Here is a 144179-nt window from a genome sequence, read left to right as displayed (position 1 = left end):
GCCCCCGTCAAGACAAGGGAAATTGTAGTAGTTGCACGTGAGTACGCCTCAGTGCTGTCGCCCCTCCCAAGTGGGTGGGGTATGTCTGGTTAGGGATCTTGACACCGGTTACGACCTTGCCGTTGGCCCTTAAACGTTAGGATGTACAATTTCAATATTTCAAGTAAATGTTTTGTAGGATGTTAGATCGGCTAGGAGAACCTCTGTATTAGAGAATTTGTTAAGGTTAGCCAAACATCGCAGTGTGGTATGAAATTGTACATTAATGTTTAAATGTTCTAATTTTTTGTTTTTAATAAATACGGCCGGGAGGGTCACTCCCTCCCACTTCCAAAAAACTTCAAGAACCGTTTCCGGTTTCCCTCATTTGGGGATTGTGTTGAGAGGGGGTGGCAGGTATCTCAGCCATATACATCCCTCATGCCATGCTCTATGACATAATTGAAGAAATCCCTGATGACATCGCACATACAATCATTGGTGACATCAATGATGTTGTCTTAAACAAACTCATTAATGACATCACTGATGGTGTCATTCAAGTAATTAGTTATTCTTTTACGTATTGGTAGGCAAGTATCATTCTGCTACATGACCAAAATTTGATCATCCATTCTCCTGTTAATGTATGTAACTGTTAGCAACATGCTTGTGATTGAAAGCATGTTAGTTGCTTAAAGTTAGTGAGATCATCATGACTGTTTTTTGTGGACTAATACTGTACATATGTGACAGTTATTAACTAGTGTTCTCTCTTAATATCGAAGTTGTTTTTGTTTTTCTATTCTTTTAAAATTATGCCAAACACTGTTGGCACTAGACACTCATTTTTGTAAGTAGTCTTGAGTATTCACAGGGAATTGACTATACATGGCAGATTCTAGATAGTACATAAGACTGTTTGCCCCCCCTATGTATCCATGGCATTAAGCTGATTTGCCCACAAAAAGTGACTTATTGGTAAAGGTTATTAGCATACATTTACTTTTTCTGGCCATGGGTATTTTGAATGACTACTCTTTCTTTGTCAAGTTTTTTGCTAGACTGAACAATGTTCTTAGTAACTACGTTGGAAACAAGGTGTGTATCATTTCTCATGTGAATTGACTAGTCAGCAAAAAAGTTCTACTACATTACATTTTTTCCATAGCAATATGTCGAATTACAGTAGTAAATGCTGTAGTCACGAGCACAGAATTTATTTATTTTGAGAGTCTGAGTAACTATCATATGTTGCATACACACTAAAGCATGTTCTTAGGAGATTGCGTATGTTATAGGGATTCAGCGTCTGGTGTAAGTAGTTGTTCTAACAACTTTTTCATATTGATTGAAAAACATGTGCAGGGGTTAACTATCTATGTGCATTTGATTTTCAACATGAATGTTGTTTTCATAAAGTGTTTGGTATAGGATATATATTGTGCTGCTTGAGAATTTACATTATGTACCTGGGTTGCATTTGAGAATCATACAGCATTCTGCACATTATGTTGTGCTGCCTGGTAATTAGTGTTGTACCTATAAAGTTGAAATTCCTTACATTGCAAAGAGTGAAGACGCTTACTAAGCTTAAGTTTGACACAAGTGGTTTGTTTTTCAATAAGTAAATGAGTGGATTCTCATTCCGAATACAAGAACTAAAATGTGCACAATGCTCACAACATGTTATCCTTGAACAAAGGGGGAAAAATCAAATTGATTTTGAAAAAAAAACATTGAGTCTATGCACGGCACACTATAATTTATAAAGAGGAGCACTACCAGCTGCACATCATTCTCACACTATTTTCCTAAACAGTTTATTTTACTAAAAATAAGACCACAATAGAGTCAAAACTCTGTTGAAGAATGCAAGGAATAAAGTGGTTGCCACCCTTAGTAGGCCACATGGTGACATATAACCAGAAGATACACTATATAATGTGAAAAGCATATCTCTGATATAGTCATTACTTCTTCTAGAACTTGAGCTGAAGGAAAAACAGGAGATGAGTTTGCCACGTTACAAGGTAGTCTTCCTTTTAATGTAAGACAAGTGTCTTATACTCTCTGTCCATCCAGATTCAGATTTTAATGACACTATGCGGTGACCTGACCTAATTTTCTCTCCCTGATGAAAAGTAAATTATTACAATTGATATAATTATCAATTAATCAATTAATAAAAATTAATTACCAATTATATTTTAATTAATTACCAATTAAATATTAATTAACAATTAATTCAAGATAAATACCAATAAATTAAAACATTTAATAAATTAGAATTAAATTACTTTCGACCCTATTCCCCTATAAACCCACAACCCGCTACAGAAAATATAATTTATAAAACTAACATAATTATCAAATATTCAATTAATAAAAATTAATTATCAATTATATTTTAAATAATTACCAATCAAAAATTAATTAACAATAAATTCAAAATAAATACCAATAAATAAACTAAAATATTTAATTAATTATATTAATTAAATTACTTCCCACCCTATTCCCCTATAAACCTACAACCCGCTACAGAATTATATTTCGCAAACATTAAATACCATAAAATTAATTAAAATAAATTATTAAATAAATATACACTTTTCACACATATACTAACATAAAAAACACTTTAAAAAATTCGATATTATTAAAAAATCGATATAACCTCAAATTAGATTTTTTTGTTGTCTATATTCTGTCCATTCGATATTTTGTCCATTCTATATTTTGAATTCGATATTACTGATATTCTATTCGATATTTTTGTTGTCTATATTCTGTCCATTCGATATTGTGTCCATTCTATATTTTTAATTCGATATTACTGCAGTTCTATATTTTTAACTCGATATTTTGACTGTATACCCAAGAGATGTTGGTACCTGGTCCGGTCATGTCAGTGCAAACTTTTGTGTCACTTTTCCCATGTTAAAAGTGATGCAAACGTGGTGCAAGGGGCTTGTAAATCTGCTCCTTAGTACTGTTTAAACGTGAGATCATGTGTAAGGGGTACATGAACGAGATAGATCATGCTTCATCTATCTATATGGCTGAGATACCCGCCACCCCCTCTCGACGCAATCCCCAAGGATGGGAAAACGGAAACGGTTCTGAACTTTTGGAAGGCGGGAGGGAGTGACCCTCCCGGCCGTATTTATTAAAATATGAAACGAAATCAAAACATTAAAATAACAGTTTCATATTATGTACAATTTCATTTCCACATTACGATGTTTGGCTAACCTTAACATATTTCTAATACAAAGGTTCTCCTAGCCAAACTAAACATCCTACAAAACATTTACCTTGAAATTGTACATCCTAACGTTAAGGGCCAACGGCAAGGTCGTAACCGGTGTCAGATCCCTAAACCAGAATTACCCCCCCCACTTGGGAGGGGCGACCGCACAGAGGCTGTACCTCAAATGCATCTACCAATTTCCCTTGACTTGACGGGGGCCCCAATGAACTCGACGCCATTTAAAGGTCGTCCGAGGACTCGTGTGAGGTGTCTAGAAGGTAGCGTAAACCCCCTCCCCACCCCACACAACTTACCACATCTGCCGTCGCAGGTCTCCTGGCCCCGGGAAATTCCCCAGGAGGGGCCGTAGCCCCTCCTATCAAGGAAGGGGCCTTGACCGCCTTTCCTTTTCTTTCGGCGGCCCATCCTTAGAAGGGACCGCCTCCCCGTTGAGGGGCCAATGGCCACCTCCCCCAGGCGCTCCCATCCGTAATGGGTGACGCCCCCCCATAGGGATCTTCCAATTACTGCTCACCGATCATGACCTTACCGCCTGACCAAAATAAATACGACAATTAACTAAATTACTAACTAAAAAGACAACCATAACTACTTTGCGTAAGATTTACTGATCAACACTAGTGAAAAACTTTATTCGAAAACATACTCTAGATGATCATTCTCTTTATTACATACACAACTAATACGTTCATCATCACAACCTGTAAGAAAGAAAGTTACCACATCAAAACTTTATTCAAAAAACCACTTGCTGTCTTCAGGGGCTGGTGGGTGGGTCAAAATTGGCTCTTCGTTCCGTCTCGAGCTCACGTGCAGCGGGGAGGTGCAGCTTCAGAGCACAGGAACAAGAGGATGCTTTCTTGGCTTGTTGCTCCTTTTATCCGTCTTCGGGCGGGCGTAAACCCGCCTCCGCCTTGCCCCCCGGGGGCGTGGTCGGCGGCGTCATCGTCTAGGACAACCCACTCCAGGGCGGGAAAAGGCGCGCCCCGGCTACGCCGCTTCGGGCATACCAGCCGAGACTCGCCTCCCGCCCAAGATGGCCTCCCGGGGGGATCGGGGTACTCCACCATACGTTCGGGGGGACCGAATGGTCGCCCCTTTCCATACTTTTACTTTAAAAAAACAATTGTTGAGTTATTGTCTGGAAAACGTAAATATCTGTTTTTGCACTGTGGGTCACTAGTTTACTAGTTTATGGTCGTTTTTTGGTGTAGCACATTGGGTACGAGAATTTGAAGAGGCCTGTTTGTACTCCCCTCAGACAGGAAAATAGGTCTTCTCATTTCCTAATGGCACTTTTAGCTGTAGAAGTGTGTTGGATCTCAGGCTATGCCATGGCGATGGATCTGGATTTTTTTCTTTAGAATTTGAGCTTTTTCCATACAGTGATCTATGTGTTATGCAAAGTATTTGATTTGATTCAGTGAGATACCGGGAGCCAGTGCAAGGTTACAAGAGCTGGGGGATGTGAACCCACAGTTTCAGGGGTATTTGTAGCCAGGCCGTTGATTTTGTTTGTTTATGAGGCATTTCTGGGCTCCTACTTAAAGACCATTTGCTTAGTCCAATTAAAAGAGCACAGGTAAAATCTTTGGGGAAAGCCTTGATAGTGGAAAAACCAGCTCAAGAGTCTGAGCATGTTTGTTGAGGTTTTCACTACAGTGTTTATTTTCGGTTCCAGTATTAGTGCTGCATCTTGAATGAATACTAAGCTTTTGCTGTTTTTTTTGTGCATGCTTCTTCTATCATTGCAGGACAGACTTAGGTCTCTTGTGCCAGTGACCAGCTTCCACATCTTAAGATTTGGCTTGGGCTAATGTTGGTTATCAGTTGTTTTGAACTTGAGGGGAATCTGTGTGTTATCGGCATAGTTGTAGCAAGACAAAAGCAAGGATTGGGTCATGTCAGCAATGGGATGAGGAAGATGCTGAAAATGTAGGGAGATATGTTTGAACTTTGAAAGACATCTGTAGCCAAGTAGTTGAGATCAGTGGTAAAAAGTAGAGGTAAAAGTGGTAGTTAGATAATATGACTGGAGTATAGCTCTGAGGCACAGCATGAGAGTGGGAAAAAATGGAAAGAATCTGGAAGTGATTTTTTTAGTCAGCAGTGTTTCATTCAATGACTCATCCTCCAGTCATTCTGAGGAACATGGCAGTCGAAATGTCCCTTCGCAAGCACAATTGGTGCAGTGCAGAGACAGTATCAGAATAGCCAACCCAGAGAGTAGGCATTTGCGATGGCAAGCACAGAGTGCTCTCTAAGCAATCCTCCAATTAAGGGCAACCCCAGAATCCTCCTTTCACTGCAAATATTGGGTGTAAAGTTGATACAGTACAATTTTTACCGAATGAATACGTCCATCTCTTTTTGGATGAAATTGAACACCAAAACAAATGTCCATGCTGAACAGTTTCTGAGAGAGCATGGAGGTACTCATGGGTCTTATTCTAGGAAACAGAGGTGGACACCCATTTCACGAGTTAGAGAACTATCTGGGCCTTATGCTCAAAATAGAGATAGTGCAAAAACAAGGACTACAGGTCTACAAATCTACTCATGTGGTTTGGGTAACATCCAGCTTTGCACTGGTCATGAGTAAAGTACATTTATTGATATTGCAGCGTATGCTGTATTCAAACCATAATTTTACTGCATTGCTCAGGACCATCCAGACTATAACAGGCTGTTCAAAATTTGTGTACCAAGTTATAAGAGATTTATACTCCTGTAAAGTGTATAGCCATTTATGAGCCCTTGATCCTGCACAAAGGGTGGCTGCTGTTCAGGCAGTGCATCTCGAGAAATAGAGCTTATTATGGCATCAACATGCACATGGTGTTTGAGAGCTCTATGTATACAGCCTGAGAATGTTTACAGGGAAGTGCTCTGCTCTAAATTCTGTAGATTATTCTTCTATGCTTGGATTCACGGCAAAGATTGTAGGTGACCTTGTCCAATCACTCCTTCATGAAGATTATAACCTTTATGTACAACTTCTTTAAGGGTTGGCGCTGTTCAATGAGCTATACCGAGCTGGCACTAGGCCACGCAGTACAATTCGATGTCAGCGCAAATTATTCCAGCAGGATCTTGTTTGCAAGATCCTCTGGAATCTCAAGAGCCCTGTGTTGCTTTACAGCAAACTGCTCGTAGTCTATTTCCCTGATAGCTCGGATGTGTTTGTGCTCACTACAATCCATGAGGAGAGCATTTTCTTGTTCACACTTTGTGGTCAATTGACCAAAGTTTACAAGCCCGCCTGCATACTTGATTACAAGTACATGTGTGGAGTGGATAGGAATAAGCAGGCCCTCTGGTCATACAACGCACACGGTAAAAGAAACTTTTTACACATCTAATCTAGTTGGCAAAAAACAGCACCAGGCCTGTTGTTAGACCTGACACCTTTGGTGTGGTATTCCTCTAGAGTTTTTGCCTTCACTACTCTAGTTTTGCTGAACCCAATTTTGCTAGCAATAGCACTTTAACCATCTGTGGAGTGCTTGTGCTCGCTCCCTTAAACATGGTAAATGTAGTATACACATAATTGGCCCATTTAATTTACTTATAGGTCCCTAGTACATGGTACTACATGTACCCAGGTCTGAAAATTAAATGCTACAAGTAGGGTGCAGCACGCATTGTGTCACCCAATAAAGTAGTACTGAAAAACATGTCTTAGGGTTGTCACAGCAGCCTGTAGTGTAGTTTTAAACTGCCTTTCAGAACACTCTTGGACCTCTGGAAGTATCAGAGTATGGTATGCCTTGCTGTCTGAAGGAGGAACACTGGACCTGCTTCCCTTGTAGCCCGGATCCTCAGAAATTACTCAAAAGTCAGATGGCTGAACTCCTGTTTGAACTATAGGGTCACAACTAGCTTCCAGATGCCTTCCCTGTAACAACACAGCTTACCAGCACCAACTGGAACTGCCTGTGACTTGTGGGTGGCCTCTGCTAGAGTGAGTCCTGAACTCATCTGGTCCTGTACCCTTGCCTGGCATCGGAGTGTACTCTTCCTGCTTCAAAACTTCAAAACCTGAACTGCAGGTGAAAATACAGAAGTTTTGGATTCTTCACGTGTCTCTTTGTTTCAACAGTGGCCGCACACATTGCCTGCTCTCTGAGCTGACAACATTCTCATAGCAGTTTCTGTGAATGAGAAGCTCAGGCTGAGGCTATCTCGTGGGCTTGGATTGTGTGAGAAGGTAAACACTTCCTGTATTCAACTCAATCTCCATTGTAGTCGGCCTTAACTTGTTACTTTTACCAGGTCCATCGTGGTTTATTTAGTCACTTTTGTGACTTACCCTGAAAGGATTGTGTTTACAATTTGATTGGGACTCTCAGCACTCTCAAATAATATCCCAAATTCATACATGTATGTCTTCTAACTTTCTTCACGCTGTACTATCCAAAAGGAAAGCATTGGAAAATTGACTGAGATAGAGCTGCCCTAGAATATACCATTCAATGGCTTGCATGGATACATCCATTTCTTGGGCCACTACTTCACTAGACAAGCAGTGTTTCAAATTGTTTCCTCTAGTTGAGAAAATCTTTGACTTTCCTATGGTCTACTTGACACCTTTATCTACCATCAGAGCTTGGTCGAAGTTTTGTTCGGCATATGAAAAGTGCATCACAGTTCCTGCACTACATATAGAGTAGAGGGAACATAGGTCATGTTGTCACAGAGTACCCTGTGTGGCAAACACTGAAGACTTTAGTAGCTTGTGAAGTGTATTTTAGATACCTAAGTCAGTCTTCCCTAGCATGTTTACTGCAGTTTCAATGGATAGGGTTTTCACATATAGTCAAGAAAGTAGAGATACACATGCTGTAATTCATCTCCACCAAAGGACTCAACCACATCAGTACCACACTCACCCTGATTCTCAATGGCTCCCTTACTTAACTCACTAGGTGACTCTTTGCACAGGCATCACCCCACACCTCAAAGATCCTCACTGGCTCCCGATCTACAAGCAAGCTCTCTTTGAACAACTCCTCATGCACAAATTCAAAGCCTTGCATAACACTGGCTTAACATGGCTCAACAACCTGCTAAGGTTTCAGTAACCTCCCACACTCATACTCAGCTCATGCATATGCAGCAACAGAACGGGTTGTGATGCCTTCTCCTACTTTGTTTCAAAAGCCTGGAACAAACCAACACTAAGGATATGCATCTTGAATTCCTCAAAATCTGAAGATGTGGCTCTTCAACTAGGTGACAGCATACCCTCCTGAGTGATAGTGTACTTTACAAACATATGACATTACACTGAACTTTGTATCCAAAACTACACAAATGGATCATATTTTGGTCTGCTTGATATATTCACCCTCCATCAAAATGTGAAAGATGTTCTGTTCATCGTATGCCAAGTGCAGTAAAGTGACAGCAATGTACATAACGGTTGATTGGATTTACATCACATGGTCTCAGAGTAACCTGTGCAGGAAAAACTAAAATCGTTGGTAGTTTAGGAGGTGTTCTTTAGGGAACTTAAAACGATCTTCCTCAGTATGTCTCCCTTAGCTTCAAAGGTAGATATGCTGACCTAGTTTGAGGAATCTAGGCCTCAAGGCATCCCCAGCATCCCCCAGCTCACCTGTACAAACCGGGAGGAGTGGATGTAACACAATCAGTGCGCTAAAGGCACATGAAATACGTGTTATCTGAACCTCATGTGGCTCACATTTGAGTTCTTAGTATGAGGGATGCTGGTACTTGACAGGTAGTAAAAAAGAAGCAATTTGTTGTTTTCTTGTTTAGGCACCAACCGACAACATGTCCGGCCATATATATGTAAAGAGGTTTGCTTGTGGTGTGTTTGTATGCAAGTTAGATGATGATTGGGTGAGATGTGGTTTGAATGGTAATTTCATCCTGTGGTGTAGGAATGTGATGGGACCTTAAATGGCGACTGTATGTTGTTGTGAGTGTACTGCTGTGTTGGATTGGGCCTGTGGCTGACGGTATGAAAGTCTTTATGTGTGGTGCATGAACGGCATTTGAATGGACTGTAAATCGGTTGATGCCGTGATGTGACTTTACGTCTCACTTCCATTTGCCATAGGTTCAATATTCTTATACTGTTACTGCTATGTGCTCTTTGAAGCTAGCACTTCCTAAGATACTAAAATCAATCTGTGTAAGTGTTGGTTTCACTTTGAATGAACAATAACAGCTCCTCACATTTCTAAGAACTGAAAACGTAGAGGTGTCCAAGGTGTAACTTGCATTGATCTCCTTACTTTACCACAATGCCTTCAAAATTCAAACTTTGCTTAAATGGCAAAGATCACACTTTTATTTGCATTTCATGATTGGTATTTCTGGAATACGTGGTGATCTATTAATTGCCAACCACGTATTGTTCCCACATAATCATTTAACCAATGGTTTGTTGGTGGGCCTAGTGACCCCAATTAGAAGGGGATAAAAATGCAAGATGGGCAATCCTTTTTCCCCAATCAAAAAACAATGTTTTTTTTGTAGTGTGGCTACCACTGGATTTTGAGCACCTAATCGGCTGCCACCCAGGGACAGCAGACAAGTATGAGAAATAGACACCCTGGGACTGAGTACCCATGTCCTGTAATGTAATTTGTTGTGGATAGCCCATGGGACCTACACTGGTCACTTGGTGTAAATTTGTTCCGTAGTTTTTGAGATACTCACATTCAAAAAAAGGTTCCCTGGTAGAATTTAAAGGATTACCATTTTTGTTAATCTTGTCATTCAAAAAATTGTTTGTTAATTTGCTTATACCTCTGGCACCATTTGACTAATATGCCTGAAAATGGGCATATTCAGATTATTGTTAGTTCTTTCAAATTTGTGCATAGTCATAAGGGGGGGTACCAATTAAAAAGGTATAGAGCAAAAAAGTGTTCATTAGCTATTGGGTTTGCCACTGCATGATAAATCTTCCTCCTTTCCCCTCTGATTTCAGGGCCATTTGTCTTGAGTTGCCTCAGGGCTCATCACTGAGCCCACGCTATTTGATATCTAGATGAAATCATTGGCTTAGTTAATCCGTAACCACAGGATATCATTCATGAATTATGAAGATGACACACAACTCATTATCGCTTTGGATAACCTGATTATCAATGCATTTGAGACGTTTCATACTGAGACATGGGTAACATCACCAAATGATGACTTAATTGTCTAAAATTCTATGCAGACAAAACTGAAGTAATGTGTTGCTCCACACATATCCGGGTCATTTCAAGGAACTTTTTGACCTTGGTCTGAGGAAGCTTCCTCTTAAATGGCAGTGAAGTATTTGGGTTTTCAATTTCTTTCTGAGTTACTCCTGTCGTCTAAAGTGAAAAAACGTCTTCATGTTTCATCTTGCTCAAGACGTTAGTCAAGACTCGACGATTATTACCCTAGCATTTATGCTCTGTAGTGGTTCAGGCAACTGTACTCAGCTGGCTCGATCATTGCAGCTCTCTGCAGCAAAGTTACAAGGGCATTGCGCCTCAGGAACATCAATTTTGGTGACGTTCCTGTAGCAAAATGCCTTGCTCCATTTTTACATATTGGCGCTAAGCGACTTTTTTTGTCTTAGCGCTGCTTTGTAAATATGGTACTCTTTCATGCAGTATCTCTGTGAAAAGTGCGTGCAATAGGTGTTGCTCTAGGCGTTCCACCAAAACAAAACAAGATGTGTTAGGTTATACAATGGTCCCTATCCGGTTGGCGTAACTGTCAGGTTGGAAAAATCCAATCTTAGCAATCAGGAGGTCGCAACCCAGAAAAATAGTGTAACTACACATGACTGGAACAGGAAAAGTAAACCTCTTTGTTAAAAGGACCCTCACTCACCACTAGTTGGTGACATGCTTCATCATAGGGTCCCCGCTGGGGTGGCCGAATGCCCCCCCAGCGTGCTACAACGCCTGATTTACAGCGGAGCGGGTTGATGTTGAGTGTGACAGTGGTTTAACTCAAAAGAAAATGTGTTGCAAAATTAGTGAGTGTAGAATTTAAAAATTACTAGGTTAAAACCCGAACAAAATCTTCAATGTGGGTCAACCTGTATCCAGATTAAAAAGACGGACAAAAAAGGTTCTGAATTTAGAAACCTGTGTCCTTGAGTGAGATATAAGGTCAACATGTTTCTGCTGTAAAAATGCAGGATCGCACAGCATTCGTCAGGACCATAGACCACTAGCACTCCGGTGGTATGTACACACTAAGGTACACCCTCCCGTGAGGCACTTGATGTGAAAAATTGAAAGAGTATGATGGAATTACTCACAGATATTGCCCGTGTCGGCACACTGTGATTCACAGCAGCCCAAGTTACCTGTAGAGGAAGGAAAGGGACACACTAACACATAGACACACAAATCAACATGTTATCCATTTTTACAACATGTAGCAAGGTAACGTGAAAATTATCACATCACCTCTGTTTCCTTAACACCCTATTAGAGTGGTAGGATCAAGTACCCTCATGATCATGAATTCGATATAGAGGGATGTCTAGTTACAAACTTCTAAACAAAATTATTCATATTGGAATAATGAAACCTAAAACGCAGTGGATTTATTTAAATCAGCGTTTTGGCTAAAGTTTTAGAAAGGCTAAGGATTTCTTATCCCTCCATAATTTATACTTAAGCCAGGTATATAATTAAAGCAAACAAAAATATTTTGGAGACTCATAAAACGGCAAAGGGGGCCTCACAATGTGGAAACCAGAGCGGCAACATGCATTAATCTGCAAGGTTCAATAGCGTGTCAGCAAGGAGCTCAAAGCACTTACAGCTAGAAGAAGGGAAAATCACTTCATGGGTCAAGACAGCACGGGAATTGTTCACGCGGTGTAAAATCTAGCGTGTAAGGAGGAAAACAAAATGTTAACAAACCCTCCGTAGTTCGACGGTCCTTGAGGTAAAAAGCAGCTGCGCGGTAGACAAGCAGTTGAAAAACTTACTTTTCCACTCGCGACTCCCCGTCCAAAACCTATACTACAGGACTGCCGTCTGCCCGGAGATAGTAGAGAACCCATGTGAGCTCTTTTAAATAACATAGTTGTTCCGGCCACGTGACATAAAAAGGGCGTGACACGGGGCGTCATACAGGGCGAGGCGGAGAAGCCTTAAAGGGACGGAGCCCCTTTGATCACCCTACAGGTAATATGGTTCGAAACCCCGTTCCGCCTCATTGGTGAACCTATAAGTAGAGGGAAATAAGGTGTTAATTTTAAGGAACAGTAGTTCTCTCCAAAAAATGCGTTAATTTAAACGAGCCAGACAAAAATGGGAGGCTACGCCTTGATACTATATGGTAGGCAGCCAATTTGTCTGCGCCCATACCTTCCGAAATAATGCATTGTTATAGAATCTTCTCGGGGCATTGATACTGTATTATTATTAAGATATACTTAGATCGTGATGCCATAAAAAATGGCTCTAATATGGTTATATTCTTGGTTCACCTTAATCCTCCCAGTCACCTGTCTGGGGTATGTTATGCGCTAGAGAAGGGTCGAGAAATAAGGCATGTTGTCACCAAACAAAGCAACCACCTCTTCTTTTGAAAAGGAGGGGCCCTGTTCTACCATGGTGGATTAATGGTCTCGTTTAATAAGTCTCTGCTAATAATAAATCAGTAAGTCTCTCACAGCTGCACGCTGCTCTAAGAACCAACAAAATCAACAAGAGAGATAGGGCGCGAGTAAACACTCCTGTACCCCAATAATTATATTTTAAACAACGAAGGAGTGAATTAATGAAAACAAAATAAGACAAAACAAGATGTGTTAGGTTATACAATGGTCCCTATCCGGTTGGCGTAACTGTCAGGTTGGAAAAATCCAATCTTAGCAATCAGGAGGTCGCAACCCAGAAAAATAGTGTAACTACACATGACTGGAACAGGAAAAGTAAACCTCTTTGTTAAAAGGACCCTCACTCACCACTAGTTGGTGACATGCTTCATCATAGGGTCCCCGCTGGGGTGGCCGAATGCCCCCCCAGCGTGCTACAACGCCTGATTTACAGCGGAGCGGGTTGATGTTGAGTGTGACAGTGGTTTAACTCAAAAGAAAATGTGTTGCAAAATTAGTGAGTGTAGAATTTAAAAATTACTAGGTTAAAACCCGAACAAAATCTTCAATGTGGGTCAACCTGTATCCAGATTAAAAAGACGGACAAAAAAGGTTCTGAATTTAGAAACCTGTGTCCTTGAGTGAGATATAAGGTCAACATGTTTCTGCTGTAAAAATGCAGGATCGCACAGCATTCGTCAGGACCATAGACCACTAGCACTCCGGTGGTATGTACACACTAAGGTACACCCTCCCGTGAGGCACTTGATGTGAAAAATTGAAAGAGTATGATGGAATTACTCACAGATATTGCCCGTGTCGGCACACTGTGATTCACAGCAGCCCAAGTTACCTGTAGAGGAAGGAAAGGGACACACTAACACATAGACACACAAATCAACATGTTATCCATTTTTACAACATGTAGCAAGGTAACGTGAAAATTATCACATCACCTCTGTTTCCTTAACACCCTATTAGAGTGGTAGGATCAAGTACCCTCATGATCATGAATTCGATATAGAGGGATGTCTAGTTACAAACTTCTAAACAAAATTATTCATATTGGAATAATGAAACCTAAAACGCAGTGGATTTATTTAAATCAGCGTTTTGGCTAAAGTTTTAGAAAGGCTAAGGATTTCTTATCCCTCCATAATTTATACTTAAGCCAGGTATATAATTAAAGCAAACAAAAATATTTTGGAGACTCATAAAACGGCAAAGGGGGCCTCACAATGTGGAAACCAGAGCGGCAACATGCATTAATCTGCAAGGTTCAATAGCGTGTCAGCAAGGAGCTCAAAGCACTTACAGCTAGAAGAAGGGAAAATCACTTCATGGGTCAAGACAGCACGGGAATTGTTCACGCGGTGTAAAATCTAGCGTGTAAGGAGGAAAACAAAATGTTAACAAACCCTCCGTAGTTCGACGGTCCTTGAGGTAAAAAGCAGCTGCGCGGTAGACAAGCAGTTGAAAAACTTACTTTTCCACTCGCGACTCCCCGTCCAAAACCTATACTACAGGACTGCCGTCTGCCCGGAGATAGTAGAGAACCCATGTGAGCTCTTTTAAATAACATAGTTGTTCCGGCCACGTGACATAAAAAGGGCGTGACACGGGGCGTCATACAGGGCGAGGCGGAGAAGCCTTAAAGGGACGGAGCCCCTTTGATCACCCTACAGGTAATATGGTTCGAAACCCCGTTCCGCCTCATTGGTGAACCTATAAGTAGAGGGAAATAAGGTGTTAATTTTAAGGAACAGTAGTTCTCTCCAAAAAATGCGTTAATTTAAACGAGCCAGACAAAAATGGGAGGCTACGCCTTGATACTATATGGTAGGCAGCCAATTTGTCTGCGCCCATACCTTCCGAAATAATGCATTGTTATAGAATCTTCTCGGGGCATTGATACTGTATTATTATTAAGATATACTTAGATCGTGATGCCATAAAAAATGGCTCTAATATGGTTATATTCTTGGTTCACCTTAATCCTCCCAGTCACCTGTCTGGGGTATGTTATGCGCTAGAGAAGGGTCGAGAAATAAGGCATGTTGTCACCAAACAAAGCAACCACCTCTTCTTTTGAAAAGGAGGGGCCCTGTTCTACCATGGTGGATTAATGGTCTCGTTTAATAAGTCTCTGCTAATAATAAATCAGTAAGTCTCTCACAGCTGCACGCTGCTCTAAGAACCAACAAAATCAACAAGAGAGATAGGGCGCGAGTAAACACTCCTGTACCCCAATAATTATATTTTAAACAACGAAGGAGTGAATTAATGAAAACAAAATAAGACAAAACAAGATGTGTTAGGTTATACAATGGTCCCTATCCGGTTGGCGTAACTGTCAGGTTGGAAAAATCCAATCTTAGCAATCAGGAGGTCGCAACCCAGAAAAATAGTGTAACTACACATGACTGGAACAGGAAAAGTAAACCTCTTTGTTAAAAGGACCCTCACTCACCACTAGTTGGTGACATGCTTCATCATAGGGTCCCCGCTGGGGTGGCCGAATGCCCCCCCAGCGTGCTACAACGCCTGATTTACAGCGGAGCGGGTTGATGTTGAGTGTGACAGTGGTTTAACTCAAAAGAAAATGTGTTGCAAAATTAGTGAGTGTAGAATTTAAAAATTACTAGGTTAAAACCCGAACAAAATCTTCAATGTGGGTCAACCTGTATCCAGATTAAAAAGACGGACAAAAAAGGTTCTGAATTTAGAAACCTGTGTCCTTGAGTGAGATATAAGGTCAACATGTTTCTGCTGTAAAAATGCAGGATCGCACAGCATTCGTCAGGACCATAGACCACTAGCACTCCGGTGGTATGTACACACTAAGGTACACCCTCCCGTGAGGCACTTGATGTGAAAAATTGAAAGAGTATGATGGAATTACTCACAGATATTGCCCGTGTCGGCACACTGTGATTCACAGCAGCCCAAGTTACCTGTAGAGGAAGGAAAGGGACACACTAACACATAGACACACAAATCAACATGTTATCCATTTTTACAACATATAGCAAGGTAACGTGAAAATTATCACATCACCTCTGTTTCCTTAACACCCTATTAGAGTGGTAGGATCAAGTACCCTCATGATCATGAATTCGATATAGAGGGATGTCTAGTTACAAACTTCTAAACAAAATTATTCATATTGGAATAATGAAACCTAAAACGCAGTGGATTTATTTAAATCAGCGTTTTGGCTAAAGTTTTAGAAAGGCTAAGGATTTCTTATCCCTCCATAATTTATACTTAAGCCAGGTATATAATTAAAGCAAACAAAAATATTTTGGAGACTCATAAAACGGCAAAGGGGGCCTCACAATGTGGAAACCAGAGCGGCAACATGCATTAATCTGCAAGGTTCAATAGCGTGTCAGCAAGGAGCTCAAAGCACTTACAGCTAGAAGAAGGGAAAATCACTTCATGGGTCAAGACAGCACGGGAATTGTTCACGCGGTGTAAAATCTAGCGTGTAAGGAGGAAAACAAAATGTTAACAAACCCTCCGTAGTTCGACGGTCCTTGAGGTAAAAAGCAGCTGCGCGGTAGACAAGCAGTTGAAAAACTTACTTTTCCACTCGCGACTCCCCGTCCAAAACCTATACTACAGGACTGCCGTCTGCCCGGAGATAGTAGAGAACCCATGTGAGCTCTTTTAAATAACATAGTTGTTCCGGCCACGTGACATAAAAAGGGCGTGACACGGGGCGTCATACAGGGCGAGGCGGAGAAGCCTTAAAGGGACGGAGCCCCTTTGATCACCCTACAGGTAATATGGTTCGAAACCCCGTTCCGCCTCATTGGTGAACCTATAAGTAGAGGGAAATAAGGTGTTAATTTTAAGGAACAGTAGTTCTCTCCAAAAAATGCGTTAATTTAAACGAGCCAGACAAAAATGGGAGGCTACGCCTTGATACTATATGGTAGGCAGCCAATTTGTCTGCGCCCATACCTTCCGAAATAATGCATTGTTATAGAATCTTCTCGGGGCATTGATACTGTATTATTATTAAGATATACTTAGATCGTGATGCCATAAAAAATGGCTCTAATATGGTTATATTCTTGGTTCACCTTAATCCTCCCAGTCACCTGTCTGGGGTATGTTATGCGCTAGAGAAGGGTCGAGAAATAAGGCATGTTGTCACCAAACAAAGCAACCACCTCTTCTTTTGAAAAGGAGGGGCCCTGTTCTACCATGGTGGATTAATGGTCTCGTTTAATAAGTCTCTGCTAATAATAAATCAGTAAGTCTCTCACAGCTGCACGCTGCTCTAAGAACCAACAAAATCAACAAGAGAGATAGGGCGCGAGTAAACACTCCTGTACCCCAATAATTATATTTTAAACAACGAAGGAGTGAATTAATGAAAACAAAATAAGACAAAACAAGATGTGTTAGGTTATACAATGGTCCCTATCCGGTTGGCGTAACTGTCAGGTTGGAAAAATCCAATCTTAGCAATCAGGAGGTCGCAACCCAGAAAAATAGTGTAACTACACATGACTGGAACAGGAAAAGTAAACCTCTTTGTTAAAAGGACCCTCACTCACCACTAGTTGGTGACATGCTTCATCATAGGGTCCCCGCTGGGGTGGCCGAATGCCCCCCCAGCGTGCTACAACGCCTGATTTACAGCGGAGCGGGTTGATGTTGAGTGTGACAGTGGTTTAACTCAAAAGAAAATGTGTTGCAAAATTAGTGAGTGTAGAATTTAAAAATTACTAGGTTAAAACCCAACACATTTTCTTTTGAGTTAAACCACTGTCACACTCAACATCAACCCGCTCCGCTGTAAATCAGGCGTTGTAGCACGCTGGGGGGGCATTCGGCCACCCCAGCGGGGACCCTATGATGAAGCATGTCACCAACTAGTGGTGAGTGAGGGTCCTTTTAACAAAGAGGTTTACTTTTCCTGTTCCAGTCATGTGTAGTTACACTATTTTTCTGGGTTGCGACCTCCTGATTGCTAAGATTGGATTTTTCCAACCTGACAGTTACGCCAACCGGATAGGGACCATTGTATAACCTAACACATCTTGTTTTGTCTTATTTTGTTTTCATTAATTCACTCCTTCGTTGTTTAAAATATAATTATTGGGGTACAGGAGTGTTTACTCGCGCCCTATCTCTCTTGTTGATTTTGTTGGTTCTTAGAGCAGCGTGCAGCTGTGAGAGACTTACTGATTTATTATTAGCAGAGACTTATTAAACGAGACCATTAATCCACCATGGTAGAACAGGGCCCCTCCTTTTCAAAAGAAGAGGTGGTTGCTTTGTTTGGTGACAACATGCCTTATTTCTCGACCCTTCTCTAGCGCATAACATACCCCAGACAGGTGACTGGGAGGATTAAGGTGAACCAAGAATATAACCATATTAGAGCCATTTTTTATGGCATCACGATCTAAGTATATCTTAATAATAATACAGTATCAATGCCCCGAGAAGATTCTATAACAATGCATTATTTCGGAAGGTATGGGCGCAGACAAATTGGCTGCCTACCATATAGTATCAAGGCGTAGCCTCCCATTTTTGTCTGGCTCGTTTAAATTAACGCATTTTTTGGAGAGAACTACTGTTCCTTAAAATTAACACCTTATTTCCCTCTACTTATAGGTTCACCAATGAGGCGGAACGGGGTTTCGAACCATATTACCTGTAGGGTGATCAAAGGGGCTCCGTCCCTTTAAGGCTTCTCCGCCTCGCCCTGTATGACGCCCCGTGTCACGCCCTTTTTATGTCACGTGGCCGGAACAACTATGTTATTTAAAAGAGCTCACATGGGTTCTCTACTATCTCCGGGCAGACGGCAGTCCTGTAGTATAGGTTTTGGACGGGGAGTCGCAAGTGGAAAAGTAAGTTTTTCAACTGCTTGTCTACCGCGCAGCTGCTTTTTACCTCAAGGACCGTCGAACTACGGAGGGTTTGTTAACATTTTGTTTTCCTCCTTACACGCTAGATTTTACACCGCGTGAACAATTCCCGTGCTGTCTTGACCCATGAAGTGATTTTCCCTTCTTCTAGCTGTAAGTGCTTTGAGCTCCTTGCTGACACGCTATTGAACCTTGCAGATTAATGCATGTTGCCGCTCTGGTTTCCACATTGTGAGGCCCCCTTTGCCGTTTTATGAGTCTCCAAAATATTTTTGTTTGCTTTAATTATATACCTGGCTTAAGTATAAATTATGGAGGGATAAGAAATCCTTAGCCTTTCTAAAACTTTAGCCAAAACGCTGATTTAAATAAATCCACTGCGTTTTAGGTTTCATTATTCCAATATGAATAATTTTGTTTAGAAGTTTGTAACTAGACATCCCTCTATATCGAATTCATGATCATGAGGGTACTTGATCCTACCACTCTAATAGGGTGTTAAGGAAACAGAGGTGATGTGATAATTTTCACGTTACCTTGCTACATGTTGTAAAAATGGATAACATGTTGATTTGTGTGTCTATGTGTTAGTGTGTCCCTTTCCTTCCTCTACAGGTAACTTGGGCTGCTGTGAATCACAGTGTGCCGACACGGGCAATATCTGTGAGTAATTCCATCATACTCTTTCAATTTTTCACATCAAGTGCCTCACGGGAGGGTGTACCTTAGTGTGTACATACCACCGGAGTGCTAGTGGTCTATGGTCCTGACGAATGCTGTGCGATCCTGCATTTTTACAGCAGAAACATGTTGACCTTATATCTCACTCAAGGACACAGGTTTCTAAATTCAGAACCTTTTTTGTCCGTCTTTTTAATCTGGATACAGGTTGACCCACATTGAAGATTTTGTTCGGGTTTTAACCTAGTAATTTTTAAATTCTACACTCACTAATTTTGCAACACATTTTCTTTTGAGTTAAACCACTGTCACACTCAACATCAACCCGCTCCGCTGTAAATCAGGCGTTGTAGCACGCTGGGGGGGCATTCGGCCACCCCAGCGGGGACCCTATGATGAAGCATGTCACCAACTAGTGGTGAGTGAGGGTCCTTTTAACAAAGAGGTTTACTTTTCCTGTTCCAGTCATGTGTAGTTACACTATTTTTCTGGGTTGCGACCTCCTGATTGCTAAGATTGGATTTTTCCAACCTGACAGTTACGCCAACCGGATAGGGACCATTGTATAACCTAACACATCTTGTTTTGTCTTATTTTGTTTTCATTAATTCACTCCTTCGTTGTTTAAAATATAATTATTGGGGTACAGGAGTGTTTACTCGCGCCCTATCTCTCTTGTTGATTTTGTTGGTTCTTAGAGCAGCGTGCAGCTGTGAGAGACTTACTGATTTATTATTAGCAGAGACTTATTAAACGAGACCATTAATCCACCATGGTAGAACAGGGCCCCTCCTTTTCAAAAGAAGAGGTGGTTGCTTTGTTTGGTGACAACATGCCTTATTTCTCGACCCTTCTCTAGCGCATAACATACCCCAGACAGGTGACTGGGAGGATTAAGGTGAACCAAGAATATAACCATATTAGAGCCATTTTTTATGGCATCACGATCTAAGTATATCTTAATAATAATACAGTATCAATGCCCCGAGAAGATTCTATAACAATGCATTATTTCGGAAGGTATGGGCGCAGACAAATTGGCTGCCTACCATATAGTATCAAGGCGTAGCCTCCCATTTTTGTCTGGCTCGTTTAAATTAACGCATTTTTTGGAGAGAACTACTGTTCCTTAAAATTAACACCTTATTTCCCTCTACTTATAGGTTCACCAATGAGGCGGAACGGGGTTTCGAACCATATTACCTGTAGGGTGATCAAAGGGGCTCCGTCCCTTTAAGGCTTCTCCGCCTCGCCCTGTATGACGCCCCGTGTCACGCCCTTTTTATGTCACGTGGCCGGAACAACTATGTTATTTAAAAGAGCTCACATGGGTTCTCTACTATCTCCGGGCAGACGGCAGTCCTGTAGTATAGGTTTTGGACGGGGAGTCGCGAGTGGAAAAGTAAGTTTTTCAACTGCTTGTCTACCGCGCAGCTGCTTTTTACCTCAAGGACCGTCGAACTACGGAGGGTTTGTTAACATTTTGTTTTCCTCCTTACACGCTAGATTTTACACCGCGTGAACAATTCCCGTGCTGTCTTGACCCATGAAGTGATTTTCCCTTCTTCTAGCTGTAAGTGCTTTGAGCTCCTTGCTGACACGCTATTGAACCTTGCAGATTAATGCATGTTGCCGCTCTGGTTTCCACATTGTGAGGCCCCCTTTGCCGTTTTATGAGTCTCCAAAATATTTTTGTTTGCTTTAATTATATACCTGGCTTAAGTATAAATTATGGAGGGATAAGAAATCCTTAGCCTTTCTAAAACTTTAGCCAAAACGCTGATTTAAATAAATCCACTGCGTTTTAGGTTTCATTATTCCAATATGAATAATTTTGTTTAGAAGTTTGTAACTAGACATCCCTCTATATCGAATTCATGATCATGAGGGTACTTGATCCTACCACTCTAATAGGGTGTTAAGGAAACAGAGGTGATGTGATAATTTTCACGTTACCTTGCTACATGTTGTAAAAATGGATAACATGTTGATTTGTGTGTCTATGTGTTAGTGTGTCCCTTTCCTTCCTCTACAGGTAACTTGGGCTGCTGTGAATCACAGTGTGCCGACACGGGCAATATCTGTGAGTAATTCCATCATACTCTTTCAATTTTTCACATCAAGTGCCTCACGGGAGGGTGTACCTTAGTGTGTACATACCACCGGAGTGCTAGTGGTCTATGGTCCTGACGAATGCTGTGCGATCCTGCATTTTTACAGCAGAAACATGTTGACCTCATATCTCACTCAAGGACACAGGTTTCTAAATTCAGAACCTTTTTTGTCCGTCTTTTTAATCTGGATACAGGTTGACCCACATTGAAGATTTTGTTCGGGTTTTAACCTAGTAATTTTTAAATTCTACACTCACTAATTTTGCAACACATTTTCTTTTGAGTTAAACCACTGTCACACTCAACATCAACCCGCTCCGCTGTAAATCAGGCGTTGTAGCACGCTGGGGGGGCATTCGGCCACCCCAGCGGGGACCCTATGATGAAGCATGTCACCAACTAGTGGTGAGTGAGGGTCCTTTTAACAAAGAGGTTTACTTTTCCTGTTCCAGTCATGTGTAGTTACACTATTTTTCTGGGTTGCGACCTCCTGATTGCTAAGATTGGATTTTTCCAACCTGACAGTTACGCCAACCGGATAGGGACCATTGTATAACCTAACACATCTTGTTTTGTCTTATTTTGTTTTCATTAATTCACTCCTTCGTTGTTTAAAATATAATTATTGGGGTACAGGAGTGTTTACTCGCGCCATATCTCTCTTGTTGATTTTGTTGGTTCTTAGAGCAGCGTGCAGCTGTGAGAGACTTACTGATTTATTATTAGCAGAGACTTATTAAACGAGACCATTAATCCACCATGGTAGAACAGGGCCCCTCCTTTTCAAAAGAAGAGGTGGTTGCTTTGTTTGGTGACAACATGCCTTATTTCTCGACCCTTCTCTAGCGCATAACATACCCCAGACAGGTGACTGGGAGGATTAAGGTGAACCAAGAATATAACCATATTAGAGCCATTTTTTATGGCATCACGATCTAAGTATATCTTAATAATAATATAGTATCAATGCCCCGAGAAGATTCTATAACAATGCATTATTTCGGAAGGTATGGGCGCAGACAAATTGGCTGCCTACCATATAGTATCAAGGCGTAGCCTCCCATTTTTGTCTGGCTCGTTTAAATTAACGCATTTTTTGGAGAGAACTACTGTTCCTTAAAATTAACACCTTATTTCCCTCTACTTATAGGTTCACCAATGAGGCGGAACGGGGTTTCGAACCATATTACCTGTAGGGTGATCAAAGGGGCTCCGTCCCTTTAAGGCTTCTCCGCCTCGCCCTGTATGACGCCCCGTGTCACGCCCTTTTTATGTCACGTGGCCGGAACAACTATGTTATTTAAAAGAGCTCACATGGGTTCTCTACTATCTCCGGGCAGACGGCAGTCCTGTAGTATAGGTTTTGGACGGGGAGTCGCGAGTGGAAAAGTAAGTTTTTCAACTGCTTGTCTACCGCGCAGCTGCTTTTTACCTCAAGGACCGTCGAACTACGGAGGGTTTGTTAACATTTTGTTTTCCTCCTTACACGCTAGATTTTACACCGCGTGAACAATTCCCGTGCTGTCTTGACCCATGAAGTGATTTTCCCTTCTTCTAGCTGTAAGTGCTTTGAGCTCCTTGCTGACACGCTATTGAACCTTGCAGATTAATGCATGTTGCCGCTCTGGTTTCCACATTGTGAGGCCCCCTTTGCCGTTTTATGAGTCTCCAAAATATTTTTGTTTGCTTTAATTATATACCTGGCTTAAGTATAAATTATGGAGGGATAAGAAATCCTTAGCCTTTCTAAAACTTTAGCCAAAACGCTGATTTAAATAAATCCACTGCGTTTTAGGTTTCATTATTCCAATATGAATAATTTTGTTTAGAAGTTTGTAACTAGACATCCCTCTATATCGAATTCATGATCATGAGGGTACTTGATCCTACCACTCTAATAGGGTGTTAAGGAAACAGAGGTGATGTGATAATTTTCACGTTACCTTGCTACATGTTGTAAAAATGGATAACATGTTGATTTGTGTGTCTATGTGTTAGTGTGTCCCTTTCCTTCCTCTACAGGTAACTTGGGCTGCTGTGAATCACAGTGTGCCGACACGGGCAATATCTGTGAGTAATTCCATCATACTCTTTCAATTTTTCACATCAAGTGCCTCACGGGAGGGTGTACCTTAGTGTGTACATACCACCGGAGTGCTAGTGGTCTATGGTCCTGACGAATGCTGTGCGATCCTGCATTTTTACAGCAGAAACATGTTGACCTTATATCTCACTCAAGGACACAGGTTTCTAAATTCAGAACCTTTTTTGTCCGTCTTTTTAATCTGGATACAGGTTGACCCACATTGAAGATTTTGTTCGGGTTTTAACCTAGTAATTTTTAAATTCTACACTCACTAATTTTGCAACACATTTTCTTTTGAGTTAAACCACTGTCACACTCAACATCAACCCGCTCCGCTGTAAATCAGGCGTTGTAGCACGCTGGGGGGGCATTCGGCCACCCCAGCGGGGACCCTATGATGAAGCATGTCACCAACTAGTGGTGAGTGAGGGTCCTTTTAACAAAGAGGTTTACTTTTCCTGTTCCAGTCATGTGTAGTTACACTATTTTTCTGGGTTGCGACCTCCTGATTGCTAAGATTGGATTTTTCCAACCTGACAGTTACGCCAACCGGATAGGGACCATTGTATAACCTAACACATCTTGTTTTGTCTTATTTTGTTTTCATTAATTCACTCCTTCGTTGTTTAAAATATAATTATTGGGGTACAGGAGTGTTTACTCGCGCCCTATCTCTCTTGTTGATTTTGTTGGTTCCACCAAAACACCCATTACTTTTTGATCCTGCCCCAGATTTAGAACAAATGCAAAAACAACAGTTGATGAACAGAATGCAGAATAATGTCATACATTCACCCCAGTACAGAGATCTGGGCCTAAATCCATCGTTTTTTGCTCTCCATGCCATTCCAGTTTGAACCCACCTGTATGCAAATCCGTCTTGACCCTGTGCCCCATGGGAACAGTCCAGCCTGAACTGCCAAGCCAGGTCCTTCCTGGGCTGGACACAGGCATCCTAGGACCGGGTTCGGGCTTTCAGCCCTCATCAGCCAGGATAGCTTGATTCTAGTGGCATGGAGAGCATGGGACTCACATCTAAGCATACCCGTCCCACTCAGGGTGACAAATGCAAAAACAACAGTTGATGGACAGAATGCAGAACAATGTCATACATTCACCCCAGTACAGAGAACTGGGCCTAAATCCATTGTTTTTTTGCTCTCCATGCCATTCAAGTTTAAACGCAGCCATATGCAAATCAGTCTTGACCCTGTGCCCCATGGGAACAGTTCACCTCAAACTGCCAAGCCAGGTCCTCCATGGACTGGAAACAAGCATCCTAGGACCGGGTTCGTGCTTTCAGCCCTCATCAGCCATACAGCTTGATTCCAGTGGCATGGAGAGCACATGACTTACGTCTGAGCATACCCGTCCCACTCGGGGTGACAAATGCAAAAACAACAGTTGATGGACAGAATGCAGAACAATGTCCTACATTCACCCCAGTACATAGATCTGGGCCTAAATCCATCATTGTTTGCTCCCCATGCCATTCCAGTTTGAACCCAGCCATATTTAAATCAGTCTTGACCCAGTGCCCCATGGGAACAGTCCAGCCTGAACTGCCCAGCCAGGTTCTCCCTGGACCTGAAACAAGCATCCTAGAACCGGTTTCGGTCTTTCAGCCCTAATTAGCAAGGATAGCTTGAATCTAGTGGCATGGAGAGCACTGGACTCACGTCTTAGTATACCCGTCACACTCGGGGTGACAAATGCAAAAACAACAGTTGATTGACAGAATGCAGAACAATGTCATACATTCACCCTAGTACAGAGATCTGGGCCTAAATCCATCGTTTTATGCTCTCCATGCCATTCCAGTTTGAACTCAGCCATATGCAAATCAGTATTGACCCTGTGCCCTCATCAGCCAGGATAGCTTGATTCCGTCCATCATCCCCTTTGGTATCGCTTTGTTCGCCCTAAGTTGGCAGGGTATGCCCAGACGTGGTTCCCTTGCTCACTCTACCACTGGATTCAAGATAGCCTGGCTGATGAGGATTATAAATCTGAAACCAGTCCCAGGATGCTTGTTTCCAGCCCAGGGAAGACATGGCTTGGCAGTTCGGGCTGGACTGTTCCCATGAGGCACAGGGTCAGACTGATTTGCATATGGCCATGTCTGAACTGGGGTGGTGGAGTGAGCTAAAGAATGGTGATGGATTAAACCCAGATCAATTGACTGTGGGTGAGTGTTTGATTTGCTCAAGCTCTCCGTCCATCATCCCCTTTGGTATTGCTTTGTTTGCCCTAAGTTGGCATGGTATGCCCAGACGTGGGTCCCTTGCTCACTCTAGCACAGGATTCAAGATAGCCTGGCTGGCTGATGAGGATTATGAATCCGAAACCAGTCCCAGGATGCTTGTTTCCATCCCAGGGAAGACATGGCTTAGCAGTTCGGGCTGGATTGTTCCCATGAGGCACAGGGTCAGACTGATTTGCATATGGCCATGTCTGAACTGTGGTGGTGGAGTGAGCTAAAGAATGGTGATGGATTAAACCCAGATCAGTTGACTTGGGGTGAGTGTTTGATTTGCTCAATCGCTCCGTCCATCATCCCCTTCCGCATCGATTTGTTCGCCCTAAGTTGGCAGGGTGTGCCCAGACGTGGGTCCCTTGCTCACTCTACCACTGGATTCAAGATAGCCTGGCTGATGAGGATTATGAATCCGAAACCGGCCCCAGGATGCTTCTTTCCGGTCCAGGGAAGACATGGCTTGGCAGTTCGGGCTGGACTGTTCCCATGAGGCACAGGGTCAAACTGATTTGCATATGGCCATGTCTGAAGTGGGGTGGTGGAGTGAGCTAAAGAATGGAGATGCAGTAAAGCCAGATTAGTTGACTGGGGGTGAGTGTTTGATTTGCTCAAGCGCTCCATCCATCATCCCCTTTGGTATCACCCAGATTTAGAACAGGCGTTAAATGGTGAAACAAAGAGAAATACACATCATTCTCCTTGTTTTTGCTTTTCTATGTGTGCTGGAGCACACATAGAAAGAGCAATGTGCCATTCTTTATTGTTTATGTACAGAAAGGGATATCTTAATGTACATAAACAATCATTCCATGCATCGCAGGCACCCTTTCACTATGGTGCAAGAGTGCCTGTGTTTGCGCTAGGCAGCTAATGTTATTACCCACACTAGGGAAAATGCAGGGGTGTGCCGCATTATTGTGAATAGTGTGCATGACTGCAGTCAAACTGTAAATATGACGCAACATTTGGTGTCGCAAGGAGGGCAATGTAAAGTGACGCATTGCTGTTTTCACGGAGCGATGTGTCACTTTTCATAAATGAGGCCCTTGGTGTTATACTCTTTAATATTCCCTGAGAGAACCCACCACCTCACCTGTTTTCGTTTTAGAACCAAGAAGACCTTTACGCAACAGTTCGTGCACTAAAAATTTATAAACACATTTTTGCACAAGTTACGAACAATTTGTTTTCTATTGACATGCCAACTTTGTACCGATCCATACAAATTGGCAAAGGTAGAGAAACAACCAAAGAGCAATCAAGATAAATACATGGTGGCAGGGCATCCTGTGTGTGCATAGCTAACCATATTTTCCGTGATTTGATGTGATCGAGCCAGAACTACAACCCACTTCATAGCTGTGTTTTTTCAGCGAACAAACCATTTCATATGAATGTTCATGAATTAATATGAAAATACATTTGGATCAAAATCTCATAATTATTAGCTTATTCATTATCTTCATTGGAATAATTGACACAAATAAGATGCTATGAAAATTAATTACATGGATTATCTATTGAAGAGAAACTCATTTTTACAAAGGAAACATTTCGTTCTTGTCAAACTTGGGACATCCACAATATTTGTTTCCATACATATATCTATAGCTATGTGTGTGTGTGTGTGTGTGTGTATGTGGTGTGTGTGTATATGTGGGGTGTGGTGTGTGTGTGGTTTGTGGGTGTATGTGGTGTGTGTGCGTGTGTGTGGTGTATGTGTGTATGTGATGTGTGTGTGCATGTGTGTGTGTGGTGTGCGTGTGTGTAGTTAACAATAGTATTTATACTTACCTTCCCCGTATTCTAATTTCTAATATAATATACATCATAGTCTGGTACACCGTAATTCAGATGAGTAATGGGGTCCAGACGTGGATTATATACTGCTTCCTAATCTTGGCCACTCAAATGAATAAATACTTCATCATACGTATGCTCTGCCCCACTGACCTGGTCTTTAAAAAGAGGAATCACTTGCAGTAAGAAAGGTCGATTCCTATGTGTATGCCACTGGTGCGTCCATTCCTTCTTCCACAAAACTGTAAACGAGCCTGACCTCTCACCTTGACAGACCCATGTTTAGGAAACTTTTTCTCCCAGGACAACATTCTCGGAAGGTCTCATGACTGTACAATGTTTTGCTTTTGTTTAAGGTTTCTCCATCTTTTTCAGTGCGTATTCCCCATGCGCAAAATATTTCCTTGAGCTCAGAAACTTGGATGCATTGCATGTTTCTGTCTGGCTGGCAAACATCCTAGCAATAAAACTCTCGCAATAAAATAAAGAGAATATAAAACCTTAAACTGCAAATTTGCAAAAATAAATGAGCCACATATGTGAAAACACTCTTTACAGTGACATTAATGCAGACTTTTGTGCAACTACTTAATAATAGTTCCCTTCTTGGTCATAGAATTGTTCACTAAAGAAAGCATTGTCAAATGTCTTGTGTTTCAAAATCATAACTTGTGTTTATTGCTAAAGTTCAGCTGTTTCATTGCACTCTAAATATCAAAATTCACCAAAAGGCAGTTTGAGATACTCCATTTTTCGTGGACCTGTATAAGTACAAGTATAGAAGGCTGCGTGGGCCACAGTGAGATGTTACAACGAGACCTCAGACAATCACAGCAGTTATCGGTTACCCTTCTGAGCTATCGTTCTAGCAAAGTGTGTTCTTAGTTTTAAAATAATTTTCAGTTTTTTTCACTTGGCTGACCATAGTTGAATAAGACCTATGATCTGACAGACAATATCAAGCCAGCACTCACGTGTAACTGTTAAGAAGAGACCATACAACTCATAGGAAAGAATCATAGCATGTAACATCTCAGCAACTAAGCACAGTCAAGCGTACAAATGATAGTCAACAGTATGACTACTGTCACTGTCAATACAAAGTTTATTGTGTACATTACTTAAAACCAAGAGATATAAAACATTTAAAAGGCATATTAGGCTGAGAAAAAGGAGAAAGATGGGTCCATGTAGTAGCTGGCTCTTGCTGCCCAAACATAACATTTAAGGTATACAGACGGTTTTAATTAAATTTAGGGTATTTGACTATTTAAAATCTGTTATGAGAAGGCCGGTTTACATTTTTTATACTGGAAGTTAAAATTGTTTTAAAATCAACTGCAAAATAGAGTGAGTGCATAACAGATATTAAAACTAAAGTGCAAGGAGGTCAAACATTACTATGCCTAATGTCAGAGGTGCATAAACTAAGAAGTGTCAATCCGCAAACATCTCTTTGCTTGGTTGTGTGTTTTTAAGAAGGTCCTGCACGGCTTTGAAAAATATCCCTATTCTTGCCAATTCAAGGGGAACCATGGTAATAAAAATCCAGTTCATTGCATGTTCTTATGCCATGGGTTACAAAAAGTGGCTTTAATAGTGTTCGCCGTAGCTTGAGCAACATCGGACAACTGCAAAGTAGAGGTAAAAAGGTTTCAGATTTGTAGCTACAAAGTCTTCACTTTACTATCTTGGAAAGCATTGGCCAGTTGGGGTTGAAGTCTTTAATGTGTAAAGCCAACATCCTCACTGCCAGAATTTGGGTCAGGCAAGCTTTTTCCGATTGTGCAATTGAGATAAGATTGAGCCTGGAGGCCGACTTGACTGTCTTTATTATATGATAGTAATGTAATGTAATGTAATTGGCATTTGTATAGCGCGGGTTACACTCCAGGGAGCATCTTAGCGCTTCAGAGTGTAAGAGAACATGGTGGCTTATTGTTCTTGTGGTGGGAACACTTGGTTAGAATGCTAGATCATATTTTAGCATTTTGTATCGGGCAAGGTGTAAATCCAGGTCTTAAGGGTTTTTCTAAAAGTTGTTTCTGTAGAGATTTGTCGGAAAGGTGATGGTAATGAGTTCCATGCTCTGGACCCCAAGACAGCTAGGGCTTTACCTCCTCTGGTTTTAAGTCTAAACTTGGGAATAGTCAGAAGATTGTCACCTTGGGACCTCAGACACCTGGAGGGAGCGTAGCGTTGGAACATGCTTTCGATGCATTTGGGTCCTGTTTTATTCATTGCCCTGAAAGTGATTAGCAAGATTTTAAAGATTTTATAGTGCCAGGGCCATTGATGGCGGGTGGACTTAATAATTTCCAAGTCTCCAGACTTCAAGAGTAATTTGATCTGTTTTTTCAATATGCTTTTTACTGCAGTATGAGTAAGTTATTGGGGTGTTCAAGACGTTCACGTCAATGTGAAGGGTGACTGCCGCCGTTGTTAGATTGGTAGACCACAGGTTATTGTTGTATTTGAACAAATTTTGCAGGATACATTTCAGGGTGCCTGGCAAAGCAGTGGTACATCTGTAGAAGTACTTTAGAAAAGACCCAATACTGGACCATGCAATGCCCCCCAGGCCAAAGTCAAGTCCCACCAAAGATCCCCTAATTTAATATGGCAATATGAACACTCTTTTGTAGACTTTTAGGTATAATTTTCCGATGGTTTTAATTTTCTTGTAAGGCCTCACTGCCATTAAAGGTGGATGTATGTTGTTACAACGCATACTTTTACAACGCATACCTTTACAACACATTTTTTACACCGCAACATCCATTACAACACATTCCATTACAACGCATGCCATTACAACGAATTGTTTGAAACTACCTTTACAATGCATTCCACTACAACGCATACTACATTTACAATGCTTACCATTACAACACATACCATTACATTGCATGTATGGTAAGTATTGGATAGTGTAGGGGTAAAAATTACTATTCTAACTCCAGGGGGTGCAGCAGTAGGGTAAGTGTTGGATAGTGTAGGGGTAAAAATTACTATTCTAACTCCAGGGGGGGCTATAGTAGGGTAAGTATTGGATATTGTAGGGGTAAAAATTACTATTCTAACTCCTCGGGGTGCAACAGTAGGGTAAGTGTTGGATAGTGTAGGTTTGCGTTGTAATGGTATGTGTTGTAATGACTGTGTTGTAATGACATGCGCTGTAGTGGTATGCGTTGTAGTGACATGCGTTGTAATGGTTGCGTTGTATTGATATGCGTTGTAATGGATGTTGCGTTGTAAAAGTTTTGTTGTAAAGGTAGTGCATTGTAAAAGTTGCGTTGTAAGTGTTGTTTCCCATAAAAGGTGCCCTGTGTATTCTACAGAAAAAAGGGTAAAACTAAAAAGGCCTGTACTAAAGCATATTCCGACCTAAAATCTGCCCTACACAAGGCAGAAAGGGATAAACCAAAAATCGCCCTCCTCAGAAAGGTGTATAATCAGGCCATAAAAACAAAAAAAGCTGAATTAAAAAATGAATTATGGGAAGAACTACATAAGAGTTGTACGGTGAAGGATAGAGTGGCCTTTTGGAAAACCATCAAATCCCTATTTCTCTCAGAAGCCAAGGATAACTCAAAAATAGAAATAGCCATAGATGAAGCGCTATGGGTAGAACACTTCTCGCACATATTTGGACTTACTACCAAGGAAGATAGTCTGTCAAAAGAACGAGAGAGGCTAAGTTCCCATTTTAGTCCTACAATTTTCCCCATAGCCCTTGACATTACTTTGCTGGAAGTTGAGCACGCCTTAATGGCTAGTAAAGGGGGAAAGGCGCCTGGTCCCGATGGGGTCCCTGTAGACCTGTTTAAATTTAATATGGACCTATGGACTCCATTTCTGACTAGGGTCCTGGAGGCCTCTTGTGCAGTGGGGCTTATTGATTCGTGGTCAGACTCAATCCTGGTCCTGATATTTAGGAAAGGAGATCGTCAGAGCCCATCTTGCTACCGTCCCATATCTTTACTAGACTCTATGGGCAAAGTAGTGGGACGTATTATTCTTGATCGTTTACAGCAATGGGCAGATGACAATAATAAGCTGTCTGACCTCCAATTTGGGTTCAGGGAGGGCCGGGGTACCATGGAGCAAGCCCTTAATCTGACTCTCTTAATAGGCAAATATATGAATGCGTAAGGGGGGAACTTGTATATGGCTTACATAGACTTAACAGCAGCCTTTGACTGCGTAAACCATGCTAAACTATGGATTATTCTAACAGAGATGGGAATAGAGCCCCCCTTGGTAAATTTTATGCGAGAGCTGTACTCAAATGCCACAGCAAGGGTTAGGTTTGGACCAGGAGGGGAACTCACGGCATCCCTTAGAGTGGAGAGATGGGTAAAGCAGGGTTGTGTCCTGGCACCCTTCCTTTTTACTCTCTACACAAACGGCCTTGAACAGGCCATGTTGGAAGGGTATAAACAACACAAGGCCTCACCTAAAATACACTTAATTCTAACATAAATGACAAACCCAGGGTTTTCAATTATCTTCTCAGTGCCCTCGAGTGTGATCCATTTGACTACTCTGATTTGTCACAGTGTCTCACTAAAAAAAGCAAACCCCCCACCTTCCACCAATGGAAAAATGTGAGTGAAGAGAGAGAGAGTGTACCTCACGGTAGAACTGCCAATGGGGTTGCTGACTAACATTCACCAGTTTATCCACTTCTCATCATCGGTATCTCTCTCTCTCTGCATGTGAAAGAAAAAAGGAGAAAAGAAAGAAAGAAAACAGTGTTTGTTCTCCTTTTCGAGAATCACAAAAAAACATCGTGACACAAGTGATAGTAAAGCAAAATAATCGTGATTACTATTGTGTATATGTGCCCAGTGAACCCCTGTGAGAAATAATGAGCGTAATTCTCACCATTAAAAACTGGTAAGGCTTTCTGGCCAACCAACTTTTATTCCAAGCTGCAAGCCCTCCAAATTGAAAAATGGTTCCCATCAAACCATGTTTAATTCCATACTGCCAACATGTTTCATTGCTGTACTCTCTAGCAACTTCATCGGGGCTAATGGGGTTTCACCTTCTCAATCTTTTACTTCATCTATGATTAAAACCGGTGATGGTAGACAACAACACACAACATAGAGCCAATTGTTAAAAATCCACATGCCTTCTGCAAGGACATAGTGAATATCAAAATTGTAGCGGCACACAGTTCCTTTGGAACATTGTCATTCTCATTTCCTGCGGGTAGCAAAATTACAGCATACCTACAACCCTCCTCACTGGGGCCAATGTGTCGATTGATTACGTGTCCCCCGGTAGACCCTCCACAGTCTGGCCCTCTGTAATAGTATACACACAGTTTACACGGGAGGACATCAATAATCCATCATTTATATATCTTTATTTCAAACCACTCACTCTCGTTATGTACTCATAACCCAGTCCTCTTGTGCGCCATTACTTATATTGTTCTCAAGCCAATGCCCATAGTCTCTGGTTCCCATGCAACTCGTTGACTTTAGCAATAGAGCAGCACTGCCTGCACACTGCTTTCGCCAGTAATGTACATGCCCATCTGGTAGCGCAATCTCCTAGCGCTCTCAACATGCCCGCCTCCACTTTGTTCAAAGGCTCACTCACAAGGCCACCTTATAGCCCGGCTCGGTCCATCTTACCCGTGCCACGTCACACCGGTGTGTTAGGAGCTCCAATTACGAGCTCACACTGCAGTTTGTTTTTACAATTGCGTGGCCCCGCCCTGATGTTACGTATTCTTTCCAGTGTAGTGCGAGCTTGTTACAATCATGGTGGCCATCTTGTAGGGAGAATTGTACTGAATAAAGTCTATTGCGTTCCACATGGCCCATATTCCATGCTGTGAGTATGGTATACGTATAGTGAACCTCTTTCCTCATAAACTCAACTTCATTCTCGAAACATTTTAAAATGCACAATATACCGGATTCTCTCTCTCGTGTCCATACATTGAATCCTATTTTGTTCAACCATAGAATCAAATACTACAATTCAAACCACGTGATACGGCGCTACAATCTCTTCTTTTTACTTGTATAAATCAATTATCTGCAGGAGTTCTCGTGAGTGCCTTGGCCCCACTCTGCAAAAGCCACCATGGCGGCCATCTTTGAGCTGGATAAGCCCTTCATAAAGTTTGAATGTTCGAAAACAATACCCCATGCGTGCCGTGCTACCCATCCCCGAGTACAACGATGACACTAGGTTGAGCAGTATGTCACAATATTGTACTGCTACATTTCGAGACGATGTTCCATCGATCCCAGTAAAAAGCAGCCAGACCCCTGGTGTGCCTGCATGTAAACGGGTCCTGCACTAGAACTGATAAATCATGGCCATTCCAGTCACGTTAACATCCGTTATTAGACCACTCGTATATGCGGCCATAATTCTGTCATTTCTCCATCAGATGTTATGCTACCAACATGTTACCCGCATAACAGATGCCTATATCCATTGCATCAGGGGGAATAGTATAAACCAGCCAGAATGAATCACAACCTAGTGGTATTCGTATAAACTGAGCCTCCTCTCTAGTGATATCTAAATTAAATGTTCTGTCATGACTCCCTTCCCACATATGAACAGTACTTATCTATCTAACATGGTCAGTGTTTGCTGATCTTATTCCATTCAATGGAATCGTTTAAACCCTCCCGGTCCGCTCGTTCAGAAAAATCCATCTGGCCTCTTTCCCTGCCAATATGTTCTCAATATTGTGTGTTTCTCCCAACACCCTCTCTAAGACCGTCCAACTTAGATCCTTAGGCTCATGTCCTTTCTCGATAAAGTGTTGCACTAAGCGTGTAGACAGTTTTTTGGCTCTAATTGTACTGAGATGTTCCTGCATTTGCACCTTCACCATACTTGATGTCAGACCAATATAGTGTAACCCACAGCCACATGTCAGTCTATAAATCACGTTGGATGTTTTGCAATTGCTAAATTAGGTAAGGAACCATGTCCTGCCATCATGTAAAGTTAACTCCTTGGACATTTGAGTAAGGTTACAAACATAACATTCCCACACGGATAATGTCCGGCTGGGAGTGAGACACCTTGCAGTGCTGTAGGGATGCGTGTGTGGACCAACTTGTATTTCAGATTGGGGGCTCTTTTGAACGCAAAACAGGGAGGTGGCATCTTGTTCATGGCAGTGTCAAGAATGGACCAGTGTTTCCTCACAATCTGTCTCATCTTGGTAGAGAGGGGGTCAAAAGTCGTGACTACTGGTATACACTCTTGTCTCTCCTTAGTGTTCCTTTCCAATAGAGCTTCCTGTGGTGTATTCAAGGCTCGTTTCCGAGCTTGCTTGATTATTTTGATGGGATATTCCCTCATCTGGAGTTTCTTCACCAACTCCTCTGACTGTTCCACAAATGTCCCAGTCGTGGAGCACTTGCGTCGATAGCGCAAAAACTGACCCAGAGGGAGATTATCCCTAAGAGCTTGTGGGGTGAAATGACCGATAATGAAGCAAGGAGTTCATGTCCATTATCTTTTGGTGGACATTAGCGCCCAGCCTCTGTTCCACCGCCGTGATGTCCACATCTAGGTATACGGCAGATGCAGTCCTAATAGACCACGTGAATCGGAGGCAGTCATCAGCCTGATTCAACCACGTCAAGAAACTCTGGAGGTGCTCCTCTATACCTGTCCAGATACAGAGGACATCCGTACATCACTGATTTAGTGAAACTACAACCAATCCTTTTGTGGCATCGTATTTGGTCATCTACCAAATAAGTTTTTAACCAGGGGCTCTTGAATGACTGTCTTTCCCTTGAAAATTCACATAGATAGGTTAGCTCTCATATGTTAAAAACTTTCTGTATGATTTGGGTTTGGCAAGATATTATCATAACCCCTCGCGGATGTCAGAGATTTCCGGGAAAAAGCTAAAAAAAGCTAGGCTTGTCACATTTGGAAGAACTAGGACTGACCATCGAGGCAAACACAAGTTCAGTTCAACACATCCTTTCAGTCCAAACCACCTTGGCCATACAGCCTTACCTAACTTTTAATTTAAGTGGTTCTGACAGGTTTGTTTTGACACGATTTAGGATGAACATGTTTCATCGTTTGATAACTTTTCCCAAAACTAACGACTGGTCAAAAATTCTTTCAATTTGCCCCTGTGATGAAGTATCCATATCGTCCTCGATGCATGTGGTCTTGTTTTGCAAATTCTAGAAAGAACCAAGGAAGTATTGGGTAACACTGATATTAAAAATCCTGGATTTGCGACAATGTCGCCCCGCTTTCCTTGTGATGCAATTTTTGAGAGTAGAGTGTTTCGCAAAAAATATAGCCCGATTCCTGAATTTCAATATTAGACACAGGTCAAACTTAGAATAGGACTGATGTTGTATGTACTGTGTAAGAACTCATTTGTTTCCCATCTTTCGGTACTCCAATGATACCCTTTCCATTGTTGGTATGCATTGTCATCGATAAAAATGTATAATGTTTTAAATTACTTATCATAATTAGAAGATGACATTTTTGCAATGGTTTTATTGTATTTTTAATAATGAACATTTTTCATGGTTTTTGTATCTTCAAAAACTGAATAAAGGAATTTTTAATTTGAGTGCAGATGGTAATACAGCCCTGAACTCTTTTCTGATTGGGGCTGAGGTGGGGCTTTCAAGGGCTGTGTGTAATTGGCAGATTCTAGTTGTTATCAATGCCTCCTTATCCTTTAGATGGTGCATGTGTGCTGTGGATGCACCGTTTGCAGAGAACCATGTGCCCAAGTAGTTATAGGATTTGGCTCCTGAGATTTTTAAGGAACCGAGGGGTATATTACCAACAAGTAGCGATATTTATCGCTAAATAGGCTTAGCGACGATTTTTTTTTATGCTGCCTATCGCTGGATATGTTAGCGGAGAAAACATACTATTAGCAACGTTTTTCTCCATTGTGCTAAAATATCCAGCGATAGCGGCTAAATGCGTGAATACCGCTGAGAATACAGCGATATTCACGCATTAGCGATGAAATGCTCTTAGCCATGTTATCCACCTCCTATCGGATAGCATGGCTATGAACTGGTCTGGGCAGGTGTTAGTGTTTGGAGATATTTGCGCTTAGCGCGAATATTTCCAATGCTACGCCTGCCTTGCTAATAGGCAATAGCGACGTTAGCGACTGCTTTCAGTCGCTAACTGGTTGGGTACGCCCACTTTGCATGTCATTAGCGATAAACATCGCTGACATGCAAAGCGGGCCCCAAACTGCTCGCTATCGCCTAAAAGCTGTCGCTAACATCAGTTAGCGATAGCATGCTAATAGGGCGATAGAATTATCACCACTTAGCGGCCGATAATTGCCCTTGGTAATATGCCCTCCCAGAGACCAGTTGCTACTTAAGCATTTTTGCTTCCTTCCAAATGTAACACCTTTGTTTTAGAGGCGTTTACTATCATTTTGTTTGCTATATTGTATTGGCGCAGAGAGTTTAATGCTCTCTGTAGTCCTATTTTGATCTTAGTTTTGCCAATTTTTGGAGGGATTAGGTTAGCGTTGTTGAGAGCCCAGGACATATCGGCTGTGTGTAGATTAAACAACCTTGCTTTAGCTTTTGGTTGGTGGGGATCTTTCTGGTCAACACAGTGTCTGACAGCTTGACCCTCACCCAAGTTGATGAATATAGTGAAATAATGGCGTTAAGCTGACCGCTTAGAATTCCCCACACCTGGAGTTTTCTTCATTGAATACCTCTGTCCACCATGTTGAATGCTGACGAATAATCCACAAAGCATGCATAAAGAATTGAGGATTTCCATCTGATTGCCTGGTGGGCAAGATAAGATAGGGTAATTATGTTGTCCAGTGTGGAGGAGTTAGGTCAAAAGCCTGTTTGGCAGAAAGGAGTTATTTCATTTGTTGTTACCCAAGTCTCCAACTCATCATTTAAAAGTTTTGCTGCATAGATCTTGGCCTCGATATCCAATAGGGCTATCAGACGGTAGTTAGTAGGGTTGTGTCTGTCCCCCTTTTTAAATATTGGGTGCAATATTGAACGTTTCCAACTGTTGGGCACTTGATGGAGCTTGGCGCAGGTGTTAAACAATGGGGAAGGGATTGCAGGCCATAGAGCTAAATCTTCTATGAATAGTTGGTCCGGGAAATCATTTGGGCCAGGTGCACCTGAGGCTCTTATTTTACGTAGTGCTTTTTGAATGCTGTTGTTTGTATATATGGAGACACAGTGTTTTGTTTCATCAGCAGAGGATGGATGTTCAAAGGGGAAGATTATAGGATGATCGACTACATATTGCTTTTTTACGTGTGAGGACCACAGGCTTCATTGATGGCTGTACTCCTTGTAACTTCCTGGCGTGTTTTGTTTTTGATGTGTCTCCATAAATCGGTCTGATTATGCTTGCTCATTATCGAATAGACATATATTTTATTATTATATTTTATTCTCTGAATTAGATATACTGATTCATCGTTACAGGCAGTACCCAGAACCTTGTGGCCTTTACATTCAGGTAGGTGGAGATTAAAGGTTGTACAAAGAGGGAGGTGGTCACTGCCATTTGTGGGGTGTACTTTGAAACTCACAAGATCGTTCGTGAGTTTTTCAAAGTCAAAAACGTAGTCAATAGTGCTTATCCCCCTGAAGGTTTTTATAGTCTGAGTTGTTGGTACAAGGTTGGTTAACTGTGGACTGTGCAGATTGTAATCCATGTTTACTTAAGGTTTTGTTTATTTTAGTACTTAGGGGATTTGAGGATAGACTGACGTTGTGAAATGATCCTAGGTGTCTCAGATTAAAGTTTCCCCAGATTATTATTTCATGATTAACATGATCGCTGAGGATTGGATCCAGATTATTGCTCAGCTGGCTCAGTCTTGTTGCTTGTGATGGTCCAAAGCAATTGAAATAGACGTTGGTCAGAAGGATCTTAATTTGTAGCATGGATATCTTGGGGCTCTCCAGTATGAGCGCTTGAAGCATCTTGTCTTGAGTTGGAATTGGATGTGTTGTTATTTTCATGTTAAGGTTGAGGTATATTGACAATCCTCCAGAGGGCCTCCCAAAGATGTTTTTTTTGCTGCTTGGTGGACCCCTTGGAAGCTGACGATTGTTAGGGGATTTAGAGACCTTGTTTCTTGGAAGCAGAGAATGTCTGATGCAATTCGCAGTGATTTTGCTGTGTTTGAGCTTAAAAGTCTTGATAGCCCAGCAGCGTTTCATGACAGAAGAGTTATGTGTTGATGTAGCTCTTCTGTGCATGTCTCACTGCTAGTAATTAGCAAGAAAACGGGTGCCCGATTCCAGTCAGGTTGTTGATTTCCCCTATGACTATTGAGGATGTTTCTGAGAAGTTTCAGATAGGCATTGATGAGTACAGGTGCAAAAGCACAACATGATTTTACATGTTAGGTATGATTTAAGATGAAAATATGACCAGAGAAGCAAAGGCCTCTAGATTCTGTACACAATCTCAGAATAATTGATAGAACCATGGTCCACCATGTCAATGGCTACAGATAAGTCGAAAATGCTAAAACACGTATCATCTGGCAATCAATTATCTCTTGATGTTCATTGTGGGGGTTGGGGGGTTGTTCAACGTTGTGGACTAAAGCCCACCCAAAAATTATGTAGTGCTGAATACCTTGAGGCTTATTTACAAGCCACTTGCGCCGCTGGTGCATTACTTCTAATATAGGAAAAAGTGACACGCATTTCTGCTCAATGGGCTTGCATATAGGTCGTCTTGTTTTGACAATGTTTGGGTTAGGTGATAGGCCAGTGATGAGCCCATAATGCCATGACATGTTCAAGTGTGTTTGATGCTGTTTACGGGGGTGCTTTTATTGAAATATGAAATAGAGTATTTCAGTTTATTGTTGATCTTTGCGATGCTGGTCGCAAGCAGGTGACAATGCAGGTATGCACCATTAATTGCACTCAACCACTCTGCTACAAACCACTACATTTCACAAATCTCTTCTACATTTCACACTAGAGAAAAAGTGAATGAGACTAATCAAGATCCCTAGTTATACAGCTCTTGTCCTGGCAGGACACACCAATGGCATCAATCATATCCAGTATGAAGGAAATAGCCATGCCTAATCAGGGCCGTTTCTATGTGTTTTGCCACTCTAGGCAAGAACTGAAAAATGCCACCCCCTCCCTTTTACTACCATGGCCTCTCCATGATACCAGGCTTGCATGCCTCAATCTCAGATCAAAATGGAACGCAAAACCCAAAGAACACGTCCCCAGTGTATAGCTGGCAATACTCCACATTATTTCAACTTTGTGTCCCATTACTATTAAGCAGTTTTTTGTAACACGTATGAGGGTCAGAACGCTTTACATATGTCAACAAGATGTGACAAAAATAAAAGCAACAGCATATAACAAACATTATGGATAAAAAGGAAGAGGTAAACAAGTCGTCCAATCGGGTACAATAAGAAAATAAGTAATATAGAAGTGCTTAAGTAAGACTTTATTCGCAGAATCTCTTAATTGTATTTCTAAACATATCCCTCACTTAATAGCATAAGATAGCCCTGATGGACCGAATTTTTTTCTGAGCCAGAAACCACTCTTTAATAGTGATATGGAATTAGGAAACCGAAAAATCTTTCCCAGTTTGGTTCGAAATTGACCTCCAGTTTTAGACAGAGTAAAATCCACAGTGGGTACTTCAAAAGAAGATATTCATGGACAGAAGTATCAAACTTCATACTGTTATGGATGTCTGACATATTTTCTTTGCTCCATTTATAACACTGTATGCACGTTTCAGATGTTTGCTTTGCTCCGTTTATATCATTAATTTTACCAAAAGAATTTGAAATGAAAACTAAGGCTCCACACATTTCGATAAAATAAAAAACGAACGGTGCTTGCCGCTGCTTAAAGTGCCGTGTATACACTCTCTACAGTAAAAATAATGAGATTCTCAAATGCCTTGCAAAGGCATTCAAAGCACCACACCCACTCACACGATTAGTTGTTAATATGAAAATAATTGGATTTTTTTTCTAGACACCTGCTGCACATCATTCAGAGACGAACAGGCGACAAATTAAACCCTCAACTCTACACTGGGATTTCTCACTTTACTCTCCACGTTACTAATACCGGTCACTGATGTCAAAATAATTCCAAGTTTCGCACATAACAACCCTGCTGCAACAGGTGCGGTTTGATGTCCCCAAAAGTGTTCTTACCTTTCGTCATCCGATAAAGAGCATCTTAAAAATCCGACAACAGGTACGCTTTGCTTACGACTATGACCCACTTCAATATACGAAGAACTTGAACCGACTTGAAATAAGTGAAGAGACAGGTAGAGGAAATCGGAAATCTGGTTTATTCTGATTGACATGGGCGGGCCGGTACTGGGAGGGAATTTGGGTTTGGTTGCACTGCCCCATACAATTGTGTGATTGGTTAGCAATAAACGGCACGCTCCGGAAAAGACACAGACCAACGAAGAATTCACCCTCTGCTGCCCCGGAAGAGATTACTCTGTAGAGCCTGGGCCGTCAGTGCTTGCTTGTGTTTTAATTTATTATATTGCAATATTTATGTTGGCTTTCAACTGCCAGGAGGGCACGGAAAGTCACGCTTACGTGAACTGTAGGCTACGGCATGTAGGCTGTGTGGTTGGAAGTGTGTGGCTTTTATTCTGTACAGTGACAGTGACATGTGTAATGATTGAAAGTATGGGCCCTGGGCCCTCATGTTAGGCGCAGCAAGGATGACACGGACACCAGGAATGAGTGGTATGAAGGGTCACGAGCACGTGCGCTCAGCCTCTTTTATTGGCAGCGTCATGTGACACCATGACGTCTGTGGTGGGTGGGTGTAGAGTGTGTTCATTACATAGAAACACTAGAACGTGTCCACGCTTAGACACCACATCACTCCCCTTTTTAATCAATAAAAACTCAACTTGATAATTCACATTTGGGGAATTAACTTATCTCAGGATGCAGTGAAGTGTTCAGTTCCACCAAGCTTTTCTATCCATCGCAGCTTGGGAATGGGCAGATGGAGTTCCGTCTGTTTCGGGTAACTTTTGTCCGTTGTAGCACATGTTGGTGGAGCTGGATGGAAACAGTCTGTAAACGACTGGGTAGTCCCTTTTTCCTGACAGTCCTTGTGTTGTTGACTTCCGTTGTGACGGGTGCGGTTGGTGTTCTTACAGCTCGCCGTGAATTTGATGGTTCCGTACCAGTTCGGCCTCGGACTCACAGTGGGGACCTATTTTGCACTGACATCTTCTTCACTCCTGACTGTGGCAACGGCCACGTGGATTTATCTCCTTCCATTGGTGACTGTGGCAACGGCCACGGGGATGTACTTCTTTCTGCTCTTCGACTGTGGCAACGGCCACGTGGATACACTTCCTTCCATGCTTAACTGTGGCAACGGCCACGTGGATATACTTCCTTCCATTCTTGACTGTGGCAACGGCCACGTGGATATACTTCCTTCCATGCTTAACTGTGGCAACGGCCACGTGGATATACTTCCTTGCGCTCTAGCAGTGGCAGGGGTGCCACATGTCTCTCCTTTTCTTCCTTTCTTTTCACAGTGGCAACGTGCCACGCAGATCTCTCCTTTTCTTCCTTTCTGTTCACAGTGGCAGACGTGCCACACAGCTCTCTCCTCTTCTTCCTTTCTTTTCGCAGTGGCAGACGTGCCACGCAGCTCTCTCCTCTTCTTCCTTTCTTTTCACAGTGGCAGACGTGCCACACGGATCTCTCCTCTTCTTCCTTTCTTTTCACCGTGGCAGACGTGCCACACGGATCTCTCCTCTTCTTCCTTTCTTTTCACCGTGGCAGACGTGCCACACGGATCTCTCCTCTTCTTCCTTTCTTTTCACAGTGGCAGGCGTGCCACACGGATCTCTCCTCTTCTCCCTTCCTGTTTCGCAACATCACTCGGTCCGATCTTGCATCTTCTCTCCTGACCTGGGTCCTCCATGCAGGGCGCGCCCGCTGCATGTGTGGTCCTGGTGTGTCCCCGCACGGAACACTTCCTCCTTCTTCCTCAGCTTCCTGATTTGGTGTCGCGAACCTTCTACTCTAGATTCCTGTTGGTGACGTTCGTGAGATGGTGTTCAGGGACCTTGACTAGGTCGAACGTCCGGGACCATGTGGCGGTCCGCTCCTGCTGATGTTTAGGCAGGTTTCTTCGGTCGTCCTGTCGGACTTTCTGGTGTAGTTTTGGGAACCCGTCGCGGGTCATACTTGGTACGCGATCTTTCTGTGGATCGGCTTCTGGGGGGTGCCACGCTTAGTGGTCTTCTTCGGTAACTGTTCTGCACTGTGGCGTTACCTGTGCCCTTCTTCCATCTCGTGGGGGCGGGGTGCCACGCTTAGTGGTCTTCTTCGGTAACTGTTCTGCACTGTGGCGTTACCTGTGCCCTTCTTCCATCTCGTGGGGGCAGTGCCTTGCCACGTGGCGCGTTGTCTGCGCCCGTACTTTTCAAGGCTTCTCGGACACTTGTTGGTGTCGTCGGTACCTGCAGCTTTGGCTGGCGTCTTTTCTTGCTGCTTTGGCTGACGTGCAGTACTTTGCTGCTTTGGACCGTCGGGTACTTGCTGCTTTGGCTGGCATCAGAAGTTTGCTGCTTCGGACCGTTGGCGGGAGTAGTTGATGCTGCGGTGATCTCCTGTGGCCACTAGGAGTCACTGCTCGCTCCGTCTTCTGATCTCGGCAGTCTTATTCCCTGATCGTTCCTCCAGTGCTTGGCAGTCGTTTTCTCCAGACGTTTTGTCCTCGCTTGGATGCTTGGTGAGGTGTTGATGTTACGTGAGGCATTCGTGCCTCTTCCCACGTCGCTTCAGAAGTGGCAGCCGCCGACTCCTTGCTGGTGCGTGTGGGTGTCTTCTCTTCCTTGTCTTCTGCGCGGAGCGCGCTTTCCGGATTGCGGCGTTGAGATGCTTTCCCTTGGGGCGCTACTCCGTTTATTGCCTCTAGATGGTGGTAACTTCTTTTGCGTTGAACAATGCTTGTTTCCGTGCTGGTGGATGCTAGTGCACTATTGCTTTTGGCCACTGGGTGGCAGTGTTATTGGATCTGTTAGCAGCCTGTCTTGTCTTCCCGGGTGTGCACTCTACTGCTTCAGTGCACAGGAGGTTGGAGCTGCTGCTGATAATGGGTGCGTAGATTTCCTCTGCTTTAGGTGTACCCAGACATGTACTGAAGTTCAATGTATTGAAGTCAGGAAGTCATTGCCGAAGCACAGTTTATTTCCCTTTTGTATGGTGCAGGCTTTGATGCTGGGGCAAATTTGGCAGACTTTTATAGGTGCACCGGTGGTTCCTCTTGTTTAAGTGTCCCGGTGGGGCTTGTGTAAAGTTTTGGCGGTGTGGACCGTTTTTTTTCCAGCCTCTGCCCCTCACGGAGCTCACCAGTGGGGGGCTCTTACAATGACGGCGGTGCTGGCCTCGTGCAGACGCTGCTACTCCCCTGCTCCCGTGCCTCAGCTCCTCACGCGGAGCACACGAGGAGGGGGCGCCTTCTGATCTAGCGGTGCGGCCGCCTGCAGACGCTTGATTCTCCCTCGCTCTCTCCCCTCCGTCCGCAGCCGCCTCGGCAGTGCTCACGCGGGCGGGGGAGAGGTTGCTTCACTCCGGCTGGGGAGCACGTCGCTCCGGTCACTCCTCCCTGGCGGGGGACGCTAGAGGCAGGCCGCGGTTGGGCTCCGCCGGCTCTGCCTTCTGACTGTACCGTTCCGCTGGCCCCACTTTCGCCGGTCTCCCGCCGCAGCAGCTTCTCTTTGCTCACGCTGCGTGGCGGAGACCTGCCATGCTTGTTGCAGGCCGCGGGTGGGCTCCGCTGGCTCTGCAGTGTCCTCACACGCTGGGGTGTCGCAGGCAGGCCGCGGGTGGGCTCCGCTGGTGCTGCTGAGACTTCCTTTTGCTGGGGCGCTCGCCGCAGCAGCTTCTCTTTGCTCACGCTGCGCGGCGGAGACCTGCCCTGCTTGTTGCAGGCCGCGGGTGGGCTCCGCTGGCTCTGCAGTGTCCTCACACGCTGGGGTGTCGCCGGCAGGCCGCGGGTGGGCTCCGCTGGTGCTGCTGAGACTTCCTTTTGCTGGGGCGCTACCGGCGGGCCACGGGTGGGCTCCGCTGGCCCGGATCACACTGCGAGGGGGGTCGGGAGGCGGTTAGCTACTCCGCTCCCTCCCCCTCGTTGATTCAGTTAGTTGCGGGTCCGGCCGCACTCACACACGACGTCTTCAGTCTCTGTGCCCCGCCGCTTCTGAGCACACACGCGGCGGGGGCAGGGGGCGACTCGGGCAGGCCGCGGGTAGGCTCCGCTGGTCCTGCTTATACTTGGGCACAGTTTATTAAAGTCATTACGCCCCTGGGGCTCACCTTCGGCCGGCGGGCCAGATGCTTTGTCGCGGTCGTGGCGGGTGGGCTCCGCCCGGCCCGTGCACCTCTCCAGTAGGGGTATCAGCTTTGCGGCCGTCTCAGGTGGGCTCTGGGCGGTCCGCTCATTCCTCGTGGCTCATGTAGGTGGCGGCTGAGGCGGGTGGCTTCGGTCGGCTTGCTGTTCGCCTCTCGGTGGCTGCTGGGCTCCGACCTGCTCACCGGCTTCTCGGCTCGCTGCACCTTGCTGCGGGGGATGCCCCTTCCGGCGGGCAACTCTCTCCCCCTTTTCCTCAGTGTTTGGTAGTGGCACGCATGGGTTGTACTACCGACCTCGTCGCCATTGTAATGATTGAAAGTATGGGCCCTGGGCCCTCATGTTAGGCGCAGCAAGGATGACACGGACACCAGGAATGAGTGGTATGAAGGGTCACGAGCACGTGCGCTCAGCCTCTTTTATTGGCAGCGTCATGTGACACCATGACGTCTGTGGTGGGTGGGTGTAGAGTGTGTTCATTACATAGAAACACTAGAACGTGTCCACGCTTAGACACCACAACATGTTTTGTATTTGGGCGCTAAAGTCATCGTGAAGGCTGCATTTGTAAAAATGGTCTGAATTCTGTCCACCAGCTGAAAAGACCAGAGTGGCTTTTCCCACAGTGCGAGGCAGGTAATAGGGTCAGTAAAAAGCATGATATATCGCTCACAAAAGAGGGTGAAGGGAGGACCTGCTGCAGCATTTCTTGAGATGCATGTGAGCAGTGCCTTAAATGAAAAGTGCAGGTACTCATTAAAATGACTCATTCCGAATCCAAAGCTCACGTTTTCTGCCGCCCTCCTCCTTTTGCCACCCTAGGCGGCCGCCTAGTTTGACCTAATGGTAGAAACGGCCCTGTGCCTAATGCCACCTTTAAACACTACCATGGTGCATTTTTCAGGCAATATTTGCCACAGCGGCTGTAGCATCTTTGTGCACAACCCACTACCATATAAATTAAATAGAAATATTCCTTGACTGTGGTGTATGACTTACCACATGAGATCTTACCATGTTGGACTCTTCAGACAAATCTGCAACCGATTAAACCACTTTAGATCTTCGATCGTAAAAACTGGACTGACAGACATTGCAGTTCCCCTCTCTCCCTGGTATGATGGTGTGTCCTAGTGTGTTGCATCATGTCCCCACTATGAAGTTTCTATGTCTTTCTTCTGGGTGAACCCCACTCCTATTTGCAGTCTAGTACTTCCTATGGTGTACCGAAGAACCATGGACATTTCCATTTTATGATTTTCGGTCTGGTGGACAATGTAAACATATATCTTACTCATAAAGAGAGATTGATGTAACACTCAGACAAAGCAGCACAGAAACGTTCACTGAATTATGCCTTCACTAAGGTCTAATTCCTTTCATTTTGTAGATTGAGCTGTCTGGTTGCAAAACGCATGTTGTGTACCTACCAAGAACTTACAGGGGCATACAGTCAGCCCATTGTTTAGCATTGGTTAGCTTGTTGTCACTTTCATTTGTTTGCTTTTTTATGGCTACCCTTGTCCCAGCCTCACTATCTTTTGTTTCCACTCCCTGGATCATAGCCTCTTTACCTTCCTCTTGTCACTTTTGCTGAACAATTTTTTTTCTTTTTACTTAAGCACTCCATGAGAGTGCATGTGTTTTCCAGGTCTCCCTCTCGTGATGTTCTTCAACCACCAAATACCCACTCATACTCTATGTTGCTGCCTTTTCTCATGTTGCACGCTCTCTCATGTGTGTTTCTCTTCTGCACAAGCTCCCCACCTTCTGCATACGCCATGTTGCTTTCCCTATCCACTCCATTGCCCCCACAGTCGCCGTCTTTTTTTTATTTATTTTTTTATGGGGGGAGCATGAGAAAGCAAATTGCTGCTGACCGTTCCACCTTAAAAAACTGTATTGAGCAACTTGTTTTTTATTTTTTTTAAATTATTTATCTTCTCCCGCATCATTTACTAGGCAAGCAAACATAATGATGCATGCTCCTGAAAATAACGCAGCTGCGGTGGCCACATCATTGCACCCTTTTTTACTTTTGGCTATGCTGCTTAGCGTTTTGCCAATGCTTTACAGCATCACTAAAAGCCATTGGTAAAGCAGACTGGTCCCAAAGACAGACCCTCTGCTTTGCAAATGCTTGTTGTTTTCTTCCTTTTTCTTCTCCTTTCCATTTCCTTTAAACACATGGTACAGTTCAAGTATCATGACGGAAATCCTATACCATCATATTTCACTTTCAAAGCTCTACAGAGAAACTTAGCCTTGAAAGGAGGAGCTGACTTAATTCAGCAGAACAATTGAAATGGAAAAATTCCTAGGGCCCTGTTCCAGAAATGGAGCAAGGCCCACTATATTGTGTGCCCTTATGTAGACCACTGGTCCCAGAACCTGCCTTCAGTAAGCTGCTTACAGCAAGACCACGTAACATAGCAGTAGGTGTAGGGCTGCTGTCTTTCATTTACCGGTCCAGTATTTCTTTAGTAGTAAAACACTGATCTATGTTCAATGAGGTAATCTAATTTTATTTCAAATAAACTACAGCTACATGTTCACTGAAGTAACCTCTGTGATTTTACACTACAGCCATACATTGATTTACTAACACATAAAACTACACCATGTGGCGTGATTTTATGTGCAAGTAAATCTGCTGCCATGAAAAGGTAGTAGCCACTCAACTGCAAGTCAGAATGTTTTCTAACATAGATGAGGAAGGAAGCAGAACGGATAGGGAATGTGTCTTCTCTCTAGCTTTCTAGAGTACTAACCATAATTTCTGTGACAAAATGAATCCTCTAATTTTGTTAATTTCTAAAGGAAATTCCATTTGTTATAAACTCTTGATTCCAACAAAATGATGTTCAGGTGTGAAACACTTTTGCCATAAAAACAGAAGGGTAACACAAAAGCCGGTCATTAAAACACTGTAGTGAAGCTGGAGTAGAGCACCGGGGATATAACTGACAGACTGTTGCTGCTATCAGAAGTACATGTTTTACTCAGAATATCAGACTTTATTCTGACAATATTGGGTACAATATTGTGAACATGCAGAAAATGCTCATTCAAATTAAACCCCTCTAGAAGTCTGAATCTCAGGAGTCCGGCTCTGACTCTTTATTAAAGTAAAGGCCGGGGGACCGGTGCATACCAATTCAACAACCTCTGGGGCTGTATTCATTTTAAGGGGATGGGCTTTATAGCTCTCCTCCCGGAGCCTTTTACAGGTCACAGAGATCCAATCTTCTGGATCCGTATTAATTTTTAAGGGGAGAGGCGTGCACAGCTCCACTCCAGACCCTCAAGGTCCTTATTTCCTGAGTCCGTGTTCCTTTTTGAGGGGAAGGAGGGTGCCTGTGCTTCCTCCCTGAGCCTTCAAAAGGCCTCCTGGGGCCCCATACACTGGGGTCAAAGAACAGTTTCTGTGAATTCCACAGTGCCCATCCAGGACACCCACCGCAATTGATGAGCATGGGGCCACGGGGGGAGCCCCAGGGCCACCTTGGCCCCTCAGGCTCTCCTGCCTGCTCTGTTTGTAAATGCGGAGTGAGCTGGTTCTATCTGTTTCCTCCTACATTGCAGGTGCAGCTTTTGTACAAAAGCGTGGCCAGGAAGTTGAAGTTCACCCTACCTGAAATCTTGCAGGTGTCCCAGAGCTGAGGTCCCATGGACACTGATTCCCTCAGCCCCGGAGGATGGGGTACATGGGGCGATTGGATGACAAGGAAAGGGGCCCTCGTGCCCCTTCCCCAAAAATTGCACAGATTCCAGGGGAATGGGTCCCTAGAGACCACAGGAGGCTCAGGGTTGGGTGCCCTTTGGGGGTTTGGTGCCATGCCTAGTCGCTGGCTAGGCCCTGTCCCCGAACCTTCCCACTACTGTGCACATCTGACTATGCCATGTAACATTGTAAAGGGTCTTATGTTCGCCACCTGCGGGCACCCATGGGGCGGGGCACTGGGTCTGGCTCCAGGCCAGGCCCGCCGCTCAACCCCACACAACTCATGGCAATGCAATGAATTGAAAAAACATTTATAGTGCATGCATGTGCCCATCTGCATTTTGGCATTGGTAGAAACAGAGAGGGCATTAGGCTGCAGTAAACTAAAACCTGGTGAAGCATACTGGGATAACACAAGAACTAGGTATGTGAAAACAGCCATTTTTTGAGGGATTTCTGAAAAACAGGCAAGGTATTTGGGTTTTCAGGTGCAAATGTAGCCCATTCCAAAATTGTGTGGCAGAGAAGAAAAAGCTTCTTCCTCTCCAGGTTGCTTTTTTGTGCCACTATGTTAAATGAGTGGTAAACATAGTGTTCTTGTGGAAGCATACCGCTGGAACTCATGTTTTAGATATTTTGGGCCACATTCATGAAGGGTCTTGTGCGCAATACATAAGGTCTTAAAGATAATTCACTTTTTTACTGGTGTAGTTTGGGTTATGTGTGAGATATCAGTTGAAATGTGGGTATCGCTAAAAGAAGTTGTGCACCTGCATACTGAAGCACTTGTTGAGCTGTCTCTGTTGAATATTAACATACATACTGTAGTAATTTTTGGATAGGACTAGGGCTACAACCACTATTTTTTGGATGTCCAACAGAATACACAGATTATTTTTTAAAGTATTATCAAGGTATAGAAGCATGATGATGTGACATGATCGATCTGGTCTAAAAATGTCAGCTTGTCATCAACAATTACTTGAAGCTTTTTTACCTTTTTGGAGGGGGATGGCAGTGTTCCGGAGTTGCAAGGCCACCAAGTAAGGGACCAAAGTGATGTGTCATTTCCAAACAACAGCACCTCGGTTTTGCTTGAATTCAGTTTGAGTCAATTTTTGTTTTCATCTAACTTTCTGCTTCCAATAGAAAGTCATGAAATCTACTGGCCACTTCTCTGTGTGGTCCCTCAAAATAAATATCACAACCTGAGTGCCATCTGCATATGACACCAGGGGGAACCTAAAGGATCGGATTAATCTGGCTAGAGGTGTACTGCATATATTAAAAAGAAGAGGACTCAGTGAAGAACCGTGGGGAACACCACTTGCGAATAAAAAGGGTTTGGAGGAATAGACTCCTAGCGCAACTGACTATCTTCAAGGAAGGAACTGAAAAGAGTAAGGGCAGAGTCTTTGATCCCTAAACTCTCAAGGCATGATATCAACAGCGAGTGATTAACAGTGTTAAACGTGGCCAACACATCTAAAAAGATGATCGCTGCCAAGCCACAGTCGTCCATGATTGTTTCAACACCTTATGTGGCAACTAGCAAAGTGCTGTGATTAGATCAATATCCAAATTGGTCAGGGTCAAGAATGTTATTGCTGTCTAAAGAAATGGGAACATGTAGGGGCAGATTTACGACCCCCCTGCACCACCAGTTCGTCACATTTTGTGACGTCCTGGAGGGGGATTTCACTTCTCTATATTTACAAGGAGAGGAAAAGCCACCCTGCGTGACTTTTACTGTCCTTGTAAGTATGGCCCCTTCACATGCTGCTTTTTGCGTGCAAGGGGAGTTCCATGGTTGTTGCTGTTTCTAAACATAAAGAAACAATATTTTAAAAATATAAGAATAAATATATAAAACATATAAAAAGAACACATTACAAAATTGACTACATATAACAAAAAGGTACAAATAATATATAAAATAAATTAATAAATCCATTTATAAACAATATCTATTTAAAAGGAACAAATATTAAAATACAAACAAATTATTTAAAACATAAATGTATTCATTTTATTTCCTACTCTATAACACCACACAAATAAAAAAAGAATTCAAATTTGTATTTACATTGATTTACATATTTAACATAATTAATAATTATTTAAACATATTATTAATACAAAATAATAAACATTCATTGAGTACACATTATTTAACACTATAATATCCATAATGCACACCTAAAACTATTTACACAATTATCATAATTAATTACTACTGAATTAATTACAATTAATTATTAATTACTCAATTAAAAATAAATTACTTCCCACCCTTCACACCATTTTCACCAATAAACACTACAATACAAACCTTAAATTATTTACGCAATTACCATGATTAATTGCCAATTAATTTGTTAAAATTAATTAACACATAATTATTAAATAATTAGTAATACTTTCATTTACACATATGACACTATATCTCAATCAAACAAATATTAATAATTAAAAATGATTCAATAAAGTTAATATAATTACATTACTTCTCCGTCTATTCCCCTATAAACCCACAACCAGCTACAGAACTAAAAACACAAAGTTTAAATTAAAAAAAATAATAAGTACTAAAAATAATCAATACATTTTATATAATTAAATTACTTCCCACCCTATTCCCCTATAAACCCACAACCCACTAGAGAACTAAAAATGCAAAATTCAAATAAAAAAAATTAATAACTACTAAAATTGAAACACATATAATAAACATACAAACAATTCTTATACAAAAACATACATGACGCACATATTAAATATATACTAAAATACATAATAATAGAAAATCGCTGTTTTTAACAACTATATTTTTACAAACGATATTAAACACTTCGATATTTTTTTTATCAATATTACTTACCTAAAATTGATATGATTTTACCACGAGAATTTGTCTGTCTATTCCTGACCCACAATATTTGTGCATTTCGATATTTTTTACTCAATATTCTGTCTCTGCACCAATTATCGCCTGTTGACAACATTACTATCACTGCCAAGATTTACAGAAACCTCCACACCTGACATGGCTGGAGGGAATGATGGCACTGGAGTACATGAATAAAGATATACAGTTTGCTTTGCATGAAGATCCATTGATACACTTTAACGGCAAAATTAAGAAATAAGAATTATGCAGTCAAGCAAAACATTTACAGTTTTAACATGATGCAGTATATCATTACAATTTGTTTAGGTTCAACGAGAATTAATTAAATTCAACTAGTTATTTGTCAATGCTGTTGATAGGGGAACCAGCGCATTAACTCGAAATCTTGGGAGATCTACCATGCTGAAAATCATTAAGCATTTGCAACCATAGGAATATATGGTGCCACAAGATGTAGAACTGCTTGGCATGCTCTCATATTGAAAAAGTCTATGCCAAGCCTAGAGGTGCAGTTATAATGGGACATTAGACATTAGGAGGCATGTTTACGAGAAATGACTCATCACTAATCCAAGGCAACGATGCATCAAAAATATACGCCTCGGTATGACAGAATCTTATGCCATAAAAGTATTTTATTTATAATACTGCGCACCATGGCATGAGGTTCTAGTCTACGTAAAGATAAAAAACTGATGATTTGCTATGCTCCACATCGTGAGGAGTTCTGATGCTACTGCTGCAAAAGAGACATTTGGCTGATTAGCATTGCGTAATGAAACGCAAACTGTCTCAGCGTCACTTTTGAGTGCCTAAACCGGGGAAAATTGTTTGAAAATGGTCGCCTTTGGTTTTTTTTAAATGATAACACTTACCAGAAGCACACATGGAGGAAAAAGTAGAGAGTAGTGCCCAGTACAACAATCCCAGCAACCCCAGCACTAGCCAGGATTCCAGACTCCAAGGGTAAGAGGAAATGGAAGTTCTACTTCGGTAAGGAGGAGAATGACATCCTGATCTCTGAGATGATGGATCACTAATATTCGTTGTTCGTCACCTCAAAATTGCCATTAGGGAGGAAAAAGGCCATTTGGCAGTCCATAATGGAGGAGGTCAACTGCGTGGGAAAAGCAACGTGGACAGAGACTGAAAAAAGTGGTGGCGTGATTGCAAGCGCAAGACAAGGAAGAAACCGCCCAACAAACTCAAGGCAGTCATGTGGACCAAAGGAGGAGGCCCGGTGCCCAAGGAGGACCAGGATCCCTTGGAGAAGTGGTTGGCAGCTGTTATCCCATCTGAGTTGGTGGCAGGAGTCACAGGACACAACTGGGCAGGCTATGATGAACTAGAAGACCTTTAGGATAAGTCGCAACAAGGGGCAATGTGGACAACTAGGTTATGTTGGAAGGTGAATGCAGCTATGTCCAGTCCTGCCAAGTTACCCAGGTACATGCATGATGTGCTACTGTTTCTTCATTGATTTCTGGGACTAGTGGTTTTGTTTATTGCATTAAAAACAGGACTACAAATTCTAGCTGCACATCATGCGAGAACCTAGAAAACTTAGCAGCTATGTATGTCCCAGTGCTCCACAGCCCTGTCTGCAGGCCAATGGGTGTGCTGGCTCATCTATGGTTAAACATCAAATAACTGTAAATATCACTGACCAGTTACACATTGCACAGCTCAGTCCAGCTCTGTCACCTTTCTCCCTTCAATGTGTGAAGTGGAGCATCAGTCCACGTTCACCTTTCTCCGTATACTGGTACTTGCAGCGGAATGTCAGCATCAGTCAGCAGAACTACTGCTCCCAGAATACAAACCAATAAACATGGAATGGAACAACACATCATTCATACACACTTAAACCATGCACGATTTGACTGGGGCAATGCAGGCCACTTTGCACCATGAAGCTACTTCGTCTCACTTGGGCCCATGCACACTAATCTAGACTGTAAATCCATGGAATGTAATGGGCTTTTCTGAGGAGAAACAACTCACTTTAGAGGGGGGGCGTCAGGTGTGATCGCCAAGGGAAACACCTGAACATAAGGAAATGCCAAGAGCCACATCTATAAGAGCCTGCATAAAACTACATTGCACCCATCGGACCTAGCGTGCAGGGTGAGAGCACACAGGTGTCAGCTGCCATAGTAAGGACCACCTGAACTCCACTCATCTATTAAATCTGACTGTGTGTGGGGTGAATGCCAGAGATGCCCACCAGAGTGAAATGTGTGTACTAATTTGATGATGTGGAGGTCTGTTGGGCGCTTCCAGCACAGTGCTATGTAGGCGCTGTCTGTGCATGGAAAGCTTGCCACTGTCTGAATGGGGAGACTTTGCCTAGCAAGGAGGAGAGAACAGACATGCGTACTGGAAGGTACCCTCACCAATACATATGCCCTGCTGTGTCTGGCTGCCACACTTGTGTCACTGTTGGGTAGGGATGACAGAGAATAGCCCATGGGTGTATTACATTCTACATGTCATGTGGAGCTGGAGGTAAATGTAGCATGTGCCAGAAGGAAGTAGGATGCAACATTGTCTCACTGTGCCACACGTATAATTGGATGATGTCAAACAGGGATCTGTCAAGTGATAGGAAGAACTACTTAGCCATTACAAATGATGAAGTAACAGAAGGCCGGAGGCTGATGTGGAGGGGCCTAGTTGTGTGGGAAACATTGGTAGGTACATGTTGCCATTTCTGGCACTTCTACCATGCGGGGTTCTGCCTGAACCATAGCCCTCAATAACAGCCTGACATGTCAATCCATTGGATATGGTCATGCATATTCTAGGTGTTGTGGGCACCTGAAAGTCAATGTATGATCTGTCTAGCATCACTGTATGACAGTAACAGGTGTCCCAAAACCAAATCTTCGGTAGCCAGAAGAGGCATGTACATATGCAAATGTGTGGCTCTGAGTCAGATGATGTGAGACACACTGCAGATAACCTACTCTGATCATGATAACATGGGGGAAGGTCAGTGTAAGAAGTTGGCCTGGCATATGCTGGCCACTATTCTAGTGGGCACATTGCACCAGTCCAAATGACCCTTATTGATGGTAGGTTAAAGACAACCTTAATAGAAAGCTATTCTAATGGTAGCTGTGGAGAGCAGCCTTCAGGCTAAGTCTTGAAGGAATGTAAAGCAGCTTGTTTTACCAGTCTATAATCTCGTGAATGATCAACTGAAAGGAGAACCACACCAGGTGTATATATGAAATATATGTATTTATTCTAAACACATCCCTCTAGTCCCTTTATGAGGCTAGAGGAAAAAGTAGATTCAGTTAACTTAATAGCACACAGTAAATTAGCACAATATACGTTGAGCCCTAGGGGCATACCAAACCACCATATTAAGAAAGTGGTATAAGAACCACGACTGACATAGAGACAAGGCCTAGAGCCTGTAGAACAGCTGGGACCACCAGGAACCACCCAAGGTAGTGACATAAGGGATCCACGGGGGATGCGTGCAGCGTCTAAACACAGCTGCGAATCACCATTTACTTCTATGGGGAAAGTCGCGGTTGGAATTTTAAAGATAAAGGACATTTAGAAGAGGACTTGGAGCAAACCCGTTAAGAACTAGGAGGTTCTAGAGTCAACACCCATGGGGGCACCGGAGTACTCGAGTTACCTCACCCAGGAAATCTGGATGCATAGGTGTCTTTTGGTGTCAGGTTTCGTTGTCATTTTCAATGGCGATCTGCTGAAAAGTGCTGCTGGCGTCCAAATGGAAAGTGTCCGGTGTGATCTAAGCCTGGATCAAGGATGAGAAGAACCGGAATGCAGAGGGGACAGAGTCTGGGTTGCTTGCCAGGGACCAGGAAGACGATAGGCGGATGCCCACCTATGTTGAGTGCTTTTAGGTGAAGAAGGTGAAGCTTGATTCTTCAGCCACGAGGACCAGGAGGTGTCGATGATGACCAGGTTCGGGATTGGAGCTGTCCCACAAAGGATGTTGAATGCTGCATTGTCAGTTTCTAGATTGGACCCAACAAGACTTGGCAACAGCAACCCATGCAGAAATCAGAGATTGGCTTCAGTGCAGACCAGCAAGGTCTGAGGGACTCACCGCTTGGTGGGGAGTCAGGGCACATCTGTAGCAATCATGAAAACCCAAGGAAAAGTAGAGTTACCTTCGTTTGGACCCACCAGTTGATAGAGCAGGGACCGCAAAGGGGCCTTGAATGGAAAGGCAAGAAGCAGGCTCACAGAACACTTGTGGAGTGTAGGCCCACAATCTTCAGGGCAGACGGTGCTCAGGGCTTGGGCTACAAGTAACCCAAGGCACAACTTCGGGAAAGCTCAGGAAGTTTATGCACTCGCAAATGTGCACGGTGTCCAGAGGTTCCGGTTCCACATCACTCGTGAGAGCTGCAGGTCTCAGCTTTGCTGGGGACTTGTGTCGGCCTCTGAGAAGTCTGGAAATGCTCATCCTGTGTTGCGGATACTTCGGAGTCCGTCAGGTGCTTTGGATATGCAGACTGGCAAGATGCTTCGTTGGTGCCTGTTTGAGCAGGGGAGTCACTCCTTGACCCCAAGGGAGATTCTTCTGTCCTCTAGTCTTTAGTAGAGCGTCAAAGTTCCAGGATTCAGTATCAGAGTTTCGTCCAGGTGTAATCTAAAGTCCTGTTGCCAGGGGTCTCTTACTTATACTCAGGAAAGGGGATGGACATACTCTGGGGACCCACCTTTGGGAGGGTCTGGAAAGAGGGGTGGTTACACCAATTTCCTTTGTCCAGTTTCGCACCAGAGCAGGGGCTGGTAGCCCCTGCGACCTGTTTGAACTGGGCTATGCACAGGGACACCAAATGTGCCCTCCGTGCTGTCTGAAAAGCACTATTAGTGTGCCCCCACTGAAGAACCGGGTTTTTAGAACCCAGCAGCACCAGGGGCACGCCCAAAGTCTTCGGGTTCTCCTGTCTTGGCAAACAGAGACACAGAATACTTCTAGGTGGCGTCAGTAACCAAATGTATTAGCTGCACCTAGTAGCAGTAATCCCAGCAACACAACATGGTGTACAACTCAAGAAACTGCTCAATTTTGTAGAGCAAGACATCAGTATTTATACACAATAATCACATTACAAATGGACACCCACTGCAGCAAATTCTGACCAATAGAAACACATTTCTATACATTATCACATTCCAAAAAGGCTCACTTTACATTGTACCAACCCCACAAGTTAATTATTAGGATGTCCCAAATTGAATTTCCACAAGCCTGACAAACCCATAATTGAAAGCACAATGCATGTAACGAAGGAACATAAAAAGGAAACAATGATAGATAACGAGCAAGATAAGGCATGTGTAGAAAAGCTAAAAAGTTGACAATGTCCTCAACTTTGACTTGCAATCTCAGACAAGGATCAACTAAGGAAATTGGCCTCGCAAAGGGTCAGTTTCAGATAAAGAGGTCAGTTCCTTACAATGCACCTTAGAGTCAAGAAAAGGCTTAGTTAATAAGTGCATGAACAACGAAGCCCATGCAACTTCGTTCGTCTAGTTACCTCCATGGGCCTACGTGATGGCAACACCAAAATGGAGGCACGAACAAAATGGAACCCATATTCGAGACAAAGTCTCTGAATACGTAATGAGCTCGCTAGTTAACATGACAAATTCACTCCATATTAGCGGTACTTGCTAAATACGGTACAACATCACCAAAATCATGATGGAACCATAACATAACAGGACAAGGCAGATTTTACAGAACCTCAGACCCTCCTTTTGCCATTACGTAGGCAAGAACCTAAACTCAAGTCAATCTGAATCCAGGTCTATATCTATTCTCATCAGGTCATCAAGGTGTTGCTGTAACATCATCTTATTAGCCTTCACTTCTCTCAGGACGGGTCTTCTCACACAGATTGTAGCACAAAGACTACAAATGGCGGGACCACACTGGATGCATAGGCAACACGAGAAAAGGATAGCTAACGCCATACCAAGGAACATCAGAATCTTCCATCCCCATTCGGACAGCAATTCCCAAATCCATCCTGTCAACGACCAGTTACCTTTGTCTACATGTATAGATTCAGCAGACTAACGCAACTTCTGGATGGCTTGGTACACTGTCGGGGCATTATCTGGTATGAAAATGCAGCAACTAGATCCGATCAATTTGCATACCCCACCTCTATCTGCAAGTATAATATCTAGAACAAAGTGATTCTGTAATGTCATAAGGCGATCCGCTTGAAGCTCAGCTGTAATATTGCTTAGGGCACCAGCAGTCTCATTTATAGTGGCCTCAACCACTCTCGTAAGCTGACGAATATTCCTATTATTAGCCATAGGACCCCAAAAGGGCAGGAAACCCTTAAAGAAGTCTCCAGCTTCTTGTGCGACAGTATCTTTCGCATCGATAACACCTCTACCATATCTTGTCTTATGGTAATCGAAAACAGCAGTGTATGTAGGGGGAAACAGAAATGCCACATAACATGTGCCCGAAAAATCAGATGGCAACCATGTGTAGGCTCTGTTGTGACAAACAAAATACGTGCCTTTAGCTGGCACGAACGGTGGAGAATTCTGGGATGGATAAACGTATGTGTGAACACACACACTCTTACCAAGCTGAGCGCTCAGATTCTGACCATTACCTTGCAAACAAAGATGACCTCGGTGGGGTACAATCCACATAGGAGGAGACCTTCGCTGTCTTTCTTTCTCCGTCAAGCTAACACTATATGTCGTCTTATTTCAACCAACATATTCTCGTACCTCATCTTTAGGGATAGCGTTATACGCATCGATATCTCTAATCATATCAACTATTCCCCGTATCAAGGCATTATTACTCGCATTGTCTTTGACAGAACGTACAGAAGAGGCTTCATTTGCATAGGTAAACATTGATTGGAGTGCCCAAACTGACCCATTAGGCGAAAAAGGCAAAACCAAATATGGCATTCCCTTATCTGTAGTGTGTGGCATAAGACCACACACCCAACAATTTGTGGTATTTATGACTAGCTGATGCTGATGCAACATCTGTATAAACGAATTGTTCACAAATTCTGATCTTCGTGTCTGCTCATGTTCAGGTAACGTATGAAACTCATGTGGAGAAACAGTGGGAAAAGAAAGAGTAGGTTTGGAGGTAGATGTAAGCGGCAATTGTGTGATATAGAAAATCCAACCCACACAAGCTAACGTAATATTCACAAGCATAAGAAAACACATTATTAAAAAACATTTGCTACGAATCAATATACATATTCGGACTTTAGAATCCACTTTCCTAACACACTTATCAGAGTCAAGAAACTCCATCCTCTAACGTGCTGCTCACGGCTATTACCTTCTTCACTTAAGTGTGCGCCAAGATCGCACAAACGACCCTGAACCACAGACCTTGTGTCAATACATGGCTCACCCCTTAAGAACTTCCTACCGTGACCCTGCAGCTGAGTCCAGATGGTGACTCGAAAAAGGAAAAAGGAAAAAAGTCTCTTGATCTGACAAGGTGTAATTCACTATATAAAAAAAATCGGTTTTATTTGTCCATAGCAACAGGCTTTCTTGGCCTCAAATCGTAGCGTTCTTTATCAGGTACAGTTGGATCCTTAAATAAAAGTTCCGGATTGGGGGTGTCAATCTTTAGATGACGAGGCACATCAGCTTGCAGAACATCATCATCCTTGCGTTCTGACCGTGTCCATGTCAAATGAGCATCACTAAAAGGCACGAATGTGGGAACTCTCTCACAATCTGTATCAGCTATACCATCCTTCACCCACTGATCATACGGTAAAGGCAAAGGAACTTTTTTACAGTGGGTGGCATGCACCCAGTTCTTTTTACCGACTACTCTAACAGCGGTTCTAGTAACCAAAAGGACTATGTAAGGACCAGTCCATCTGGGTTCCAAATTCTTGGTACGCTGGAAGTTCTTGACCAGGATGTAGTGACCAGGTTGGATTGTATGTCCTGGATCTGTAGTAGCTGTTAGCAAACTGTCATAGACCTGTTGGTGGAGAACACATAATTTAGCAGTCAAGTCATGTAAGTAATCCACCAACATAGGGTACTCAATACTGCTGTATTCTTTAGGACGAGGCACACCCCAAACATTCGCTGGACGACCAAAAGCTACGAAGAAAACACTCATGCTGTTCCTGAGGTTCCGTCCTGAGGCAGCCTAGCATTCGACTTAAGGGTAACAACATACGGAAGAATCTGCAAAAGACCAACATCATTTAGACCTGTAGCCCAAAGTGTATCAGGAAGGAACGCAATTCCAGTGGCAGACAATCCTTAGACAAATACATTGGAGAAATCACTTTCTTACCGAGGGTAAGTTGTACTCCTGAAGGAGAACAATGCAATGTTGCATACAATCTTTTCAGCAAGTCCAAACCCAACAGATTCTCACCACAACCAGTCGTTAGAATAAGTGGAGCTTCCAATTCACAAGGACCAATGGAAAGGGACAAAGGACTAGAAACCGGGTTACGAACTGGGGCGCCTGAAAATCCTATGAAACATTGGTCAAGCCAGACAAAGGTGCGCCAGGAAGTTTAGAGTGCATAATAGAACTCTTCATCACACCAGTATCCAAAAGAAAAGGTTCTACCACACCTGATGTACTCACTTCAACATAAGGTCCACTCTGGTCTACTGGAACTGACACTACTCCCTCACTTTGTCCTTGGCTGTCCTAGTTATCATTATAACCAGAACTCTCACCTTTGACATAGTAATCCTCAACATAATACTGGGCAGACTGACCACTCGGAACATTCTGTCTGTCAAAATAATTCGCAGAATTCTGTAGGAAAGAGGAACGCTCATTTTGGGGAATCACACCACGTCCCCTAACCCTAGGTGTCTGCTGAAAACTACCACGACCTCTCTGACCAGATAGACCATTTGCACGTTGTAACAAGGCCGGGCAACTATTCTTATAATGACCTTCCTCTCTGCAATAAGCACACTGATTAGGGCCAGGAAAGAATCGCGGAGCATAGGGCTCAGGCTTCTGTAACAATCTCTGAAATTGTGGAGGTTGCTGAAACTGAGGCTGATTCTGACGAGGCGGATAAGCTTGCTGCAAAAGAACTTTCGTCTTTAATTCTTTAGTCTTCTTCTCTACTTTATCCTTCTCATCTTTATCCCTATTCTCGTATCTTCCCATTCCTGACGGAGAAAAGGAATGTCTGACATATTATCGAAAAACACTATATTGTACTACACTAATATCGGAACAAAAATATCGACTACACTATTTTCGACTTCCTATACTTAACTACATACATACAAAAATATCGCAAACTTAATATCGATATTCAAAAACACAGTTTTCATTTATATCGACTACTTTAATATCGGTATACATAAATATCGATCTCTTAAAAATACATACACATAAAATAAAATATCGACATCAATAATATCGTGGACAATAATATCGTACTTTATGATATATCGACGGTTTATATACATATATTTGCACTTTTTTTTCACATATTATTATTTTCTTTGCAATTAAATACACACTACTTATTTAAACATTTTTTATTTCTTATTAAAAATTCACTACTATTCTATATTATCTATTAGATAACCTACACATTGAAAATTATTCTCTGCAATTTTTAAAATTATCTAATTAATTTTGTTTTTCCTCCTTTTACTACATAATACTCACAACTGAAATTCAAAAATACTAACTAACCAATCAACACACAGCTTTTTTTCACCAACCAATAGCAAACTAAGTACTAATGACACTCCTCTATATAAACAATTAAACCCAAATCACAAACCACTTGCTAAACGTCACAGAAGGAGATACATCTCTGGATGAATTGCAGCACACCAACAAGAACATCAAGATTATCAACATATAATCAAATCTTTCAAGTAAGTTACTCAAATAAACACTAAGTAAATAACTGTAACTATATTACTTACCTGCTAAATACCCTGTGCTCCTTTTCTGTTACTACTACAGAACATGCTAATAAGAAATAACAGATTACTGATTTCTAAAAACACACAATTACTAGAAATTTTTATAATTATCTCTATATGACATTAATGTTGTAAGCTTTCTAAAAATAATTTTCGTATGTGTATATCCTAACTCTTTTATTTCTCTCCTAATGCTACAGATAATTCTACTACTTACTACAATACTACTAACGTATTTAAGAAATATACAAATATCAAAGTAAGTATCGTTTAACACTACATTAACCCCTTCCGTGCTGATGACAGAACGGTTCCGTCATCAGCATCGGCTGAGCTGTGCTGATGACGGAACCGTTCCGTCATGACTCCGCCCGCGCAAGGCGGAGTCAGCACAGGCGGAAAATACGCCCCGCACGGCAGGGGTTAACTGTGACAATCCCTACAATTCAGCACATGTTGTAATTATTTATACATACAAATGTTTTATAGATACTACCACTAGAGAAAATTCTACAAAGAAACAACTGTGAACAAGATCCTAAAACTAAAGATACTAATAACTAAGTAAGTAAATTGTAACTTTTAATCTACTTGTAAAATGTTCTAAACACAAACAAACAATTACATTTATAACACATATGTACTTTTTTCTCCAGGTTCTACTACTGAAAACTACACTACAAATGAACAGAGAACATTATTCCTATATAAATATTGCTAAGTAAGTATTTGTAAACAGAAATCAATGTGGTAAAAACCACAAACATTAGCACTTGTTCTAATTAGTTGCTATTATCAATTTTTTTTTACACAGCTAACACTACAGAAAAATATACTGAAAACATTCAAATCTCCTATTTCGGAATACCAAAAATAAAACTCACTAAGTAAGTATATTAAAGTACATAATTAACTGCTAAGTTGTTGAAAACGTACAAACATGGGGATTTTTCTAACACATATGTACCTATTTTTTTAAGATAATACTACAATATACTCTCCACATAAAAAAGATACAACTATACTGGAAAACCCTACCTAAAACAAAATAAGTAAGTATCTTGACAATGTAAAATAAAATCCTACACTTATTAGTATCCACTTTTGTAGTAGAAATTAGCAGTGACATTCTAAATATACACACAATTTTGTAATAATATTGTCATTTTATGATTTTCCTAACAGCTCAAACAACATCAGAAAACACTATCCACAACAAAAGAATAAAGCATATCAAAAGATTTCACTCATTTCTAAAACACGTAAGTATATACATTACTAATAATCACTTACTTAGAATTATAAACACATTTTCCTTGACATTAACTATTATATATATGTTTTCTAGATATACAAACAACAAAATGACAGAAGGAGCAGAATTTGTAACCAGCCAGAAAGTAAAGCTATTACTGTGCTACATGGGTTACACTTATACACAAGAAAAGCAATATGGCATGAAAGCTAAATGGAAATGTTGTAAATATTATTCTAACAAGTGTTATGGAAGGGCAACAACAAGAGAAGCTCCTGTACTGTATACTAGGGAACACAATCATCCACCAAATGTAACTGAAATTGAAGTTACAACAGCATTGGAAAATATAAAAGAGGCAAGCACAGGTTACCAAAAACAAACCATTGTCATATTAAAAAAAGCAATTCCTAAAATCCCTAAAACTGCCACAACACAAATGCCAAATATTCTTTCACTAAAAAGAACTATAGCACGAACTAAAAAAGCTACTACTACTACCACACCAGCTCCCAGAACATATCATGATATCAATTTAAATGCCAACCAAATTATAACTTTAAAACAAGCAACCATTTATAATTTACGACAATGAAAACAATGACAAAAGACTTATTATTTTTGGAACCAATATGAATCTAGTAAAACTTCAGCAAAGCCAATATTGGATGATGGATGGGACTTTTAACATCTGTCCCAAACCATTTTTCCAATTATACACTGTACATGGCCTCTACCAAAACTGCAACATACCACTACTATATGCACTACTACCAAACAAAAATAATTCCACATATATGGAATTATTAAATATAATTAAACAAAAAACAAATGATTATTCTCCAGAAAAAATAATTCTAGATTTTGAGCAAGCAATGCTTTCAAGCATCCTAAAAATCCACCTTCATACCTGCATTCAAGGCTGCTACTATCATTTAAACCAGTGTCTATGGAGACATCTACAAAAAACGACCTTAAGTGTAGAATATGCAACTAACTCATCTTTTGTATACCAAATTAAAAAACTCATAGCACTGGCTTATGTTCCAGAAACAGACGTAGCAGAACACTACAACATTCTTATAAACAGCCCCTTCTATAAACAAAATGAAGCTAAGTTAAGTCCATTTTTGGACTACTTTGAAGACACCTGGGTAGGCAGACTTCATAGATCTGGCCACAGAAGAAACCCAAAATTCCTAATACCCTGGTGGAACGTTTACAGAAGCACCTTAAATGGTGAATCTAAAACTAACAGCGCAGTAGAAGGTTGGCACAATGCCTTTATACAATCAACTGGCAGAACAAAACCAACTCTAGAACATTTTATTAAGTGCCTATTGAAAGAACAAAGCTACCAGGAATTCAGAATGGACCAATCCATAACTGAACTAGTCCCTAAAACATCAAAACAAAATAAGCAAATGCACAAATACCTAGAAGAGCAAGTGAAATTATACCCTAGTACAAAAGGCATTGAATACTTAAACATAATTGCCAAAACCCTACTCTGAATAAATGACAACACCAAAGCAATCCCTAAAACTATCACCTAAATATGCATAATAACATTTAAATCTTGATGTTTAAAATTATTTAATGTATGCAATATATATACTTAATAATCACATATATGCACACATTAAATAAAAGACAAGAACTATTAAACAATGCAATATTAATAATCACATTACCCACCCACAAAAGATCAAACATAAATGACTTACCAATCATGTTCAAAATCCAATAACGTCCTTCTCCACCAAAGTAATCCAGGTAGTGCAAATGTAACCCAAAATAAAATGCAAAAATACAACTGTACCAAAAAAAGCAAATCCATGGTGTGAAGAGCCATCGAACAACCATAAAAAACCCGAAAAATAGCCAAAAGTTATAAAAACGCTCCAGGAAAACCGAAAACTTAAAAGAAGTGTTTGCAAAGCAGTGGTGAATAAAACCAACAAACACTTCCTTTAAAAAAAAAAACTGAACTTCCGATATGGCGAATACCTATAACAAAAACATAGAAAACAGACATACCCACCCACATTACCCAACACATAAATAACTACTAACATTAGTACAAACATTATTTTCCTACTACATCAACTTAAAACATAGATATATTTATTCTGGAAACAATCCTATGACAAAGTAAAACTACGTGTATCTACCACACGGAAATTATCGTTTTAAAAATCTAAAACACTATTCACTCACATATAAGAACACTAAATAGCAGCAGACTACTCTCAAAAGTACATTAAAATACACATAAAACATATAAAATAAACCTTACCTGAAGCAACGTGAAGTCTCTCCCAACCGCGAGCTGCTCTTCATCCAAATGACCCAAAACGACCTAACCCGGTTACAAAATAAAGACCCCAAAAGTAATAAAATAGTCCAAAGTAAGAAATATAAGATAAATTCTTTCTTAAATTACCTGAATTCATGTAAAAACAGCTAATATTTTCTATAAAATGTTATTTTTGTGCTAGTATGAAATTATTTACAAATATGTATAAAAACTGTAAAAATAAATATTAAGAAAGAAATAATATTTATTACAACAATTTATAGAAATGTAAAAAAAAGTGACACAATGTTTAAATGTACTAATTATGTTAGCAAAAAATATCCCTTTTTCTGAGAAACTTAGATGTAAACAATTAATTGTAAAAAAATGAATAATAATATTAATATTATTATTTTTTTTTATTTTATTTACTATATAATATGTAATACTATAAAGAAATTATATCACATATGAAATATAACCATATTATATTTTCTTCTTCTGTTAATTTTATTGTAATTTTGTTTGCAAATAATTAGCACAAATATAAATGTTTCATAAATGTGAATACATTATTATTTAAATTGTTATCTCTGCTAAAGATACAAAACCTAATAAAACATTTTTTTCAAAGATGTTTAAAATGTTCTGTTTTGTTATTACTATAATCTCACAATAATATTATTGGCAAAATCCAATTAGGTACTGGATACTAATAACATGTAACTTACTATTCCCACTCCAATCTATATAAAATTAAAATAAGTGCTGGACACTAATTTTATAAAAATAATTATTCCAACTCCAGTCTACTTGATATAGAAATAGATAGTAAACACTTAAAAAATATTACTTACTATTCCTACTCCAGTCTACGTTAAATTGAAATAGTTGCTTGACACTAATTAAATAATAATTACTATTCAAACTCCTGTCTACATTAAATTGAAGTAGGTGCTGGACCCTAATTAAATAATAATTACTATTCCAACTCCAATCTACCTTAAATTGAACTAATTGCTGGACACTAATTAATTAATAATTACTATTCTCACTCCAATTTACATAAAATTGAAGTAGGTGCTAGACACTAATTAAATAATAATTACTATTCCAACTCCAGTCTACATTAAATTAAAGTAGGTGCTGGACACTAATTAAATAATAATTACTATTCCAACTCCAGTCTACATTAAATTGAAGTAGGTGCTGGACACTAATAAAATAATAATTACTATTCCTACTCCAGTCTACATTAAATTGAAGTAGGTGCTGGACACTAATTAAATAATAATTACTATTCCAACTCTAATCTACATTAAATTGAAGTAGGTGCTGGACACTAATTAAATAATAATTACTATTCCAACTCCAATCTACATTAAATTGAAGTAGGTGCTGGACACTAATTAATTAATAATTACTATTCCAACTCCAATTTACATAACATTGAAGTAGGTGCTGGACACTAATTAAATAATAATTACTATTCCAACTCCAATTTACATAAAATTGAAGTAGGTGCTGGACACTAATTAAATAATAATTACTATTCCTACTCCAGTCTACATTAAATTGAAGTAGGTGCTGGACACTAATTAAATAATAATTACTATTCCAACTCCAATCTACATTAAATTGAAGTAGGTGCTGGACACTAATTAAATAATAATTACTATTCCAACTCCAATCTACATTAAATTGAAGTAGGTGCTGGACACTAATTAATTAATAATTACTATTCCAACTCCAATTTACATAAAATTGAAATAGGTGCTGGACACTAATTAAATAATAATTACTATTCCAACTCCAGTCTACATTAAATTGAAGTAGGTGCTGGACACTAATTAAATAATAATTACTATTCCAACTCCAGTCTACATTAAATTGAATTAGGTGCTGGACACTAATTAAATAATAATTACTATTCCAACTCCAAGCTACCTTAAATTGAAGTAATTGCTGGACACTAATTAAATAATAATTACTATTCCAACTCCAGTCTACATTAAATTCAAGTAGGTGCTGGACACTAATTAAATAATAATTACTATTCAAACTCCAGTCTACATTAAATTAAAGTAGATGCTGGACACTAATTAAATAATATTTACTATTCCAACTCCAATTTACATAAAATTGAAGTAGGTGCTGGACACTAATTAAATAATTATTACTATTCCAACTCCAATTTACATAAAATAGAAGTAGGTGCTGGACACTAATTAAATAATAATTACTATTCCAACTCCAGTCTACATTAAATTGAAGTCGGTGCTGCACACTAATTAAATAATAATTACTATTCAAACTTATATTTTCTTCTTCTGTTAATTTTATTGTAATTTTGTTTGCAAATAATTAGCACAAATATAAATGTTTCATAAATGTGAATAAATTATGATTTAAATTGTTATCTCTGCTAAAGATACAAAACCTAATAAAAAATTTTTTTCAAAGATGTTTAAAATTTTCTGTTTTGTTATTACTATAATCTCACAATAATATTATTGTCAAAATCCAATTAGGTACTGGATACTAATAACATGTAACTTACTATTCACACTCCAATCTATATAAAATTAAAATAAGTGCTGGACACTAATTTTATAAAAATAATTATTCCAACTCCAGTCTACTTGATATAGAAATAGATAGTAAACACTTAAAAAATATTACTTACTATTCCTACTCCAGTTTACGTTAAATTGAAGTAGTTGCTTGACACTAATTAAATAATAATTACTATTCAAACTCCTGTCTACATTAAATTGAAGTAGGTGCTGGACCCTAATTAAATAATAATTACTATTCCAACTCCAATCTACCTTAAATTGAACTAATTGCCGGACACTAATTAATTAATAATTACTATTCTCACTCCAATTTACATAAAATTGAAGTAGGTGCTAGACACTAATTAAATAATAATTACTATTCCAACTCCAGTCTACATAAAATTGAAGTAGGTGCTGGACACTAATTAAATAATTATTACTATTCCAACTCCAATTTACATAAAATAGAAGTAGGTGCTGGACACTAATTAAATAATAATTACTATTCCAACTCCAGTCTACATTAAATTGAAGTCGGTGCTGCACACTAATTAAATAATAATTACTATTCAAACTCCAGTCTACATTAAATTGAAGTAGGTGCTGGACACTAATTAAATAATAATTACTATTCCAACTCCAGTCTACATTAAATTGAAGTAGGTGCTGGACACTAATTAAATAATAATTACTATTCCAACTCCAAGCTACCTTAAATTGAAGTAATTGCTGGACACTAATTAATTAATAATTACTATTCCCACTCCAATTTACATTAAATTGAAGTAGGTGCTGGACACTAATTAAATAATAATGACTATTCCAACTCCAATTTACATAAAATAGAAGTAGGTGCTGGACACTAATTAAATAATAATTACTATTCCAACTCCAGTCTACATTAAATTGAAGTAGGTGCTGGACACTAATAAAAAAATAATTACTATTCCTACTCCAGTCTACATTAAATTGAAGTAGGTGCTGGACACTAATTAAATAATAATTACTATTCCAACTCCAATGTACATTAAATTGAAGTAGGTGCTGGACACTAATTAAATAATAATTACTATTCCAACTCCAGTCTACATTAAATATAAATGTATTAATTTTATATTTTAATGACTAATAATTATTTAAAGATGATGTTAATAAACTAAAATATTTTTAATTTTTTTACTTACATTTAAAAAAAATCTACACCCTTATCCCCTATGAACCCAATAACCCACTCCTAATGATAGTTATGTAATATTATACTATATTATTAATAACAATTTCAAATAATAATAATTTTTAATAATTAATTTAATAAGATTAATTATTAATTTATAAACAAAATATAATAAATTATTTTTTATAAATAATTTATTTTATACATTTTTATTAAATATATTAAAACACACTCCCACCCTTATCCCCTATAAACCCAATTACCCACTCCTAATGATTGTTATATCATAATATTAAATAGTATTTTTTTTAAATATTAATTAATAATTATTTTTTATTAATCAATAAATATGAATATTTATAATTTTATTAAAAAATATTAAAAAGAAAAAATGTTTTTTTTTTTTAATATATTTTTATTACATATATTTTAAAACACTCCCCACCCTTATCCCCTATAAACCCAATAACCCGCTCCTAAAACTAGATATGTATTTTTAAATATTATTATATTAAAAAATATTATAAAAATATTTAATAATTTTTTTATTTTAATAATATTTTTATTACATATATTTTAAAACAGTCCCCACCCTTATCCCCAATAAACCCAATAACCCGCTCCTAAAACTAGATATGTATTTTTAATAATTATTTTATTAATTATATTTATTTTTATTTATTTTTTTTCCGTTTTTTTATATTACTTTTTATAAATATCATTACTTTTTTTACTACTTAATTTTTTATTCTTTTAATATAATACGATATTTTTTACTTTCGATATTTTGTCTCTAGATATTCTTGCTTTCGATATTTAATTATACTTACTGATTACGATATTTTTGTATTCAATATTTTTGTATTTCTATATTATCTACCTTCGATATTAAAACTTCGATATTATGTCTTGTCGATATTATTTTTTCGATATTATGTCTGATTACCGGAGAAAAGTACACATCATATCAAACACATACCTTTGCTTAGGTGGTTCCCACTGAAAGAAAACATCCATAATCGCTGGCAAATTATACCTCGGAGCATTTAAAATCCACCTACGAGCTAACAAATCAAACACTGTCCATTCCTCCGAACTAGGAAGCTGACTACGACTCTGCTTGCGTTCCGAAACAGGGGTCATATTCAGTGACCCAAACAATGGTGACAATAGACTAACAACAGTCTCGGTCATTCGTTTTCGAGCAGAAGGAGAAGAAGTAGACATAAGAACAGGAGAATAAGTATTCTGAGGCAAAGAAGGTGTAGGGACAAGAGGAGCAGGAGTCGAAGATACAGAAGTAGAAGGCAAAGGAGTTTGAGGCAAAGCTGGTAGCAAAGCTGGCGACCCTAGAATGGGTTGCGCAGGAGGAGGCAAAGCAATCTGTGGAGCACCGGGTGGATGAACAACAGCAGGAGGTTGAACAACAAAGGGTGGAACAACCAGGGGTAATGGAGGTGCAGTAGCACCCTGCACATAGGGGGGTGGCAATCTCAGTAAATGAGAGATCAAAGAATCTTTTTCAGGGTCTTCATTCACTTTTGGAAGGGAAAGCGGCAAGGCCGGATAACATTTATCGATAGCCATGCAACGCTGTCTATCTAGGACTTCACTCGCACGCTCTTCTCCATCTTCCTTAAACTGCCTAGCCGCTTGTAGCACTGACATATTCTTATCTTTCCTATCTCTCTTTGCTTGCTTAATTTCTCACAGTTTGGCTTCCTTACGCCAAAGGCGGAAAGAGTCAAACATTGCCGGCCGGGCTTTCTTCTTGAACAGCACAACTTCTAGGTTATCTAAAATATTTGATTCGAAACTACCATGTTGGGGCCATCGTAAGACACCATCTTTCCTAGTATAGCGGATCCCTACCTCATTATAGGTGATAGGACCCACTCCGTGTTTTGAATAGAGCTCATAAGTTGGAGTTCCAACCGGAGGTATCGGACACGAGTACTCCAATCGGGAATCCTTGTTGCAACCACAACTAAACCATTTCCTAATTTTGCTAAGACCAGGCATCTTATAGCTCACTAATCTAGCTTCAAACTTCAAGGGGTTATCAACTATCGATACTCTCGCAAATATACGAGCCCCTCAGCTTCGATTACTGCAGTAGCCGAATCAAACCAAACCAAGAATCAAACCAAGAACCAAACAAAAGAACCAAACAAAGAACCAAACAAAGTCGTGGGAGCGACCCACTGATACTTAACCAAAATATCTGTCACGCCACCAGAAGACCGTCTATCGTCTCACTCTACAAAGCATCTATCGAGGGTAGAAGACAGGGCGACAGTCAGGGCAGCAGTCCTTCGTAGCCATCGGAAAGCAGGAAGCCTTGCAGAAAATATCTTCCACGTCAACATGCAGGGGTCGATAAAGTGGCGGCCTTCCTCCAGAATTTCCTCACGTGGCTCCTCACGATCCTCGGGCTTGGACCGGTACCGCTGAAGTCGCCCCACTTGGGCGCCAACTGAAGAACCGGGTTTTTAGAACCCAGCGGCGCCAGGGACACGCCCAAAGTCTTCGGGTTCTCCTGTCTTGGCAAACAGAGACACAGAATACTTCTAGGTGGCGTCAGAGACCAAATTTATTAGCTGCAGCTAGTAGCAGTAATCCCAGCAACACAACACGGTGTACAACTAAAGAAACTGCTCAATTTTGTAGAGCAAGACATCAGTATTTATACACAATAATCACATTACAAATGGACACCCACTGCAGCAAATTCTGACCAATAGAAACACATTTCTATACATTATCACATTCCAAAAAGGCTCACTTTACATTGTACCAACCCCACAAGTTAATTATTAGGATGTCCCAAATTCAATTTCAATGTCAATTCGATGTCAAAAATCCAGTAAAAGAATTGGCTTGGTAGTTTGGTCTGCCCTGTTCCCATGATACACTGAGCCAGGGACAGACTAATTTGCATGTAGCCAGGTTCTGAGCTGGGATGGTGCAGTGAGCTTAAAAATGGTGATGGATCAAGCCCTGATCTGTTGACTGGGTACGAGTATTCTGCTTAATTCAGATGCTCTGTCCATCACCACCCCCCTTTTCTGAATCGTTTTGTCCACCACAAGCGTGGAAGGGTATGCTCAGATGTGAGTCCCTTGCTCACTGCACCATCAGGGTTCAAGCAAGCCGGGCCGAAGACTGCTGTAATGCCAGAAACCGGTCCCCTGAAGCTTGTTTCCTTTCCAGTAAAAGAATTGGCTTGGTAGTTTGGTCTGCCCTGTTCCCATGATGCACTGGGCCAGGGACAGACTAATTTGCATGTAGCCAGGTTCTGAGCTGGGATGGTGCAGTGAGCTAAAAAACGGTGATGGATCAAGCCCTGATCTGTTGACTGGGTACGAGTATTCTGCTTAATTCAGATGCTCTGTCCAATACCACCCCCCTTTTCTGAATCATTTTGTCCACCACAAGCGTGGAAGGGTATGCTCAGATGTGAGTCCCTTGCTCACTGCACCATCAGGATTCAAGCAAGCTGGGCCGAAGACGGCTGTAATGCCAGAAACCGGTCCCCGGAAGCTTGATTCCTTTCCAGTAAAAGAATTGGCTTGGTAGTTTGGTCTGCCCTGTTCCCATGATGCACTGGGCCAGGGACAGACTAATTTGCATGTAGCCAGGTTCTGAGCTGGGATGGCGCAGTGAGCTAAAAAACGGTGATGGATCAAGCCCTGATCTGTTGACTGGGTACGAGTATTCTGCTTAATTCAGATGCTCTGTCCATCACCACCCCCCTTTTCTGAATCGTTTTGTCCACCACAAGCGTGGAAGGGTATGCTCAGATGTGAGTCCCTTGCTCACTGCACCATCAGGATTCAAGCAAGCCGGGCCAAAGACGGCTGTAATGCCAGAAACCGGTCCCCGGAAGCTTGTTTCCTTTCCAGTAAAAGAATTGGCTTGGTAGTTTGGTCTGCCCTGTTCCTATGATGCACAGGGCCAGGGACAGACTAATTTGCATGTAGCCAGGTTCTGAGCTGGGATGGTGCAGTGAGCTAAAAAACAGTGATGGATCATGCCCTGATCTGTTGACTGGGTACGAGTATTCTGCTTAATTCAGATGCTCTGTCCATCACCACCCCCCTTTTCTGAATCGTTTTGTCCACCGCAAGCGTGGAAGGGTATGCTCAGATGTGAGTCCCTTGCTCACTGCACCATCAGGATTCAAGCAAGCCGGGCCGAAGATGGCTGTAATGCCAGAAACCGGTCCCCGGAAGCTTGTTTCCTTTCCAGTAAAAGAATTGGCTTGGTAGTTTGGTCTGCCCTGTTCCCATGATGCACTGGGCCAGGGACAGACTAATTTGCATGTAGCCAGGTTCTGAGCTGGGATGGTGCAGTGAGCTAAAAAATGGTTATGGATCAAGCCCTGATCTGTTGACTGGGTACGAGTATTCTGCTTAATTCAGATGCTCTGTCCATCACCACCCCCCTTTTCTGAATCGTTTTGTCCACCACAAGCGTGGAAGGGTATGCTCAGATGTGAGTCCCTTGCTCACTGCACCATCAGGATTCAAGCAAGCCGGGCCGAAGACAGCTGTAATGCCAGAAACCGGTCCCCGGAAGCTTGTTTCCTTTCCAGTAAAAGAATTGGCTTGGTAGTTTGGTCTGCCCTGTTCCCATGATGTACTGGGCCAGGGACAGACTAATTTGCATGTAGCCAGGTTCTGAGCTGGGATGGTGCAGTGAGCTAAAAAACAGTGATGGATCAAGCCCTGATCTCTTGACTGGGTACGAGTATTCTGCTTAATTCAGATGCTCTGTCCATCATCACCCCCCTTTTCTGAATCGTTTTGTCCACCACAAGCGTGGAAGGGTATGCTCAGATATGAGTCCCTTGCTCACTGCACCTTCAGGATTCAAGCAAGCCGGGCCGAAGACGGCTGTAATGCCAGAAACCGGTCCCCGGAAGCTTGTTTCCTTTCCAGTAAAAGAATTGGCTTGGTAGTTTGGTCTGCCCTGTTCCCATGATGCACTGGGCCAGGGACAGACTAATTTGCATGTAGCCAGGTTCTGAGCTGGGATGGTGCAGTGAGCTATAAAACGGTGATGGATCAAGCCCTGATCTGTTGACTGGGTATGAGTATTCTGCTTAATTCAGATGCTCTGTCCATCACCACCCCCCTTTTATGAATCGTTTTGTCCACCACAAGCGTGGAAGGGTATGCTCAGATGTGAGTCTCTTGCTCACTGCACCATCAGGATTCAAGCAAGCCGGGCCGAAGACGGCTGTAATGCCAGAAACTGGTCCCCGGAAGCTTGTTTACTTTTCAGTAAAAGAATTGGCTTGGTAGTTTGGTCCGCCCTGTTCCCATGATGCACTGGGCCCGGGACAGACTAATTTGCATGTTGCCAGGTTCTGACCTGGGATGGTGCAGTGAGCTAAAAAACGGTGATGGATCAAGCCCTGATCTGTTGACTGGGTACGAGTATTCTGCTTAATTCAGATGCTCTGTCCATCACCACCCCCCTTTTCTGAATCGTTTTGTCCACCACAAGCGTGGAAGGGTATGCTCAGATGTGAGTCCCTTGCTCACTGCACCATCAGGATTCAAGCAAGCCGGGCCGAAGACGGCTGTAATGCCAGAAACCGGTCCCCGGAAGCTTGTTTCCTTTCCAGTAAAAGAATTGGCTTGGTAGTTTGGTCTGGCCGGTTCCCATGATGCACTGGGCCAGGGACAGACTAATTTGCATGTAGGCAGGTTCAGAGCTGGGATGGTGCCGTGAGCTAAAAAACGGTGATGGATCAAGCCCTGATCTGTTGACTGGGTACGAGTATTCTGCTTAATTCAGATGTTCTGTCCATCACCACCCCCCTTTTCTGAATCGTTTTGTCCACCACAAGCGTGGAAGGGTATGCTCAGATGTGAGTCCCTTGCTCACTGCACCATCAGGATTCAAGCAAGCCGGGCCGAAGACGGCTGTAATGCCAGAAACCGGTCCCCGGAAGCTTGTTTCCTTTCCAGTAAAAGAATTGGCTTGGTAGTTTGGTCTGCCCTGTTCCCATGATGCACTGGGCCAGGGACAGACTAATTTGCATGTAGCCAGGTTCTGAGCTGGGATGGTGCAGTGAGCTAAAAAACGGTGATGGATCAAGCCCTGATCTGTTGACTGGGTATGAGTATTCTGCTTTATTCAGATGCTCTGTCATTCACCACCCTCTTTTTTTAATTGTTTTGTCCACCACAAGCGTGGAAGGGTATGCTCAGATGTGAGTCCCTTGCTCACTGCTCCATCAGGATTCAAGCAAGCCGGGCCGAAGATGGCTGTAATGCCAGAAACCAGTCCCGGGAAGCTTGTTTCCTTAACAGTAAAAGAATTGGCTTGGTAGTTTGGTCTGCCCTGTTCCCATGATGCACTGGGCCAGGGACAGACTAATTTGCATGTAGCCAGGTTCTGAGCTGGGATGGCGCAGTGAGCTAAAAAACGGTGATGGATCAAGCCCTGATCTGTTGACTGGGTACGAGTATTCTGCTTAATTCAGATGCTCTGTCCATCACCACCCCCCTTTTCTGAATCGTTTTGTCCACCACAAGCGTGGAAGGGTATGCTCAGATGTGAGTCCCTTGCTCACTGCACCATCAGGATTCAAGCAAGCCGGGCCAAAGACGGCTGTAATGCCAGAAACCGGTCCCCGGAAGCTTGTTTCCTTTCCAGTAAAAGAATTGGCTTGGTAGTTTGGTCTGCCCTGTTCCTATGATGCACAGGGCCAGGGACAGACTAATTTGCATGTAGCCAGGTTCTGAGCTGGGATGGTGCAGTGAGCTAAAAAACAGTGATGGATCATGCCCTGATCTGTTGACTGGGTACGAGTATTCTGCTTAATTCAGATGCTCTGTCCATCACCACCCCCCTTTTCTGAATCGTTTTGTCCACCGCAAGCGTGGAAGGGTATGCTCAGATGTGAGTCCCTTGCTCACTGCACCATCAGGATTCAAGCAAGCCGGGCCGAAGATGGCTGTAATGCCAGAAACCGGTCCCCGGAAGCTTGTTTCCTTTCCAGTAAAAGAATTGGCTTGGTAGTTTGGTCTGCCCTGTTCCCATGATGCACTGGGCCAGGGACAGACTAATTTGCATGTAGCCAGGTTCTGAGCTGGGATGGTGCAGTGAGCTAAAAAACGGTTATGGATCAAGCCCTGATCTGTTGACTGGGTACGAGTATTCTGCTTAATTCAGATGCTCTGTCCATCACCACCCCCCTTTTCTGAATCGTTTTGTCCACCACAAGCGTGGAAGGGTATGCTCAGATGTGAGTCCCTTGCTCACTGCACCATCAGGATTCAAGCAAGCCGGGCCGAAGACAGCTGTAATGCCAGAAACCGGTCCCCGGAAGCTTGTTTCCTTTCCAGTAAAAGAATTGGCTTGGTAGTTTGGTCTGCCCTGTTCCCATGATGTACTGGGCCAGGGACAGACTAATTTGCATGTAGCCAGGTTCTGAGCTGGGATGGTGCAGTGAGCTAAAAAACAGTGATGGATCAAGCCCTGATCTCTTGACTGGGTACGAGTATTCTGCTTAATTCAGATGCTCTGTCTATCACCATCCCCCTTTTCTGAATCGTTTTGTCCACCACAAGCGTGGAAGGGTATGCTCAGATATGAGTCCCTTGCTCACTGCACCATCAGGATTCAAGCAAGCCGGGCTGAAGACGGCTGTAATGCCAGAAACCGGTCCCCGGAAGCTTGTTTCCTTTCCAGTAAAAGAATTGGCTTGGTAGTTTGGTCTGCCCTGTTCCCATGATGCACTGGGCCAGGGACAGACTAATTTGCACGTAGCCAGGTTCTGAGCTGGGATGGTGCAGTGAGCTAAAAAATGGTGATGGATCAAGCCTTGATCTGTTGACTGGGTACGAGTATTCTGCTTAATTCAGATGCTCTGTCCATCATCACCCCCCTTTTCTGAATCGTTTTGTCCACCACAAGCGTGGAAGGGTATGCTCAGATGTGAGTCCCTTGCTCACTGCACCTTCAGGATTCAAGCAAGCCGGGCCGAAGACGGCTGTAATGCCAGAAACCGGTCCCCGGAAGCTTGTTTCCTTTCCAGTAAAAGAATTGGCTTGGTAGTTTGGTCTGCCCTGTTCCCATGATGCACTGGGCCAGGGACAGACTAATTTGCATGTAGCCAGGTTCTGAGCTGGGATGGTGCAGTGAGCTATAAAACGGTGATGGATCAAGCCCTGATCTGTTGACTGGGTATGAGTATTCTGCTTAATTCAGATGCTCTGTCCATCACCACCCCCCTTTTATGAATCGTTTTGTCCACCACAAGCGTGGAAGGGTATGCTCAGATGTGAGTCTCTTGCTCACTGCACCATCAGGATTCAAGCAAGCCGGGCCGAAGACGGCTGTAATGCCAGAAACTGGTTCCCGGAAGCTTGTTTACTTTTCAGTAAAAGAATTGGCTTGGTAGTTTGGTCCGCCCTGTTCCCATGATGCACTGGGCCCGGGACAGACTAATTTGCATGTTGCCAGGTTCTGACCTGGGATGGTGCAGTGAGCTAAAAAACGGTAATGGATCAAGCCCTGATCTGTTGACTGGGTACGAGTATTCTGCTTAATTCAGATGCTCTGTCTATCACCACCCCCCTTTTCTGAATCGTTTTGTCCACCACAAGCGTGGAAGGGTATGCTCAGATGTGAGTCCCTTGCTCACTGCACCATCAGGATTCAAGCAAGCCGGGCCGAAGACGGCTGTAATGCCAGAAACCGGTCCCCGGAAGCTTGTTTCCTTTCCAGTAAAAGAATTGGCTTGGTAGTTTGGTCTGGCCGGTTCCCATGATGCACTGGGCCAGGGACAGACTAATTTGCATGTAGGCAGGTTCAGAGCTGGGATGGTGCCGTGAGCTAAAAAACGGTGATGGATCAAGCCCTGATCTGTTGACTGGGTACGAGTATTCTGCTTAATTCAGATGTTCTGTCCATCACCACCCCCCTTTTCTGAATCGTTTTGTCCACCACAAGCGTGGAAGGGTATGCTCAGATGTGAGTCCCTTGCTCACTGCACCATCAGGATTCAAGCAAGCAGGGCCGAAGACGGCTGTAATGCCAGAAACCGGTCCCCGGAAGCTTGTTTCCTTTCCAGTAAAAGAATTGGCTTGGTAGTTTGGTCTGCCCTGTTCCCATGATGCACTGGGCCAGGGACAGACTAATTTGCATGTAGCCAGGTTCTGAGCTGGGATGGTGCAGTGAGCTAAAAAACGGTGATGGATCAAGCCCTGATCTGTTGACTGGGTATGAGTATTCTGCTTTATTCAGATGCTCTGTCATTCACCACCCCCTTTTTTTAATTGTTTTGTCCACCACAAGCGTGGAAGGGTATGCTCAGATGTGAGTCCCTTGCTCACTGCTCCATCAGGATTCAAGCAAGCCGGGCCGAAGACGGCTGTAATGCCAGAAACCGGTCCCCGGAAGCTTGTTTCCTTTCCAGTAAAAGAATTGGCTTGGTAGTTTGGTCTGCCCTGTTCCCATGATGCACTGGGCCAGGGACAGACTAATTTGCATGTAGCCAGGTTCTGAGCTGGGATGGTGCAGTGAGCTAAAAAACGGTGATGGATCAAGCCCTGATCTGTTGACTGGGTACGAGTATTCTGCTTAATTCAGATGCTCTGTCCATCACCACCCCCCTTTTCTGAATCGTTTTGTCCACCACAAGCGTGGAAGGGTATGCTCAGATGTGAGTCCCTTGCTCACTGCACCATCAGGATTCAAGCAAGCCGGGCCGAAGACGGCTGTAATGCCAGAAACCGGTCCCCGGAAGCTTGTTTCCTTTCCAGTAAAAGAATTGGCTTGGAAGTTTGGTCTGCCCTGTTCCCATGATGCACTGGGCCAGGGACAGACTAATTTGCATGTAGCCAGGTTCTTAGCTGGGATGGTGCAGTGAGCTAAAAAACGGTGATGGATCAAGCCCTGATCTGTTGACTGGGTACGAGTATTCCGCTTAATTCAGATGTTCAGTCCATCACCACCCCCCTTTTCTGAATCGTTTTGTCCACCACAGGCGTGGAAGAGTATGCTCAGATGTGAGTCCCTTGCTCACTGCACCATCAGGATTCAAGCATGCCGGGCCGAAGACGGCTGTAATGCCAGAAACCGGTCCCCGGAAGCTTGTTTCCTTTCCAGTAAAAGAATTGGCTTGGTAGTTTGGTCTGCCCTGTTCCCCTGATGCACTGGGCCAGGGACAGACTAATTTGCATGTAGCCAGGTCCTGAGCTGGGATGGTGCAGTGAGCTAAAAAACGGTGATGGATCAAGCCCTGATCGGTTGACTGGGTACGAGTATTCTGCTTAATTCAGATGCTCTGTCCATCACCGCCCCCTTTTCTGAATCATTATATGTTTATATGTAGCCATTCCAAAGTTAGCATTTACCGCAAGGTTATAATGCACTTAAGAGTATATGGTCTGGCTGCATCATAGAACAGCCTCAGAGAATAGGCTCTGAAAGCTGCAGAGGGGCCCAGCTCAAGCATGGGCACCCTCTGACACAAAACCAAGTACACTGCCTTCAGGATTGATAACCATTAAGTGTAATGGGGTAACCCTGTAACTTGGGGTCGGCAGAATTTGCGTAATTGCGTTACGCAAATCTCTGCAAAACGATAAAAAATCTCTGCGAACACGCAGAAATTCTGTGAATACGCAGAATTGCTTGTTCGCAATGCTTTTTTCCTGTTCGCGATCGCTGTTTGTGTGATCTGAAGGAAATATCTTGCGGACACGCATTTTGAGAACGCCTAGGCCTACCTGTAACCCTCAGAACCTGGGCGGGTAATTAAACAAAAAACAATGGTTCTGTTGGGAACAATAGTTTTTTGATTAATTAAGGATTGATAGGGCCTGCCCTGGGATTGACTGATAGGTTTATATGTATCAGTGATTGAAGGTAGATAGAGGTAACCTATAGCTTAGTAAGGGGTGCATGCACCACCTTACCCAGGCTGCAGTAGCAGACCTGTGGTACCATTTTGGAAGGCTTCCCAGGGGTGGCATAATACATGCTTCAGTCCCTGGTAGGCCTCTGAGGTACTTATGCCCTGAGTACCTGGTGTACCATATACTAGGGACTCACAAGGGTAACCCAGTAACCAATCTGGAGTGTACCTAATGTACATGCAATCAATTTAGAGAGGAAGCATCTAGGCTTGGGTTCTGGATAGCAGGGCCCCAGCCAGACTACAGTCGAAAAACAGTGAAACACCAGCAGAAAGTAAGGGTAACCATAGTAAGCAGATCCTACTCTCCTACAGTCATTGTTAGTACTCTACCTAGTGTTACTGAGCCCATCCGCCTTCAGAGTTAGCACACAGCCATTGTGAGAACAATGCAGAGATACTGCCATCTGAAAGGCAACTACAGTGCATCTTGCTCCTCATAACCACATGCAACAGATGTCCTACACATCACTGATGAACTGAAAGTGATTACCTTGAACACTTGGGCCCTCATTTACAATATTTTGTGGTAGGGCAATGCCACATGCTTTCCTGCTGCACTGCCCTATGGCAAAAGAAAAGGGCAGGAATGCACAGTGTCTTTTAGATATGGCACATTCCTGTCCTTTCACTCTGCGCTGGTGCACAAATGGCTTTCAAGTGCTAATGCAGGTACCCTTGCACCATGGTGCAAGGTAGTTTGTGTTGTAGGGCTGATTGTTTTTGTGCAGGAAGGAACATCTTCCTGCATTAAAACAATCAATAGAGGCAATTTCTTTGTTCTATGTGTGCTGCTGAATGCAGCACACATAGAAAGAGGAAAAACAAGGAGAACTGTTGTTATTGATTCTTGTTATGTCTCCCCTATGCCACCCCTGAGAGGCGCCTTCTTTACAACTTGTTGTAAATCTGGGACTGTGTCTAATGCCAGGGTGTAAGTAGGAACATCCACCACAACACCCATGGCACTCCTCCCCATTATAGTGTGAGGCACTGCAGGGACTTGCACAGTGTTGCCTCACTCCATAGCTACAAGGCCATGTAAAGCAGTGCAGGGTGGCTTTATGTGGCCTTGTAGCTATGGCTAAGCCCTCTGCTCCACCATGAAGTACCAAAATGAGACATGCAGGTGGTGCAAAGGGCTTGTAAATGAACACTTGGAATGTCAACCTTTATTACTCATGTGACCACCTAACGGAGATCACAATTAACATATCCTTGTTTCATTGCAGAGGAAGTACTCCTCCTGGCCAGCTGACTGTCCCAGATGACAGCTCTGATGTTGATGATGACCTTCCAACCCTAGACCAGGACACCCTCCAGAAAATCTTGGCCTCCATTAACACACCATCTCTGGGTGCAGGGAGGGTCAACAGCATTGTGGGTTCTCCAGATGAACTGCCTACCAAACAACATACACCACCTGCCAGCCCACCCAGAGCCCTGGACTCCGAGGACCAATACCTACTTTTCCAACGCACCTCTGAAGAAGTCCAGCGTGAGCTGGTAGATGAAGTGCGGGCAGGGATGCAGACTGTAGTGGTCACCATAGATGGAGTCCGTTGGTGCCTCAGTCCCAATAGGAACAACTCTGCGGCCATAAGAGGCACATACTCTCTGCTCTATGGTCTCCAACAGTCCCTAGCTGATATTGCTGGTGCCCTAAGGCAGAGGCATTAGCAAACGCCCTGCCAAAGCAGCACCAGCGCGGTTACCAACCGGCTGGGGGCAATCAGAAGCATCTTGGAGTCCATGGAGCAGAAGCGTGACTTCTACTTTACTACCAAGGCTGATTACTGCTGCTCCGTTGCTGCTGTGTTTCAAAACCAGCAGATCTTCCTTGCTGCTGTGCTGTCTTATGTATTGGTGTAGAGAAATTCTGCTACAGACACAGGATCCACATCTTCAGCCCCTGATATGTGTATTTCTTCATTCGCTCCGGCACCTTCAACACCCCCTCATAGGAAGCCCCCACACATCAGAGGAAGAAGATGTGGACTGCACCTCTTGTAAACACAAAAGTGCCCAGGAGCATCTCTCTGTTTCTCATTTGCCCTGTGCTTGTGAACATGCCAGTGTCATTTCAACTGTTGCTTTCCCACCTTTTGACCTCACCCATTTGTGGCCTGTTTATGTGGTCTGTGATCCCTAATGACAATGTGTTCCTCCTCCTCATTGAAGCACTCCTCTCCTCCATATGTCTCATGACTGAGTTGGACATGGTGGATTGAGTGAGGCAAAGACACCAAATAATCACCAAAGGAACATGTGTTGATTGGAGATACAAAGTCAGAGGGAAACATATTTGTGAACACTATGCGTTTGTTGACGAGCAAGCAGTTACTCAAGGTCACTAGCAGGTAGTGCAACAGGTATCATGCAATTAAGGTATATGGTTATTTAAGTCACAGCATGGGTGGCTGGAGTACCCTTGGATACTAGCCAGCAAGCAATACTGCTGTGAAAAGCCAATGATACAAGTGTAAGTGTGACAGGGGCTAGCATCAGTGCTGGAGCACGAATATCCAGGATCACGGACAATGCTTTAACAACACCAACCCTCCAGTGCATGTTGCATGGCTTAACATACACAAAGCTACAGTATGTTAAAACCTGTTTCTGACTGTGTATCCAATCACATCAAGATGGCCACGGAGAGTGCCAAACGTTGTTTGTAGATCCTTCATGCGATTTCATACCCAACCTGACAGGTACCTGTTCATAGCTTTTTCCCCTTGTCACACATGTTGACAAACACTACTAGCAAAGCCAACTGCATGTACCTACAAAACCTCTGTAGATATGATAACTCCTACACAGTAATTAAAGATGTAGACTTGTATGTAGCTAACAATGATATTTATTGTACCCATCAAACTTTACCTAACAAAAACTACCTAAACCAGACTAGCTAACTTATGTAACCTAACCTACACTACCTTATCCTAAAAATACATATTAAACTACCTTAACTTAACCTACCTTACCCTACACACATAGCGCAACATGATAAATATCAACATAAACCCCCCACCTCCCTTTGTTTGACTGTCTAGATTGCTTTCACAAACAACCAAACTGTCAGTCTAAACCAAATGTGGATTCCACACAGAATGTCAAAGCAAGAAAATGCCCACTTTCTACAAGTGTCAAACAAGGGGGTAAGCCGGAACCTGTTTTATTTTAGTTGGCGTCTCCTGATTAACGCTAGATCAACCAATTTATTTTCGTTTGAACTGGTACTTTATTTATACCTTTTCTTTAACTTTTTTTAAGAGGCCAGGTTCTGGCTGGGCCATATATATATGTCAAACGAGGGGGAAAGCCGGAACCTGTTTTATTTTAGTTGGTGTCTCCTGATTAACGCTAGATCAACCAATTTAGTTTCGTTTGATCTGGTACTTCATTTATGCCTTTTCTTTAACTCCCCTGCATAACAAACACTTTCTAAAAAGTGGCATTTTCAAACACGCAATTTAAAAACCAACTTCATTAAAAGATTTATTTTTAAATTGTGATTTTAGGGGCTCCAAACTCCATATCTCTTCCTAATTCACATTTACACTTGTAAGAGGTTACAAGGCAGCTCCAATGATAACCTGTGGGAAAAATAGTCCTTGCAATAGTGAAAAATGAAATTGGCAATATTTCACTATCAGATCATGTAAAACACACCAGTACATGTCATACCTTTCACATACACTGCACTCTGAGCATGGGGCTACCCTGAGCCTACCTTAGGGGTGTCTTACATGTAGAAAAAGGAGAGGCTCGGGCCTGGCTACTGGGTGCATTTGCCAGGTCAACATGGCAGTTCCAAACTGCACACACAGTCTCTGCAGTGGCGGGCCTGAGACTTGGTTGCAGGGTTACTCATGTGGGTGGCACAATCAGTGCTGCAGGTCCACTAGTACCATTTTAATTACGGGCCCTGGGCACACAGAGTGCACTTTAATAGGGACTTACCAGTAAATTAAATATGCCAATCATGGATAACCAATAAAAATCACAATTTACACAGGGAGCACTAGCACTTTAGCACTGATCAGCAGTGGTAAAAAGCTCAGAGTTCTAAAATCAGCAAAATAGAAATGCAGTACACAGTCAAAAACACGTCAGAAGTTAAAAAGACATGGGGAAAAACATGCTAATGGTGCCAGGTCTAACATATTCCAAGCCAGCCTTCAAGGCTTTTCAAGTCCTTGTAAATATGGCTAATATTCTTTCTGTCTTTACTGTGGTGTATCCCCCACCCCCCAGTATGGACTAGCCATACACATTTGACAGAGACCGCAATTTGAGTACATACTTTAGGTTTTTGAATCTTACATTCATTTGGAAGGTTTCCCATCCACAGCCATGGTCACCTGTGAATCCTCTACCACATATGGCTCCTCTGTCAGGCTATCTATCATGTTGTCCATCACAAATTGGCAATGTATTCACCTTGACATTAGTCAGAGATGACTGGAGATGCTGCACTGAACTGCCACATTCCTGACCTATTCTTCATATTGCATGTTTTATTTTGTTTTAGGGATGCACATTGACCACAGGATCGCACACAGCATCCTCAATCACACACACTCCTTGCACTACACAATTAGCATTTAGGATGACACTCACTAATAATGTTTGGATCCTTGAAGCTCTCCACCTCATCGACTGTGTGAGGTTTTGGTCATAACATGAAACATTGCACAGTGAATGTAGAACAAATACACTGTGGGGAAGAGAAACATGGTACATACGAATAACAATTGGCTATGTCACCCTTCAGGTTGTAATGAATCAAATAGCACAGTTGAAATGTCATAATGATACACATTGATATGACAGGCTGAAGTGTACATAAATATGATGAGCCAAAACATGCATCTAGTGGGCAGATTTCAAATCCATTTCTAATACCTCACTACTACAAGATTGTACAAGGGTAGACGATTTTCATGGAAAGGGGCGACCACTCGGTCCCCCCGAACGTATGGTTGAGTGCCCCGATCCTCCCGGGAAACCATTTTGGGCGGGATGCGTGGCTCGGCTGGTATGCCCGAAGTGGCGTAGCCGGGGCGCGCCCTTTCCCGCCCAGGAGGGGTTGTCCTAGACACCCGCACGGAAGACCACGCCCAGTAGGCGCACCAGAGGAGGGTCCCCGCCCTCCTGCAGATGAATAAAAGAGCGGGAATCCGAAGAAGCGTCCTCTTGTTCCTGTGCTCTGAAGGCTGCACTAACTCGTTGCTCGTGAGCCCTCGACGGAACAAGCGGCAATTTTTGAGAACTCGTAATCTTGTTGTTTCTCTTTCAGTTCCTTGGAGTACGGAAGATCCAGTCCTCGTTGATCGACCAGCGCAGAATACACAAAGCTATGGCCGGCAAGAAAGCAGGAAAGAGCTCCGAGTTGGAGAAGGTACTGCGCACCTTGTCGAATTGAATGGCGATTATGGACCGAAAAATCGGAAAAGTTGATTCGATCAGTCGAGGTTTGGCCGATGTTAAAAAACAGTTAGCGGCCCAGAACAGCTCAGGCCGTCCTAAGAAGGTAATAGGCCCGGCCTTGCCGGGAGTTGTCCCTGAGGGTAGGGGGAAGCATGTTAAAAGGAGGGCGGTTTCTGGGGAGGTTCCGGTTCCTGTGGTACCCCAAATCGCCCCCATCACACCGGCGGACAGCCCGGTACCAAACCCAGATATAGGTTTACCGATCCCGGTTGTAATTACGCCTGTTAACGATGAGGAGATGCCCCCCGATTTGGCCATCCAGTTAGCGGCAGTGTTGCCATGGCTCAAGAAGAAAGCGGGGGGGGGGGCAGTGGCCGCGGGGGACCCGGCCGAGGAGGCTAGACTAATAATCGAGCAGTTACGGCAGTCGAGAGAGGCCGCGACGGCAAATGTTCCTCTTGTTCCCCCACAGGTGGCGCCAGGAGGACCTGCGGTTAGCCGGGAAAAGGCGGCAGACACGACGGCCGAACCTGGTAAGCACACATTGCAGGGGAGGGTTCATTACCTTGAAGGCGCGAAAGGGTGGCACAGCACATCCCTGCGGCCACAGAAGAACTGATATGGGGGGAGAAATATGTGAATATGTTTTCATTGTTGACTGACCATCGCGAGATGGAATATGCAAAATCCCAGAAAGATTTATGGCACCCCAGTGTATGGCAGGCCAAGATGGCGGAATTTAGAGTCAATGAGACGGTAGCAAATTGGGTAAAGGCCTTTTCGATATTTACGGCAGTCATGGGGGAACGAAAGCCTGAAATCAAGACCGAGTTGACCTGTTATCAGAATAGAATTATGGATTTTTATACCATGTACGAGGGGGACGAGTGGAAAGGTTACGATATGAAATTCCGAAAAGCGAAAGAGGTTGATGCTACTTTGACCTGGGATTGCCTCGACTCGGTGTCATGGCACAAGCAGCTCTTGCCTGGGGCGGCAGGTACCTCCTCGCCGGGCGGGAGCGGGTCGGGATCAGCTCGCCAAAAGCCCGCGGTGCCCTTTCGAGCGGGCGCCGGTGGGGACTATCAGCCCAAGACCGGCGGGAATGGCGGCAAGCGGGGGGGTTTGTTGGGGCTTCAATAGAGGCAACAGTAGCAGGCCCCAGGGAACATGTAGGTTCAGGCATGCGTGTGCGGGCTGTGGGAACTCCTCACACCCAGAGAGTAGCTGTAGATCTAAAAACAGCGGAACGGGAGGAAAAGGGGGGTCTAAGCAAGACTGAGGTGATACTTTGTAACCGATTGCCCACACCTGTCGATATCATGGCTCTGACTCCTTGGTTGAACAAATACCCGGATCATGTATCCGCCGGGGTGTTGAGGAATGGATTCTTATATGGCTTCAACATCCCGGCGGGGAATTTTCGGGGGGACTCCTTTTGTAAAAATCAGTTATCTGTCCAGCACAACCCAAGCGTAGCTGCAAAGAAAATTTCCAAAGAAGTCAGCTTGGGGCGGGTGGCAGGGCCTTTTCATCGCCCGCCGGTGGCGGATTTCGTGTGTTCCCCGTTAGGGGTGGTCCCGAAGAAAGACCCTGGGGAGTTTAGACTCATTCACAACCTGTCTGCCCCAAGGGGTTCTTCGGTGAACGAAGCCATTGACCCAGATATTTGTTCGGTGCGATACGCATCGTTCGATGATGCTGTGGCCATGTTAAATCACCTGGGCCCCGGAGCGCTGATGGCGAAATCAGACATCGAATCGGCATTCCGGTTGCTCCCGGTACACCCGCAAGATCAGCGCTTGTTAGGTTTTGCATTTCAGGGGAGTTATTACATGGATAAATGCATGCCTATGGGTTGCTCCATTTCTTGTGCCTATTTTGAAATGTTCAGCTGTTTTTTAGAATGGGCATTTACCGAGGCCACAGGGCATAGGCATGTTTTGCACTATCTGGATGACTTCTTGTTTTTGGGAACAGCCGGCGATATGAAATGTGCGCAGGCGCTACGGGACTTCTGCATCCTCATGCGGGAGTTCGGAGTCCCACTGGCACCAGGTAAGACGGTCGGAGCATCTACTTCACTGGATTTTCTGGGAATTGAGCTCGATTCTGTGGAAGGATGTTTCCGTTTACCGATGGAAAAGGTGGCCAAGTTTAGGGCTTCCTTAACACAATGCCTGGGCAAGGAGAAAGTGACCCTGCACCAGTTACAGCAAACAGTGGGTCAGCTTAACTTTGCCTTGAGGGTGATACCAATGGCCCGCCCCTTCTCACGCTCTATTGCACAAGCTATGGTTGGTCTCAAGGAGGGACACCACCGTACAAGACTGTCGGCACAGGTTCGCCAGGATATGCGCATTTGGTTGGCATTTCTGGCGGACTTCAACGGTCGAGTTGTGTGGAACAAGCCCCCAGCTTCTTCGGATGAACTAGGTCTGTGGACTGACTCAGCTGGGAGCGTGGGATTTGGCGCCATTTTTGGTAACCGATGGTCGGCGCAAGTATGGCCGACGTGGTGGCACTCTAGCGGTCTGACAGGTAACATTGGGTTCTTGGAGCTATTCCCCATTTGGGTTGCTCTGATGGCATGGCCAGACGACTTCAGGGACCGCTCTGTGGTGTTTTGGTCTGATAATATGACTGTGGTTGAGTGCATTAACCTGCAGGCAGCCCGCTGCAAGTGGATCTTGAGATTATTGAAAGAAATCGTATTACGTTGCATGAGATTGAATGTACAGTACAGGGCAAAACATGTGCCAGGAGTACTGAATTATGCAGCTGATGCACTCTCTCGTTCACACATGCAGGCTTTCAGGGGCTATTTACCCACAGCGGACCTAGTGGCGGCACCGTTCCCCGAAGCACTATGGCTAATCGGTGCCCCGGATTACAAGACCTCGTGGCAGCCAGCTTAGCGCCCAGAACAAGGAAGGCATACGAAGGAGCGTTTCGTTCCTACTGCACATTTTTGGGTCCATCAGGGAAACAGAGCTGGGGTCAGGAGGACTCCTTCCTGGGGTTCCTGGTTGCGCTGCACAGAGGAGGCCGATCAGCGGCAACGGCCAATAGACATAGGGCGGCCATTTCGTTCATTGCACAGGTGCATGGCATAAGAGACCCGACGGATTCCTTTTTGGTTAGGAAGGCACTCCGCGGCTGGCAATGCCTCGAGGGTCGCAAGCATGATACGAGGCGCCCGCTTGGTTTAGACAGATTGTCTCTACTTTTAGCAAAGCTAGATGAGACGTGCTCCTCCCTTTACGAAGCAGTTCTGTTCCGGGCAGCTTTCGCATTGGCATTCCATGGGGCTATGAGGGTGAGCGAACTGGCCGCAAGGAACAAGAAGGATATAGAGGGAGGCCTGGGCAGTGATCACGTCCAGATAAGGGGTGATTCGAAGGTGATCTCGATAGCCAGGTCCAAGACTGACCAGGGAGCTATGGGTGATAGTGTTATCGTGCAGCGCGCACGAGGGTCCCCCACTTGTCCGATAAAATGCGTAGAGGAATACTTGGCATTGAGGATGGCTACATGGGGGGGAGCTTGCTGAGGCACAAGGATGGCACCCCACTGACGAGATTTCAGTTTCAGAGGGTGCTAGCACTGTCAATCGCTGCCGCGGGCATGGACCCGTGCGATTTTGGGACCCACTCATTTAGGATTGGGGCTGCTACTGAGGCTACAGCCCGGGGTCAGAGTGCGGAGGAAGTAAAGCAGCTGGGCCATTGGTCCTCGAACTGCTTTAAAAGGTATGTGCGATCTTTTGTTTGAATTACAGTTTCGCGAGCCTGTCACGCGGAGCGGAATGGGAAGTCGACCCAGCATCAGGAGACCAGCGGTCGAGGATCACCGACTGGAGAGAGAGTGGTATGGGTCATGGGCCACTCATATGTGAGGCGCGCCGGGGATGTATTCAAGGCAGGTGACGCGACTCACGCATCTGGGGAATACGGGTACAGAGTGACCTTCCATGGGAAGGGCGGGCTCTGTTTTGACCAGTTTCAGTCGTTTTTTGAGGGTCTTTTAGGGCGGCAAAGGTCACCGCCATCTGTAGTCATAGTACACTTGGGGGGCAATGATTTAGTGAAGCTGGGAAGACGAGTGTTATTAGAACACATCCATTCGGCAGTTAGCTGGTTGGCTAAGAAACTCCCGGGGTGCACGATTGCCTGGTCCCACATGATCCCCAGGAAGATTTGGCGGGGGGGCCTTTCAGTGTCAGCGTTGAACCACTCAGTGAAAAGGGTCAACAATAAAATTGGGAAATTGTTTCGCTCCGCGCAGTTGCATAGCATTCCTCACGGGTGTATTCGGGGTGATCACATGTATCTGAATGATGGGGTTCACCTGTCCAGGGAGGGGAATGATTTACTCATAGGAGACTTCATAGCATGGCTAAGGGGTTTGAGGAAGCATGACCTTTAGGAGGAGTGGGGGGGTCCGGATAGTCGGTCAACTATCCGGCCTGTGGCGGTAAGGTCATGATCGGTGAGCAGTAATTTCAAGGTCCCTTCCACGGGGAGGCGGCACCCACTAAGGATGGGTCGCCTAGGGGGAGACGGCCATAGGCCCCTCCCAGGGGGAGGCGGCTAGATGCCCCTCCTACGAATTTCCCGGGGGCCGGATATCCGCGACGGCGGATAGAGAGTGTGGGGATGGGGGGGAGTCCACGCTGTCCTTCCTACAGATACCTCACACGGGAACTCGGACGACCTTTAAGATGGCGTCGAGTGAAAAGGGGGCCCCCACAACAAGGGAAGTTACAGTTGGCAATGAGGGTGAAGTCCTCTGCGCATGCGCCACTCACACCGTGAGGGCGGGATTTTGGTAGTAGGGATCTGACACCGGTTAGACCTTGCCGTTGGCCCTTAATGCTAGGATGTACAATTTTAATTTAGAATGTATGCATTTTCAGGATGCTAGACTCGGCTAGGAAACCTTTGTATTAGAGATCTGTTAAGGTTAGCCAAAGAACATGTCTTCATCGAAATGTAATAAATGTAAAATTGTACATAATTCATGAAACTTTTATTTAATGTTTTAAATTTTGTTTCATATTTTAATAAATACGGCCGGGGGGGGGGGTAACTCCCCCCCGCCTTCCAAAAGTTCAAACCTGTATCTGTCTACTCCCATTGGGAATTGGTGTTGGGAGGGGGTGGCGGGCATCCCGGCCATATGGAAAGGGGCGACTACTCGGTCCCCCCGAACGTATGGTTGGGTGCCCCGATCCTCCCGGGAAACCATTTTGGGCAGGAGGCGTGGCTCGGCTGGTATGCCCGAAGAGGCGTAGCCGGGGCGCGCCCTTTCCCGCCCAGGAGGGGTTGTCCTAGACACCCGCACAGAAGACCACGCCCAGTAGGCGCACCGGAGGAGGGTCCCCGCCCTCCTGCAGATGAATAAAAGAGCGGGAATCCGAAGAAGCGTCCTCTTGTTCCTGTGCTCTGAAGGCTGCACCAACTCGTTGCTCGTGAGCCCTCGACGGAACAAGCGGCAATTTTTGACCCACCCACCAGCCCCTTATGGCAATGTTTGTTTGAATAAAGTTTGATTAGATAGAAATGTATAGGCCTTTTTTCCTTTGTAGAGAAAGTAAGGGAATGTTTCATATAATGATGTGGCTTCTGTTTTTAGGATAATGTTTCCCTGGTAGGAAAAATGAAGTTGATGACTCATCAAGGCTATGTCAGAATTTTTCTTCCCTTAGTAGGTAAAACAACTGTCGTATTTATTTTTTGGTCGGGCGGTAAGGATCGGTGAGCAGTAATTTCAAGGTCCCTAGAGGGGGCGCCACCCAGAATGGATGGGAGCGCCCGGGGGAGGCGGCCATTGGCCCCTTCCACGGGGAGGCGGCACCCACTAAGGATGGGTCGCCTAGGGGGAGACGGCCATAGGCCCCTCCCAGGGGGGAGGCAGCTAGATGCCCCTACTACGAATTTCCCGGGGGCCGGATATCCGCGACGGCGGATAGAGAGTGTGGGGATGGGGGGGAGTCCACGCTGTCCTTCCTACAGATACCTCACACGGGAACTCGGACGACCTTTAAGATGGCGTCGAGTGAAAAGGGGGCCCCCACGACAAGGGAAGTTACAGTTGGTAATGAGGGTGAAGTCCTCTGCGCATGCGCCACTCACACCGTGAGGGCGGGATTTTGGTAGTAGGAATCTGACACCGGTTAAGACCTTGCCGTTGGCCCTTAATGCTAGGATGTACAATTTTAATTTAGAATGTATGCATTTTCAGGATGCTAGACTCGGCTAGGAAACCTTTGTATTAGAGATCTATTAAGGTTAGCCAAAGAACATGTCTTCATCGAAATGTAATAAATGTAAAATTGTACATAATTCATGAAACTTTTATTTAATGTTTTAAATTTTGTTTCATATTTGAATAAATACGGCCGGGCGGTAACTCCCCCCCGCCTTCCAAAAGTTCAAACCTGTGTCTGTCTACTCCCATTGGGAATTGGTGTTGGGAGGGGGTGGCGGGCATCCCGGCCATATGGCTCTCTGTACCTAAATAATTCACATACCACATTCAGCAAGGTGTAGCAATACCCATACTGTCCTCATTTCTTTACATGTCCATCACTATGATATATATGTCAAGTCAAGTCAAGTCAAATATCTTTATTTGATTGTTTGCATTTAACAATCATAAAAGTACATTTCAAAACATATACATTTGACACAGTTAAAATTGTAATAAAAGACTTTACCAAAAAGGGAAGGACACAAGCGGAATATGTAGTCAAAAATATACGATTAGGTAAAATGATATAACTATCAGTAGCATAATTAATTAACCTTCCATACTTTTTCTAAACTTAAGTGCTAATTTTAAAAAGCTACATACAAACATTGTACAGTCACAGTTTAGCATTTGAAGGTAATAAAGTGCTGGTCTGATTTGTGCAAAATTCAGCTGTTTAAGAAGAGGTTTTAAAAACAATTTACAAGGTACTGTACAATAAGAGCAAATGAATAAAAAATTTGCCAGGTCTTGCGGAGACTTACTGTCGCAGCCACAAGCTGGCAGCACTTGACCTCTGTGGGCCCCACTTGGTACAGCTAGCAGTAGGTGAAACAAATCAAAACGAAACCTTGACAACAAGAAGCGTTCATAACCAGACATGGGCCAAGATAAATAGGGTTCCATTTGTAGACAGGTTTTTATCAAAACATGCTTCCTCACACTGTCTTTCTTAAGCTCTGTCTCCTCCCTAGCCAAGTACCTAGATGACATAAAGGTGTTCTTCACATAGGTTACATCTAGTTTAGTTATTGACTCCGGGGCTAGGAAGAGATCCAGCCGTCCCATTTCAAGAAGACATTTTCTAACATATTATATATCCAAGGGATCTTATACCACCCTTCCCACGATAGTGCTTCATGTAAGATGTTTTGGGTGAGGGGTATGTCTGCATTCAGCCAGCAATTTAGCCAGCACAGCAAGGGATTAGCAGCTATTCTGTCGCTTAAATAGGGCATACCTAATTCTTCATGAACGGAGAAATTAGCCGTTCCCCTTGGCACCCTTAGTACTTGTTTTAGAAAGTTATTTTCGATAACCTCAAGATCGCCTAGGGGAACAAAACCCCATATTTCACTCCCGTAACACGTAACGGCAGTGCTTTTAGCTTGGTATAGTTTCAACAGAGCAGCCACCGGGCTATTTCCCCTTTTTCTTGCGAAATCTATTATTGCTGCATTTGCCCGCACTACCTCACCCTTCTTCTTTCGTACCGCAGGTGCCCACGTTAGTTGGTGGTCAAAAAGAACACCAAGGTACGAAAAGGTCTTTGTTGGCGGTATTTTTTCACCATTTACTGAAAAGGAGTATAACTTTCTAGAGCCTAATCCTGTCTTCATAACAAATGATTTCGAGTTATTGATACTCAGGCCTCGGGAGTTCATAAATACAAAAAAGGAGTCTAACAAGGTTTGGAGGCCAATTGCGGTTCTAGAAATTAGGACGGCATCGTCCGCGTATAGCAGGACGGGCACGCCCTTCCTTCCTATATATGGGTAGTCTGTGCCTGTTTTTAAAAGATGCTCCTCTAATTCATTAATATAAAGATTAAAAAGAAACGGGGCTAAAATGCACCCCTGCCTAACCCCCCGATTTATCCTAATATCCCTAGTTACTTTCATGTCTTCAGTGTAGCGGACATTTGCTCTTGTATCCGAATGAAGGTCGGCCAGAAAATTGATCAGGTTTTGCTCGACCCCCATTTTTGACAGGACGTCCCAAAGCCTGCCTCTGTCAACACAATCAAAGGCGGACGATAAGTCCATAAAGGCCATGTGGACAGTACCTTTTCTGGCCATAGTATATTTCCCATTAATTAAATACAAATTCAGACACTGGGAGACCGTTGAGTGACCTGGTCTGAACCCGTATTGAGTTGGCGACATTACATTATTATCATTTGCCCATGCTACCAGCCTATTTAAAATTATACCCCCCACTACCTTAGCAACTGAGTTAATCAGGGAAATAGGCCTATAGCATACTGCACTGTTTCGGTCACCCTTCTTAAATACAGGTACTATGGTTGAAGACCCCCAAGACTTTGGGCACCCAGTTAATACTCCTGCATTAACTACTACAGTAAGGACCGGAGCCCATAGGTGGATGTTGGATTTAAATAGGTCAGGGGGAAGGCCATCAGGGCCAGGAGCCTTATTACAGGTTAAACCCCGAATCCCCTTCTCTACCTCCCCAACTGTAAAGCACAAAGAAACTTCCTCAGGAGTTTTAATGTCATATTCCACTTGTGGCTCATCACTTTTAAAAATTAAACTAAAATGGGAGACCCACTCTTCCTCGGGTATATTAGTGCCAAGCACTGAGTCACTAGGATCATCAAACAGTGGTTTGTTAATAATGTTCCAAAACTTTGAGCTGTTACCCAAGGTTGTAGGGTTGAGCAGAGACTCCCAGGTGCGGCTTTTACTTCTCTTTTCCGAGATGCCAGAGTTGCCTTATATTTAGCTCGCAAGGTGTGTGATATATATGTCACACAGGAGACATCCTTGTCCCTAAATTAAATGGAGATCATTACCTGTCAGTGCTGCATAGTACCAGACTTTGTCTATACATGTCCTGTGTATCCCCAAATATGATTTTTTGCAAATCAGCACCAAGATGTATGAGATATATTCAAATGTGTCTAATTCTACCTGTCAGATCTTTTCATAAAGTAACATGTGAGTGGGATCCCCTGTAACATACATTGGGCAGCGTGTACAAGTGTCATGCACAATTGGAGTATCATTTATAAGAACAGCTTGAGTGGCTCAGGCCACTAAGCCACTTCTATGATGCCAAGCAAAGCCACCCTGCGGGACTTGCCATGCATTCAGAGGTATGAAGACAGGCAAGCCAGTCCAAAGCACAGCGTAGCAATACTCTAAATCAAGGAGGTATTCCTTTGCAATTGCAATTGCTGTCCCAAACAAGTTAAATGTGCTGTGACACCTTCATAGACTTGCTAAACTATGTAAACCATCGAAGGCCTCATGACAGCATGCGTAGTTAGGGGTAGTATAACAAGGAGGCTCTTCGGCACACATCTATGTGTCACATATTAGTGTATGCATGCTGCATTCCTCAACACATAGAAAATGAAAAGATTCAACATTGAACGACCAACAGCTGAAATTTAACTTACAAAATATCTTAATTACACAAATTACATAAATAATTATCAATTAAATAATTAACATTGATTACAAACTATTAATTCATTCAAATGAACTACCTGCACTTTACCCCTACAAACCTCACAACTCGCACTTAAATTGCAACTTAAAAAAAAGTTATTCACACAATTCACATAATTATTAACTAAATATTTAATAATGATTAAAAATGATTAATGATTCAAATGTATTAACTTCGCACACTTTACTCCTAAAAACCCCACAACACGCCCCTAAATTGATTAAAATTAACTTCTAAACCTTTACCCTACAACCCTCACAATGTGCACATAAGTTGCAACTTAAGAAATGTTTTAATTACACAATTAACATAATTACATATCAATAAAATAATTTTTAATAATTACTTATAACAAATTACCTTCGAACATTTTGTCCCTGGAAACACCAAAACCTGCACCTTGAATACAATTGACAAAATACATTAATTGTACAATTTACATTATGAATTATCAATTAAATACGTAATCATAATTAACATTAATTATTAATTAATAATAATTAATTTGCTTCCCACTATGCACCTCTACATGCTTGCAGCACCTAACAACACTAAAAATTACAATTAACAATTAAATACAATTTAAAAACAACAACGAATGTACACTATATATTTAAGTACATTCACAATAATGATGTAAACAATTTATAACATATACAATTAAAATATACTAAAATACGTAAAGATAATATAATAATTATAATCCTTCCAACAATATTTTTGTAAACGAAATTGCCAACATGGATATTTTTGATGTTGATATTATTTACCTTTGAAAATCGATATTTTTGTTAACCATATTTCTACCTCACGATATTTGGGTATCACAATATAAAAAACTCGATGTTTCTGTGCCTCAATATTTTTAACTCAATATTTGGTCCAAATATCAGTGGAAGGTACACTATGTTGTTGATCTCGATGTGTCCCTATCCCTTACTAGGCTCTCAGGTGGTTAATGTTTTTGTAGCTACTTTGCATTGTAATTCCTCTGAGGCGGAAAGCCGGAGGACGGCACTCTCGTTCATTTTTTAAAATATTTGTATTCTTGTGTTCTTGCCACTTATTTTAACCTCACCTGCACTGAAAAGCGCTTCCCTCACGCGCTAAGCAGACCCTCTGAGGCACCCCTGAGACAGCGGCAACCAGCGCTGAAACAGGATCAACAAACACACCGCCATCGCGGTTCGAAGGCGAGCCACGCCCCCTGCGAGGCCACGCCCACCTAGGAATCCTATATAAATGCTGATCACAGCGCACCAAGCATTGCATTGTAATTCCTCTGAGGCGGAAAGCCGGAGGACGGCACTCTCGTTCATTTTTTAAAATATTTGTATTCTTGTGTTCTTGCCACTTATTTTAACCTCACCTGCACTGAAAAGCGCTTCCCTCACGCGCTAAGCAGACCCTCTGAGGCACCCCTGAGACAGCGGCAACCAGCGCTGAAACAGGATCAACAAACACACCGCCATCGCGGTTCGAAGGCGAGCCACGCCCCCTGCGAGGCCACGCCCACCTAGGAATCCTATATAAATGCTGATCACAGCGCACCAAGCATTGCATTGTAATTCCTCTGAGGCGGAAAGCCGGAGGACGGCACTCTCGTTCATTTTTTAAAATATTTGTATTCTTGTGTTCTTGCCACTTATTTTAACCTCACCTGCACTGAAAAGCGCTTCCCTCACGCGCTAAGCAGACCCTCTGAGGCACCCCTGAGACAGCGGCACCCAGCGCTGAAACAGGATCAACAAACACACCGCCATCGCGGTTTGAAGGCGAGCCACGCCCCCTGCGAGGCCACGCCCACCTAGGGATCCTATATAAACGCTGATCGCAGCGCACCAAGCATTGCATTGTAATTCCTCTGAGGCGAAAAGCCGGAGGACGGCACTCTCGTTCATTTTTTAAAATATTTGTATTCTTGTGCTCTTGCCACTTATTTTAACCTCACCTGCACTGAAAAGCGCTTCCCTCACGCGCTAAGCAGACCCTCTGAGGCACCCCTGAGACAGCGGCAACCAGCGCTGAAACAGGATCAACAAACACACCGCCATCGCGGTTCGAAGGCGAGCCACGCCCCCTGCGAGGCCACGCCCCCAACACTGCCATAAATGTGTCGGCCACACAAGCGCAGCGGACGAGCGCAGCGGGAGCGCCGTTTGCGCGCCGAAGGCGCACCTAAGGCAAGCCCGTCTGCGCCCGTCCGCGCACGACCGGGCCTAGGGCCAGACGCTATGCCTGTCCCCGCCGCCACAAAGGTAAGCTATTCGCGTAGAGAGCTACTCAGCCTCAGACCCACCAAAAACAGTACCTGTCTTGCTCTACATGACCCTACTGTCCCTTTTTCCAGCTGTAACAAATGCAAACCAGGAAATCTATTACTACCGAAACCCCCGGCCCCACCCCCAGTACTTAAAATTTCGACTCTCAACTGCAGATCGCTTCCTAAACATGCCCTGCTCATTAACTATCTCATTGTCGACCTCAATCTGGACATACTTCTCCTCACAGAAACGTGGATTACGGAGCATTCCAACGCAGATATAGTTCTGGCCCTACCCCCGGGCTTCCTTATCATGTCTCAACCACGCCCCCTAGGTAGAGGAGGTGGATTAGCTATAATCCACAGGGACCACTTCACCTGTCGAACCAAAGACTGCGCGATTTATGATTCAGAGAGCTGTCTCTTCACGATTCAGCTTTCCTCGACCAGCTCCCTGTCAGGCCTCCTGGTGTATCGGCCGCCCGGCCACTCTGGCCCCTTCATGGCCGCCCTTTTGGAAACTGTTTCCTCCTCGGCACACCTGACACCCAACTTCCTTATAACAGGCGACCTAAACATCCACTTCGAGGATCCTCTTGACGCAGGAGCAGTCGACCTAATTGGCGAACTAGCGGCCCTTGGTCTGCTTCTTGCCAACTTTGGTCCAACACATACGAAAGGGCACCTTCTCGACCCGGTGTTTTCCAACATTCCCTCCCTCCTTTTCATTAATTCTCAACCTCTCCCGTGGACGGACCATTTTCTGGTCACGACCCACCTCCCTGGAGCATTCAAGAAGCCTCAAAAACCCCCTACCTTCACCAGAGACCGAGCGTGGGCCAGACTCTCGGTGGAGGACTGGTCCATAGCCCTGGCCGCTTCGACCCCAATTCTCACGGAGGACTCCTCCACCGCCGACTCCCAAGTTAGTGATTGGATATCCTCCTCCCTCGACAGCATCATCCCCAAAAAAAATCGGGAGATCAAAAACAGGATAAAGGGCCAGTCCCCCTGGTACACCTCTGACCTACGTGACCTCTGCAAAGAATGCAAAAAGGCTGAGAGACAGTGGAGAAAGGACTGGCTCCACAGTAACAAAGACATTTACAACAGCACGGTAAGACGCTACAAATCGGCTCTCAAACTAGCCAAGGCAGGATTCTATGACAATAGAATACAAAATGCCACCAATTCTGCGAAAGAATCCTACTTGATTGTCAAGGAACTCCTCAACATTCCCTCGGCACCTGCTGATTCCCACGCCCCTCCGGACAGAAGTAACGACCTTGCCTCCTTCTTCGACTCAAAAATCTCGCGGATACTGGACTCTCTCCCTACTATCACCTCTCATAACTACGCTGATACAGAGGTTTGCACTAACCGCCCGCGGCTGTCCTCCTTCAGAGCAGTCTCCCTCAGTGAGGTCACCTCCACGTTAGCCAAAATGAAAAGCGGCTCACCCCTTGATCCGGCCCCGGCCAGACTCTTAAAATCTGTGTCCCCCAGCATATCCCCTACCATCAGGGATCTCATTAACATCTCCCTCCTCCAAGGCGCAGTGCCTCCCAACTGGAAAAACGCGGTCGTCAAGGCCCTGCTTAAAAAGCCCCACTTGAACCCGGGCGACATGACCAACTACAGACCTATATCACTCCTTCCCTGTATCAGCAAGATGGCTGAGAAACTAGTTAATTCGCAACTCTCCCAATTCCTTGAGACCAACAAAATCCTGCGCCCATCTCAAACAGGCTTTCGGCCCGGCCAGGGCATGGACACAGCCCTCCTCTCCGTCATCGAGGAGTCAAGGTGCATTCTAGATTCAGGAGGATCAGTGGCAGTGATCCTCCTGGACCTCAGTGCCGCCTTTGATACGGTGGATCACCGTGTCCTTTTACATCGCCTGGCCAGGGCAGGAATTGTGGGAACAGCTCATGCTTGGATTGACTCCTTTCTATCTGGCCGTTCATTTCAGGTGTGGGACGGCAACTCTCGCTCAGACCCCCTACCACTTTCCTGTGGAGTTCCCCAGGGGTCCTCGCTTAGTCCCACCCTGTTTAATGTCTACATGGCCCCCCTGGAAGATGTCGTGACCCCCTACGGGATAAAAATAGTAAACTACGCTGACGACACCCAACTTGTCGTCTCTCTCTCCCAGCTGGATAAACACCCAGACAACCTGCTGAACTGTCTCCAGGACATTTACACCTGGATGTGCGAATCCTCCCTGAAGCTGAACGGTGCAAAAACCGAAATCATGCTTCTGGGCAACAAATGGTCCTCCATCCCTCCCTCGGTTTGGCCGGACGCCTTTGGTGAGATACCTACACCAAAGACAGAAATCAAAACGCTAGGCGTCTGGTTGGAACCAACCCTCACCATGAAGACCCAGGCAACCAAGACCGCTGGAACATGTTTTGGCCTCCTGCGGTCAATCCGCAAAATTCTCCCTCTCCTCCCCCCCTTTCCAGGAAACTCCTGGTCCAAGGGCTCATCTTAGCCCGGCTTGACTACAGCAACGCCATCTACCTAGGCGCACCGGAATTCACCTTGGCCAAACTCCAACGTGCACAAAATGCCGCGGCAAGGCTCATTATGAACCTCCCTCCCAGAGCCTCTGCCAAACCGGCCCTCAAGGCTCTGCACTGGCTTCCTGTTCGCCAGCGAGTAGAGTTTAAAGCCATGTGCACCAGCCATAAACTCATCAATGGTGCCGGTCCAGCCGCCCTGAAAGACCTGGTTGCCCCCTACAAAGCCCCAAGAACACTTCGCTCTGACGATGAACATCTGGCCATCGTCCCAAAATTTAAGAAGGCTCGGACCGGTGGACGTCGCTTCTCGGTCAAAGCCTCTGCAGGTTGGAACGCACTCCCCCGCAATCTGCGTCTGGAACCCTGTTACGCCCTATTCCGGAAAAAACTAAAAACCTTTTTATTCCCCAAATAGGCCTCCGGCCCTTCCTCCTCCTGGTTCTTACAACTCTATAGCGCGGGGATGCCTACGGGTCACCAGGCGCTCTATAAATTTATAAATAAATAAATAATAAATAATAAATTGTGTCCACTTGGTAGAGGACAGCTTCACCAGTTTCTTTCTCCCCTTATGCATCCACTGTGGATCCTCTTTCTAGCACACTAAACTGTTATGAACATTTGTGCTAGCTCTACCAGTCTGTACTATTGTAATTTACTTTATACTAGTTACAATAATCATCTCCAAATCCTTCAAAATCGGGCATCACATTCTATTGCCAGCTATCCAGATTTAAATGTATCCACCAAGGCTTTGCTCCCAATGATAACTCTCCTGAAAGGTGCACAAATAATGCCACAAGATGGAGCTCACCTGAATGAATAGGAAATGACTCATATGCCCACCGAGCCAAGCTCCACAATGCTTTTTTTAGCCTCCTCTCCAAGCCTGCCCTTCTTTTTCACTTCCATACCTGCCGCCACATAATTTTGCATTGGTGGTATGCTTCCCAGACTCATTCTGCTGGACCACCTTCGATTTTGCGTCCCTCTTGACATCCTGAGGCCTCATTTATGAGGCTGTGCGTCACTTTTACGCCGCCGGTGCGTCACTTTTTGTGATGCACCAGTGGGTAAAAAATGCACCTTGTTGCGCCATATTTACAAAGAGACGCATCTAGATAGATGTGTCATTTTGTAAACCCCTGGGCCACATTATACCTGCGCAAGGTATAATGTATGCAAGGAGGGCGTATTGACGCAAGGGAGGGTCGTAGAAGTGACGCAGTGAAATCTATGAGATTTCACTGTGTCACTTTTAGGACGCCGTTGCGTCAAAAACTTGCGCCTGCCTCACAGCAGGCGTAAGACTGACGCAGGCCCTTTCACATGGGGCTTGCCCCGTGTGAAAGGACGCATTGCTGGAGTTGCGTCACTTTTGTGACACACTCCAGCAATGCGTCACTTTTGCCCTTACAGATACGTCAGAAATACTGACGTATCTGTAACTCCTTGCTACATGATCCGTCATACAATAAATATGACGCATCAGGAATGTCGCAAGTAGTGCGCACTGAGAAGTGACGCATCGCTGCTTTCACGCAGCGATGCGTCATTTCTCATAAATGAGGCCCCTTGTCTTTGCATGTTGACACCTCTGCTGATGAGGTGCTCGCACTATGCAAATCGCGCAAATAAATACTTTTTCTTAAAGAAACATATTTGATAACAATGAGATAATGTGACAATCTTCGTTCAATTTAAACATTGTAACTCATACCATTCAAATATGTCTGACTAAGTAATATGTATTATATCCGAGTTTGGAAGAAGGAGGACGCAGTGACATTAGCTTTAAACTTACCTAGAATTTCTGAATTTAATTTAAACTTTTGTGAAATACATAAGCATTGAAGAACAATTTTGCGCATTTGGACTGTTTGGCCCATCCATAGCATCAATGTCGTATCACGCCTATTTCAACATTTCAAAATTTCTAATTCGCGTTCTATCCCTTTTTTAAATCATGACCTCTTTGAAAGTCACAGAAAACAACTGAAATTGAATATCCTATTTTGATCTGTATCGGTTTCTGTCCAAATACTTCTCAGCAGCGAGCAACTGGAGGCATTTCGCCGAATCTAAACAAGCAGTGCAGTTATTGATTTTTCCACAAGATGCTACCATTCTGCAACTTGGTAAAAAACGTAGAAAAGGTCACTTACATTAGAAATAAAGAAGAAAATATTTCCGTGTCATCTGAGGAAAAGCACAAAAGTATAAAAAAGGGAAACAACTGAGAAAGCATGCATTACTGTGAGAAGCTGATAAGAAAGGCTATGCAGCAGAATGAGGATGCCTTGTCTGTCAGCCTATTAAAGGCTATTCTTACAAGAGGTTTGTTCCCTTTTCATTAATACTCTGAGTGAATAGAGCACTGAACAAAAATCAGTACTTACTGCACAATTATAGGATTGAAAGGTAACTGTCAACAGAATCCTTGGGGTGACAAAAGGGAGCATTTCACTGCTTAGCAAATTATTTTCAGCCTGTCATTTCAATAGGACGTGTTTCTCAGAGATTGTGTGGTTTTTGAATAGCATTTACCGTCGAGCTTTTTTCTTTAAAAAAAAAATCATGTTGTCTCTTCGCAGGCATCATTCTGTTGCAGACCCAGCTCCCCATTGGTGTGAAATGTATACAAGTTTTAATAAATAATATGGTACGGTTCTAAGGCCACAGAATAAGCTGCTTGCAGAGTCGAACTCGAACAATAAAAAAAATGAATTTGTTCTACAATTAATTACTATGGCTGTATCAAGGAATTGTTCTATAACCTGCGCTGTGTTTTTTTCGCAAAAATGTCTTCTATGCAGCACCAGGAGATACGAGTTCATGCAAATAAATTGCTAATGTAAATGCATGTTTGGTATTACATTATATAAACGTTAACTGGTATTACAATGGAGATTAAGGATTGTACAATGGGTAGAAAAGGTGCGAATGTGCTCTATTTTGTGACAAATTCAGTTTCCCGAACGATTAAAATGTGAAAGGTGAGACTAACTTTGGGGCACCCGTCGTTTCATCAATTTTTATTTTGAGAGCACTGTAAACAGGGTACAGTCAACCTGTTATTGTGTCACCTTTTTTTAGCAAAATATATTTATAGGTAAGATCTTCTTTGTGACAACTTTTACCACCCAAGCTAAACTGTTTTATAAAAAAGATGTGTTATGTATTGGTTGCAACTGTTACTCAATGTGCCTTGTCTATGGTATTTCTGATGTATAAATATTTGAGTAATACTGAGTGGAGCAAAATGTGTCTGTTCTAATCTCTGATGAATCAGCAGCAAAATCGAGCGCTAAGGATCATTTGATGCATGCAATCGCTTATGTAATCGATCTGTTCCTGTCCCATTGGGCCAATAGGATAGTTCATGTGTGTCTGAAGTGCCTGCTTTGACCATCAGAAAATAAAGAACAGGGGGCATGAGCTTTTATTCTCACACTTTCTTAAAATGTACAGTAGTGGGATGATTAACACCCAAATTGAGCGAGTTAACAACAGAGCTAAACGTTTCAACGAGTGCCTGCCAGGACCAGGACAGGTGAATTACTCCCTGGTAGGACCCAAGCACCCTTTAAAGATGTCCTCGGGCTGGTTGCCTACTGTGTCCCTTCAAGGTGGCCCACCTGGACCAAGGCATGCATGACATGTGAAAGGATGCCTTTGTGTTGTGACAACTTGACAAGATGAGAGCATGTGTTTAGCATACGTGTTGCTGTGACTAGTCCCATGAGGCATCATTCGTCACTGCATCTCGGCTTTAGGGCGGTGCGATCGGTGCCACAGCTCAGGGCGCTGAGCTTGGGAGTCGGGGTGCTTTGTGTTTATGGGGTTAAAAGCCTCAGCTGCCGAGCTCCTTACGTGTCCAGCTATCTTCTGACAACAACAAAAAATGTCAAGCTAACTGGCGAATAATGAACTTGCTGGGGAGAGACAGGAGTTTTTTCTAGTGGCTGCTTTGACTCATCATAAATTAGGGCATAGGATTAATATGCCTCCTGGAAAGCGTGTGTACTATGTATGACACAGGATATGTATTTTATTTGAATAGCTCAGTGTGTTACCCCTTTTATCAAAGAAAGAGATCCTTTTGGTACTCGCAGTTCGTAAGTTGCATTCCTAATATATAACCCAGTGAACTTTGATCTATAGTCAACGAGATGCATTATATGGGAAGAACAAGTTTATTCCACAGCCTTTCATAATCCTAATGTTCCTAAAAAGGGTTCATTTGGGTAGAAGTACATTATTATTAAAGCCAACCCCAAAGGAACGCAGTGTTATGTCTCAAATCCTGAGTTTGTGCTCATCCAGACCAAGTACTCCTAAAATATAGGGCCTCGTTTATGAAAAGTGACGCATCGCTGCAAGAAAACAGTGACGCGTCACTTTTCCTTGCGCCCTCGTGCGTCATATTTACAGATGATGCATCATGTCGCAAGGAGTTACAGATACGTCAGAATTTTGGACGTATCTGTAAGCACCAAAAATGACGTATTGCTTGAGTGTGTCACAAAAGTGACGCAACTCCAGCAATAGGTCATTTACACATGGGCAAGTCCCATATGAAATGTGCCTGCATCAGTTTCACACCTGCCAGGAGGCAGGCGTAAGATATTGACACATTTGTGTCCTAGAAGTGACGCAGTGAAATCTTATAATTTCACTGCGTCACTTCTATGACCCTTTCTTGGCGCAGGTATAATGTGGCACAAGGGTCTACAAAGTGACGCATCTACCTAGATGCGTCACTTTGTAAATATGATGCAACAAGGCACATTTTTTATGCCACTGGTGCGTCACAAAAAGTGAACCACCGGCGGCGCAAAAGTGAAGCAAGGGCTCATAAATAAACCCCATAATGCCTAGCAGTATGAATGACGGACTCCTAAACTTTGTAGCACTCATTGTTTAAGTTACATTTCCTACACACTGATTTGCAGAAGCATGATTCATTGCCTCTGAACAATGTTTGTGCTATGTGCTATGTAAAGGGCTCTCACACCCTACACTGGTATGAGTAGTGTTAAAAAACAAATGAAATACCTAAAGGAGAGCATCAATCCTACTTGTGAGACAGAAGTTTATTAGTTTGGCAAAGGGGAACCCTTCCCCAATAAACACATTTAAATATACTCATCCGGGTTAGGTCTCAACACAAATTCTAATCAAACTGCTCAATTCCTTGCAGATATGGCACAAGCAAGCAATTTCAAAGTCAAGAAAACTTCTCAGTTAAAATTTGCAGCCAATTTAACAAATGAAAGAAAAATTAACAAGCAAAAACAAACAAACTGAAATTGCTCAATGGGGAATCAGAAATGTGAGTTTTAAAGAGATTTTCACAAGAGATTTCGTGAGCGTGACAGTGCGAGCAATGTCTGCAGGTGAACTTAAAACTAGCGACAATTCTGTTAAAAAATACTCCTTGTATGTAGTCTGACTAGACACACTATATTGCCCTGTAATCAAGGCTATGACCTTGGCATCTGCCGCTATCTGTTTCATAATTCAGTGGTAGTCCATGGCAGAACACGTATTCTATAACCCCTTTTATCATTGCTGACTCACAAAGTCGTCACTGTTTGAAAGAGACGAGTGAGAAATGTGAGTGAGGAAAATACATTTTGATAAAGTATGTCATTGTTAAAAAAATATATAATAGTAAATATATGTGTTTAATACATAACGTTGTTCCTGACCCTACAAATAGTTATGGTGTAATACCTCTTGTAGTTGCAGCAATGTGACTAATCCAACCTTCCATTATGTAAAGTAAGTGTTTAAATATGTTCATGTTTTCTTAGCTGAATTCCGTTTTGCATAATGGAAGGGTACTGATGAGACATTGTCAGCATAATGCAAACTAGACAAAAGTGCTGAGGATGCGGACATGCACATGTGCGCACGAATCTATTCCCTCTCCTACTTTTTTAGCCATGCATTATGCAGTCAAATGTGCAATCAACCCTTCAGCAATGGTTGATTTAAAACTATGCCCTACTGGTTATTGAATTAGGACTTTGATTGGAACCAATACGTCCTTTTGAACGGGTTCTGTGTACCGAATTTGCAAGTGTGTTCATCCAGGGCCGTCTTAACAGCATTATAGGGCCCTGGGCCCTGTCTACACAACCACTCACAGGATTAGAAATGTTTAACGAAAAATTAGTATTCAATTCTGGTCTGCATGGAACCCCTATGTTTGTGGGCTCCCCAGGCAACTACCCCGTGTGCCCATGTGTTAAGACGGCATTGCGTTCATCACCTTGTGGTATATAGACACTGATAGTTTTAGGTATCTTTCATCTCAGACCCACATTATGAGTGGCCAAGTGTCAGGTGCAGTAATTATCGCACCTGAAAATTACCAATACCACTGGGTACATTATTGCCCAGGTGCGACGAACCACACCTATTATGAGCTTTACCCATGATATATAAACACAAAACCCGTATTTCTGACATGTGACATGAGCTACCACACATATTGGAAATTATCAGTCAACTCAAATGAGGATGTAAATGCTTGAGGCTTTCAGGATTACATGTGTGTGCTTGTGCATGCCTAAAACCCACTAAGCAGTATTTATTACTTGAATGCAGCACCAGCAGCATACTGACTGCCCATGTAATAACAATAATCCACATTTGTAAAGCGCGAACAATCACCCGTAGGGGCTCTACGCGCTGGGGGCCGCCGTAGGGGCTCTACGCGCTGGGGGCCGTCGGGAAGATTAAGCAAGCTTTTGCCCAGAGTCACATGGTGCTGGGCTAACCTGCCGCCGGAGCCGGGGTTCGAATCGTGATCCCCAGATTCCAGCATCAGTCGCCCTGGCCGCGGCGCCACACCTCTCACCTACACACAGCATTATCTTGATGAGATTGAACAGGGCTCGGGACAATACTCTGTCAATGTCACCGTGCGACAAGATGTATCTCCTTGCCATCCACCATCGGACTGATGGGCTTAGGGAACACTGCGGTTTAATGGCTTCACTTGCTTAGGTCTGCCGCAACAAGATTTTGACCAAATCCAGAGGAAACATTCAGCACTGTATGGAGGACTGATTGGAATATACTTCATGAAAATGAATGCCCTTTGTATATTAGGGAATATGCAGTATGTATCTACTTTTTAGCCCATGCTTCCTTTGAATACGTTCGATGTAATAATGTTTGCACATATAACTGACCTGCTGATCTACTTTGTAATGAGGTAAGAGACTTGCCCCCATTTCACACTTGGGTGGTATGTTCTGCCCTCCAGGAAGGCCAGTTTCTGCCTAATGGTATGGAGCACCCATTATGCAAAGTCATTGATGTCAATGCATACTCTTGTAAGCATGAACTTGTGTCCATCATGACAACTGCAAGGGAAGACAGGCCATTGTCTTCATGGAGATACGTCCGCACCAGCAAATGCAGACTCAACTACTCTCTGGTGTCAAATTCCATCCTAGTGTTAGGAAGCAAGTGCTATGAAGGCAAACACAGTCCAGATATAGATCATCAATTTGCCACCTAAAAGTGTGTGGGTTGATCTAGGAATCCGGATATGTGTCAGTGATACTAAAGATGGTGTGTTGGAAAAGGTTTATTCATGAACCCACAACATGTTCTACGCTGAAGTATTTTAACAGACTGCTATTAAAAAGTAAAATTGCTCTGCTAGAGGCTATAATGTTGCAGAACCTTCATTTCTGGTATCTGAACAGGTAAAGTATCTGTAATCTGTGTGGTACCAATGGACAGTGAGACTGTAAGATCTATCTAATCCATGGGATAGTTTTGCAGCTCTGCTGACCTCCTTCTCTCTACTAAAATGGCGTTCAGGGGTTTACTTTCAAACCTAATGAAAGCTGTTTGTAGATCAGTTTCTCTGGTGTGGAATCCACACCGATCACATGAGGTACATACCAAAGACCAATCATCTCAGCAATTACATTCATCCTCCTCATGAAGCTCTTATGTTTCACTCACACATGATGTCCACTATATAAGGAACTGCCTTGTCATCATCCAGGCCTTGACATTTCATGTTTTCCTCAAACTCACCATGATGAAACTGAACGTGTTGTTTTTGCACCCAAAAATACATTTTCAATTAGCTCTCACCTATGGGTCTAGGTGACTTGGTACCCCAACTTACCAATAGATCCCAGTTGCTTGTCTTTGCTCAGAAGAAAACAACTGTTGCTGATCCTTGACTCAAACTACACATCTGCTGTTTAACCGCTGGCCCGTTTGCATCTTCATGAAGGGAATGCCCTGCCGAAAGGAACGCCTGAATCCAACCTCTGTGGCTCTGAAAAGCATCCTCAATGCAGCAGCTCATCTGATCAACTTGTAATGGGTGCTATGGAAAATGCAAGGAAGTGAATCGTTCATTGGTATTTGTTGTGAAAAAGTATAGAGGGCTTTCCAAAGTGCAAGCTTCATATAAGAACTGCCTCAAACCCTATGGATATTTAGTCAATCTCTTAAAGAAGATCTACAGTAAAGAAAAGGAATTTGTACAAAAAAAATATTCTTTGAGATAAAGGCCTCAGGAACACCCAAGGACGGCATGGTTCACTTGGCAGATCATAAGAATTGGAATATACCTGAAACTATGCTACAAAGCAGCCACTAAACTGTATGACTTGAGCAATTATCTCTGAAATCTATGTCCCCATCCATGAATGTATTACTTAGACTATTATGTAGGTATTATGCTTAGTATAACAAAACAGGCACGCTACAAGGGGATATTTTAGCTCGATTGTCAGATTATTGATTTTTACTGTTACCAAACTCAATAGTATTCATTTTATGGAATGCACAAGACAGAGTGGAAAAACAAGGATTTAAACCAATGACCACGCGGTCCCTCCCGTCGACCAATTAGTCTAATCAGTTAACTTTTTGTTAAACTGGGGACCAGCAACACTAGGAGACAAAGTTATTTTCAAAGGTTAACAAAATGTGAGCAGGACTGGAAAGCTCGTATTAAAATTCTCCCTGTTTCACAGTTGATAACTTGCTCGGTTGATAGCAACTCTCTCCAAAGTGCTGTTGGAAAACCTCCATGCAAACATTATGGGGCGTGGGACTTGACATATGACTCAATGTCATGTCGTTGGTTTCATATTGCCTTTCTTAAAGCAGTATACAGTCTTACCAACCTACACCGATAATGCAAACATATATTACAAATGTGATTCAATGTCACAAACACATTTACAATAACTCCACTTCAGGATTTTGGAATTTAGTCTTGTGACTTAATTTGAGTTTGCATGTTCTTCCCGAAAGCAGTCACACTTCACACAAGTAGGGGCCACAACCAGTGTGGTTAGATGGAGGGCATCAGAGCCACAGCCTACAATTTGGCAACAGGAGTGCTAGAGCTGGATGCACTACTGAAAATTGTGTGACCGCCTACAAACCTACATGAATATCATGGACAGAATATTGAGGGACAAAATATTGAAAAGCAAGTGCATATAGGGAAGGATAGGTTTTATTTCTATTCCTATTCACATCTACGTACCTTGAAAATATATATTATATCACTAAGGTACATACATAAATGTCAATATTTCAAGTTCGATATTTGAACTTTAATAATCTGTAATATGGATATTCTGCTTTCAATATGCAGAGTGCACACCCTGGAGACATCTGGCATTTCTTCTACATTCCTATCATGAACCAGGGGCATGTGCTCTTTTCCAGCCGCGGCCGGTGGTGGGAATACCTGCGGGTGGTGGCGTGGGTAGGGGAAGGGGCAGGGTGGGGGGTAGTATTGTATGGATTACTGAGTTACTATGCCAGCCCTTTGGTGCACATAGCCTGGGCAAATGCCTTGCAACCAACACCCTGCAGTAAGCCATCCTACTGCCAACATGCCCTCTGGGTGTGCTTGGGGTTGGCTGCATGTACTGGCCTACAGGCCAGCCCTTCACACACTACCGTGTGAATGGCCTACCTCCCCACTGCACAAGACCTTCCAACGGGCTCAGAATGGCTTTTGCCACAGTGCCTGAACTGCCCCAAGGGACTCCCACACAACTATTTTTTTTATTGTTTCTCAATCCCATGGAACTCTTGTGGGATTAAGGGGATCATGCTGGTACTCGTGTGATCATGGCAACCCTAAAGAAAGATATATTAAAAAAATGAGACCCCACCCACAAGGTCCAGTGGGTCAGGGTACACCTACTGCACACCCTCATACCTTTTTTCATTCCATATCCTGTAATTGCAGCCACAACTTTTGTCTTCATATTGTGGTCTGCCGATCAGAGCATGAGCTCCTGCTGAACTTTCTCGCTCCTGAAAATTGCTCTTGCACGGAAGCCCTGTGGGCACGCAACTTTAAATAATAGAGCAATCTCATTGACTGAGGGGAGCTTTCTTCCCATCCGCCACCTTGCTGACGGGAAAAAAGCCAACTCAGTCAATAAGATTGCTCCTTACTTTGAAGTTGCGTGCCCACCGGGCTTCCCTGTACCCAACCATCCAGATAGCTATACATTTAGAACCTTCATTTCTCAAAAAACTACTGAGTTTAAGGGTATTTCTCTAGCTTTCTCTAAATTTGCTGTAATTCTGTTGAGCCATTTCGATTGTAGCCCTGTTCAAAAACCCCTATGATACTGCATGGGGAATTTGCATTTTGAACCCCTCCTTTTTCTTTTACCCCAGCCTGATGGAAAACAACAAAACTTTCCAGGAAGGAGCTGACATTGATAAGCATTGTTTTCTTAAAGTTTTGTGAAGATTCATCAAACAGCGCCAAAGATAATCACAAACCAAAAGGTTGGGTCATCAGGTATTTCTTAGCAATATAGGCTTAAATTACCTTGAAGAAATAGAGGAGAAATAGAACAAATGTATATTTTAGCTCCTGAGTGCATTGTAGGACAAGCCCTCTTCTCCCTCCTCAAGTCTTGGTATCAAGCCTGCTGATGTTACTGCCGGTGTTGCATTGGTCACCAGAGATAATGATCATTTCTACAATGTAGAGTAGTGTGCTGAATTTCACTATCTGGTTTGTGCAGTTCTTCATTCGCAATCCCTGTATGTGTCATTCTGCATCATGTTGGATGCTCTGGAGGAGTCAGGTGGGTGACTGAAACAAGCTCAGTCTAAACAAATGTGTGCTTTTACAGAAGTTCTAGAAGGGATATCAGGAAATCATGCTTTGGAAGGTTATTGGCGGCACATGCGATGAGAAAGTTAGTTGGTGATCCGATAAAAATAAATTGGTGGGGATTTAGGGTTGGGGGGGCTATCTGCTCTTGTCAACTGTGTCCCTGTTGGCTTCGTTGATGGAAAGCTACCTCTGATAGCCCCACAGAGTGGGAGCAGCCTGAGTAAAACAATTGCAGTGGCTACATTAAATCCTATTTTGCATAGCTATCATTTTCAGGGTAAAAACATGTTTGCGCTTTTTGTCATTTGCTGTAAATTAGTCCACCAGTCTTACGAATATTTTCAAAATTACTGTAATCAATAAATTGACTGGTTGGTCCATGAATCTTTTCACACAATTAAAATGTGTATTTAAAATTTAATCTGACGGGTTGAATTGCTTTGTTTCTCTTGCTTGACATGTGCAATTATTGAATCAGTTCTGTGGATTTACAAACCAAATGGATTCTGCATGGCTAACATCTAATATTGCTGCTTAACATCCAAGAAGAGGTTTATAAGTTGACTCACTGATTCAGGAACGTTGTTCTGGAAATATTAGATTAGAAGACCAATCTCCACAACTTCAGGGCTATACAGATAGCACCTCCAGCCTTGAAATCAGTATTCAGCAAACAGAGAATTTCTCTGATAGCCTTGTGACCCGCCCTACCACTGGGGTACGTTAAGAAGTACACTATTATACATCCAAGAACTTGCAGAAACCTTCTATTTTGTAAACAAAAATACACTTTGTGGCTCTCTTTTTGAATAAGACAGTGCAGTTACGCTTGAAAAATATGTTTTTGGGAGGACAGTTTGTTTTAACGTTTTAGATAAAATACTCATATATACTCTTTGATAGTGTGCACTATGGAAGTGATTTTTTATATTAAGTTGTTCTGAAAATAGTGTTTCAGTAAGTACGTTCTTCGGTTAAAAGTAGGGGTGGGTAGAACTCAGAGAGTTTCATTCTGCGGAATTCTGCGGAGTTACATAAAAAGTGCGAGATTCTTCAGTGATCTTCTAGTGGGTTGAATTTGGCACATTCTGCTGCTCTTGGTGGTTTTTTTAGCCCGGAAGCTTGTTCTGCACTCTAAAATCAGTGTGAAAGGTACCACTGAAAGCAGGAGCTTTCTCCATGTGAACCGTTGCAACCTGCTGCTACCGTCCACATTGAAAAAACTCACCAGGAGGCATTCTAGTACCCAAACATCACACTAGGAGAAGGAAATTCTTGCTAGCATTTGCCAACTTAACATTGTTTTGCTAGAACTCTGCAAAACAAGTTCCAAGCGGAACGCAGAGTTGGAAAAAATCTGGAAACTCCGCAGGCGGAGTGGACTTTATCGTCCACCCCTAGTTAAAAGGTAGAATTAACAAATGTAAATTCATGATAAATAATTCACGTCTTTCTCTTTCAACAACGGACTGATACTGCAGATTTGATAACCGTTCTGACATTAGGTTGATTTGTCTCAATAAGATGTTACTGTTGTGCTTGGTTGGTTTGTCCTAACAAAATCAGCCCGTCATCGCTTCTATTCCATTTTACTGGAATGAACTGTTGTTTTGGGTTAAATCTTAATATGATTTTCTAAGCACAATCTTTCAAATATATAAGTGGTACCTAGGTGTAAGTGTCTAGGATGGCATCTCCAGGATAATCTAGGTCTTTTATCACTTATGATCGAGAAGAACATAGAAACCAGTTACTTAACCTTGATAACATTCTCATTCCTTCCAACAGGTGCCTTGTAATATCTGACAATCAAGCATGATCCGAATCATGGGTAGTTGAGCACATAAGCTGAAACCACTAAGTCTCTGTGGGAGTGGTGGTGTTCCAGCATTCAAGAGCAGATAAGCAATAATGGTAAGGAAGCAGCTCTAGGAAGTCTTATATGGGAAAGCATGGGCTCTCTCTTGGGCGTGACTTAGGTATGAAATTGCACCCAAGATTTTCAGTTCTAACTAGATCCAGTGAGAACACTGAAGGTGGTAGTTTTGTCCCTGAAGCAGAAGCATGAAATATGACCTGGTCAGTTACTTGGAGATCACTGAGTATGATGCTTGCAAGAGTACACTGCATACCTGAGGAGGTGTCTGGGTGCAGAACTTGGCCGTATAGAGAGAGGTGGAGCAACCATAAAGGAGGAACAAGGCATGACTCTGTGATGACACGAGGATCAGGTGGAGGAACGTGGCATCACATCCTGGCAAATGTCCGTGCACTTTACATCGAGAGCCAAGGAAGTGAGCGTGGTGGATGCAGGTCTGACGCACATGCTCATCAATTTCTTTTCTCTTTCAAGAATAAACTCCCAATACTATTAAAACTTTAAGTACTTGAGTGTTGCTCTCCCACCCCTTCAGTTCGTAGGGGATTTTGAAGATGGCAAAGGTTATATAATTGCTGCTGATGGAAGTGGGAATATTAAATCTGACCTTTGATATGAATGTTAGATGTATGGTGGTGATGATGGCACTAATGTAAATGTGCACCAGAGAGGTCTGATTGAACCCAGTCGTTACAAAACATTAGTGGCGCACTTTTGTCTGTTGTCTTTTCTTATAATGGCTATAAAATAGATTTCCTCTTTAAAGTGTTTACAACAAATTGTCACTCTTACTTATCAAAGTGTCCACACTGCAGTGTATGTGAGAGAGATTTGTGTAGGAAAAATGCCACTGAAAAAGGAGTTTCATAATTGCCAATTTGAGTCATTTTATGAAAACTAAATATTTCCTGGTATGTGCAGTTTTCTCTTTAAGAAGAAAGCCATTAAACTACCCTTTGAAAAAAATGACTAGCCATCAGTCCAAATATTATTGTTAATGACTGCAAACATTAAATAGTGTTTCATTAGATGAGGCTTCAGCACCAGGTAATATCCAATCAAAACCGATAGGAATGTTTTACTAAGCTAGTTAGTCCCTGTTAACTTTAATATGCAGCATGCAACTCAAAGTCGCTGCATAAAAATACTGTCTGCTCAAATAAGTTTAAAGAACCGTAGTGCCAACCTGTTTAATATTCAGCAAGATGTGTTGCTATGGTGCAGAGATCTCTCAGAAAGAAAAGAAAGAAACACTGACAGGGGTTAGGGAAGAGGGCACGATGATGACAGGCAGATAAGACGCACAAGTTGTGAAAAAGATAACAAAACAGACTCATCAAAACACTCCAGGGACTTCAGTTGGAAAGTATGTGCTTTTCAGTGCATGTCTTTCAGTAATTGTGCTTAATGTTGGAACATCCTAGATTCATGTGTTAAATGTACATATTTCAATACAAAGTGATCCAAATAACATAAAGTATATTTGATACTGCTTGCTGTCAGATGAGGAAATGTGATAATCTGGTGGCATTGATTTATCTTTGATTTGATATAAAGTTGTACTATGTTTCTCGTTATAGTTTAAAGGATATTAATGTGATTTGAATAGTTCATCCAGTGTTAGGATAACTCTGTCTAGGTGAGAGGGCCTTGTATTGGTGTGTAGGTAGGTAGATAGAGAGATGGATAGATAGATAGATAGATAGATAGATAGATAGATAGATAGATAGATAGATAGATAGATAGATAGATAGATAGATAGATAGATTGGTGTTAATTGCTCATTGTGATATATATACATATATATATACATATTCATATATGTATATATATGTACAAGTACATATATATATATATCACAATGAGCACTAAATTCCCTGCTCTATCTATATAGTGCCATACCCTTCTGTTGCTTTTTAGGCCATTTAGGAGCAAACAGTAGTTGAGTGTAGCAGTAGTGTGCATAATGTGGCCACAGTGTCTAATATAGGACCAGTCAGATGTACTCATTTTGTGTGTATGGGAAATGTATTCATGTGATAATATATTGATTAGAAATAAATCATGATGTAGCTATATGTGTGTGATGTATGCTAGAGGTAGATTCACTCATTAGTACTTTGTTGTAGCTTAGTATGTATCTTTAAGTGTCAGAAGCGTTTTCAAAACACTAACACACGCTGGATGATGTCATCAGTGATGTCATTTGAGATGTCATCAGTGATGTCACTGACCATGTCAAGAGTGCTGTAATATGTGAGTTAATAAGTACGGCATTTAGCTCAGGTAAATATAGCTGCTGAAATTCAATGGTTTTGTATGAGTGGAATTTGAGCCTAACTTTAATGTCCCTGTTACCTTTTTTTTCTGTGAATTTCCTAACTTTTTAAAATTCTATTTTCTAACTATAATGTCCCTGCAACCTTTGTTTTTTGCAGTTAATTTCTAAGTTTTATTATGCTATGTTCTATCTATATCATCCCCTGTAACCTTTGCTTTTTAAGTGAATTTCTAGGGCTTTTTACATTTAATTTCCTAATAGTAACCTGTAACCTTTGAAAGTGAGTGTCTGAGTGAGTGCTTCATTGTCTTAGTGGGTCTGTGAGTGAATGTGAGAGTCTCTGAGTAGGTCTGTCAGTGGGCGTGTGAGTGTCTGAGTGGGTCTGGGAGTGACTCCATCAGTGTATGTGAGTAGGTGTGTGTGTTTCTTACTGGGCGTTTCAGTTGGTGTTCAAGTGTCTGAGTCAGTCTGTGACTGGGTGGCAGAGTGTATAAGTGGGTTTGTGAGTGACTCCAAAACTGGATGAGTAAGTCTGTAAGTGGGTGCATGAGTCCCTGTTTGGGTCTGTGAGCGGATGTGTGAGTGTCTGAGTGGGTCTGTGGGTAGGTGTGGGTCTCCGAGACTGTCTGTGAGTAAGTACATAAGTATGAGTGGGTCTGTCAGTAAGTGGATGAGACTCTGATTGGGTGTGTGAGTGGTTTATTGAGTTTCTGAGTGGGTCAGTGATTGGGGGTGTGAATGTCTGAGTGGTCTGTGAGTGGGTGAGTGAGTCTCTGAGTGAGTCTGTGAGTGGGTGTGTGAGTTTCTGAGTGGGACTGAGAAATGGTGCAAGAGTGTCTCAGTGGGTCTGTGAGTTGGTGCATGATTCTCTGAGTAGGTCAGTGAGGGGGTGTGTGAGTGTCTGAATTCCCTCTGTTTTACCCGCCACTGCTCCGTTTACTTTTTCTACTCTTTTTCTGCCCTCAGTTTTGCCTTTGTATGTATGTGTATATATATATATATATATATATATGTATATGTATGTATATATGTATATATAATTATATATACATATATTACCTACTGGCGGTCGCCAGTAGGTATATATAGTTAGGATTTTTTTCCTATGGGATTTTTGAAAATTCTATGTCGAATAACTTTGGTGTTTGTGGACGGAATTGGCTGAAATTCTCAGGAAAATGGCACATTTTGTTTCTGAGCAGCCCCTGAAAATTTGGGGGGTTTCGTCAAGAGGGGGCCGAGAAAAAAGGGGGGTCCCAAAATGCGTTTTTCCCATTCATTTTTCCATAGGGCGGTTGGAATCACTTTTAGATCGAACGGCTGAATGGATTTACACGAAACTAGGCAAAATTGTAGATATGGTTTGCCCGACGTGCCTTTGCTATGTCTCAATATATGTGCTCCAGTGGATTTTGAGAAATTAACGTTTTTAAAAACAGATATATCTGTGACAGCGCTCCGGTTAGCGCCCCGGTTCGCGTACCTGACGCGTAACGGAACTTCGCGAAGCGAAGCTGATTGGCTGTCGGGTGTCTGTCAACATTCGACACAGTCCGGAGCGGCCGCCATCTTGTGTCTCGGTAGGATCGAGACACAAGATGTGGCAAAAACAAAGGGGGAAATGAGCATAAGGGGGCAGAGTACATCCTCCCTGACCCCTAGGTTTGATGAGGGGGCTTTAAAAGGGCCTCGCGGGGTTAAAAAATAATATTTTTTATATCGTTTTTTTTTGCGGGGGGAGCGCTCGGTACGCGCACCTGGAAGCGGTCCGGGAAGCGTAATATTGGGAAAATAGGATGAAAGAATGTTCAAATATTGTATGTTTATTGATTGTTCTTTTTGTTTTATTTTTTATTTTTTTTATTTAAGTACCAACATGTAGGTACCAATGCAGAGTCTAACAATAAAAATACATTGTTTCCTTTGTAGATATCTTGCATGTTGTTTCAGAAGTTATTGTGGTATATGGAATTCATAGCGTAGTCTGTCAGGAAAGCAGAAACACCATGGAGGCAGGAGATAATAAAGAGATGTTAAATACACATTGGAGATGATATAGTGGAAGAAAGGAAGTAACTATGAGCAAACTTAAAGTTGCACAGTATATTTAAAGTCTAATTTTACATTATAATCAATTTGCTACTAGTTTAAAAAATACATATAAAAATGAATAATGTCTCAAACAATTTTTGAATTATGATATATAAATTTATTTTTCAGAATTGTTTTCAAAATTAAAAAGAACTTCTAATAATTCTTTGTCAGAATTTGTCTCATTTTCAAGTAGGAAATCCACAGATTCAACACATTGCAGAAGTTCTATGTCCAGTGATTCATCAAAGAATTCTGATTCATTTTCTGTATCTTTGTTGCATTCTGCAATACTTTCCACGTTATTTTTTTCTCTCCTTCCATTTTTGTGCTGTAAAATGAATTTTAAAAAAATATATCAGTACAGATAGGGCACTGTTGGGTTTAAGTACAGACAGGTAGTTTGGTTTTTTAAACAGTGTTTTTTTCCTTTGGGCAGTGTATGGTATCAGACTGGAAGTAGAAATATCAAAAAATGTATGTGATAAAGTCTAAGTCAATTCTTAATTATACAAGACAAGCCTAACTCCATCCATAACTAAAACAGTGAAGTCTATCTTATTCTATAAGTATTACAGAGGGATAGTATATAACTATCAGAAAATGTTTTCCTAATTAACTTAAAGTACAGAACATACTTCAGTTTTTAAAATAACATCTTACCTTTCAAATAGAAGTTTAAGTTCTCAGTCAAAATGCTCTTGAAATGTACTTCAGGAAGTAGTAGTCAAAATGGCTGTGTTTCTCTCTCTTTCTTTATATATATTCAGGTACATAACCAATCAAATGTCATGAAATAATAGAAGATATTGAAAGTAGCATTTTGATTGGTTGTCAATTCTAACACTTCATAAGTGTTTTTGTTAGGTAATTTACCTCAGGATATTTAGTGAGGCTTACAGCATAATTTTCTCAATGGAATTCCATCAAATTTGGGGAAATGGTAGGGACTGCTATGTAGTAGGGGCTATTCTATATTTGATTAAAGTGTCTGTAGTGGTTTTTCTGTAAATTACTTTCCCACCTTTTTTCATCGAGCGCTTACCGGTGCGCTCCCCGGTACGCGAACTGGCAGCGTTACGGGAGTCCTCCATTTTGAGTATCGGTAGAATTGAGACACAAGATGGAGGACAAACAATGTTCAGAATGGGTAGAAGGGGGCACGGTAGACACTTTGTGACCCTCTAGGTTTTCGGAGGGGGGATTAGGATGCTGATACATGCAAAAATTAAAAAAAAAAATTAAAAAATTTCGCGGGGGAGCGCCCGGTACGCGCACCGGTAAGCGACCCGGGGAGCGTACTTTGGTGAAAAAAATAAAAAATAAGAAAAAGATAAACATTTTGAATAATCAGAGGTAGGGTAGCTCTGAAAAGAGCTATTGGGTTCTGTCGCTAATTTAGGTACCTACAAGTATGTTCTAATGCACACTTTTAAATAAAGGACGAATATTCTATTCCCTTCATCGGGGAAGTGCACACCATCTCTTCTGTAGATGTCTTGAATGTTGTAACGCAATATTTACTATTAAAAAACCATTGAAATTCACTGAAAAAACCATAGGTTATAGACCATATATAGTTAGGAATTAGCATTTTCAAAACCATAAAAATTCACTGAAAAAACCATAGGTTATAGACCATATATAGTTAGGGATTAGCATTTACAAAACCTTATTTTACTCGCACAAAACCATTGAAATTTGCATATATAGTTAGTTGCACTAACTATATATCGCGCACCCGCAATCCACTGCTGATGATGTCACATATTACATCATTCATGACATGGTCAGTGACATCACTGATGACATCACTGTTGACAACTCAAATGACATCACAGACAACATCACTGATGACATCATTCATGTGATAATACAATGAACCTCTTCAGACTCTAATATAACCTTAGATACACTCAGAGTAAACAGACACTCACAGACTGTCACTCATCCATGGAGTTACTCACACACCTAGTCAGTCATGCAAAGAATCAATCACACCTCCATTTCCTCAACTATACAATTATACACACCTTACTTATTCAAACATATACTAACACATATTTACTCTTTTATACAATCCTTGATTGAAGTTCACAATGATCCATACAGCCACTCACACATTCACTGGCTCTCATGCACAGGTATTTATATATGTCAACTCTCACATGTACTGTGTTTTACATATGTACTTACTTTGACATACAGCACTGAGATATCCATTCACTCACCAATACACTCATGCACACAGTCAACCACGCATACAGCTGTTTCTACATGCAGTTTTGAACCCATACATCTAGTGAATCAACTGGTCACACATCTATGCACAGAGTTATACACCTCCCAGCTACCCACACACATACTCAGTCTCCCATACAAATACTTGGGTAACCAATCAATAACCCATATAGTTACTCATATAGCTACTTATTAACACATGCAGCAGTTTACAGAACAACAGCTATAATGATGCACAAATTAAGACAGTTTAGTCACTAACCCATGCACTCAGTGAGACACATTTAATCACTCTCTCATACAGTCAGTCATGCACCTACTAAAACCTTCATCCAGACACTTATACATCCACTCATTCTTCAATATGTAAGACATATTTTAACTTTACAGAAACATACAGTCACTGGATGATGTCATCAGTGATGTCACTGACCATGTCATGAATGATGTAATATGTGACATCATCAGCAGTGGATTGCGGGTGCGCGATATATAGTTAGTGCAACTAACTATATATGCGAATTTCAATGGTTTTGTGCGAGTAAAATAAGGTTTTGTAAATGCTAATCCCTAACTATATATGGTCTATAACCTATGGTTTTTTCAGTGAATATATATATATACATAAATGTATATATATATAAATATATATATGAAGCCACAGAAATTCAGCTGTTAAAATTAGCTGAGCTAACTATAACATATGCCCCTGCAATGCGCTGCATATTTCCTCATGTATTACATCACTCAAACATGGTCAGTGACATCATTGTTGACATCCCCTGCATTTAAATGTAATGAATGCCCCGGGAGCTGGCGGTCTCTGGGGCTGTGGCAGGTCCATGCAGCCACCAGCATTACTTGTAAAATAAAGCCCCAGGGAGGTGTAGGCACCCAGGCTGCGGGGAGGTTGGTGTGGCCCTCTGCAATATTATCTTAACAAGCCCTGGGGAGATGATGGTCCCCTTGGCTGGGGAGATCCGAATGTCCTCTCATTGAGAAAAATAAACAAGTCCCGGGGAGGTGGTGGTCCCTGTGGCAGCGGGGATGCCATATGGGCTTCCCCCACCTTGTTTTAAGCAAGTCCCAAGGAGGTGGTAGTACACAGTGTATCAATGAGCCCAAGAAGGGAGGGCATGTGGCTCAAGCTAAGTCCCAAGATGGCTACCAACACTTACTAGTTGAAGTGTTGGCTGCCAATCAGATGACAGCACAGGGACAGTAAGACCATGGATCATCTGCGCCCTCAGATTTACAAATGTGCTTTCCAGTTAATATCTGCCAAACTACTGAATGGATTTACATCAAATCCCTTAAAGCCCCATCTGCGTATCAAGATCTAGCTTCCTGCCAATGTTGGTACAATTCTGTCTAGTGGTTTGCGCTGTTGGCTGGTTCAAAGGACTTATGGGAATTAACGTGGGGAAAACTCGCATTGGGACCCCCTTTTTTCTCTGCCCATGCTTGACGGATCACCCCTAAGATTTACAGATTCCATTTACTGGGCAATTGTTTGGGGAAAATGTCATAGAGATTCATCAACCGGCACCAAAGATATAGGCACCTGAAAATAACTTCTTCTTATGGAAACTAGGTCCAACTCCGCCGGTAGTTGGCAGAGTTGTTTTGCCTACTGGTGACCGGCAGTAGGTGATATATCTACATCTTCATCTATATATGTTATATTAAGTATACAATATCAATTGGGAGGAAGATTACATCTTGATGACTCGGAATGTACACAAGCATCTCCCATTCTGAAGAGGTAAAATATTTTTTGAGCTCTCGGTCGTTGACATTACTCAAACATTCTGAGATGCTTCTCAGTAAGATTCAATGGTGTCTCCATAACAATATATATCTTTTTGGGTCGGATCTTTAGCGCCAACTTAGAGAAACAGCCATGGGAATCAGCTTTGCCCCAGTTATGCAAATCTGCATTTGGGCTGGTGGGAGGAGCAAGACTGGTACATGATTTTGCCCAGGAAATGATGGAAAAAGTAATCTTATGGTCACGCTATATTAATGATATTTTCTTCATATGGCATGGAACTATGGAATCAGCAGAAAGCTTTAAATCAGTAACAAGCATTTGCAATGCAATAGGTCTCGCATTGATTAAGCTATTGGCATTGTAAATATATCAACACTCAGTGCAATAGTCAAATTCCAGCAAGTTTAAATAAAGTTTTAAAAAGCAGTACTCTGTTTCCAAGCAGTGCTTGCCTGCAACTATCAGCCTGCCACAGATGAGCTACCACTGAAGGGGTGCCCCACAATGGTATGGCATGAGTAGGCGTGGATGAACTGGGCCCATTGGCAGGGGGAGTCCCTCAGTACCTCTTGCTGGAAGGGAGAGCTGCAGGTTTCCTCAGTGCTGGGTGTTAAATTTCAGTACTTCCCCAACTCATGCTGAAGTCATCATTGGCCAGCATGCTAAGAGAGCCAAAGGAACCACAGGAGCTTCAGCAGTCGTGCGGCCTGTGTAGGCACTCTGCACTGAAGCTGGTTAAATTACCACGCAGCCCCTGGTGCAGTGATCCCACTCCTCTTACTGTTGCTCTGCCTATGGACATCTCCAACTGCTGCTCAGCTGTCAAGTATGTTTCTCCTGCCACCCCCTTCTCGTATACCAAATCAAAAAGCAATTATTCTAATTTACAATACATATTATAATTAATCAAACTAATAATTGCTTTATGTTTAGCCCCTTCGACGGTCATGACGAGCTCAGCTCGTCATGAGTTACGGTTCTCGTACGCTCATGACGGGATGAGCTCGTCATGTAACGCGGGTTTTTTAAAAAGTCAGCGCACAGCGGGAAAAGCCATCGCGCGCATGGTGTTAGGAAGGTTGAGCGTGCTGGTAAACTCCACTCCGCCGGTAGTTGGCAGAGTTGTTTTGCCAAATTCCATGCTCCAAATGGAGTGTGGAGTAGGGAAAGTCTGTTACCTCCTCTGGCAGAGCAGAGTTTGAAATATAAACCACAGCCAACACGTTTAATCCCAGAAACAATGGGACTTCGCCAAGGCACTGAATGAAAATTAACTTATGTTTTTATTCCTTATTTTTCTACATCCATTCAGTATTTCAAGTATTATTTCTTCTCTGTATATTTGAGTGGATCATATTTTCGTTCAATCCATATGAAATGTACTCTCTTCTGGGATCAGTGTAAACAGGCGCTTTACAAATGTAACTATTATTAATATTTTTCATCAAATAAGTAGTCCCAAATTAGAAGGAATATACCAGAAGTTCCAAACTTGTCAGTATCCAAGTAGAGCCAGTGTCACAATTCAAGAGTTCAAAATAACATAACTCTAAATAATCGCCCAGTGGGGAGCAAACAAGCAGATTAACATTGATAAATGTATCAATTTAGCACATTATTGCTTCAGGGTTTACTTTTATTCAAACACAATTCAATAACTTCATAGAAAGAATTTACTCTTCAGCACCATCCAGCATGTTCACATTTAACAAAAATACTCTTTCACAGATCAAAAATAATAGCATCAAAACATCTTTTAAATCAGGTATGTCCTATAGAGGACTATTAAAAGGCAAATATAGCAGCAGCCCTATATCATATGGATATTGAAATTCATTAATGCTCTAGGACTAGTTCTTGAAGGACAATTAAAACCACAGCCAACACATGTTTCAAAGCAGAACAGTTGCTTCTTCAGACCTCATGACATTGGATGGCAGAAATGGAAAATATCGTAAACAGATTTGCACATTTGCCGTGTGAACAATAAATTGTTCTACTGTAATGCCTCAAACGTGGTCCTTACCGGTTTGAACTACAAATATTCTTCCAAAAAATACTGATCATGCTTCAAATACTTAAAAAAACACAATAATCATCAGTTAGCTCCCAGATACTGTCAACGCTACATGGATACATTTGTATATCCATGACGTTGTGACATTATCTGGGATCTAATTTTTCTATATTTTTATATCCATACAGTTGTGACTTCATCTGGGATCTAACTGAGGAATTTTGTTTTATATTTGCATATCCACGTTCTGGTAGACTTTGCATTACTGGGAATATCTAAATGGAGTCCTGATGCAATGGTCAATGGCTGTGAGCAAGCCATATATAAATAAAGGATGTTGATTACCTACATGCATTCCCAAAAATTAAAGGGTGCAATATCTATTGTTATTGCTCGTATAATTTATATGTACTTAAGTGCAGTATTTTAACTTTTGTTTAATATTGATAAAAAAGCAGAATAAAGACATCCGCATTGAAGAAGCTTAGAACACAATGAGAATGATCTATTTCAGTTAGACATAAATTCACACCAAAAATGATTAAAAAAGAGGACAATTTGATCTTAGGAAGATATGCCTTTTTATACATTAACATGTTTACCGTATGCTTTTCTTACTTGTGTACATGTCTCTCAGGGGTTGTGGTTAATGGATAGGCATCAGAAAAAGTGTGGACGTTCAGCACCTGCTAATTGCTCTTTTATGACATGTTGTCAATAAGGCCGGTGGCAAAAGTTGCTGGCTCACAGACTTGATAGAAAGCAGATGATTTACAACAATCCCATGCATAGCGTATATCAAAGCAGGACCGAAAGCACTTTTCTAACTCTGTTCCCACCGTCAGAAAAGCTCTCATGAACTAACAACTTCAGCACAGGGATCATTTACTTACTTTGCCACGAGCTGCGTTAGAATAAAACTCTGACGGTAGTTTTGTTATTTTTAGCGCATTGGAGCGGAGTTGCACAAGGGAAGAAAACAGCGCAGAGAAAGATGGATACCTGTATGTGAGTTTTCAGGACAAAGAACCTTTATGAGATTAATACAAACATGATTGTGAAAGAATAAGCCTTTCAGCCATCCATCATGTGCTCCCTCATTAACCCCCTCACCCACATTTATTCATACATGCAGTAACTCATGTATCATTCATTCATCCATTAACTTACCCATCCATGCATCCAGGGATCTAAGTATTCACACATTCAACCAGCATCCATGTATGCACTCCCTTATTCATTAATTGGCCCATTTATGTACCTATGTGTCTATCCAATATGCCACTTAGCAATTAGTCCATTGATGTAGTGGCTTATTCATCGAATTGTTAATGTATTCTCACTTTCAATCCTTCATCCACCCACTCACCACTTAAAGAACAAGCACAATCATTTAAATAAAGCCAGACCTATTGACAATGGCAGTGCTTATTTTCCAAGAGAGTCTCCTATATTGGACACCTCACGTGCAACTAAAGACAGTCAACTGGCATCAGCCTTTCTATGCATTTAAATACACATACATAGGCACAAGTTGGCACGCACTGGATGGGAAGGGAGTAGTGATTCTGGGTAGAGTTTGTACTCGGGAAGAGTGCAGCTTCCCTTTACTATGTGTATCGCACACGAGCCTCTAAGCTGAAGAGACCTAGGGAAGATGGGTGGGGGGAGGGGGAGTTGATATCCTGAAGAAGAGCTGGATTTGGCTCATGTCTCGTGGGTGGTGACAGCAGTACAGATTTTTACTCCAATAAAATATATGGTGACTTTTGAGCTATGTTAAATGCTTTCATTGTTTACTCCTAGGATGTGTGCACATCATGGTAACAGGTTTGTGTCCCACTATGTACACACATTTTTTCATCCTTCCGAGGTTGATAAAAATGAGTTCCATTAAGTCGGGTAGCAATAAACGTGCGCTTTTAGTGCCAAGCAGCCCAAGGGGGAATGTGTGCATTACAAATGTACTAGTTGTGTAGTGAAAAAAACAAAGTGAATGTTGTAGGCTAATTCTGTCTGCAATAGTCTAGATGCAATAAAGTCAAATTGATTCTTCGATGATTACTGGTTTGTATGGATGTGATAGAGATATTCTGTTAATGGATGACGAGTGAATGTGAAAATCCCTGAATGCGTGGGTGAAGGATTCTGTGCAAATCACGTAATCTCCCTGTGCCTTAAAATATGTGTAATGTAATCTTATTCTCTCGGATCAACCTAAAGCTATAGAAACAACAACAAAGGATGGATGAACAAGGGCGATGAACAGAGGGATGAGTGAATGTGTGATTGGGTGAGTACATGGACGAATGGGTGAGTGAATGGTTAGAAGATGCACAAAAGGACAGATGAGTGAGTGACAGAGGCTGAGTGAGAACATGACTCAGTGGTAGGAGGAATGAATAAGTGGACGAGTTAGTGCACATGTGGGCAAATCCACGGAGTAGTAAGGGTACACATGAAATAGAACATAGATGGACTACAGAGTGAAAAGATGGCTCAACTTGTAAAATTAATGCATGCATGGGTGGATCAATGTGTACCCTCCTTCTTCTGTAGCCCATTGTGTGTCTGTCACAGAATGTTCCAACTTAGGGGTATATTTACAAGGAGCCATCGCCCAATTAAATGCATTTTATCGCAGCCAAAGTAGTGATACAATTACCCCACCATTCACAAGCTGGTGCTAACAGCCCACAGCACCAGTTTTCCAGCTGTAGCAGCCGCAAAAAAAATTGACACAGAAGACCCCCACAACTATCGCTAATGAGATGCATAGAAGGGGTTCCCGTGTCAAAACCCACGACAACACCACACCTCAACATTCACAAATACCAGCCAGATCGGCGATAAGAACACAAAACATGTGATAAGGCGTGTTAGCAGCAGGAAATTACCATCTCCTCTGACTTGGTGTAAAGTTGGACTACAGCCTGCACCACAAAAGGGAGCACAGCCCACAGCCACACCTGAAGAAAACAGATGCCATGGAGCCACTGACCATGCAGGCCGGACACCCAAGAAGGCCACAACACCCACCATCAGGACCCCCACCGCCCCCAGGCAAAGACATGCCACATCAGCTACACCTAAACATGTCTGAAATATTACGCCTGACGTTGCACAATCACAACTGGTGACATGCATGTGCCTTCACAGACATTAGCATCACACATTCACTTTCAAAGCAAACAATGAAACTTTATTGAATCAACACAGAAATTAAATGAAGTCACATGGCGGCTTCCCTCGACACAATCATGATGAGAAGGTGTGTTCTGCGCACATCAAAGGACAGAGAGAGAGCGAAGGAGAGAGAGAGAAGAAGAGAGGGGGAGGGAGAGAGAGTGAAGAAGAGAGAGAGGGAGAGAGAGAGAGAGAGAGAGAGAGAGAGAGAGAGAGAGAGAGAGAGAGAGAGAGAGAGAGAGAGAGAGAGAGAGAGAGACGACCCTGCACACCCAGGCCACACTGCTCACCTGCTGCCACCTGTGTGTCTGCAACCACTTGCTGGTACATATAGCAGTACACCAGGTCACACATCTGAGACAGAGCCGTCATCTGAAACAGAGTCCAGAGACATGACTGGCACAGTACACACACTTGTACAAGACAACATCGCTCACCCGCCCAAGCACACCCAGGCAGAGGCATCCCAGACCCTCCCGCCGCCCATCGGAGCATGCCCCCCCATGCACACCCAGGCAGAGGCATCTCAGCCCGTCCCGCCACCCATCGGAGATGCCTGCCCATGCACACCCAGGCCTCACTGCTCGCTTTCTGCCACCAGCGTGTGGACTGCAGGTCCCACCACGTGCACCTGCAAGCCACAATCCTGGGGCCCTCAGAAATGGCACCCTCCACACCATGCATCCACGCTGCACTGCGCTGTCCACCAGGTATCACATCTGGTGCTGGGACTTGATTACACCGTGGCATGGGACGAACCAGGGCACCTGGCAACATCGCAGCCAGCACAGCCGCTCAGCCCAATGGGTTCCACTAACTCTATGACCCCGGAAGCGAGGCCACGTGGCGGTAGGCCCACGCAGGATGCTCAAGCGGCCTACACTGCAGCCCAGCAAGGCACAAAAGTCCTGAGCAGGACTAACTGCCAGAACGGGCCATCATCGCATGCTGCACTCCCGCTCAGCAGCTCAAGGAGCCAATCACTCAGTGCAGCCTAAGTCACTGTCCCCTGGTGGGGTGCCTTTGCCGGCCACAATGCAGTGTGTGCACAAACACTGTCCAAGCCCAGTCAGCGTTCCGTGGCAGGGTGCCCATGCAGGCCGCAATTCAGTGTCTGCTATAAAACCCTGTCCAACCCATCAGCGTCCCGTGGCAGGGTGCCCATGCAGGCTGCAATGCAGCGTCTGCCACAAACCCTGTTCAACCCCAGTCAGCGCCACATGGTGTTAAGTCCATGCCAGCCTCAAGGTCTTGGGTCCGTCATCCAGTCACCACCGGCAGAAGGGTATGTGACATCATCGGCCCCTTATATTTGCGGGGTTACCTGGCCTGTGACGCCTGTCCCGGGTGGGTGTGCGGTGCGTGCGTGCAAACCTGCCCTCAGGGAGTAGTTGTGACATGCTGACAACTAAGCCAGTGACCTGCACACCACCAGCGAGTACACCTGCGATGGGTAGCAATGGAGCCCCCCCCTGGGTGCATGAGCGGAGGTGTCTGGCCTGCCGTACGCCAAAACAGGGCAGGACAGGGCTTACAAAAATGACTTGTGGGCACTGGGCATGGTTCAGTTCTTGTCCGGACAAGAAAGTGGTTGGTGTGTGTGTGTGCCTGTGTGGTGTCCACAGGACCTGTGACACAAATTGCTATGTAGCACCCTCTGACTGGCATCCCACAGGCTGAGCATCATTGACGCAAGGGAAATCACTGTCCCTACATTCATCCACACATACATACATGAATGATGAAAGAGAAGACACAGCAGTGCGTCACTGGATGTTTATAGCACATTCAGTGATTTTTTGGAGCTGGAATATATAGGGCACTGCCGAATACACCACGCTATATGAGCCCGTGGAGGGCCAGCCAGAGTCTATCTGTAGAAGACAAGTACTGTGGAAGAGGAGGGATGCAGTCCGCTGTCTGGTTGTCGTGTCATTGGTCATCAAACAGGATGTGACGGTCCATGTCGCTGTCCAAGGTGAGTGCATCTGAGGGAATCGGGGGTCCGTGGAAGGACATGAGGCCATGTGTAGGACCCACCAGGAAGAGGCCAAGTGGCGGAAATGAATGCTACTGAGCCCTTCTGATCACAAGCCCATCCACGTCCTCATCCCCGGATATGTGCCCTGCCCCACATGTGGGTGTTGCTCTACCGGCTGCGGCACTGTGTGCCACTGACACCTCAGGTGCCGGAGGTGGTTTGTCGGCTGCACTGTGTGGCACTGACATCTCAGGTGCCGGAGGTGGTTTGTTAGCCTTACTGTGTGCCACTGACACCTCAGGTGCCGGAGGGCGTTTGTCAGCCATACTGTGTGGCACTGACACCTGCTAACCCGATACCTTGAAGAAAACAGAATCCTGGACCCTTCCCAGTTGGGTTTCCGCAGCAACCATAGCACCGAGACTGGCCTCATTGCCGCCACTGATGACATCAAGACCCTGCTGGACAATGGCGAGACCGCAGCACTCATCCTCCTGTTAGCAGCCTTTACAACGCAGGCATTACCGCGTGTTACAACGACTTGTGCTGGAGGGCGCTGTTGGATAGGGAATAGTTTAATTTTCTATTCCAACACCTTCCCTACTGTAATGTGGGCTGGAGTTGGAATAGAAAATTAACCTATTCCACTATCCAGTGCTTACAGCACAAGTCGTTGTAACGACTTGCGTTGTAAAAACAGCGTTGTAATGGCACGTGTGGTAATAGCCCTCATTGTGGTGTCATACAACCTCATCCTCCTAGACCTCTCTGCCGCCTTTGACACCGCCTGCCACCCCACACTACGCGCACGTCTATACACTGCAGGGATTCGAGACAAGGCTCTGGATTGGACCACCTCCTTCCTCTCCGGCAGAACCCAGAGCTTCCGCCTCCCCCTATTCCATTCCAAAGCCTCCAAGATCATCCGAGGAGTACCCCAGGGATCCTCCCTCAGCCCAACGCTGTTCAACATTTGCATGGCCCCGCTCGCACACGTAGCTCGACAGCACAACCTCAACTTAATCTCCTATGCCGATGACACTCAGCTGATCCTCTCCCTCCCCATCACCGCCAAATCCAACCTCCATGAAGGAATGAAGGCCGTCGCCGACTGGATGTCGACCAGCCGTCTGAAGCTGAACTCGGATAAGACGGAGGTCCTCATCCTCGGCTCCAACCCTTCAGCCTGGGATGACTCCTGGTTGCCAACGGCACTGGGGGCAGCCCGACACCCACCGACCAGACCAAGCACTCAACCTGGCAATCATCCTCGACTCAACGCTCTCAATGACCAAGCAAGTCAACGCCGTCTCCTCCTCCTGCTTTAACACCCTCTGCATGCTCCGCAAGATCTACAGATGCATCACAACAGATACAAGAAAGACAGTCACCCAGGCCCTCATCAGCACTAGACTCAACAACGGAAACGCCCTCAACGTGGGAGCCCCGACCAAGCTCATCAAACAACTACAACGCATCCAACACGCCTAGGCACGACTGATCTTTGACATACCATGCCACGGCCACATCTCCACTCCCTATCAACAAGAGGATATCCTTCAAGCTCCTCACCCATGCACACAAGGCACGTCACAAGACCGGCCCAGCGTACCTCAACAGATAGCTCTCCTTCTACATCCCCAACCGCCAGCTACGCCTTGCCAACTTCTCACTCGCCGCCATCCCGCTCATCTGAAGAACAACCACCGGTGGGAAATCCTTCTCCCACCTTGCCCCCAAGACATGGAACACCCTCTCACTGAGCCTACGAAAGACCCAAGACCTGCTGACCTTCAGGAGGATACTCAAGACCTGGCTTTTCAATCAGTAGCACCCCCCAGCACATTGAGACCCTCGCGGGTGTGCAGTGTGCTTTACAAATGATTGATTGATTGATTGACACATCAGGTGCCCCAGTGGTTAGGTCTGTCATACAGGGAGGCATTGACACACCAAGGGGTGGAGATGTGGATGGTGTGGAGTAGCAGCATTCAACATCACCACACCTTGTGACAGCAATGCCATGATGAGGATCTGCAGGGCATGGTAGATGCCGGCTACATTCCACTGATGTGCAGCGGTGCCTGTCATCCTTTTCACCTCCATCCGCAAAATGTCCTCCATGAGCCTCCACATTGGTGGCAGCTCACGGCTGTTATCGTTGGAGCCACTCTGAGTGGACAGGTGTTCTTCTCTCCACGTCATGATTCCAACAATGTCAATCAGGGCTCGTTAGAGACCATGGAACGGGGCTACACACCCAAGGATGGCATCAAGTTAGGTTGCCATGTTGCCGAAGCCCAACCGCACCTGCTCTGTGGTCTCCCTCTGGCACTCTAGCACACGGCGTTGGAAGGCCATGTGTTGTTCCTGGGGGTTTTGGGGCAGTACCGGGGCTGTGGGTGCCTCCTCATGGGTGCTTTTGGTATTGGGTGGGGTCTCCTCGATGTGGCTGGGCTTCCCTGATCCTGGAGGTGAGTTGCGAATGAGGTCAATGACGTCTTGGATGGCTTGGGTGTCGATACTGGTGTTGTCCTCCTCGTCATCAGTGAAGAGTGGCTGGGACTGCTCTGCAGGAGGTGTTGACGGTGCCCCTGCAATGTGAAGGGGAGATAGTGTATTATGATGTGTCCACATGTAAGTAGCCGCATCATACATGTTGACATTAAGACAGAATGGCATTGTACATTGTGACAGTCTGTAGATCTGGGCGAGGACCCAGAGTCATTGTGGGTGTGCACTGTGCTCTGCTTGATTGTGCATGTGTGCCATTGTGCCCATCTCCACTCGTCCACCCAGTACCTGGTGGTCACTCACCCTGTTGCAATTGTGTTGGGTCCTGTCGAGCAGTGTCCGATCCCCCAGCCTCCACACTGATGACTGTCAACACTAGCTCCTCCATGTCATCCAACTCGAGCCGTGGCTCTTGACCCCCACCTCCAGTCTGCGTTGGTGCTTTCCGGTTGGGGGGGGATTTTATCCTTGGTCCGCCGCTTGATGTCATTCCATCGCCTCTTGACCTTGTCCATTGTTGTCTTGTGCTCCCCGTTGACATTCACCTTGTCCACAATGTCCCGCCAGATTCCATTTATGGTGCCAATGACACGTTGGAGGTGATGAACAGTTGTTGATGGTGTTCCATCACCTCCGTGACTATGATCCTATTCACCTGTGGACTGAACTTTGTCTTCCTCTTCTTCTTGTCCTTGCCCTTCCCTGTCCCCGAGGTCCTGGGATGGTTGTCCGGGGTGCTTGTGGGGTTGCGCTCGTCCTCTGTGCCTGCTCCAGCTGCCTCCATGGTGCTTGGGTGTTGGTCAGTTTGTGTTTGGGTGTTTTTTCTACTTTTATGGTGATTTTTCCCACCTGCCTGATGTATGTTGCAGGCCTGGCGCTGGTTATCGCTGGTTTTCTCATCACCCTTAGGCCCATTGCAGGTTTTTGGTGTTGTGGTTTGTGTTTTTGTCTCCATCGAGGTAGCTGTATCGCAGACATTGTTCGCGGTTTCGACAGACTATCGCATGCTACCACCGTATTGTGAATTCCACATTGACACAGGGTTATTTTTCCGCGATGTTCAAAGTAACGTTACGCTATTTATTATGTTAGTGAATTACCCAGAAATAATATATTAAATGCTTACTTATAATGCAAATGTGTATGTTTCTTGTAACATACTTGTTTCTGTGGAAACAATCTTCTCTGTGCAGAAATTAAATCATGGAATTTAGTGCACCTAACCAATAGTGGTGGATGTTGCAGGAAAAAGCACTGCATAGCGTGTGCTCTTCTTTACAAATGGAAAAATATAGGACCTGGGCATGTGAAGATATTCCACTTTGAAAACTCCAGTACAGTACACCATTAAGTGACACAGATTGCTTTTACCCTTATTCATGTTAGAAAATGGAACTGCCATAACAGCCAACTTTTATGTAATGTCAACAAATCATAATGTGTTAAAGAAAAGCAATGAAAGCTTATTATTAAGACAAACTCAAATAAAAAAAAGAAGAAAGGGCATCACCATACTCATTTGGTCAAGTATCAAGCCACAGATGCTAATGATTCTTTTATTTTTGAACTGTACTCAGAGCAGAAGTATAACAGAGGTCTTTCATTACTGTTCAACTATCAACACACTTATATCATTCACGGATAAGAAAGCAATCTTCAGACATTATAATTAGAATGAGGGAATTGTCCAGAAATGACTGACAAGCATATGTCAAGAGCAGAATGATAGCGCAATAAGCTTTTCAGATCGAGTCATTAGGTCTGGACTGTTCACACTGGGTCAGTGTTTTAAGGATTTTCATATCTGCCGCCTGTGTCTTTTGCTTACCAGCTTCTTGAGAGGTTTCTAGGCTGATTTCCTGATTGTATCTCTTTCCCCCTCTTGGCAGAGTTGGCTGGGGATTTGCTAGACTTAGATCTCCATTGAGGGGTGTTAGGAAAATCCATAAGAAAATCAACAAGTTATAAGAGATGAATAGAAGCCACAAATTTCATTAGAGTGATATTTTATAGATACTGGGTAGAGCACAAGGAAAACATTAGATGCTGATTTACATTCTAATACAGAAACATCTGTAGATGTCTTAAAATAGAAAATAATTGACATGTTTTTTTCCTTAAAATAGTGGGACTAGAGTTTAGCTCTGATAAAAATGTTGCATAGTTGCAAATGATAAAATAAGAATGCCATTTTTGCAGAATGGAGCCTTTTATTACTCTGATAATTTTACAGATAAAATATGGTAAAAAAGTGCAGTGCCTTGTAACATATTGCCTCAAATGATTAGTTAATTTTACCTAGTTAATTTTACCTAACTGTTCCTAAATTGAACTGTCTTTGGGCTTTTCCTATTGCTCATTAATCAAGCTTAATATAAAATAAAGCTACAACCCCACAGACGTGATGCATAAAAGTCACAATGTCACTGTGTACATTGTGCAAATAAGCAAAGTTCAAAGTTGAAAATAAGGATTCACAAACATAGACACATATAAAATATATAAAAGCTATGTATAACCGAATTACTTAAGAATTATCAGATAATTCTATTGCAGGAGACTTGGGCAACAGCTCCGTTTATAATCCATGGTTACAAAGGATATTTTGAACCTACTATCAGGCAAAGCAATTATGGACGCCCCTCCGGCGGCGAAGCAAATTTTTATTTCAATTGACCTAAATGCAGAGCATGTGGAACTAGTCACAAACAGCTGCAATGTTCAGTGTGTATTGCTTAAATATAAGATTAACGAACAAAAAAGATCGCTAAAATTGGTTAATATTTACATTCCACCAACACTTACCTCTAGGAAGACCATGTGTCCTACTCTCTCCACCTACCTGGTAGAGCAAAGAAAAGAGGACCCCTTTGTGGATTTTATTATTACAGGAGATTTTAATCTAAATCTCCTAGTCCCATTTACAAGAGATGAGGTGATACAGTCACAAGATCACCAGTGGTTAATTCCGGCCCAAGTGTTAGAGATGTCAACTAAACCGAGAAAAAATAAAATAGGTCTAGATTTTGTAAGGGATATAGAAGCTTTGGCCTAAGAATACTTAACGCTAGATTCCCAACGGATTCGCCTCCAGCAAGGTCCTGCTATACCCATAATACCAAATCTCGTGTTGACTATACTATGGTATCATTGAACATTTTTAACAATTGTACATCATACACATTAAAGAAAGTCCCAGAGAGTGATCACAGTCAGCAAATTATCACCACATCATTTATAAATAAAAAACATCAAATTTATCAAACAATGCAAGGTCAAATTGGAACCACTAATTACCGGAAATTATACTGGGAAACAAATAACAAACAATTGACCAGTGAGTTGGCCTTAAAACTGGCCAGGGAAGGTTTGGAAAAATCTGAATTTACATCAATAATTGACCAGTGGGCCAGTTTCATTTCAAACCTTCCAACTCATAATGGTAACCATAATGACCCTAGTGACAGCTATGTGACTCGAGCAGTAAAAAGGGTAAACCATATTAACCTTCCATATGCAGTACAGAAAATGAAACAAACTAGAAATCGATTAAGGAAAGAGCTGACAAAGTTCCCGAATAAAGAAGAAACTAAAACCGCCTTAAAGGAGTTAAATCAAAATTTAAGGAAATTAATCTGTAATGAAACATTGGCAGCTAATAATAATCTTTGGACTCAAATTTTGTATGCCAGTAATCAGGGAAACTCAAGGGAATTTTGGAAGTTGATAAATAGCCTAACTAGGCCAGATAAAGCTGTAGTATCATCAGTATTAACTGAGACGGAATGGGTGAATTACTTGGGGCACCATCTGAATTCACATTCTACAAAACCTGGACCAAAGAGCACTGCTCGGGGAGGAATCTCCAAGACAAGAAACTGATTTTGAAAAAATGCAAGAACAAGTTGCTAAGCTAATAAAGAAACAGAAAAATGGAGCACCAGGGCCAAATGGAATACCCTTTGCCCTGTATAAAGATCATCCTGATGAATGGGCAGAACATCTTGTAAAGGTCTTCAAAGAAGTAGTCTGGAAAGGTATAATAGCGGAAAGCTGGAGAGGGTCTTTAATATCACCCATGTACAAAAAAGGAGATTGAGCGTTGTCGGAAAACTATAGACTAATAACATTACAGGACACTGATGCAAAATTCTTTGCAGGACTTTTATTAACAACTTTATCAGACTGGGTAAAGAATAATAGCATTCTTCCGCCTAACCAAACTGGCTTCATCAAAGGACTAGGAACAACTACTAATATTTTAGCCCTATCTGTTTTAATCGACAAAGCAATTAGAAAAAGTCAACCTTTATACTTATGCTTTGTTGATTTTAAATCAGCTTTTGACTTTGTAGAAAGAGAATGCCGATGGAGAAAACTACATGCACAACGGATTCCTCCCTTGTTAATATATCTTATCTGTCTTCTGGATACAAAAACTTGGGCTAGAGTACGTATCGGAAATGGTCAATCGTTAACTAAGGAAATACCGACTCTAAGTGGAGTAAAGCAAGGGTGTGTATTGGCTCCGTTACTATTTAACTTGTTTTTAGCCGATTTGACTGAAGCCTTGAACAATATAAATGCACACCCTCCTAAGCTTGCCAATAAACATATATCGAATCTACTTTACGCAGATGACGTCATCCTTCTAAGCAATGCAAAGGTAGGCCTACAACGGTTAATAACACGCATACAGGAATATGCGATAGAAAACAAAATGGTAATAAATGTGGAGAAGTGTGGCTCACTGGTTAGAAGCGGCAGACCCTGAAGCAGAGGTCAGGTCCGGGACCAGGGTTCAATTCCCGACGCGGCAGGGTCTTGGGCTCAATGTCCGCGGACTCGATAATTCTTGTTGCGGTGCCTACTCTAATCATGGGTCCCACTCTGCAACTCTGGGCAATAGCTTGCTTAATCTCCACAACGGACCCAACAGCGCTGGGATGCCTGGCTTCACCTTGGGGGTGCCCAGGAGGGGGCATCTCACAGTGAAAGCCAGGAAGGGTTCCACAGTGGTATACAGCGCCAGGATCCCCCGAGATGGGGCGGCAGTGCCCTTTACAAGTATACACACATACACACACACCCAAATGAATCTAAATCTAAATCTAAAGTTATCGTTGTCACAAAAAACTCAAGAAGGAAGTACAACTGAAAATGGTTCTTGGGAAAGGAAAATTTGGAGCAAGTCGAAACCTATAGATATCTGGGAGTCATATTTAACGATAATGGTAACTTTATCCCTCAGAAACTGGATATCACCAGGAAAGCAAATGCACTAACAGGTGCTTTTGGGATAATTAAAAAATCTACTAGCAACTTAACATATCAGCCACTTCTTAAGGTGATATCGGCGAAACTGTTACCCTCCGTATCCTATGGCAGCGAGGCGCTAAATGGAAAAGACGCAATAACTGTTAATAATGCTATCTCTAAAACCTTTCGATCCCTTTTTCTCTTACCTAAAAATGCCTCACAAGCCCAAGTCAGGTTGGAATTTGGCTTGGATAACCAACTGTATGCACGAAAGGGTCATATAATTAAAGTATGGAACCGAGGTAAAAAATTATAAGGAGAACTTAATTTCGCAGCTTCTATGGAAAGAGATTGAGGACAATAATAATTCATCCGCCTGGAAATATCTAGACAAGGCTCTGGATGAATTTGTGGTTAGGGGGATCTGGACTACTACTATAACCTAGGAATCATAAAAAAAATTGTGAATAAAACAACAGATTACCTATCATTGATAAGTGACAAAGAGAAACACGCTTGGTCCATAGTAAACGGCTACAAAAAAAAGAGGCCTCAGCAGTATCTGGACATAGCATGGCCGTGGAAAAGCAAACATATCTTCATTAAAGCACGATTCGGAATATGGCCAGGAGAATCCCATTCTTTACCTTGGAAAAAACTTGAAAATAACATATTGTGTCGGTTGTGCAGAGTTGGTGAGGAAAACTGTATACATCTCCTGTGCCTTTGTCCAGAACTAAAAAATGAAAGATCAACTTTACTAAAAAGGCTATTCAATGAAAGAGCGATAAGAACATGCAGACAAGCATTGATTAGATGTCTTTCCCCTGACGATGTATCTATTAACTCTGCTTTCACAAAATTTTTAACAATTGCATCTAAAAAATTAGAACGATACAACTCTTGATCATTATATGACTATATTCTCCACTAACTTTTAACCATATGAATTTCTTTATCTTAAACCAATATTAATAATGTATGTATATAATTTTAAAAGGATTAACCTATTTTTTTGTTTTTTTAAAATGCATTTTAATGAGGCATTGTAATTCAAATGTACATAATTGAGCACTTACGCTTTATAAAGATTTTAATTAATCAATCAATAAAACTTATACTGCTTCACTCCCATACATCTAAAGCAAAAATTGTGCACACTGTTAGTGTGTGTAGGAAACCACCTTCCCTAAATAGGCCACCACAATGGAATGCACTCTGCAGAGAGGTTGGGGAGACCTTTATTGGTTTACAGAGGCCAAAGTCAATAATACTGACGCTCTATATTGTGGTAGTGTGGGCAAGCAGTTGGGCTTATCAGAGGGTAGAGGGTAGTGTTAAGAATAAAAGCTATAACAGCTATAACAGCTGACAGAAATTCTAAAATGAATCAAAATCTAGTAAATTCTAGATTTTGGCAACAACAATAGGTGAGATCTAAACACGTCATCAATATGCCAATATTTATGTAATTGTTCATTGAAGAACAATACATAATAGCCTGAGCATTGGTTCTGGTATTTTTTAACAAAAATGCCTGTTTTAAATATTTTCTCCTTGAATTGAAGAGTGACGGGCATAAACAAATTAGGTGCTAACTCGGTTCTACCTTATATCTAACCAAATTACAGCTATTTAGCGATAAATATTGAGAATTCCGAATGCCCTCACATTGAAAAATTGCAATGTTAAACAGGCAAAATCTTAGGTACTTTCTATGCGGACAGGCTCAAGGAAAGAAGTTAAATATTTCTGTCCAGTATTACCTTAGGAGTCGACAGTATAGGTATATGTTTATTTCAAAAATGAGAGGGACCCCTTTGCAACCAGGGGAATAGGGTACTTCAACAGTAAAAAACGTTATCCCTTGGTGAACCAAGTCTCAAGATCAAGACCCCAAATATGGGTTTCTCAGCCAACCCAAGTATAGGCGCCCTAGGTTCCTATACTAACTAATACACTCTAACCACAGCAGTATAGTTCATTGTTTTATTATTATAAAAAAACATATTCGTACAAATACAATTCAATGTTTAAAAGGACTCATATAGAGCCACCGGTTAAAAAAAACAACAAAAAAATAATTTTTTACAGTTATGTTTATACAACTTTGAGAGGAGAAGGTTGTTTAGTTTACCATTATTCCTCCGATTGGTCTTTTTTTGTTCTTTGCATTTTGATTGGGGGTGGCGATTACCAAGTCTGTAAATTAAAGCAATTGATTCTCCATGATTATTTTTTCATCCTTTGTGAGACAGGGCTCTTTTATTGATCTTCTGCCTTGGTTAAGTTCCATAAATAACATCCATTTGATGGAATTTTCCTTAGCCTTGGAGCAGTCACAAACAACATTTATGAGGACACATACATGAATGGCGGGTATAGCGGGAAGAGAAAGCTCAATACATATTTTGCTATGAGGCATAGATGAGTGAAGATTTAATAATGATCTAATTCCATTCTCATGACTTGTATGTATGACCACTGTGAGAAATTGGGTTGCTGGTTGACTGGGATGTGAGGCCTGGTCAAACAACAGCCACAAACCCTTGAAGAGTGAACCAAAAAAAGTCACTCAATTAACCTGTGCTTAACCGTGGGTAGCCTGGCACAAAAAGCAGTCAGGCTTAACTTAGAGGCAATGTGTTTAGGACACAAACAGTAATAAAGTGAAAACGTAACACAAGAAAAATGCTAAAACAATTTAGAAAAATAGAATACATTTTAATAAGTTGTCACCAAAATTACAAAAGTCCAATCAGTAGAGCTGGACTCATGAATTTTTAAAGATTTTAGTGAAAATAGTGCCAAAAAGTATGAAGTGCCATCTAATGACACACTGGACTGAGTCAAAGTCATTTCCAGGTCAACTGCGATGGCACGTAGGTCAGTTACAGTCACCAGATTAGGCCTGCTGAAGTTTAGTTTCAGCAGGCTAGGCATCATGGATGGACACTGCTGGAGCTCTGCATTGGTGGTCCCAGCATGTGGTCAGTACTGTAGCGTGAAGCGGCAGCTGCTGGAACATCGCATTGACTGGAGGTGCAGGTGACGAGGTTGTAGCGGAAATTGTCCTGTTCAAAGCCCAAAAACTTCACAGCAGCTTTCTGAGGCCACACCAAGGATCCGGGACCTGAGGTTGCATTACCTGGGGACCAGGAACTTGCTTCGGCTGGTTCACGGTGCAAGTGCAGGATATTGGAGAGCCTTTTATGTCCCTGAGGCTCAGTTCAGAAGACCACAAGACTAGCCGTTGGAGTCACTCTGGTAGCCTTGGGTTCAAGATGAAGTTGCAGGTCCTATTCTCGTCTCCCATGCAAGAGTACAACAGAGCATCTGTTCTGTAAAGCTGCAAAGCAGCAGTCCAGCAGAGCAGCAGTCCAGCTGAGTAGCAGTCCTTTCAGCAGCACTGCAGTTCTTTTATCTGGTCCAGAAGTGTACTGAAATGTTGGTGTCTGTGCTCTCCTTATTTACCCTTGTGCCCTCTTTGTAGAAGGTGGGAGAAGCATCTAGACAGTGACATACAGGTGCCAATATCTTTGGTACTGGGAGATCAATCTCCATGGCATTTTCCCAAGAAATTTGCACAGCAGTGCTAAGAAAAAAGAGGGTCCCCAAATGTATTTGCCCATGTTAATTCCCATAGGTAATTAAGACACGACTAGAGTCCAAACTGCTGGATGGAATTACCCCAAATTTGGCAGGAAGCTAGATGTCCATATGCAGATCGTGCTTTCTGTGATTTGGTGTAAATTTGTTAAGTAGAGATATTAAGCTAAAAAAATGGTATATCTAGGGACGTTGATCCTCTGCTGATCCAACAGTCCTGTGCTGTAATCTAACTGGCTGCCAACACTTCAACCAGGAATCTTGGGACTCGGCTTGAGCTGAGTCTCACAAAAACCGTAAAAAATAAACAAAGGGTGGCATGGTACGAATACCCCGACCCCAAGAATTGGAAGTGAGATCACACATGAAGCAGGCTGGGGGTTAAAAAATAATTGGGGGTACAATTTGAAAAAAACAAAGCGTGGGCTCCGTTCAGCAATTCACCAAAAACTCCAGTGAAGCTGTGGACATCCTCCCAGAACCTCTGCAAAAAGCTTGGCTCCTACTCCTACCTGAAGCAGCAATGTGTACCCTCTTCTGCTGTATTGATGACATTCCAAGAAGCGGTCAATATAGCAGTCTCGATAGAACACATGTCTAAGTGTATTAAAGAGATGAAGGCTCCAAACAAGCTTGTGCCAATGTTCAAAATAGCAATGATATGTCAGGCAATTACAGTGAAAATGAAGTGCTCAAGTTCAGACCTGGCGAGGTCAAGGATAACCATGCAGTTAGAGAGAAGGAAAGATTAAAATGCTACAGATGTGGCAGCAGAAACCAACCATCTTGCCAATGATGTGCGTTGCATTGCCTGCAACGTCACATGTGTCAAATGTAATAAGAGGGGGCGCCTGGCAGAGTCTGCAAAAATAGTGAGAACAGTCAAGTTAAAGTTGTGCACAGCGAAGGGAAAGTTACCCCTAAGTATGTGTTTCAAATAAGAGCAAGGGACTATCAAACTTCTCATATTCCTCTAGGGCATTTCAATGATTCTGCGCTAAAAACGATCTAGCAGCGCTACCTGCTAAGGGACATCAAAACTGGTGCTATTGTCAGCTGTTTGAAGCTTTTTAATTGAAAATTCGTTTTTTTAAAAAAATTGTTATTTTCATCCTGTAATGCAGACAGCACACCCCTAGGCCTTCTGCACGCATTTTCGCCAGCATTTCACTGCTCTAGCGGCCGTTTTTGTGCTTTATTGGGCTTTCTTTGGGGATAGTTAAATCTTTACACGGCGGCCATCTTGAGTGTGGCCCAGAGCGGTGAGAGCGCTCTAGTGGACCCCATAAAAGGAGCCCTGTGTCAGCGCTCGCGAGATTCTGCGCTAAAAACGATCTAGCAGCGCTACCTGCTAAGGGACATCAAAACTGGTGCTATTGTCAGCTGTTTGAAGCTTTTTAATTGAAAAATCGTTTTTTTTAAAAAAATTGTTATTTTCATCCTGTAATGCAGACAGCACACCCCTAGGCCTTCTGCACGCATTTTCGCCAGCATTTCACTGCTCTAGCGGCCGTTTTTGTGCTTTATTGGGCTTTCTTTGGGGATAGTTAAATCTTTACACGGCGGCCATCTTGAGTGTGGCCCAGAGCGGTGAGAGCGCTCTAGTGGACCCCATAAAAGGAAACGGACGCTCTACCGCGCTAGCGGGCGCGTTTGCGTGAGCGCCATCCCTAGCGCCGGAGTCTTGCCAGAGTCCTGCCCGTCTGCGCCCGTCAGCGTTCCGGCAGCAGACGGGGCAGTACGGCTGGCTGGCACCTTCCTCTGGCTGGTCCCTTACTGCTGTCAGTGTTAGCTATGTGTATCTCATATTCGTCAGAGACCCTCTCCAATCTCCATCCTTCGGTAGGTCGCTGCCACTCTGTCTTTCCGGGCCTTCGCATCCTCAGAAAAGGATGCAATGTCTGTGGTTGGCGCGTTCCTATATATAACAAACCAAAACTGACTCATCCTCCGATTATCACCACTTGCCTACTCCTTAATACACGCTCTTTAGGCTGTCATGCGCTAGATATATGGAATTTGCTCGATAATTCCGATATATCCTGCCTTTTTTTCACTGAGACATGGCTTAGTGATACCTCAGCCCCGGATTTAGTCAATGCCATTCCACCTAATTATTCCATCATTGGGAGGGATAGAACATCTGGACGCGGGGGTGGTGTGGCTATTATAGTTAACAACCAGCTGCACTGCACTACCTTCCTGATAGACAATATTCAGGACACTGAGGCACTCGGCTTCACTCTTCACTTGTCTCCCCATCAAGCATGCACCGGTATTCTTGCATATCGTACTCCCGGTCCATTAGGCTCTTTTCTGGATGAACTACAGGTAGCACTTTCAGTCCCATGCCTTAAATCTGAACGTTGTCTACTCTTAGGCGACTTAAACATACACATGGACGAGGCTACAAATCCTGATACAATGAAACTCATGGAGGTCACAGCAACATTAGGACTCACACCTTTCATCCATGATTCTACGCACAATAAGGGCCATATTCTAGACCAAGTTTTTTCCACAGTTCCGATCAACGTACTTGCTCCTCAACCGGTATTATGGTCGGATCATTACTTAATCACTTTTAGCCTATCAAGCGCCCCTCCTCTTAGATCTAATCCCACTATCCCTACTAAACGTCTTTCCAGGCCTTTTTATCTGTTATCTAATGAGACGCTACTACAGGCCATGGCACGTTCACCTTGCACTTTGTCAGGTAATGTGGAAATCGATCTAGCTCGCTACACGGAATGGCTCTCAACTATATTGGCGGATCTCGTGCCCGAGAATGCCGCCAAACTCGGAAACAAACGTCCTTCCGCTCCTTGGTTCACATCTCAGCTTAGAGACCCCGGCAAAACTGCAAGAGAGCAGAAAGAACCTGGCGGAAAGACTACAATCCTCTTGAGAAAGAAAAGTTTAAAAACCTAACTAAATCCTACCACAAGATGATTTAGAGTGGAAAAAAATCCTATCTTGAACGTCGGATAGACGAATCTGATAATTCCTGTAAGGAAATTTTTAAAATTGTTAAGGACTTCACTTCTCCATCCCTAGGCATCTCGGCTCAGTCTCACTCAGAACTTTGGCTGAATGAACTCGCACATTATTTTGTAGACAAAATAACATCCATCCAAGCCTCTCTTGCTACTTATTCCAAACAGCCTCAGGTGGCTGATCTTGATGCCCCCTCCTCCTTACAACCCACCCTCTGGGAATTTCCACAGCTAAGCCTTTGTGCCTCATTAGACCATCTGACAGGCTTGAAATCGGGCTCTCCTTTAGATCCCTGCCCGGTCTCTTGCCTCAACAAAATAGCCCCTTTGCTAAATGGCCCCATCAATTCCATTCTCAACTCCTCATTGTCTTCTGGCATAGTCCCTCAGGCCTGGAAGAGCGCTCTCATCCTTCCATTAATAAAAAAAACAACTCTGGATCCCATCATACATGCCAACTATAGGCCTATCTCTCTCCTCCCCGCTCTGGCGAAGGTGGCGGAAAGACACGTGCACAGATCTATCTCTGACTTTATCGAGAATAACAACTTGTTGCACACTACTCAATCTGGGTTTCGTGCGAATTACAGCACAGAGACCGCATTACTTGAAGTCACCACCGCCATTAGAGAGGTTTTAGATACTGGAGGAAAGGCCATGTTGGTCATGTTAGACCTGTCGGCGGCGTTCGACACCGTTCCCCATGATACCCTCCTAACTCGACTCTGGAATTGTGGCCTCAGGGGGACGGTGTGGAACTGGCTTAAATCATTTCTAGCCAGCCGTCGACAAACGATCTGGGCGCCACCTCACTCCGCAGCTATGGCAGCCCTGGAAGTGGGGGTCCCTCAGGGGTCTATTCTTAGCCCCCTGCTTTTTAACATCTTTATGGCCCCCCTTGCAGAGGTTGCGGAGTCGTTTGGCGCTCAGATCGTGTCTTACGCTGACGACACCCAGCTCTTGTTTACTTATAACAAGAACGAGGTGTTTGATGGGATCCGTATCAGAGGCTGCTTAGAGGCAGTCTTTGATTGGTTCAAAAGACACGGTTTGAAATGCAACTCCGATAAATCGGAGCTGCTGTTCTTCGGATGTGTCTCTTAACCAAACTGGAAAAGTTGGTGGCCACAAGATCTGTTTCCTCCTGCCAATGCTAGTACCAAGGCTAAAAACCTGGGTATCATTGTTGACAATGAGTTAACATTTGGGCCTCAAATTGCGTGTCTCTCGGGGAAATGCTTTGGAATCCTGCGGATGCTCAGGAAATTTCTCCCCTTGATTTCGGTGAACCATCGAAGGGTCATAGTCCAA

This window comes from Lissotriton vulgaris, chromosome 11 (assembly GCF_964263255.1).
Source record: "Lissotriton vulgaris chromosome 11, aLisVul1.2, whole genome shotgun sequence".
Classification (NCBI taxonomy): domain Eukaryota; kingdom Metazoa; phylum Chordata; class Amphibia; order Caudata; family Salamandridae; genus Lissotriton; species Lissotriton vulgaris.
The sequence above is the reverse complement of the archived record's forward strand: the minus strand, read 5'-3'. Positions refer to the sequence as shown.